Below are 144179 nucleotides of genomic sequence, written 5' to 3'. Positions count from 1 at the left end.
CGCGATATCGATACCGAAGAATCTGCGAGTCTTTAGTAGAACGGCAATCTTTCTAGAAAGTTTCCGGAATGGTCCCGCTATGGCGAACCATATCTGGACGATCATTAATTCCGCGGAAAAATTTTTTATTACTTTTCGAGAGGCGCCGCGCGCTCGGTTACAGGCCCGGGGGGCAACGAGATACAAAAGAATAAATCGGGTTTCCATCGCTTTCTGCTAAACTGAATACGTTTCGCGAGTATCAATTAAAAAGAACATGCTTTTCCAATTAATTTGAAAAAGGCTTTAATATCTGAACGATACTAAATCTTTCATGGGGCTTTAAGTATCGCGATGCAAACTGTCGATACATTTATTTCCCGTTATCAACATCACAAATATTTCAAATATAACAAATATTTTTCTTGTAAGGAAAAAACAAAGTAAAATGTACTTTTTAACGTGCAAGATAGACCGCTTCTTAATTAACGGTATAATCTTCTTTTTTTAATGCAATTTTAATTGCAGTCACACATTTAGATCTACTAACACTTAAGAGATTAAATTTTTTAAACGTTTGCATTAATCTTTTAATTTTTATGTGAAATGAGACTTGTAAATATAAAATATCTCAAACAAAAGGAATAAAACATGCAAATAAGATTAACTAAATTTACAAATGAAGGTTCTCTCTCTCTCTCTCTCTCTCTCTTACACAAAGAATAGTACGCGTTTCTCTCTAGAAGTCGGTACATACATCTAATGATCGATATCTTATATGGTTTAAAACATTACGCAGATGTTTATTTAGTATATCAACAATACCATTGAAAATCATATCGCTCCATGTTTAACAACACTGTGATTTCTTATTTTAAAATTGCTTTTTTTTTACAGCGCAAAGTTAATAGTTGACATTTAAACCAACCATCTTTTATACTTCATCGCCTATATAAAAAATTATTTTATAATATAAAAGTATAATTCGTGAATTTTTTTGTTGACTTCGTTTCTTTCATCTGAACTCCTTGATATCGAAAAAACCAATTTAATTATATTTTCTATTTTTAGTGTCGACTGAAGGAGTACTTCACAAAGGGACAGTCCGTTTAATTTGTTCGAAATTACTTCCCAAGTCTTTTATTCCTTCTTATGTGGTTACGTCGGTCGCACGGGACCGTGTAAATTGTATTGCAATGTACACACGCGGAGGGGCTGGATTTAATTTAAGTAGTTCTCCGTTTTCAAGTATTTTTATTACAGAACAACGCATGGACGACAGGCAGGGGCGAAAAGCGTTGAACGATAAACGATGGAATACGTTTTTATGACGAGCACTATTTGCTGAAACAGGAAATTGTTACGATGCAACAAAAATTTATTTGTAATCTCGACAACTGTCCGTGCGAGAAAGTTTCCTTTTCGGCGTGTTGCAATTTTATTGAAAAACACGTTAGGAATCTATATAGAATAATTATTTCTCGTGAAAATGACGAAATAATGCAGTAGCTCAGAAACTCGGTTAACGGAAAGTACCGACTATGTTTAAGAACTTTTGAAACAGTTATCCGATCTTACTGCGACTCAATAATATATCCACGGTGTCTCCTAATGTTACTGCACCAACTTTTAATGGAATATTGTGATTTGATAAATACCAAATCAATCTTTCTTAACTTCAAAAAGTGGTGATAAAAACTGCCATTTATCTCTTCGATCCTAATATTTAATACTATATGCTCTCCAAATGCATTGTATATATTATACATAGAGTAGGTATATATATTAAATATTAGGAATGAAGAAAGAAATGGCGGTTTACCTTCACATTTTCTAAATTAAGAGAAATCAATCTCGTAGTTATCAAATACAAACTTTTAAAATTAAAAATGCAAACATCTTTTAAATACAGAAAACATAGAATATCCATTTCGATAGATATATTTCGTGAAAAGAAAATCTCTAGATTCACAAAGGATTAACGTTGAATTTTCGTAGTCAATGATTGACCTGGATGGTTCGGGAGTCGACCTTTCCCTCGATACTGTTTTACACGGGTGAAAGCGGTCGAAGCTGTTCGCAATCGTCGTAAAAGTGGAGAAGCAAGTCGTGCTCGCCTACCAGAATGTAGCAATAATTTATGTCGCCTTCGCGAATATAGCAGCCAATAACCGCGAGCAGACGGTAACAGCCAGGGGGAGATGGTCGGGCTGGTGGTGGTCGGGCAATTGCTGGGAAGGCAAAAGTGCGGAAAGAAGGGTGATAGAAAGAGGGCGAAAGGCATATGAACCGCAGACTTTTCAAAAGGGGCAAAGACCCGAACGTGATAGTTACCCTCCGATTTAACCTCATTGTCACTATATTTTTATGTCTCGGTGACAGTCGCTCCGACGGGCAAAGGTGCTGAAAACTTTTTTAATAAGACGGATAAAGGCGCGTGTATAAAGTTAATTTTCTTCAACCTCTCTTATCTTTAGTCTTATCTCGCAAGTAACGCGAAGTAATTTTATATAAAATACAAGTCTTTTTAATTAAATAAAGGACAAAATATAAATGTTTTATTATTCAACTTTATGTTCTTCAAGAAGTTATATAAGTTTAAAAATTGTCGAGTTACTCTTACAACAGAAAACATGTTCATTGTAAGATTTTAGTCCCTAGCGGAAAGTTAACTCCCCAAGCGTTGTTAAAGAAACAAGAAGTTTGTCGAAGTTGCACAATAACGTTGAATAATGCACGTTAAAAGGTATAGAATTATTAATAACAAATTGCATAATTATAATGATGTAACAAATTTAGTTTGACTGAAAAACAAGTCGAGAATTGCGTACTCATCATATTTCACAAAATTATTTAAAGAATTTTATTAAAATTATATATATATATATCACAACACACACACGCACCGTGTTTACAGTTTAAAAGCGAAAGAATCCAAAATTTTTCATTGTATAGATTAACGTTAACACTCTCTTATTATCATCATCACGATTGACTCGAGTTTATAACGAAATAAGTAGATATATAAACGACCGATCGGCCCCTTAAACATATTTTTTCCAGAATATCATCGACGGAATATTCCAGCGACTCACCCCAATAAATCAGAAACGTAAAAGTTAAGCAAGTCAAGCGCTCTCTTTCTTCGCTTCACATCTCGCCTGTGTGAAATCGATTCTTCGTCGATTTTATACTCGTACATTTGCTTTGGACAACGTGAAGCTTCTTCGCAGAAAGTGCTCAGAAATTTTCTGATGGAGCCCATTCGAGACATCGTGTGCCTGCGCATAAGCACAATATTGAGTTTCGAGTCTCCCTTTATGCTCCCACATTGTTCCCGCAAACGAGACGTTTGGCTACGAGCCTTTGTCCTTCGCGGCAAACTTCGGCATTTCCGAAAATCAAAGTGGATACCAATTTGCGAGTTTTTGAATACTTGCATATTGAATACCACTTCGATATCTCGCAATATCGAGGACAAAACTGCGTGTTTAAGCTAAAAATGCTTTTTCAATCAGATTTACCGTGAAACCAAAACTCATTGTAGCGGTAAGATAAATAGTAACAATGTTTATGTATAATTTCGATCGTTTCGTGTTTGTCCGCGATAGGAAAACAAATTTGCAAGATCCGCTATTATGGTTCTTTAATTATTATTTTGAGTCATTATTCGCGCGCGCGTATCTCGTATGTTTTCAATATCCATTTATTCGGTGGCACAATATGGAGATTATCAAACAAAAAAAAAAAAGTAAAAATAAATAGTGTGTGTAAAAATAAGTAAGTTTTATATTTGCTTATATCTGTACTCATAGAATATAAAAATATCCATAAAAATGAGTAATTACTCTTTAAATACTGCATATCGATAACTGAAAGAAATAAAAATAAGCTAAAATCTCTTGAAAATTATCGAATGGTTGAAGATTGTTTTTAAACTACTTTTTTATTAAGATGTAATCTGTATGTGAACTGAATTTCAGGACGATCAAAGAGAAACTTTTCAGAAGTTTGTGTCCGAAGTTTCAACCGAGAAGTCTATTTGTCGAAATTGTAATTTAATTCTCGTACTAAAGTTGGGATTTGTTTTACAAATAAATTATCCACATTTTAAATTATTTTAAAAATAAATTTTGTAAATGTTTATACTTTTAAAGCTCGTTTTTCATAAAATCTTTCAAACGTAATAATATGTAATATTCTCATATATTATATAAAAATACATTACCATAAATCAAATGTTTCTAGCTTTTGAGCCGTAAATGTAAATGGTAACGTATATTGTTGACAAATATTTTTTAGTTTTTTTTTTACCCGTAGCTTAACATCAAAGGTTTATTTTCTATAATATTAATTGTGTTGTAACAACTATTGTTACAAATTACAAAACATTCTATAAAGTAATATGCGAGCAATGTTTTATAATATAAATTGTACTCAATTACGGATTTTAGAGTACACACATAGTTGTTCTATTTGCGAAGTAGTATCCCAATTATGCATTAAAACAGGCACTACATTTTCTCGGCCCATTTCGTTATAAACGTGCGCGTTAATTTAATTTACGCGTTAGATCTCGGACGTTCTGCGAACAAGTTGCGCGCGAGCAAGTTTCATCAAATACATAATTGAAAGAGTTTGATTGTCCTTGAATACATTCCATGTAGGCAAGTCATTGATTATAAGCGAAATGTCGGATGGTCTTGTCCAGAGAATATATACATATACCTTCGGAACAATCGATATACATTGTCAATAAATATATCGACGCTCTCTACCGCACCAATTATCGAGCTTGCGGAACCCGCATTTGTCTCTCGCGTCTAATATTTGAAAGGGCGAATAGCTATTACATTCCTGTGGTAGATGAGAAATACGATCGTGCTTAGAATAAACTAAATGACAAGGGCAAGAAAACTGAAACCATTGTGTCTAAAAAGTCATTACATAAGTAGCTTGATATTGTGATGTAGTAAACAAAAAGGTGAAGAAGTACTACATATTTATACAATTTTTTTCAGAGATATAATATCGAATGTCTCCTTGGGACATTTCATAAGTTATCTAGACAGACGAATGTTTTGTAATACCGGACTACGTAATATCACTAAAATCTCTTAACAGGTATTACATACATCCTATATTTCATGATTTAAACATTTCAATTTCCACGAAAGCTCGCTCAGTCTAACGGACCAAGAGCTAGCAGAAATCATGCTCTTTAATTATTACGTATCACTAAATGTGTCCACGTAAAATCGTTACAGTACTTTGAGTTGTCATAACGCTGTATGTTCGAAATATATCATTATCAAAAATTAACCAGAAACATGTTTTATATATATATGTACGTGTAGTAGTTAAAAAGTTTAATTTTAAGACTTAATATGAGATTAAATGAGAAAAATGTATAATATTATATTTCAACAAGCAAGTTTAAAAACGACGAAAAACGTTATTCTTATATATATATATATATATATATTCTTTTCAGTAATTAACATAAAGAGAATACAAAATTAAAGGTGTTAAATTCAAGAGAGAAAAGAGACAAGTAGGCATTATATATTCTAGTAAAGTTAGGAACTTTATAAATATAACGCGACCGTTGTTATTTTGTGTAAAATTATCATTTGGACGAGCACCGATACTTTCAATGTAGTATGGACATTGGAACTTTTTAACTTTTTATTAATTTTTAACAGCAACTATTACCGTCACTTAAAAAATAAATTATTCATTAATTTCTTAATTATCTTTTTTGTAATGTTAATATAAGATACACTGTTAGAAATGTCTGTAAATTTACAATATCCTTACAATAAAAGTAAATTACAGTGTAGATTAAAAAATTGCATTACTTAATAATCAATTTTAATTATAACAATCAACATTAAAACTTAAAACTCTAAGTTAGTTTTGAATACAGCAAGCTTTTGTATATGAAAAGGAAATTTCCGACAGAAAAACCGAAGAAGTAAATTATAATTTGAACTTCAAAAATTTTTACATTATTGAGATTTTTATTATAAATTAGTATAACTTGTTTAAAATAAATTGAAAAACAATTTTAAAATACGAGAGCAACTTGAAAAGTTTCTTAAGTCACACAGAGATTACACGCGTATCGTAAAAAGTACACCATCTTTTATGATTGCTATCAAATTTTCAGACAATTGCGTCTATTTAGTTACGAATAGTCAAATAAAGTCAAACATTTTTTTAACAATAGATAAAACGGAGTTTCGTGCAGTGATAAAACACTATTTTTTGAAAGGGAAAACAGCTGCGCAGATTTAAGCAGAGTTGCAGCGAGGTTTATGACACATCTACTCCTTCATTACGAACCATCAGTTTTTGAGTAAACGAATTTAAACGTGGTCATTTAAACCAACACCGCGATGATGAACCACGCAGTGGACGCCCGAAAACTGCTATCAACGAAGAAATGGTCAATAAAGTGCTTGATATTGTTATATGAGTGATCATCGGTTGAAATTGCGTGAGATAGTAGGGATGATAGGCATCTCAGAAAACATCTCAGTTATTTCATATCCTGCATGAACTATTGGGCATGAAAAAGCTGACGTCGCGATGAGTGCCACGTTTGCTTAATGCACTATCCCATTCATCCGCAATTGCCACCGTAAAATTGATCGAATTAAGATACGAATTGCTGCCCCATCTACCGTACTCTCCAGATTTGGCCTCATGTGACTACTTTTTGGTTCCTAAACTTGAAGATTTGGCTCGGAGGAAAGAAATTCGTGTCGCATGAAGAGATCATCACCGTCACGAACGTCTATTTTGCAGAGTTTCAGCCATCGTATTTTTGGAAGACTTAAAAAAATTGGAGCACCGCTGGATTATGTGTATTGAATAAAAGGGACATTATATTGAAAAATAAAATGTAACCGAAAAAATGTTATTTCCTTTCTAACTTAAGAAACTTTTCAAGTTGCCCTCGTATATACAAATATATTTATGTGTATTATATATTTGTATATGTATATGATTTTTAATTAAAGTAATATTTAATTTGCATAAAAATCAAAGTATAATTTAACCTTTTTTATACGAAATTAAGAAATAAAAAAAAGGCTAGAAAAAGAATACCCCTTGAATTTGAAAATGAGCTCAAAACTGGTAGCATAAAAGTGAAATCTTTTAGGAATACTCTTAAGAATACTTTTAGAACAGAAATGAGACGAAATAAGAATTTTCATTTCATAAATCGGAAATAAAAAAAAGTTTTTTTTTATTTTCTCTGTGCTATCTGAAATTATTGTAAAAATGTGACAATATTGTCGATAAGAAGATCGGAAAAAAGTGTAACAATAACAGGACGGCGTTACAAGTAAAACATTACTTTCCAACTCTGAATTGTAGCTATATAAAACAAAATTGCGAGGCGCGGAAATCACGAGTAACATTCACGCCGACAGCAATTCGCCCGGAAATTACCGTTTTAATGGCAGTGCGATGCACCGGGATCGTTTCACGTCCCCGTGATCGTTTTATATCGCCGCGAATTACTAGCAAACTCACTGCCTTTCCTTTACGCGCGGATTTACGGACGGAAGGAAACCTGAGAGATCGATGACCGACGGCTGTTATTATACGACAGTATAACTCGCGCGAGAATCGTCGATTCCACTCTCAACAATTTTTTTGATTCCTCATTCCCACTTTCCTCACGCACCAAAAGTGTATGACACGCAGATGGTGAAACAAATAAATATTGAAAAGTTTTAATTTTAATTAATCGGTGTGAACGTAAACAACATCAAGCGCCAGAGTAAATAATAGTAATAATTCTCTTTACGAGGTGCATTGAATAGTTAATAAAACGCCGCGCCGCATAAGACACACAATATTTATAACTAAATATTGGTAAAGTCGTGAAAAAAAGAATAACATCGAGTGCAAATTTAAGTTAATCGCTGATAAATTCAAATCTGGTTTAATTAACTAATGAATTTTTCCCAGTTATTCCTGTTCATCTCACTATATTGAATCTCAATGGTTTAATTTAGTATGCAATTTAATTAGTTTTTAAAACTATCTAGTGACCCTTGTATTTATTGCACAGATTGTGCCAGATCATCCTTTAACCGCAGACGCTCTAGGTCGAATAAAACAGAACAGCGATTATTCACGACGTCACTAACCAAGCACAGAAAGTTTCGAGGATTTAGAACTCACCGATGAGAATTCATTCAGAAAACCAGCGATCTTAAAGATCTAGATTCATCAAATCTACATAATCTAAAAATCTAGGGCCCTAACAATCCATAAGCTTCTTTGCGACTATATGTAGAGGAGACCGCGGGTCTCGTTGGCATAAGAGGTAAGTTGGCAATACGTTCAGTTTATGTACTTGCGGCAAAAGAAACAATGGAAAAATTACTGCAAAATATGTCTTTTATAACATAGGTACTTATCCTTAAGTTTCATTTAAATCAAACAAGTATTGTAATAAAAAAAAGAGAAAAATGTAATTCAAGGGGCACGAAGTAGATTTTCGAGCTTTTCAATATTTCGTATTAATACTTCTCAGCTTGAGAAAATAAATCTAAGTGACGTATTATTAGTTAAAAGAAAAGTTTTTGTTAGTATACGACATGCTATTTTGAGTGATGATAGTAATTTGTTGTAATAAAACCATTAAAAATCAAATGTATGTAGAGATGGGGTACGTTGACTCATATATTTAATGCAACTTATGCAAGGTCATAGCATAGATTAGCATGATGTGTTTATCGTTCGCACGTGAAAGTCGTGAGACATCGGTGTTCTCAAGTGCGTACTTATGTTAATAATTGAACAATTCCGATCGGAATCCATTCCGATTTTGTTCCATAACCTATAACCTCTCTTAAGAGGTTATGTCTTGATATGTATACTCTGGGCAACTTGTCCCATGATATCTATCAACTTACCCCATTATCGGGACAAGTTGGCTGTAATGCAGCGTGTTCGTATTACACTTACTACAAAGAAACTGTACATTATACAGAATCGTTTCTAGTATCAAAATGTAGAGAAAGGTTCTTCCTATCATAATAGCATAGTTTAATCATAATAATCAGTTATTTAAAGGACTTAATGCTGAAATTGTGAAAGCTGTACCAACGAGACCCGGTCTCTCCTAACATATTATTATTATATATGTAGGTGTGAAGAACACCGTAACAATAATTGTAAATATTTTATCTTACAGCGTGAGTGTACAAATATCTTTACAATCTTTGAAATCTTGAAATCAAGAGATTTTCCCTCATATTTTAACTAGTTCGAAGATGTTTGTCCATTACGTCCTCCACGATGTCGAATAAATAAACCATTCGATTCGGTCGTATCTCAAAATAAAATCTAGCAGCAGATGTCTATACTTTAAATGTGCAACAAGGATAAAGGTCTAAGAATATAAGAACTCGAAGGAGAGCAAAACAGATTCACATTAACCTACTAAGAACGCTGAATATAGAAATGGATATTGTATTAAAAGAGGCTTTAGCTATCACCTCCGTTACTGGAGGAAAAAAAACCATAAATTACGTGTTTTACGTTAATACGTGACCGTAAATATATTTTTTAAACATTTTGTAACAACTAAATGCTAATTTGTCACTCCAGCGTAAAATTACGTTTTTTGTTTCATCGTAATTGTTTATCTTGTAATTTTCTCGTCACTTGTACCTCAAAGAAACGTAGCCCCTTTTCTATATATTGTGTTTTTAACAAACCAGAGAATGCCATCTGTTCCAACATCGACGACCGTCGTCTTGTTTCCGCGTCCCGGGACAGTTTATCTCTTTGAACAGATCGCGTACTATCAGACGAAATAATTCGATTTCGTTTTGCTTTCTTTCGCGATCATTCAATTTCGGGGGACAATCAGGGTCCTGCGCAGAAACGAGAAGTAATCCCGAGCTGGCTCTCTATTAAAATCCCAGTCGGATTCTTTGTGTTCTCTGAACAAAACCAACTTTTTCAATCGCTTCGTGCTGCAGGACGTGGTCGAGAGATCATAGATCATTTTAAGTTAAGGATTCTGTACGATAGTTATCAGTTCTCAACTTTGGATAAAGGGACGACAGCTGTAAAATTGCTCTCTCTTCGTTTTAAGTTTAATACAAAAAGATATTTAGAAAGTACGCGTATTGCATCATTCAGAATTTTATACGTGTCTGAGGAGAAAAGAAAACTTGATCATTTTTATAGTGTTATTAAAATGTTCGAGGATTTTCCTTTAGAACGAAGTATTTTACCTGAAGTTTGAAATTTTAATTGTATGTGTACATATAATGCATGTAGCGGTATATACGGAGTTGTATAAAATTATATTGTATGTATGTGTATGCCTTTTGCAGCGTCCAAATAACTAAACCGATTAAAGCAATCTATTGGAGACTGTATCGAATTTAAGTTATAAACTCACGTTGTGGAAAAACTATAATGATTGGATAGAAGGGTAACAGCTCCACACGCCGCGATGCGAGAGTTAGTAAAGTAGGTTGAAGCGAGCGGAAGCAGACGATTTTTTAATTTAAAATTCGAGTTATCTTTCGGTTCCATTCTCTAATCGATTTTACTCACTAACTATTATTATACCACATACCTTCGCAATTTACCAATTCTTCTTAATTAAAATTAAAGGTACGAAAGTTATTCGTGGTACATTAGAAAAAGAATTCGGTACCTCTCTTTCTTTAGCAACATTGTTTAATTGAGGCGTTTTTTAATAGCAATCAAATGTTTTGTTGTAAAAAAATTTAGTTGCTTCTGCAAAATATATTTTTATATAAATGCCAAAAATATTTGTTTATACTAACTACACAGTTTAGTTGATATAAACGAATAGTTTTGTTTGATATACATTTTAATCAAACATTTTTTCGGTATATTATAGTAACAAATATTTTATTATTATAGCAAAATTTTGTTTTATAAAATAAAAAACTTTTCCTTGTATAAAAGTAATCAAGCCACACGAAAAATCTGTTATTTTCTGACAATTACAATTACTACAGTAATCGCTTATAATAATAATAATAATTTTTAATATAGCAACTATCTTTTCTATTTCTTGTACATACAAATTTCAACAGCAAACTGTGTTTTTATATTTCGATGTATTATTGATATTTAAACAGGCTAAACGATAAGCATGAAATAGATGAACAATGACAGTTGCATAAATATCGAATATTCCAATAGCGGCATATTGTGCGATTGACTTATACATTAATTAATGTATGTTTGATTTTCGTGCTAATTAACGCAATGAGCAGAGCGTTAATGTTTCTGCGGCTTATACTTCGGGTTAAAAGGCCATTTTCGATAGTTTGATACACAGAAATCGATCGATCGTGTCCCTTTTCTTATTCTGATGCACATTCACACGTAAAAATACATCCGCGGATTTAATGTGCTAACACAAACACAACGCTAATCGAAGTTTTTTCGGTAGCAAAAACCTCTGCTTATTTACGAATCAGTATCAACAAAGAATTTATTAAAGACGAATCAATCAACGAAATTAGATGAACGGATAGATAATCACTTAAATAGATAAACAAAAGTATTTGAGATATCGGAGGTTCTCTGTTAATAAGAAAAATAAGATCGATTTCCAATCCTATCTCACTAATTAAAAATTCTTTCCTTTGAACGCATTGCAGCATTTGATAATTACTACATAAATTTTTAATAAAAATAAAAGAAATCACGCATCGGCAATTATTACAATTAATAATAAATGCTGCATAATTAATGAGACTATTGTACTCGAAAACAGGAATCTATTTAAATTTCTCTAGTAAAGCTGATTATCCATATACCATTCCCCCATCGATCTTCCTCTAATATCCATTCCATTTGAACGGGATAAGCACTGAATAATTAGCGACGTGAATCGCGATCCACAAAGGAATAAAACAAATCGTATGAATTCACGACCGATATATCATTATAATTTTAACCATTATCGTCTTATTATGCCGATCGTTTGAAAATCCGCCAACGAAATGATCGATGCCAAGTATTCGATAGCACTCGCGGAATGCGAAATGATCGGGTTATTTGAATTTCTAATTTAACAGCCGTGCACAAAAGGGTTCGGTATTAAATTCATATTGCGAATACGAACGCATAACAAAGGTTCAGTAATTCCACGGGAACGTAAATGACGGATGATTTCGCAACACGCAAGGTATCCCGGATAAAAATGAAAATATATGGTACGATGTTACGATACTTTTTAAACTCATATTATTATATCCATGGATGGTTCATTTCAGCTATTTTTATTATCCCTTGGACATTTCCCAGATCTGCTCTTGTGCTAGATTCTTCGTCCTCAAAAATACAACATATAAATGTTCCATTAGAATTAATTATTTATCTCTTCACCTTTCTGCTCTCGTTAACTTCGAGAGACTACTTTATGTTACTTTTTAACTTTGCGTTATCATTAATTACATTATTTCACATTAACATTAAATATTAATTTTAACTCCCGGTCGAGGTAATATTTTTCGCAATAAGAATTATTTTCAGATATAAGATGCCAAAAGAGCATCAAATAATTATTAAAATTGTTAATCAATTTAATTTGTGATAATAGTACTGCGGTAGCTTATTAGAGTTGCGTTTCAAGACAATCGTTCAGTTTAGAAAGATTACATATATCAATATATAAATTCACACGAAATTATATATAAGCAACTAAGATCCAACTAGACTGTTATAAGTTTCGATTTGTATTAGTTGTGTTGTTACATTGACGGGGTCCTTTAAAATTTAATATTATTAATTTTAAGTTGTGAAACATGGAGTAACATGTTAATGTAGGGGAGACAGTATCTAATTGTTATGTGGGATTATTATGCGGGTCAAAAAGCTATTCAGTATATGGCAGAAAATTCTCTTTTTAGTGTAGATTTCTGATATGTAATAATATGACAATAAGAATTTTATTGAACAATTCATGTGAAGACACAACCAATAGAAAATACAGCCCACAATGATTAAAACTGAATCTTTGATGCTTAAGTAATTCGATGTAAATTTATACACGTGTACTACGTATCAAATTCTGCGCACCAAATTGATTTTTCGGTCTTGAAATACTATGCTGACCGTAGTACTGTCACAGATTAAATTACTTTTAAATTTATTTTTGTGAGCGAGTGAAGTAAAGTTTTTATTCTCTTAGTTTTATTCACATAGTTTATTTCAACATCTTTATATTATAAATAGAACTTTTTAAAAATAAAATTAATTAAGTGTGCCTTATATTTAGCTTAGATACCTTATAAAACTGACATTTAAAAAAAGCTTCTTGTGTATTTATTTATAAAAATTATGTTATAATCAACTCTGAAACCATCAAGTACAAGGCTAATTATTACATTTTTGCAGCTTGTTCAAAATTAAATAATTTATATATTTATATGATCATATATTCAAGAGTAATATGTTTTAATATTTATAAGGAACGCAAGGACAGGGATATATTATAACGTATACAGTGTTTCAGAACATTAGGTACATCCACTTTCTTCTAAAAATCATTATTTAAAAACTACGACAACCAATCTCCTCTACAAATCCGTCATAAAATTTTCTTATCAGATTTCTTTTTTATTGATCCATAAATAATGCATTTAATAAGTATATGCGTTAGACGTATCGCGAAACTTTTTGCGCACTCTCCTTGACTCAACATCCACGACATACATCATAGAATACTGCTTAAGAGTCCTATAAATAAGAGAAGCGCAGCGCCACAGCAGTTTCTGATGTTTCTGCTATCATAACGCATTACTCATCGATACCTTTTATATCACTTCCTCACCATCTGATTTCTTCGACAGCTGTGTTTTATTTTTCACCTAATATTTCTTAAATTTTCCTCAGAATTATCTGTCTACTTGAAATTTAACAGATTTTAAACGTTACGTATCGCCCTATATATATATATATCACCGTCGTCTCGTTTCTTTATGTAAAATTCCTCTTAAACGACTCGTTTATTTAACAATCCTTAATTAGTGATATTTTTTATTTAAATAGGATTGTTAACTTTACGTATAGATCAAAATTTAAAAGGTCAAAGATTAATAATTTGAAAATTTTTAATTATAGAAAAAGATTCGTTTTACTTTGTTTGAAAAACATTTTCCGTATCTTATTAAGAGAAACTCAATTCAAGTCCTTTGCCTAAGTTATTTCTAGTATGGAGAACCCTATTGGGTAACCAGACTATTATCGTCAAATATTTCGATTTCATCAGTATGTGCAATCCGCCTTTTCTATCAAGGAGAATAATATTTCATTATAGAAAAACTTTTTCTTTTGTGTTTTTTCATTTTTTACTCTTCTTCTACTTGTATTTTCTGTTTTATATATATCACACTTTCTAAAATATACGTTTTTCTAGAAACTTTTATTTGTTTTTTAAATCAAGAAAATTCCTATACTTGTCCATCATGAGAAATTCTTTTACGTTGACCAAGTAAATTTTGTGCACGACATGCAATAATAAACAATAATGTACAATTGTTAATAGAAAACATGATTCAAAATTGTAGGTTGAAACGTTTATCTTTTAAAAAATTTAAAAAAACGTATAATAATAAAATATGGATGTATGAAAAAATCATGTAATAATAAAATCTATAAAATACGAAGATTCTATGTAGGTTCTTATAATCAAAACGTTTTTTTGTACTTTTTAGAGCCTTATATATTAATTTTGTTTTATTCTTTTGTATTAAATCTAAATATTATTTTGTAATCAAATCTAAAATATATAAGATTATAAAATATATTTAAAAATACTGAGAAATACAACTAAGGAGCCTATTCTATAACTCTTATTGTCTGTAACTGTAGCGTTATACTGTTATTGCGCAGGTTTTGTACATACTATAAAAAAAGCGACAGCGCAACAACACTGTAATGCTACAGTTACAGTCGTAAAGAATTACAAAATAGGTCTTTAAAATGATGTGATTACTTACTTTATAGCTTTTTATTTAATAACATATATATCTTAATTTACAATGACTCGTATAAATTAAAAATTATTGATATTTAATCATTGATCAATTTCATTTTTCTTAGTGAATCACTTGAGAAATAAAAATCCCTACAACATTAAATAAATACGACGATAAATATTTTATAACATTAATCTATATGTATATGCAAATATGGTTTATATATGTAAATGTCTAAACTTTGAAGCAAAAATATGTCACACATCTTTTTTCCTTTATTCTTTATTTATCTCTCATAATTTATATATTACAAAATAATTCTCTAACAAAAAACTTATAAAAAATTCTATACAGGCCAGATAAAAAGTTATTAAGACTTTTTTTTATTTTAATTCAAATAAGCTTTCTGGCTTGTTTGACACAATAATTAAATAGTTTATAAAGGAAAAAATTGTTTTATCAACAAAGTTTTATTTAATTCATTAATAAAAGTTTTCTTGCCTTAAGGAAAATAAAAGTTATAATTTTAAAGGAATACAGGAAAAGAATTTTATTAACATATTTAAAAGATAATTAAATAGTCGGAGATGGTCTGTTTCTTTGTTTCTACTCGTATTCTCGTTATATGACTTCTTTTCTCACACGTATCCTAAAAAAGAACGTCTACCGACCATCGACGAGATTAAAAAAGTTACGCGACAAAGGGTTAACAAGCTTAAATCGTTTACCGAGGAAAGCAATATTTCGTGAGTTTAAACTTAAGCAACTAAGACAAAAAGCGGTATTGAAGAAAAAAGTCTTTCCTTTCAAAATATTTACTATGATGTGATGAGCTTGTTTTTCATAGAGTCAATGCAACACTATCTTTTTTGTCAACAATATATCTCAAAATATAGAATGAGCTTTATACATAAAAAGGTGATTATACGCCTCATCATAAATTGTTCTTTGTGAACTGGGGAAAAAATTGCGGATTTTTCTTCGTATATATCGTTATTGTATGTCAAAATTGTCACGCAAGAAATTTCCACGAGTTTGCGATGGATAATTTGCACGACACTAATTAAATCACTTTAATTAAAAATGTGATAGATATTTCAAAACAACAAAAAAGTTATGAAAAAGTTTTACAGATTATTCTATATCACATTTATGAAAGTAATACAAAATATTTAGAGAGAGCGATAGTTTCAGGAGATATTTCAATAAAAAGCAGCATTTTTTATCTGTAACTCTAATAGAAATATATGGAAATGTATTATAAAATAATGACAAAATTCTTTTATTTAAATATAATACTTTAAATATTCAAGATGATATATTATATGTAAAGTTACATTACGATGTAGAAGTTAGTTGTCCTGTGTATATAAACAAAATATTTATTTATTTTAATAAATCTTTATAACTATTTAGTGAATTGCAATAAAACTTTGCAAAAGTCGTTTTTTAAATATTTGAAATACTTGTACCAACATATTTAAAGTTTTGTTTTCCTTCTTGGAAAAACAAGCTGAAGCAAATAAATTCTGTTATAAAATATAAATTCATTTATATTTTATTCATTATTGTACAAATTTAGTTTATAGAGATACAAATAAAAACAATAAATAAAATATAAATAAATAAATATACATAAATGTAAATAAATACGTAAAGCATATGAGTAAAACATAAAAAAATATATAAACTATAAAATTATATTATTTAATAAATATAGAATGTTAAAAATACAAGTTTCTCAACATTTTTATAAAATAATTGCAATTTACATTTTTCTAATTCTAAAAACAATTATTAAACATTTAATAAGCAGATATAATAGTTTAAATTAGATATACAATACCAATGGTTCAAACAGAAAAAATTATTAAATAAAAAGGTTCTTTACGACATACACTTTCATACAGTTTGTGAAGCGAAAAAGATTAAGTTAAACAGAAGATGTAATCATTGTAGCTGTCTACTAAAAATAGAACAGTTTATTCAAGAAGTTGACAGACGAGCGATGCCCTGCGGGCATCTGCAAGCACCATCGTCTTACAGACGAATGTATAGAAGCAGAAAGCAGAAGAGATGGCAAAAAGAGACGGTTAAGATAAGAAATGCCTAAAATAGACAGTAATATTCGTAGTACAAAATATGATATATTCTGATTTGAGAATTTTAATACAAAACAAATAATGCAAACGTAATATAATAAAAAATAGAAATAAAGCGGTTACCACAGTTTACGCGTATCTGTTTTATACATTAGTAATAAAACAATCTTGTTATTAATATATATATATATATTATAAATTTGAGAGAGTGTGTATTGTATTATAATTATCTCTGCAGTTACACAACTACCTATTACTATTGCATGCTAAACTAATTGACCGCTACGGCTATGGTTGGTGTAATTTTGCCTATGAGCGTTCGCGAATACTGTGTTTTGTTATCAACTTGTTTAATTTGCACGCAATTACGAATTATAAAAATAGTATATGTGAATTGTTAGACGTAAACAATGCATATATAAATTTTGTTGGGTCTCTAAGATAAATTTTTCGGCAAAATCAGTTAGGGTAAACTCGGTATATAAGCCGCGTCAGGAAATACGCCGCAAAAGTCAGAAAAAATAGAAGGAGTGGGGATTATTTTCCGTCAATTATTTTGTTACATGCCTTTATGGTATATTAGTATTATGTTATGATTTCAGTTCTTTACTGTTAATATTAATGAAATTATTGCGAGTTAAATCGATTTTTTACTGTAATAAGTAGTGCCATCATAATTTATAATCTACATAAAATGATTATTATAGAGCGTGTAAAAGACTTAGTGGTTATTTGCAATACATATGTGTAGAGGAATAGTAAAGCATGTTGTATAGCAAAATACAAGTGCTTTGCTCCTGTATTATTTGTTTAATTAGTTGTCATATATATCCCATCTATTTGGGATATACGGCATTTTCAGTGAGCGGGATGCTGTGCCGCAGCACAGACGCTCTATTTAACAAGTTTTTGTTAATTCTAACAATTATACATTGCATTAATGCATAAATGTTGATAAATCTTAAACGTTTAAAGATTATTTTCAAAGATTTGAAGCTATTTAAAAAAATTGTATTAAGTCCTATTTGTATTCCAATTTTCATTCTGAACAATAAAAATTGTCATATATTAATAAACAATGCAAGTTATGTCGTCATTTTACATCTTATTTATAGATTATTTGTGATTTTCTTATGAATTATATATGAGTGGCCATATTATCCCCCCCCTATGGGATAAATGGCAAAAATGCAGGGGTTTGAAAAAGTTACTTTTTAATATGGAAAATAAATTATTTTAGATTTCTAATATTTTTTTTATAGTAGTAGATGATACAAAGATTCTATTTATATAATTAATTTACTTTAAACATAGTAAATAGTAATTGATAAATTAAGTTTTCGATAGGTGCGGCGTATATACCGGGTTTACCCTAATTCAAATCTAAAATCATTCTATATATATTTTATATGGACATATATTATAATTTAAAGAAACATATTTTTATAATAAATAAGTAGAGAGCAATCTATTCACATTAGATAATTGTTCTGTATACATAGAATATTTCTTTGTTTAACTTTTCCTTTATTCTTCATTTTAAGAAATTTCTTAAGAAAAATGTACCTCAAGAAATTTTCACTTAGATATTCTATACTGAATAGCTTTTCAAAAAATTCAATCAACCTCTTTTATCCTGGTTTTCCGATCTAGCAATACCAATAAATGCAATAAAGAAAATAGTAATAAAACTACGATAACTTACCTCGACTGAACTGCTCGTAACTGGCAATTACCCTTTCAGCATTCTTTCTCGCGATGTAGAACCACTCGCTGCTATTGCTCAAGTACTTGTACTGGATTGCAAGATCCTTCACGAGGACGCCGTCCTGATTGGGCAGTCGGTGAGCGAACGGACAGTATAACCACCGATCCCGATACTGCAACTTGTCGTAACAATTGCCGGCGGCGAAGATGTCTTCGTCAAACTCGACCATAGAGAGAACGCTCGCGTGCAGTAGATACTCGGAGGACAACATCACTTCCGGCGCGTATTTCCAGAGCCTGGTGAGCATGTTGGCACGATTTACGGCGAATTCAGCCTCTAACCTGAACCTCTCCTGGGCATATTGGTCGACCACGCCCTCGCCGAGGTTTAAATCAGTGCCCGCGGTGCAGTTCTCACCAAGAGTGTGCTGGTTCTCGATTATTCGCAAGAAACGCGTCACGATGTCGACTTGGGCGGCCTGGGGTCTCTTGCGAACAGACTCGGGCGACGAAGTGTTCGTCGGTTCCTCGTAACTTGTGTAATCCAACACCTGCACGTCTTGCGAAATCTCCTCCTCGAGGTCACGGCTGGATTCGCTGATATCCTCGAGCGCATCGATACCGAATGTCTCCGTTGTATTATGGTCGATCGCAGCTGCCGGCACAACGGTCCTATTTAAGGACATCGCTTTCCTCAATTTACTCAGGGCGTCGTCCTTGTAAGAGCTCTTCAGGGAATCGGGATTCGATCGCAGAATACCGTGGTTCTCCGAATAATGCACTTTGAGTGTATCTTGAAGATCTTTCCCAGTCTCGTCGTTGATCTGATCCGAGGACCGGGTATTCGTATTATCTTTCGAGATATTCTGTTCAATCAGCCAGGAAAGATTACGCGTGAGAGGAATGGCCAAGTTTTCTTCGGCGACGTTTCCTTTCTTGCCCTGATACAACTTGAGGAAACCTTCCAGTCCTTCTGAAACATTATTCTCAATTCGATCAAGGGATTGACTGTTGACCGAGTTATCCTTTGAGAAATTCCGTTCAAGAAGCCAAGAATGATTACGTTTTGGTGAAACGGATCCTTCGAGAAAATCACTCACTTTTTCCACTTGGCGCGTCTTGAAGTGATTCTCATGATCCTCGCGAATGTCGGCTCTGATACTATTTGCCGCATCCTTCGAACTACCTCTCGTAGAATCCTCTATCTTCTGCCGCGCGAAATGGCTTCTGGATCTTCCGTGACGGATCTGCGATCTTTCGATGCTCGACATATCCGCTTGCTCGATCTCCGTCCAGAGAATCTCCATCGGTCGGATCTCTGTCGACGAAACTTCCTCCACGGAATGACGATCCTTCAACGCGGTTTGCGACCGTGTTTCCACGGAGCGGATTCTTGCGGCTCGCTTTCCCGCAACTTCCGCGGCAAATTCGGTCGAAGAGGCGCGAACTTTCCCGGGGTCGAGGGCGATTTCCGCGGAGTGACGCGCTGACGTCGACGGAAGAATCTCTGCCGAGCGTATCGCCACGGCGGCGGTGCGACGACTCTCCGTCGGGAGCGTTTCCACAATTCCGTCGAGATTCTCCAAAGTTGAGTGTATTACCGCGGGATACTCTTCCGCCCGTAGACGATTTTCGTACGCGGAATGGATCTCCGTCGGCCGGAAGTGGTTCCTGGCGCGATCTCGCGCGATCACGGGACGGATTTCCTCGCGATGATATTCCGAAGGACGATTCAGCAACTTCGTCGCTTCCGCGGCCGGGCGAGCGATTTCCGCGTTCGAATGAATAATCATCGAGCGGGCCTCAACGGTATGGAATTCCGTCGGGTCGACAAAGGCCGTCGAGCGGTGGCTCTGCTGCTGATGCCGCAGGTACTCCTTCGGCTTCTCGATCTCGGTAGGGACCTTCTCGTGGTGGCTGGCGAGGGAATCTTGCGTGAACGTGAGCAGGATGAGCGCGCACCAGATGCCTGACGCACTCATCTTCAGCCGCTCATCTTCCCGTTCGCGACAAACCGTCCGCTTGTTACATCCACCCGCGATGGCACGTTTCCTCGAGCCTAATCGATCTCAATCCCGACATCTCCACGACGTGATTATCATTCGCATGTAGCAGCGGCTTGCAACAGCTGCTTGCGATAACGTGGCATGCTTGATACATTAGTGCGCATTATATGTTTCTTGAGATCAATTTAACACTCTCCTCTTCTCGCCGCAATTAATTTCAACGTCTCCATTAAATGACCGTCATCCATCTCTCCCCGACGACGTATATGATTATATTATGATATATCTCGAGATCAACGTAATTTCAAATGTTACAACTTGCGGATTACTAATTTCTCGCAACAGTCGTATCTACAATTTCTGCTTCTAATTACGATATTAATAATGCGATATTTTAGAAGATCATTGAAGATAAGTATTTTACTTTAATAACTCTTTTACAATTCCTCCAGTGTGAATTTCTGGTCCTCAATTTAAATCCTAATAGCTATCGCCAATGAGAATAGCTCTCTAACGTCTTCGCAATCTTACAGTTTCTTCCTTACAATAGATATATTTAACAGATCCTGGGTAGCGTCTTTGGAATCTCTGCGCAATCTCTCCAGACTTTATAGTCCTTAATGAATGATATTCTCTTAATAGACTCGATACTTAATAGCTCCTCTCGGTATCTCCACAATCAACTTATCTTCCGCCTGAGACTAGCGCTATTTCAATGTTTGCTTTTCTTACCAGCAAAACTCACGACCACGGCTTCGACGGTGGATATATACGAGACCCGCGGTAAATCGATCTGTCGGTGATCCGTTCTCGTTGCTCTTGAGATTAGACCGTGCGTAAAGTGTTTTTGCGCGAGTTACTAATCGAGAAGTCTCCCACTTCCCCGTTCTCTCTGAGCAGTAATCCGATTTCCATGCAGATATGCCTCAGTCGATTTTTGCGCAGCTCATGTAGATCAAAGTTTTGCGGGGGACCAATCCTGGAGCTAATGCATTATTGGATCGATCGGCAAATATGAAAACCGCAGATATCAAAGCCGAAGGCCTTTATTCGATCTTTCGAAAACGTTACGTTGATTTAATTTATCAAACCGATCCTCATGCAGACGCGACCATATCGCGGTTATGATTGATCGGCAATTTCATCGCGTAATAATTATCGCGGAATCGCTACCGTTCGCGATTCAGTGCGATAAAAAGCTCTTCGTTGATTCTAATATTTCTGATATGATTCCGTTTCTTCGTCAGTAATTTCACACGTGTGTGCGCAAATTGTAATTAATTTTCACTGACCTGGTACCGTCCCGATTTGTCCTTTTCAATCCCGATTTTGTGATTCACGCACATCATCGGAAATCATGACACACTCACATATCGTATGTTTCTGCACGGTAAATCTGTCGCGGCGAGAAGTGCAGACATTCGCGACGTATTGACGGTATTTTAACGGAAAATTCGCACGCGGCAAAATCGTCTACAGGCACCTGTCGCCGTTTTGACCCACTAGCGATTAATGACAGTGTTGACGTTCCAAACATTGTCGTGTGCCTAATTGTTACAGAGTATACACGTATTTATTCATATCCTATTAATCATTATTGCTTCCTTGCTTGTTCGCTTGTTTGACGAACAATCATAATCGTTTGTGTAACGCGTGCTTGCATATACTCTGTGTAATTAAGTGGACAGTTAAGTGGATAGAACCGTAAAACGCGCGTATCCTTTCTTTATCAATTTTAATCGCAAATTACTCCTGCTTCCGGTAGCAGCATTAAACATCAATAAAATTTAAATGCGAAGTACGAGCAAGAATATACAAATGCATATTGCCGTAACAATAAATCATACAAATTAAATGCGCCTTCAATTATACGGTAATCATCAATTTTCGCGAAAATATTGAGAGTTAGCACAATATTTCATGATTTCATCGGAAATAATGTCCATGCGAAACTGTCGTTAAAAGTTGCATACAATTCAATTCCTATTAGCGAAAATTAAATCCGCATCGGCATATTGTTCTATAATTACGTAAATTAATAACTTTCCTTTGAAGTGTACTCGAGGCTCGATTACAGATTAACTAATACGATCTTTTGATAAATACCCCGCGGTTTTATATAGAATTTCACTCATAATCAGCTAAATATTGAAGACCACAAAAATTCCATTTACATGCAGAATATCGCATTTATCAATCAAATTTATTATTATTTTTAAAGAGAATTGTCTCTCTCCCTCCCTCCTTCTCTCTCTCTCTCTCTCTCTCTCTCTCTCTCTCTCGCTTCCTCTTCTCTATAATATTAGGTAATTAATATAGCTTTTTCTTCGGCAATCTTCTCAAATTTTCTCCTATTTTTCGTGAACGAAAAGTGTAAAAATACAAAGGATAAACATAAAATTGCAAAAATTTAACCGATGTTCTCAAAATAAAGAAACAATACGCGAAAGGAATGTCTTTATACTTTTGATACTTTCAGAGTTTTTTTTACCAAAAACCTACTGTAATTTTCTTGATAATCAATTCTTTTCAAATTGTCTTTAAAATTTGATTTACAAAGCTGCATTGTCTCTCCGGATTAAAAATTCTTCTAAAATGCATTCATTTTTAATAATCTGATAACAATTAATCCCATTCTTTTTAAATTAAATCGTGTGTCACACAGTCCATATTTTAAATTAAAATTGAAAATTTCAAAAACAAAATCCTAATGCTATTTTTTAACTAATTCGATAAATCAATAATATATGCTATAAAAATCCATTTTAAACCGATGTTATTAATCATTTCTGAACAACTATACATGAATCGCTCATAATCGGTCATCTGTCATAAATGTTCAAGATTGATAATCGGATTAACTGACATGTATAGTTCTTGCAATGCAATCGCACGAATTGAACTACGTTCTTTGTAATCTTGCGTTTCCTAAAAAAAAAAAAATCGCGTGCGATCCACCTTACATACAGACAAAGGTTCTCTGACGGCGTGATTTTCTTTCTTTCGCGCTTCTCGATCGGCTCTCTTATCTAGTTTTAGGTTGGATCGATGGATCGAATGTGCAGACTCGGCCTGTGGACGATCATTATACAATGATTCCCTGGAAGAACAACGAACTTTCTCTCTCAATCTCCCCAATTCTGCTGCTTCTCGCGCGCGCGAGACGGCGATCGCGACGGATCTGTATGCGCTCGCACGCGGCGTCAAACTGGCGACGAGGGTTGGGAAACCCGCCACCCTTCGTGCCAACCAATGTGTGAATGCAGGGCGCATGATCTCTATCCCTCTCTCTCGCCGATGCAACGAGCCTCGCGCCGGCATCCCGACGCTCTCCCGTCGCTTAATCTAGATCTTAATCTTCATCTTCGGTACGCCATCTCCGCGCCGTTTTATGCTTCCTGGTGGAACGTACGAATGGAGCTCTTGCCTCGATCCATTCCACCGCGTGGCTGAGGAACGTGATTACAAAATGAATGCACATATACGCCAGATCGCGTTTTTGAAAATTTAATGTAACGTTCCAATTTTCAGTAACTTTTAACATTCTCCACACACGTACGTTTTATTACATCTACGCTCGCGCGAAATGAAATTATTTTAAGAATGAACTTTGTTTATCCAATGGCAGCGCTACGGAATGTCATTTTTTTAAATTGGAACTATTTTATTTTTAATCACGCTCCATTTACGTCTCAATATTACAAGAGAAAAATCGACTGAAATTAGCTAAATAAAAGTTGTGCTGAAATACGAAATATCCTATATTGTATAGATATCTATTTAAAGGAACTTGATGCTGCCGCTTTTAAACGCAAAAGATGTAACGGCCACCACGAAAATGCGAATAAATAGTTACGTTTATCGGGTATAAACAACTTCTTTTTAAACAAATGAAAATTTATTATCTGTGAAAACAATCGCTTTGGTAAAACTAAAGTTCCCATAGCCTCAATTCGGAAATGTTTGCGCTAAGCATATAATGTATATCTCTTTTATGAATTTCTATTTCATTTTGTAATATATTTTAATGACGCAATTATTTATTTACTTTTGTATGTTTTAAAAAGACAACTAACGATGTTATTTATTTTCTCTTGACTAGTCAATGATTCCATTAGACAAACTTTAAAACTACAACGCTATTATTATCTTCAATTATTTTCTAATATATGTATTAATTTACGTTTAATCGTTGACTTTATCTCAACGTATTTTTAATATAAAATTATCTGATTGTATTTTTTTCCATACATATATCATATAAAATACACATACACTTGTCGTAATGTGTAAATGTTTAAACTAAAACTACTACAATAAAAAATTAAACGTATATTAATATTATACATTAAAACATAATTGAAAATAAGTGTCGCGTTTGCATATTTTTACTTTGAGAAAGTAAACTCTTTTGTCTCTACCTATCGAGTATTAATGTCATCTTTATTCAGTTGACCCGATTTTTTTGCCTGTTATAATTCATCTCGTTTCATTCCGTATCGTCAATATTTGAGGTTCGAAAGGTAATATGGTAAATATGGTATACGTATATATATGTATATATATATATATCTATTCATATATACATATACATATATAAAAGCCTCTAATATTAAGCTTTCAGAGATGACTAATATTAAGCTTGTTAAGCTTATTAAGCTTGAAAAGCACGAGTCAATAAATTTCAATTCCAAATATAACCTATCGCATAATTATATTGTAATAAAGGAAACTAACAATCGTGGTAGTGGAGATAAACAGATTAAGGAAAGCAATTCAAATAAACAATTTAAAAAATGTTGCGTTAATCACAGCTGGAAAAGAGAAAAAAGAAAGAAGAAACTCGGACATTTCATTCTATAATTTCTCGGAAAGCTTAATTCAGCGAGACTTATCACGCGATGTTAGAAATGCTCTTATAGTCAAAATGTACGTTTAACCTGAAACGTAAAATATATTTTATATGAAATTTGAATATATATTTAAAACACAAGTCTTCTAGTTTTTACAAAAATTTCACGAATTAATCCGTTTTCCTAAAAATATTGACCGTATCGTATGACATACAAAATTATTGATAGTATTGTATTCCAACGTGATGGGCAAGTTAACGTCACCGGAGAGAGTACGACTTCCCCGTTTTATATTTTTTTATAATTGTCCAGTTCTAACCAAACACCCTTTCGCCCTCAAGTGCGAAAAAATGTGCGTGTCGGACGAGATGAAAAAAATGAAGCCCAAAAATCACAGAAAGTCGAACGAATTGCGATCGGCCACTCGGGATAGTATGAGTCATAAAAAAAAGATAAATGTGTGCGACACGACTAAGAAAAAAAGGGTACAAAAATGCGACAAGTGTGAAAAAGAATAGAATTACATATGAAAAACACGCTCTAAAATTTATATTTAGAGACGAAGTAGCTTAAATGTAAAAGCTTACTGGAAAAGCATATTAAATCAATAAATTTTAATAACTTTCAAATAATACGATCTGTCGACTTATCGAGTTGTCTTGCACATTACTATTGAGAACCCTTTCAAAAAGGAGGAAAGGGACCGAGGTTGAAATTCATTCAGCTTCCATCGTTGAAATTGAGCAGATCAATTGTGCGTCTTAAAAATAAGATGAAAATTATGAAAACGTGCAAATTTTTATTCGAATATTTATAATTTTATTAATCGATAGTCATGTTCATCTCATTCCAAGGTACACAATTAAATCTTTTCAATTTCCGCCAGGAATGTCGAAGTTGAAATCTCTCCGATTTCTATCAATAAGAACGTCGATTTTTTTTGAGCTTGCGCTTAATCTGGAGCAAATGTCTAATTACACGCACGCATGCACGCACATAAACCGATAGATATGACAATAATACACCTCGAGTCTCGTAAAATAATCGCCAAATTCTGATATCTCTCATTTCCATCTTCTAGCTTTACGTTTGAAGACCTATATCTTTTGAATGTCGAGATATCGATATACTGTGCACACGAGAGAATGTACGTATTGCAGTACGTATATTGATATCTTGATCATTGATCGATATATCATAAAAGACGAAGGGCCCTATTCAGAACGTGCTTATAATGATGTTAGCGCGCTAACAAGTCTATGAGACGTTCTATATATATGGCTCGTATTCATACTTCACTTTTATCGATAAATGCACACATTATATTTAGCGTGTAATTTATTTCGTTACACAAAGGTCCATATATATTATGATTGAGTTTTTGGAATTTTTATGTATTGTTTACGTTAAATTAACACGAATCTTTGTTACGTAAATAGTATAAATAGTGTAAAATATATCAATTACTATTATAACTAATTATAAATTGAATAATAATGAATTTGATGGGATTTTTAACGTAATTTATCGACTCATTGCCCTCTTTCTCTATATTATTTATTTTAAACATATTTTTAACCTTATCACAATATACATGAATAATAATATACAGAAAGAATTAAGTTTTTTTAATGTATGTAATTTTAGTATTGAAAAATAAAAATATATACAGATAAAAGCTGTAGTGCAACGACAAAGAACATAGGCTTATCTTGATTCATAGATTGTTTATATAGATAATGTAAAATATAATATAATTTACATAATTTACTTATACACATAGATGTATATTATTATATTTTACACATAAATGCACATCTCAGCGTTACATACAGCATAGAATTTTAAAAATAAATGCGTGTATATATCTTATTTTAATAAAAAATAAAAGTGATGTGTAAATTATCTTATACATAGAATTTGTTAACACGCGCATTAATATCGTTATAAGCACGTTCTACGGATCGATACAAAAAGGTCATACTTCGAGGAACGAGATTGAATTTTTTGCTCTCCCGGATCAAGAATAAATTTTGCATTTTTTCCCCCTCTTTTTCTCATTCGCTTCGTGGAATATAATAGTAAAGTATAGAAAAATGTATTACACCTCCTCTCTTTGTTGAAATAAATAAAAAAAAATAAGAGCTAAAGACGTTAAACCTGTTAACGTTCCCGATTAACTGAAAAAAATTGCGTCGAAAAAAAAAATGTATTTAAAAATTTTTTTAATCAATAATTTTTCAAAGGATTAAAATTCAGTCTCATTTAAAAAAGTATAAAAAATTCGCGCTTATTTTCCTTTAGTTTACCTGTTTTATTTCTCTCCTGTTTTGTTTTTTTTTACTGCTGTTGTCGCGCGCGATGCTGCGCGCGTGATCAGCGCGGATAATTGCGAATATTGAGCAACACAGTCAGTCGCAAAACGGTAGCGTGCGCTAATCAACTCCATTATGCGCCCCGTTTCAACGCAGGGGAGGGAACTTAGTATTTCATCAGGCAATTTACTCGTGACGGACTAAAAAACGCGAGCGACGTGGGACGATTTTTCTAACTAATATGGCGCGACGCGAAGTAAAAATATGGCGGGTTCTTCCTCGCAAAACTCAACCAAAAGCGTTTACCTGTCGTGAGGTAATTGCGTGAACAAAATTAATAATATGCACACGATTAATGGTATAAAAACGATCAACTATTCTATAAAATTTAATGTAACATCCGCGACTAATTCGAGATATTTTTATATTATTTCATTTTTAAAAATGTTATATTATTTTTTAAATATTAAAAATATAATGGATAGATATAATTGACAATTAACGATTTTTCAATTTTTAACATTTTCTGAGTTTAGCATTTTAGCGTAAAGCACGTGTGCACTTTTTGTTTTAATGGAATCCTGTAATTATCGCGGAAAGATTTTATGCTCGCCAGTGATCTTATCTGTGAAATTACTTATTTATATGGAATCGCGATTAAAATAGCTGATACGTGTAAGAGATTCTCTTACATAATTTAATGTAATCGTAATTAATCCAATACCTATTCGTAATATTTTGCTATATATAACTAACGGTGATATTTAAATTTTAGAGTAAAGCGCGCGTTTCTCTTTGGCATAAATTACGCGTGATTGTTATTCAGAAATTTATGCTTTCGTCTCAATATTTTTTATCTATTTTAATAAATTGCTCGTTCATGTAGATTCGTAATTAAGTTATTCGTTTATCTAGAAAAGATAATCAGAAATGTGGAAAAATAATTGATGCTGATTTCGTCACACACATATGTATATATGTATATTATATGTACGTATGGTATATATATTTCTGACAAATAAAAATGTATAATCCTTGTATATATTTACATGAGAGCCGAAGATGTAGACGTATATGTGCACATTGTATTAAAGTCACAGAGGCGAGGAATTGAGGCTTAAAGAATGGAAGACTTGGACTAACTTGTGCCCATACCGAGCGTGTCCCTTTGGGTTTAAATTAATTTGAGACACACTTCATTCGCAAGCCCTGTACAGAATCTTCATATTGCACAAGATAGAGAAAACTCATCAGAGTCGCAGAAACTTGTCTTGTCGTCATGGGATGGCTTATACACGGAATCATTCCCGCAGGATAATCTCGAGGGTCTCTCGGGAATAATCGTTGCTCGGTCGCTTCGAACTGGTTATTCGAGAACCAACATCGCGACGAACCCTCAGGCATGTGTGCTCCCGTTTTCTCTGCAACTGCATCGCAAAGATTGAGCGAAACCTCCGGGAGAAGGAAGAGAGACAGAACACCCCCGGCACTTCGAATAAGTAGGTACTCGTATTTTCGCCACTTACGATCTCTCTCTCTCTCCCTCTCTCTCCGTGTACAAGTTTCTAAATCAGAGCCGACTGTAGGCAACAACAGTACACACACTCGTCTCTTGGGCGGCATATATTTCCAAGAATCTTTGGCATGTCGGCAGCTCTTTCGTTAAAATTGCATCCCCGCTAACAAAGGCGAATAAATTCGTTGGTTATTTTTATTCCACTGTTTTTTATTCCTTGCTTTCAAATAAATTTCTCGCAGGTAAGAATAAAATATCGTTCGCCTTAAAAAAAATTATTGCTTCCTACGAATAAATCTTACTAGAAATTAATAAAATACCTCTCTTTCGCATTCTTTCTAATCTCGATCTACAAAATAAAGCCGTAATATCAGATAACATAGATCTACAGAATATAAAACTATATCAAGTAACACAATTTTTTTCGTTATCTCATGTAACAAACTTGAGAGCGTTCTTTTCGACGAGTATAAAGAAATGAGCTCTTGAAGTTTGTTACAAATCCTATAGAACACCCTGTATTTTTGGAATCATAATGTTACAGTATAGCATACATCTAAATATTTATAATAAATCTTCTTATGTTGGTAAATCTTTGAATACTCGTATATTCTTAGATACTTATGATCTCCGTTTTACATAATATAGTGTGTATTTAACAGCTACGTTAAAAATCTCGTAGCTTCCTCCCAATTAATACAAACATCTGCATTTTTTAAAATTTCATAAACGAAGGTATAAAAAGACCGATGTTTCTTTTCTTAACATGAACTTGCACTCCGATCAGATCAACACACATGTGTAGTCTATTTAGTTTATTACAATCCTTCGATTAACTTCACGAGTCATTTCACTAGTAAACGGGTCTCGGCTGTCGTCACTTATTCTTCATGATCATTGTCCGCCTGGTCACGCGACCGCAGAACATACCGACAATGAAGATCAATCCTATCACAGTAAGACCCATGATCAAGAAGAAACGCTTCTCTGGGGAACGATTCACCGTCGAATATAATTCCTCGAACGTGTTTGGCGCGATTAACTGTAATGTGATAAATAAAGTAGTAATTATTCCAAAATAAGACGTGAAAGAAATTAATAGATATGTATAATGATATTTTTTACAGACCTTGGCAGCATTTTTAAACATTTCCATTCTCGTAGTCAGCATTTTGTAGCAATCAGGTTGCAAGGATTTATTACTGTCTTTTAGTGCATTTTGCAAGCACAATATATCTAATACAAAGAAATTATTATTTAAATTATTAATCCTATTATATTTAACATACATATGCTTATACAAAAATCAATCAAATTTAGTAGACTCCAATTTGGAAAGATTCCGTATTCGTTCTTGGCGAAATTACTTCATATTTTAAATCTGTAGTTACTAATAAACAATATTACGTACGTCTTCCCGCGCCTTGAGGTATAGCACTGCAATATTTGCTGATGTCCACGGCACAGGCTTTCTGCAATAAGGGGTCCACGTTGATGTCAGCTTTGCTTTGTTCTATTAGATCTGCGACTTCCAAACGACATTCTTCCCTCATATCTCGATTTCCGGCATTGAATTTCCTTTTAAGACACTCTTCAACAGTACCAGGCTCGTTTTCATCTGACTGGCATATAGTTTCAATCTAATAGAAACAGAAGAAAAATTTCGTAAACTTATATGAAATTGAATTCTACAATAACTCCCCCCCCCTCCCTCTCTCTAAAATTTTATGCAATAGTATTCAACATAAATTATTCAATACAAGTTCTTAAATTTTCATGAAGTAGTAAATTATAATTTTATACGTTTTTTATACCTCATGCGCACACATTGTTGCTAATAACGGATTCAAATGATAATTTAACGCAGCTTCTCTGAGAATGTTAGCCATTTGGTGCTCGCATTTAGTTGTCAGCTTCGATTCCCGAAATCTGATCTTCAAACATCTAATTACTTTTCCCTCGAGTTCTTTGTCAGTGCGCTCGTGTATTAAAACCTACAATATATTCAATTATTCGTAAATAAATTAATTATTAAACTGTATGTTAACTCACACCATTTAGAAATTTGAAGATTCAAACGATTTTTCGATTTTAAATTATCCGATTGATAGTAAATAAAAGTAAGTACTAATCTTAAATTGTTTAAGGCTAAAAAGATTTTTTATAGTATAAAAAAAAAGTTATAAATCTTTATTGCAACTAATGTATTTTGCCGATTCTATCTCAAATTTAGATTAAAAAAAAGTAAAAAATGTTTTCAAACATAAAATTGTACAATTGTATTCTTAAATACTGAAAGAATATATAAAAATTTTTTCCGATTTTTTTAGAGTCCAAAAATGTTTTAAAAAACACTACGGTCTCTCAGCGAGCTCAGCGAGTCAAATAATCAAGATCTGACTATTCTAAAGTAATAAAATTCAGAATGGTTTTGAGAAGGATTAAATTAGCTATATAGATTTTATTTCTACCTCTTTGCAATGTCTATCGATGTCATAGCCACATGCATTTTGCAATGCAGTATTAAACCTATAATCCGTATTCTGTTCAATCATTCTTCGAACTACAATGTTTTTGCATTTATCGTCGAAAGTAAGTTCATCTTTATATCTTTTAAGGCAATCCAAAGTTTGTGATTTGCTCACATCATGGCAGTATTGTTTTATCATAGCTCGGCAGATGCTTAATAAAGGTACATCACTGGAACTATCTTGAAACTCCTGTTTCCTTATCTTGAACAGCTGTTTATGACACATGTCCGATAGTTTGGACTTGTGTGATGCCAAGCATTCTAATACCTAAGTTTCAGTAAAGTTTATTATAACATTAGAACTTGCTTAAAGCAACTATTTAATCAAAGAACCAGCAGCAGAATTCAGAAAACAAAGATCAGATATTATTTGTTATTAACAAACATTAAACAATTGAAACATAATAATGATTAAGTATGTTTATATTCTAACTTTAAAAAATGTAAAATTCAATAAAAATATTCTCTCTAGTTATACATTTCTCTAGTCACGTATATGAGATGTACGTAAATAAACAAAAAAAGAGCATTGTCTTAAATATTAGTTGTTCCGATATTCACTGCCAATACTGGAAATCTATAATTTATGTTACATATACCATAAATTTCCAGTGTATATTGAAACATTGTCATTACCTGTGAATTGCCTGGTTCTACATTAAAACAAAATTGTTTGACGTCTGATGCGCAAGCAGCTTGCAAGAACGGATCGAAATTAATATTTTCTCGTTGCTGATAAAGTTGTGCTCGCAGCTGTTGCCTGCAATCCTTCATAACACGATGCTGAGAATCTTTCATTGTATCTTCCTGTACAATGGAGCTTAAGCATTCTATCACATTGGCTTTTGTCTTCGATCTATAGCATAATATATTACACAATTTATTTTTCGTTCAAAATATTTAAATTTTATATATTAAAAAATTTAATTACTTAGGACACCATCTTTTAACATAAGGTCTGCACGCCTCCTTAAATTTGTATGTAAAATGATAATTCTTTAAAGATATCAGTTGAAAATGTTCCACAGCTGCTTTACATTTGTAATCGGTGCGTGCATCCAGCTCGTTTTTGTGCTCGATAAGACACTCCATCATATCTCCTTCATCTTTTCCATATTTTAATACTTCCTATAAAATGTAATTATTGACAATAAAATAAAGTAAAATAAAATAAAATAATAAAATAAAACAACAATAATAAAATAATAAGATAAAATAATAAAATTGAAGACATACCTCGCAATGACGTTCCATAATATGTTGGCATGCAGAAGATATTATGGGATTCAATTCAACACGTTCAGCTTGTTCCTCAGTAAAATTGCCAACTGCAAACTTGCATTTTTCTTTCAAACTATAATTAACGTAAATTTAAACAAAAAATTTAATATTTTTGTATCTAACTTTAAAAAAAGAATGCATAATATCAAAGATAGCTTGAAATTACTTTTGAAGGTTTCAAAAAATATGCAAAAACATTATATATGTGAGAGATAACTATAAATTAAATGTAACTCCAAGCTTTCTCAAATTTTTGTTTGTATAATCTCTATTATTCAGGATAACTCAGTACTTCTCTAAATTATCCTGCAAGCATAGAATCTCTTCTCCCTTTGCAGTTTTATCGTAACAAAGTGTTGCTAGTTCATTGAAACACACTTCTTCTATCTCAGGTTGCAAGTCAACATTCATAGCACGCTGTCTCATGACTCGTCTAATTTCTTCTAAGCAATCCACTCTCAACTAAATTGGAATATAAAAAAAAAAAAAACGGTTAAGAATGAGATTTTTGTGAAAATATTATAATAAAGTGTTAATAACGTTAATTCTTACAATATGTAAACTAAATAATTAAGTTTTAACTTTTAATTAAAAACTCTAATTATGTATTTAATAATATCTTAATAATCTTACTGTCATATTTTTCTGGTACACATGCCGATATAAACATGGCAGTACCAGTGGTCCAGTTTCAGGATCCATTTGTTTACCATTGCCGGCCCATGCGTTTCTTGCGTGACATAAACGAACGGCATCGAACTTACACGCTCTGTACAATTGTGGATCAAGTTTGAAGTCTCTGGCAATAAAATACTGTATTTGTACCAAGGCAGTTTCACAGGCCTCGGTCATTCTTTCTGTTCCCAGTTGTTCCATTAAGCAAGATATCACTCTAGCATCTCCACCGTGTACCTAAATTAAATATTAAAATATTTAATAAGAATAAGAAGTAATAAAATGTATTTGACAAATACACGAGCTGAAAATATCTGAATAAAAACATGTTTAATGTATGTACTTCATATAGAGTCTAGGATTTTTTTATATGAGGTCACTAATATAATATAATTATGTAAAATAGATTAAAATATACAATATTCTACATAAAATAAGTCTCTTACGTCTCTACAAGCTAAATTGACTACAGGTTGACACTGTTCTCTTAAAACTGGATCAATTCTCCAATCTTCGCCAGCATCAGCTTCAATAATTAACTCTTCTAACTGTAAAATTACATAATTACATGATGTACAACATTTCATAAAGAGATTATGAAATTTCTTTTAGCAATATAATATTTTTATAAGTATTAGAATATCGTTCAACGAATTTTGTAAATAAATATGTTATTAATTCTGAAAAAAATAAATCCTAAAATACTCTTAATTCTTTTATCAGTTATTTACCGCTCTTTGACATTCCGGCGCAACTCTTGATTTTCTTTTCCTTGTTCTCGTGTGCTCCATTAAACAGTGTATGGTAGCACCACCGACCTCAAGGCTGTTACAAAAAGTCGTAATGTCGTTGGCACATTTGTGTACAATTTCTGGTGACAATCTGTAATCTTCCATTAATAATTTTCTGTGATCAAACATTTCCGCTTGACAATTTCCATCGATTTTGCTGCCGTTTTTCATTGCCGACTCCAGACAAAGCAAAATTTGGGCCAGCTTAATCTCTTTGTCCTCGGACACAGACCGCCTGCAGTGATTATTTCTAATATCCTCCTTACATGCTTTAACTAGACCTTTGCTAATTTTGTAGTCAGAGGCAATAAGCTTTTCTCTCCTCGTTAATTGCTCCTGACACTGTGCAGTCATTGATCTGTCAATATATAAAAATAATCTCTTATATATATACATATAAATATCTCTAGAAAATTCCTAGATTAAGAAATCTTTTACACTAATATTGTAATATTTAGCTTTTTTTATGCATGTAGATAAACATTAAAATATCTACCTGTCGGTTTTATATTTCATTAAACATTTGTAGACTTGACCACTGCCTGGTCGAATATTAGGACAAAATTTAGTGCGATCATGAGTACAAGCCATATACAGCTGACGATCTAACCTGATATTTTCAGCTTGAATTTCAGATACATGGAGAATATGTCTTCTACATTCATGCTGCAGTTGTTCGACGTGTTCTTGTAAGCAAGCTAATATCTGACCTTGTGATATATCTCTGTATGGTTGTAAACTGTCGCACTTAAATTTCCTAATATCGTTTGCACAGTCTGTTTTAAAAGGAGTCAGAATTCTGAAATCACTGAAAGCAATCCACTCTAATCTCTGAATATAAGTGATGCAGTCAGGATTTCTGACCATTTCTCGTTTATCGATCAGACAAGACAAATAAGCCCCATGGATTTTGTCAGAACTGGAGCATTGTAAGGTATCCAATTGTGAACCGCACACTCTTCTAGTTAACCTTTCTATGTTTTGATTATCTGTAATATTCTGTATGTAAAACCAAATTGCTTCCTGACATTTCTGATTAATTCCAGATATCTCAGTGGGCTGAAAAAAATTTGCAATGACAATTAGATCTCTAATATTTATCCTATTCTTTTACTGTAGTGCAGACACATACCTTGAAAGTCTGAATGCACTCAAGCAGTACAAGCTCGTCGTTATTTCTATCTATATCACCACAAAGTTGATTCAACTTATCACGGCATTGACCGTTGATGATTTTTGGTGAACCATCATCCTCGGATTCTCTCTTATAATCATATGGAGATCTTTGAATCCTCTTAATTTTAACGAAGTTGTCAGAAAAAAGCCAACCAATTTTAGAAGGCTCATCTGCTTGCTGCGCGAATACATCACCGAAATACGTTGACGTTGTGCAATGCAACACTGACCAAATGAATATCGTGAATAGTACTTGTCTCATGTGTTCCATTCTTAACACTCAAACCTTACTTTTTAGCGAATCATTATCATAATTCCTGTAAAGAATACATCATTGAACGCAGTTCATTCAAAATTTACTTACGTCACTTGATCATTGAGAATTGTTTAACATTAGAGAGAAATAGATCATCGCTTAATTAAAGAGGAAAATTTCACAAACGAGGAAAATACAAACTTACAGATCTCTACGCCGTAGCCGGTTTTTTTCTTATTTCTCCTTTTGTGCTTGTTGATCATCTACGTATGACGTAAACGTCACGAACGAGTGAACACTGATTGATATCAGTAACTGTCAGCGAACAAGTAGAAATACGATTGGTGCAGAATAATATAATGGACATACGGAATGGGAATATTGAGACTGGATTACCGGTCGTATGTTTTCACAGCGTCATCTTACAGAATATATCGTCATTATTCGTAGTGCATTATCGATAGTTAATAGTTGGAATCGGCATAAAATAGCTCAATTGTCGATAACGTAGAAATTGGAACAAAGCTGCTCTATTAATATATAGGCACAGACCGGTTCCACCTACTGGAATTTTGAAAAACATCATCGGCAGATGCAACGACAATCGATGTCTCGAGGATGCTCATTACTCCACACTCGATTTGATGATGTGCCGCTAGCAATTGACACACAGGCGGTTGTTCATTGATGGTGTTTCAAAAACTCATCGCACCGTCGAGTTAGTCGTCGCGAAATCGCAAAATGCTGGCCCGCTGTGATATACTTCACTTCAAAGTACTTACATTCGCGTGTCTGCTGGTAAGTAATCACGCAGTTGCCTTGCCACGTCATTTGACGTTTCGCGAGGTCAATTTAATAGTTCCCTGTTAGCGGAAGTCGCCCACAACGTATGTTTCTATTCGTTTTTTTAACTGTCAATTATTATTTATCTAATCATCTTTACATGAATCGACTATCTGCTTCTTATACCTTGTTGTGTTTATACAGCATAACCTCTATAGTCATATTACAATAACCTTGTATCTGAGAAAAGCCAATGCAATCTACATATAAATCAATTTTTCTTTAATCGTCTTGAATGATCTGTTACAAAATGTGTGAATTTTAAATATATCCTTACATACTTTTGTATTACTAAAACTTTGAAGATATGACTAGCATTTTTATTTATATGATTAATTCTGTAATATTTATCATATTGTAGTCTGTATTTATAATAGTCTAAAAATCAGGGTAGAATATTTATGATTATTTAATGAAAATAAAGGTCACATTTTGGTAAAAGTAGATTATATGTGTATCTAGCAATGTTTAAATATTCTCTTCTGTAATAGACATAATGCATAATTATTATACTAACGATTAACTTGCTTTGTATAAATTAGATTTTAATAAAATAGAATATATAATGCATTATTAATATTATATACTTCTAGATACGTTTGCCAAACAATATAGCAGAGGAAATAAAAGAAGGTGCCCTTTCACTCACAAGTAACAATATTGACGAAACATTAGGTAAATATGATAATTTATATACATGATTCCAGGGAATGGAAGAGTTACTTTTATAGTTATTTTTTATAACAATGTAGTAACAATGTTGCAATTTTTTATGACTGTAATGATAACTAACTAAACGCTTAAGAGGCTAAAATTATTTTAGCCTCTAAGTGTTTAGTTAATCATAAAAATTGCAACATTGTTATCACATTGTTATAAAAAGTAATTGTGAAGGTTATTTTAACAGTTAACTCTTCCATTCCCTGTGTATAGAAAATATCAATGCTAATAAATATATGCAGTATCTACTTTTTAATTATAAACTTTTTTGCAGCTAACAATGAACTAGTGTTTATCAACTTTTATGCACAATGGTGTCGTTTTAGCAACTTGTTAGCTCCAATATTTGATGAAGCTGCAGATAAGGTTAAAAAAGAATTTCCACAGCCTGGAAAAGTAGTAATGGCCACAGTGGATTGTGACCGTGAAAGTAAATATATTTAAAATATGACTATAAAGTGCATAAAAAAATGAATAATCATATTATATAAATGTATACAGGTGTCCTGTAACAAAGGAATCAAAATATAACAAGAAAGTTTCGAAAAATAATAAAAAATGTTATTTGTAAATTTTTATTTTAAACAGAATTTTTTAGATATAAGGGTTTAAATTTAATTACGAACAAATGACTATTTAAATTACATTGCTTGTAATTGGCTATGTTTGAATTCTTATTATCTTTAAAACTATATAAAAACTTACAAATAACTTCTTTTTTTAATTTTTTGAAAACTTTCTTGCTATAATTTTAAGTCGTGAATTTCACAAGACACATGCACATGTATATAAATTTTGTAATTACACGAATAACATCTATTACTAACAATATACTTCATTTGTTATCTTGGTTTAGCTAACTCTTCATCTTTTTCTAGTTTTAAGAATTAAAAAGGGATAAAGAGTAAGTTGAATTAAGATTAAAATTAATCTATATAGTGGTAAAAACAGATTTTGAATATTAATTTGTATATTAAATAGATTGGATTTTATATGTATACATTTAGATTATTACAAGAATTGCTTTTTCTTAGGCTCTATGGCATCTAGGTTTCATATAACTAAATATCCAACGTTAAAAATAATAAGAAACGGTCAGCCGTCTAAAAGAGAATACAGGGGACAACGATCGGTAGAAGCATTCCAAGAATTTGTCAAAAAACAGTTGGAAGATCCCATTAAAGAATTCTCCAATTTGAAGGAGCTTGAACAACTTGACGATAAAAACCGTATGATCATAGGATACTTTGAAAGAAAAGATGTACCAGAATATGAATTGTTCAGAAAAGTTGCCACTAATTTGAAGGATGATTGCCAATTTTATGTTGGTTTTGGGTAAGATTCTTTTTATTTTTGATATGCTAAAAGCTAAAATATTATTGTAACAAAAATTTTTCTTTATGATGCAAATATATATTTCTTTGAAAGATGCAAAAGAAATTTTTTTGCTAACATGACAATACCACATATAATCTGCATTTTAATGATTATAATTACAATGTTTTATTTAACAAGCACATGTTCCAATCAAAACTGCGAAATTGGACAGCATTTACATTTTTTGCTGTAAGTGGTATACATAAGCTCATGGTCATTTTGTACTGTAGTATGTACGAGATTATATTTTTTAGTATCTTTTTTTATATTATTTCTTTATATTTTACATACTATACAATCTTATTACATCTTTTATATTGTGTTAAGATTACATTAGACACTATTTTTTATTATAAACAATTTTTTTACAGTACATAAAAGTACACAGTTGAAAAAGTATTAAATTTGTTGTGTTAAATTTAATACATTTTACATGTCCCTAACGATTTATTTAAATTTTATATTAATATAACACAAGATGGATAAATAATGGTAATTTTAATATTTCTTTTTTATATTTTATTTCAATTTTAAGAATTTTTATTAGTTCACTGAAATGTGTCTGATTTATATTATGTTATATTATATTTATATTATATTATGGTACAGATTGAATAATATGATAATATTATATACTTTCTTTTTTTTTATAATGATATTTATACATATTTAATGTGAGATTGAAACAGTATACATATATGTATTTACTAAATAAGGATCTGTAGTTCGAATATATTGAAATATGTGTAGGAACGCAAGTAAAGCAATGCATCCTCCTGGAGAACCTATCATTGTTTTCCGATCAGATAAGGCTTTATCTGTTGAAATGGATGAAACTTACAAGGGAAGTTTATCAGTTTACGATGAATTAAATGTATGGGCGCAGGAAAAATGCGTACCATTTGTAAGAGAAATAACATTCGAAAATGCTGAAGAATTAACGGAGGAAGGCTTGCCGTTCCTTATATTGTTTCATGCTCCTGATGATTTACAAAGCGTCAAGCAGTACAAATATATCGTAACTAAGTCATTAATGAGTGAAAAACGTATGTTATTCTTTATTTTTGTTTATATTCTTTATATTATTTTCTCATACTAATTTGATTTATTTTTCAGAGAATATAAATTTCTTAACCGCCGACGGCCTGAAATTTGCGCATCCACTGCACCATTTAGGAAAAACCGCAACAGACTTACCATTGATTGCAATAGATAGTTTTAGACACATGTATCTATTCAATGATTTCAATGACATTTTTGTAGAAGGAAAACTTAAAGCTTTTCTGGAGGACTTGTATTCTGGAAAACTTCATCGCGAGTTTCATTACGGTCCTGAGATTACTAATAATAATGAAATGTCAGTAAGAAATCAAGTTAAAACGCCTACAACGCCGCCAGAGTCTGCATTTAAAAAACTGGCGCCAAGCAAAAATAGGTATACAATAGTTAAGGATGAACTGTAATGAGATTGAGCGCAGTGGAATTTTCGTAATTAATTTATATGTAGTATACTAAAGAAGAAGTGAAATGCAATCGGGAATTTTCCAACATTCAATATAGATATATATTGTTTTCGTAGTGCGATTGTAACGCCGAATCTTCTCAGATCTTGACGCGCGAATCCGTTTTCCTCCACAATTTATTCCCTCTTTATATTTTCTGTAGAATAAGATTGATATCTTGATTTACTGACTGGTTATTTAATTAAAAATCTCGATATAGGGATTATTTGTTAATTATACATGATTTTCACATCCATAGACAAGATACGATATAGCAATTTATTTTTTATAAAAAAATCTCATACGTTTGTACGATTTATTGTCGGCAAACAAATAACAAAGAACAGAGGGTTCTTTTCTTTTTGATAAAATATGTCTGTGGTTTTTAAAGTGAGTTACTGAGAACGTTTTTATATTGACTGTGAAACTTTGCATCTACCAGTGTCAATAATTACGTATCAGATTTTTTTTTACATATGTAAAACAATCGTGCGACTTAATATCATTATTGTTGATTTCTACAATTCCGATATAAATCCGAGGTGATCTTTCTATGTAAATAGATTTGATTTATATTATCTCTCCTCTCTCTCATCTGTTACGTTAGAACTTTTAGCACAATATTTAGTAACATTTATATGCGATCATATTCATCGAGAATCCGAAGTGTAAATGTGTTCGAGAATATACAATGCTATCTAATGCGTGCGTGCATACGTATATCTTCAATAAGCGTATTGCATATAGAGCAATTGTTTTTGAATGAAGTGTATAAGAGAGAAAGAGAGAGAGAGAGAGAGAGAGAGAGAAAGAGAGAGGGGAGGGAGAGAGAGAATACTTTGTCTATCGCATGATTGAGCAAGTGAAATCTCAGTGTGCCCTCGTAAGATAGTCATAGGATGCATTATTGATTATTTGTATGATCGATGATATTGTTTTGCCTGTTAATAAACAATTTCTAAGTCAATGTGTTGTATATATTTAGTACAGTATTACTTACTTTTGTTCTATATTTCTTACGATCGTTCTTGTAAAAGTAAATTTCGCAAATTGTTATCAGAATTAAGTGAAATGTTCAAGGTCGTTATAAACGATTTTATTATCACATTGCCTAATTTTGTTACACCAAAATTGATTGAGATTCTTCTTACATTTTTTAAATTGGTTTTTTATTAAAATGCGATAATGTTTATGACATACATATGAAATATGTATATATGTCGTGTGTGTGTTTTTCTTATAAACTTAATGCAAGGTTAAAGTTGAAAAATAAAATTACAAATAAATGTCCATTATAAAATGGCTGTATTTAGGGGCAACTCGATTATACATGTATTGCATTTCACCAGTACACAGTGTTCACCACTTTTTATATTGTGTTATAATATTATAGTACATAACGTCACAGTAACATGGTCGCGTACGTTTAACATCACATAACATACAAACATACATGCATAAACAGATATACAATACTCTTTTCTGAATTCCTGTCCTCTCTGACTGTTCTCCATTCTAGGACGAAATGCGAGTAGAATATTCACTTGAAAAGTCGCAGTTAATAACAGATTAAGAAAGGAATTGAATAATATTTTTAAAAAATGATAAAACAAATTTGTTTCCATTATTCTATTTTTTTCTATTCCACATGATTTTGTTTCTTTAAATTTCGACTTTAATTATATTAAAATATTGTTATTTGGTTTTTCATTTTCTATAATCCTTTGATTATTTGTATAATATTTTATGAATGACAGCTACAATAGCCAGTCTTTATAGCTTAACTATTTTAGCTTGCACTATATAATATTGAATTTTTATTAAAAATTTTGATTATAATTAAGTCACACACACAAAGTTATCTCGAAAATTATTGAGTGCATTTACTGTCAAGATGACATTTTATTACTCGTTATTAATTTACTATCGCAAATATATTTACAAATTTCCTCGTTAATCATTAAATTGTTACGAAGAAGCCAATTATGTGTGAAAACAATAATAGGTATATATTCCTTTTTTTATCTCGTTACATATATGTATATCATATATGTGTTGATGCACTCACTGCGTATGCAAAATCATAACTATCATTATATGCGGCACATGCGCGAATAGTTTTTTATTTATCATTAATACGTAATAAATTGATTCTCAAACACATGTGACGTTGGAAAGCGAAGCATATATGTATAATTGAAGAAGTTTCCGAACAAACTCGATTAGAGCGAAAAACCAATTAAGTGATTGATAATACCAAAAAGCTGCATATACTGCATAAAAGCTTATACTGAAAACGTAACTGCTCAAGTGTTAAACGCACAAACGTTTTGAATAATTACACCAAAACTCGCAACAACACGGATACAAACCGTTTGGGAAAGTCGCTCACAATCTATAGGAAACATGTCGTATAATTTGCGGAGTAACTTTAGCAACGCACAATATCAAGTATAGTTACATACAAACAAATAAACGACGAACGTATTCCTCCTCTTCACCAAATATGCTCGCATTAAGTCTATCATCGTAAAAAGTCGCGTTTAGGCCTGCTTGTCGCTTGAGAATATGTTTCGCCATAACGCAATAATATATAATAACTATTTAGATATTCACTCTAGAAAAATAACGTCATGGACATTCCTCGTTTCGGATATTCGATATTACAAACGTCTCATAGCCTTCTTTTTCTTTCTTTCAAGTAAAAATATAAATATTTCGTTCACAGCGCGATATAATTCCCCGTGTAGATCCATTTATTGTTTTACGTCTTTTTTATCCTATCTTCTTAATACGTCCCGATTATAATCTTTGATCACAACTTGCTTCGTCATTATTAGTTTATTTCGTGCGTCTCCTTGCACCGTGTTTTTCAGGATTATATCTTCAATAGAAAAAAAATGGCAACTGTAAGAATTATTATTTTTGCTACAAGTGTAATGAACGACTCATTTATAGAAAATAGAAGCTGAAAATGTTGCAACAAACAATTTCGCTTTAGTTTTTTTTTTTTAAATTGTATCGTTTAATACAATTTATAATTATGTGATTAATGTATTTATATAATTAGATTATAAAGTATTTATAATTAATTGATATATAAATATTTTTTCTTTTTTTTAGTTGCTATTTGATTTCTGTAGAAGAGCAGTTAGCAGTTGGAATTTTCTCCCACTGAAGATGCGATATATCGATTGTGCAGGATCCTCATTAGACGTTTTCTCACTCTCTGTTACCTAGACTCTGAAATATAGAAATACACGCACATACTTGTCCAGTAACATGACTTGTACTTCCCATAACGTTTAACAAAGTTAATGAAAGACATTTTCTTATTACAACTAGTTTGAACATCGTTATGTCTCGGCCGCGTTGTACACGATTATTGCCTGCTCCCGCGATTTTATCTAATTTTTATCTTTTGCGTGGCATTTAGGCGCAAAGAAGTTTCACCACGCGGCTAAAAAAGAAATAAGGATCGATGAAAAGACAATAATAAAGAACGTGCAGAGCTAAGTGTCTCCGTTGTTACTGGCTGAAATTAATGTATATATATAATCACGAACTGCCCTTGATCAATATTGCGAAAAAGCTTCTTGAAGGTAATTGGTACGAATGGAGAAAATGACGCAACTTCTCAAACGACGCCCAAAAGATGCCACGTTACAAAAATGTTGCATGCCAAGCATACGATTTCCCACGCGTTGCCTACAATCACACCCTATAAATCGTTTCGTAAGAAAGCGGTGTAATACGGACCGATATATAATACGACAAAATCGCAGATCCTTAATGAACGGAAGATCGTGTCACTTATAAGTAGCGACAGCCCTCGCAATTATGTATTATGTCCTAGTTACACTTACTTAACAATTATCGTTTAATTATCGTACGTCTAAGGTAATCAGGTTCTTTCACGCATATCTATTTAACATATATGTAATTTGATTATTATGTGTTTGCGGTATTTCAACGTGTGTTTGATATTAAGCTAGCTGATATTACACCTTTTGCTTGCTTATGCGTTGCTTAGGCGAACCTCGAACATCCTCGAAGTGATTTAGGTGCCTCGAAGTCGCTCGTTTTACAGGCTATAACGCTTGAAATATTGATTGAAAATTGGGACGAATTCCAAAAGGTCGCGAAACACTGTTTAAATGAGTGTGAATCAAACACTTGATCTTGATTAACGGGAACGGGAAATAACAGCACTGCTCGATCTTATAAGGACATTCTCGTAAAGAGATGAAAATACATTCGCTCAGTGCGCGATTCATAAATTTTCGAGGAAACATATAGCAGCTTCAAATAGGGTCATGCTTAAGGGAAAATGCAATTTTCTTAAATTATTTACAGCGCTCATTTTCTCTTATTTTTATATAAATTCTCTTTAGAGTAACAATACATAAATATAAATAATCTTTAATAGATCGATAGCTTTTAATAATTCCTCCATCTTTAAATAATTATATTAAATATTTATTATGAACTATATATTTCTTCGTGCCAACGATATTGATAACGAAGTCGATAATATATTTTGTGAAAAAATTTGTCCCTTAAACTAGCCCTATATCTCGTAACAGTAATAAAAATAACGCAAGAGTTATTAATGAAATGATTCGCTCTGCTAGTCGATGCCACTACGATCGCCAAGATGAGTCATGAAATTTCGTTTAAACATTACGCAAAGCATCCGTGCGAGAAATTGTTGGAAAATCTCATTAATTGATTTCCACAATTTTCTATTATTTTCATTTATAATTGCAACGGTTAGCCTTTCGAGCTCTCTATTCAAATGGCTTGCAACGATCAATGATAAAAGTCTCAATAACAGAGAAAAGTCTCAATTAATACGTCAGAAGGAAGACTCACCTTTACTTCTGGAGGGCAACGTTAAAACGTACAGGGTGTCCTAAGGATAAAAATATACACGTACTTTCCTCTGCGCTTAAGCGTATGTTTCCTGCATACAACTAAACTTCCATTTTCATGCGTATACGTGTATTTCCAAGACACCCTGTACGTAGGTGACAACGGCAGATCTGCGAGTGATCAAGAACGTTAATTCTTGAATTTCCAGCTCGCAAATTAATTTGATAGAGAATATATAACTTTCATATATATGCGTATATATGTATAATATAATACAATTAACCTGTGTTGGGTGCACCAAGTATCTTGCACTCTTTTTGCATGAAATTATACGATGAATGTCTAGTACGTTATTCATTGTAGAAATTTCGATTTAAATTCCAATCATTTAATTATTAAATTTCGAATAAATAACAGCCTCAGATAAAAAATCTGTCTAACAAAAATTAATTAAAACAATTATATTATTCTCTTTTACTTTTTTGCATCAAATTATATTTTAATTTATTATGATTTTTCAATCTGCGATAATTGTAGCAGAAAGAAACTGCGCGAAACTTTCGATACACCCTATAAAAAATGTAACACATTGCAACGCAATGTCGTACGATTCGTATTACGCTGCACAGCAGGTTTGGCGTAAAATGTAATCTATAAAAATATCTCTGCTCTGGAGCAAACGATAATATAATAATAAATATCTCGAGGTTTTTTTTTTTCGAGAAATCGATTCTCGCATGAAAAAGAAATGTAATCACGGAGGTGTGGGACGGGGAGAGAGAATCTTCACTTCGAGCAAAGAACGTTGAACTCCTGACTCTTTGAGGGATGGTAGGAACAATTTATGTACCACGTAGTAATAATTATATAAGATTATGTAAGTGGTGGTACAATATGGGCACATCACTATCAGTTTTCATATCGATAAAATGTGATTAAAATGACAGACTAATAACAACAATTGTCTATCTTTCTGCAAAAATGTACCAAATGCTCATTGACTTCTTTTGACCCTCAAATAGTTAGGATAATTATTATTTTAACGAATATAAAGTGCGTTCAATATAATTAAAATCTAAAAGCTTTACGCTGCCTTTTGAGCGTACAGACACGATTTTTGCATTTCTTTTTTTTCGAGATAACGTTCTTTTCTATCGTGTCGTCAGACGATCCATTCTTCTTATGCATATTGTATAGAAATTCATTGCATGCTTATATCAGCAATCCTTTTGTACTTACACTTACGCGTGTCGCACTGTCACTACACTGTTGCTAAAAAAATTAGGCAAAGTCACATCGTATACATGCGTTACAAAATTCAGTATAATAAGGAAATTCACATTTGTAAAATCCTGAAAATTGTTTCGGAAACCTTGAAAACAATGATGACATATATCGGAATCTTTTTGATTTGTAAGGATAACTTTGGTCGTATCAAAACAAGAGGTCATTTTAATTTCTGTTTAATCCGAGCATTACGTTTATTAGTGAGAAACAGAAAATTCTACGACACAAAATTTTCCAAATAATAAAAGAAAAGTATTTTGTGTTAAAAAATTTTGGTTACAAAGTTTTATAAAAAAAAGTTTGAATTACTAGAATTGTAAAGTTATCCTTAAAAATCAAAATAATAACTCCTGTCTATATGTAACAATTAATAATTGCCACTATTTTGACCGCATTATATAATAACTTAACCGTTTCTTCTGCCAGTCGTACGTAACAAACTCGCGGGGTATCGTCATTCACAAAAATTAGCAGTAACTTTCTTTAAAGAGGAGAGATGCGAAGGGAGACAGTAGGAAATCTAATATGCGTGACGTTGCGACAAACAAATAGCGACGTGCAGTGGCTTATCTCATTGTTGGTGTTGTATAGGTATATAATTTCAGGATACTTAATGCTTGGAACGGATCTGCGTATATATCTGTTTCTTCGGTAGCTCTTACCGAAGTTCTCAGTTAAACCATTAGAGATATTGTCGTTCGGACGTTATACATTGCTATTTGTGACGTATTATCGAGCTGACACTTCACTTTTTCTCTTATCTATCAGGGTGTCGCCGTTCGCCATATTGATTCGCTCAGGTTCCTGACTTTCCAGGTCGCGGTGTTTCGAGTCGCGGTGCTTTTGGTACTTTTCCCATCGAACACGAGAGAGCGAACGTTCGTTAAGAGCGTACGTCGTCGAATAAGCGTAATCGATCATCACGAGCATTGGTAGATCGCAAACCATAATGAACGTAGCGTTTATTGTGGAACGGTGCTATCCCAATGGAAAGAAAGACACTGCGCGGTGGGACATCTCGCTTCGAGATATATAAGCGTTAAGAAAATATATTATTGTCAAAAACGCGACTGTCACTTCGCTTTCATATTTCGCGTGTTCTCCTGTCTATGAACACTCGGTTTTACACAAGCATACCATCTCTTTCTCTTTTTCTTTCTCTCTCGCTTAGTACGCTTTGTAAACTGTGTGTACTGCGCCATCGAAAAAAAAAGAGACTGTTATAAATTTAATAGTTTAAACTTTTGAAAGTAGTATTTTAATTTATTAAATTAATTTCAGAGAAAAGCTAGATATTACAATAATTCTTCAGAATTATGAAAGTAATATCGAATTTTATTTGCCTTTGTAAATCGCTGTGAAACTATTTTACAAATTAATTTAAACCCAAAATGAGTATCTTCATCGTGTTATGGCAGTACTCTGTACTCGCGGAGGCGCGATGTGAACTGTTCACCTCGAAAATAATGTAAGTCAAATTCTGAAGATTTAAAGATATATTAGGTCATTAATAATCAAACGTACATCTCTTATTTGAATTGATCGTACTTCAAAATTTGATTTAGATTATCTCTGCAGTAGAACTGTCCACGTTTCGCGAAATCAACGGTTCTATCAAAAATCACAGTTTTTGCCTGGAAAAATAATACAAGTTTATGTTAATCATACGTCACGCGTCATATATACAAGTAATCGCATATCTATTAAATCATCAAGGTCCCTCGCATTCTCGACAACCTGAACTCCCATCGCTGTTGTGCCATCCTTTCGAAATAAACGCGCATTCACACCGTGGTAATACGGTAGGCAACGCCGTTAAATGTAACGTAGTCGTTGATCGATCGGATTAGAGAGCAACAGATTTTATTGTCTGTCTCTTCTGTGCCTACCCGCAATCACCGTTTCGTCCGACAGCGTTTCAGGCCGCAATCGCCTTCTGTGTTTTGCTCGTATTTGAAAAGAATAGTGATCGAGTTGCCCGGATCTCGAAACACGCGCGTTTCACCCGGATTTTCTTCTTTACAAAAAAAAAAAAAATGCTATCTATCCTTTCTCTCGCTCTTTTTCCTACTTTATCTTTTAGCGCATGTACGTACAGTCAATCGGTGTAAGGTTTTAAATTGGTTTTTTCGCAGTACGTTATTCACGGTATGATATTCAGGTTTTTAAATACTTTGACGGGGCTAACAAGTCCAAATAAAAATTGTAAAATCCAGATTGATTCATGAAAAAAAAAACGTGTATAAGAAAAAAGCATTTCAACTCGTATTTATAAACTTTTTCTTTTTATATGTTTATGATAACAATTTGTTTGCATATTTTATTAACGATTTAAAGATAATACTTGGATATAAATCGAAATTTGGAATAATTATTCTAATATCTCTTCTTAAAAAATTGTTACCATAAATTTTTATTTAGCTAGCATGATGTTTCATACTTTTATTCTTATAAAACCCATGAAAGAAATTGTAATCATTATTTGGAAAATCTTATTGTAGTTTATCTTACTTTAGCGATTTAAATGCCCTTTTAGTAAGTAAGTAATAAATATGATGATCATTAATTTGTCCGAACTATCATTATTTTATTAGAAAAATTCAAGAAACAAAAATGAATAATAGACTATTTCTGCATATCAGATAATCTTTTCAAGGATTGATTCGCAATGCAATTTTTCTGAATCAAATACTAAATATTTGCCAAGTATGCAATTCTTTTTAGTCAAATGTTTAGTACTTTATTAAGAAAAGTTTCTTGACATATAAAGAATGTGTGTACATATATACATACGTGTATGTACATTTTTAAAAAAAGAAATCTAATCTTTTATAAAGGCTCACAAATTATAATACGATTAATAAGACAAACACGTAAAAAAGTCATGCTATACAAATAGATGAACATAAACGAATAATCATTGATTTCCATGACTCCAAAATGCGTTTGACGTAAAACATGTTATAACAACGTTTGTCAAAAATAATAGAAAATTGAATAAAATAATGGGACATTACGTGCTCACAAAATGAAAGAAAATTAATCCGATTGATAGTACGCCACAGATGCGGTCGCGCGTTATTATCACTTCGATCTCTCGGTCCCCTCTTGCGACTACTAATCGCGCGCGCGCGCGTACTCTCAACTTCCGTTTCGTGCCAGATCGGATTACGCGCGCGTGCATGCGTGCGTGCGTGCGTGCAGGCGTGTGTGTGTATGGAACGCGGGCGGCAGAGAGGACATATATGTACATAATTATATCTACAACGTAGTATGTTTCCTCTTCTTTTTCGTGATAGCAACATCGTCACGTATAATATATAATAATCCACGTGTACAGTTTTATCGTTTATACTTGCGACCGCGTGTTTTTTTTTTATATGTCACTATAGGTCGCTAGGTACTATCTATGGGTGACATAGAGTCACGCGTTATGTTAACGCGCGCAGAGCTTCATTTTCTCTTATATAACAAGTCTAAAGGTACCATAACGTAATGCGCACATAGCTTACACACTTCTGAATCCGCGGACACCGACGACGCGGTGAGCGATACTGATTGTGCGACAGCGGAAACACGTCGTACCATTTTTTCATCTTTTAAGAGGATCGCATTGTACAACCCATCCGTGTTTGTGAACAAAGAGGTGCTCGCGCTTCGCGTTAATCACCCTGGTTGAATTGTTCCCGTAAGGGCTTGCAAAACAACAAGTCGTGATAATGTCATTTTAATGTTGAAATGAATCGTAACTGCAGAGATCGAACTAAGGTAACTTTTAATAATCATTTTGGAACCACTTTGACTCCAATTTAATGTCGCGATGATAAGTTCTGTTTAGATTCTTTTTCTCTTATCTTTACTAAAAGCCACTGCCACATACCTAATGACTATAGACACCTGTTAATAAATATTATCGTAATAGCGATGGCTGCAGTCATTGAGTGTGTAACGAGGGATTGTCAATTCAGTCACAGCATTAGATCCGTTTAAAACTTCACCAACGAGCCCGTGGACAAACAAGGTCGTTTAGATTATTTCTTCGATAATCAAGAAATGAACACCTTACATATACGTAACATCTTTCCAAATCTCGTACGCTTAGGTAACAAGCGCTTTGCTTAAATTGTTCCCACAGGAAATGTCGCAGTAATTTGAGCGTTTAGACTTTCAAGACTCGCTTTTTCAACCAGGGCACTCGTTCACTCGACGGTGATCGATTACAGATTACATAGAAACGCAACACCATGCAATTATCGATCAGTTCACGCTACGTGCGAAAGCGATAGTATCAATCACTCTTCAGCGTGTCATTGGTGTGCTCGCTTTAAAACTGCTAAACAATCAAGGAAGTGATGGCAATGAGAGGGCAACGACAAGGACGGGAGACGCGTGTGTGTCCCTACATTAGATTTGCGCGCGTTTCTGAATTGTAGAGTACAAGCGGTAAAAACATTCGAAGTACGGTACCTTTCGTGGGCGTCGCATTTCAAGGAAATAAGCGACGCAAAAGGAATATCGTATCGTTATAGTAATAATATAATAACATATGTATATAATATGTATGTATATATGACGTATATATGTATATATAGTATATCACGTAAACATATCGTGTACTGATATATACTTCAGGACTTTCTCGTGAGGATGCTTAAAAGGGGCGATGGAAAGCTAGGTAATTCCTAAATTCTCCGCTCCGTAAAGTTATCAGGGGAGGCGGGGAGATAAAGTTCAAGGGTACGTAAAAGTCTAAACAAAGCTCGGTTGATTGTTCCGGGTGGCGGCGCGGCGGGTCACGCTTCCCTCCCCCGTCGTGTGTTTTGGACATATTCTCTTTATTTTAACATTACGTTACGTTTCCGTTATATCTAAAAATCTCAAGTACTCGTCTAAGATTAGTCCGAAGGAGCGCGAGGTGTATCTGTGTATATAATATGCGTGTACGTATGTGCAAAATTCGCGGAAGAAAGTCTCTCCTCTCAATTTTCCGGCCGTAGCTTTACTATTCATGGCGAGACTCGCGCATCCCGCTCGAAGTCAAAGACTTCCGATGTCTCTTCAATCCTCTACCTGCGCTACTTACGCGCGAAATCTTCGACACATCGGTCGTTCTCACGAAGCTATAGAGTAAAATTGGTATGTTGGTGCAATTCGATCTCACAACGTCTCGTACATGCCGCGGTCGATCAATCGTCGAGCTTTTGATTTTTTCCGTCGACGGTTGCGATTATAGTTTCATGGGGCATGAAACGATTTCTCGCTACAATCCTACGAAGTCGAGGAACTTGAGTGGCGGATCCATTTCTTTTTGCTCCGTCGAGGATCCTTCGTTATCTTCGAATCTACATGTCTTCTTTCGATTCCCGCGAACTAATTTTTCGACATCAGGATCGACACGAATTCTGAAACAGGAGTAATTAGCACATAATTCAACATATAATTTAATAATCTGTGATAACAATTATGCAAATGTTTACTTTATTATTATTATTATATCTGATAAATATGTCGAATAGGGGAGACAACCGCGATAACCTTGACATATGTTGTCAAGATCATGATCCTGAATAACCTCCAATAGGTTTAAGCCGTCGCTTGTTATTCGTTCCCGTGAAAAAAAAATATATATATAGATTTAATATAATTAAATATAAATTTTATTAAAATTTAATATAATACTTATTAACAATTCCAATAAATGTGGTTTTATTAAAACCTTATATAGATTTAATTTGGACCATATAATGATCCATATTAAGTTATTAATTCAACTTATTAAGACCTTATTAAAACTTATTAAAACTTGTTAAGACAATATTAAAACATATTAATTCAACTTATTTAAAACTCATTAAGATTTAATTAAATATATATAAATTGGACATTAATAAGATTTAATAAGGACTTATTAAACTTAAATAAGTTTATAATATAAACTATATTAAAAATATATATTTATTTATAAGGTTATATACCCTGATAGCAAAGCCTGCGGAAACAGATTTGGAGCAGACCTGCTGACAATGTTTGATTGCAAATTGGCAACAAATTGTAGACAGAGTCTGTATTGTCAGCAAACTCTGTTCGGTTTTTGCTACCAATCTGCTGACATGATGTCAACGTCTGCTGTTTATTACTCTGCGGCAATTGTTTATTACTCTGATAGCAAAATGATGCCAATTTGCGCGCAAATTGGCGGCAAACTCGATCAGATCTTGACTACAAAACCGTAACCATCTGCGTCCGCATTTGGCTATGGATTTGGCGACAACATTTATTATGTTTTGCAGCAGATTGGTGACAAAAACCGAGCAGAGTCTGCCGACATGATCTGACAGCAGATTGATAGCAAAAACCGAACAGGGTCTGCTGACAATATTTGGTAATACGCAGACTCTGTCTACAATTTGTTGCCTTTCTGCAATCAAAAATTGTCAACAAACTCTGCTCGGTTTTTGCAACCAATCTGCTGCAAAACATGTCACTGTCAGCAAATGTTGTCGCCAAATCCATAGCCAAATGCGGACGCAGATGGCTACGGTTTTGTAGTTGGTTTTGCTATCAGGGTAAAGACTTTATAAATTCTTTATATGAATTTTGATGAATCTTTATAAAGAACTTATAAGACTTTTATTTAGAATATATAAATTTTTTTTTTCGCGAGTTAATAAGTCATTAATAAAAAAAGTTCTGTTATAAAAAACAAAAATTCATTGTTAAAACTGTTTTAAAAACAAAAATATTCGATAATTGTTCACTATTATAAGGGACCCAGCCTCGATGATCTTGACTTTGACATATATGTTGTTAAGATTATAATATCCTGAGTGATCTTCAACAGATTTTAACCAAAGAAAAGAATTAAAAAACGTAACATCTCATTTCTACTATGAGAGATTTATTCAAGAACATTATTAAAAATATATATGAATGCTTTGATTCTTTCTTCAAAAGGATACATTCTTTTGAATAAAAATTCGGCGAGATAATGTTTATATGTTTTTCAGAAAATCCGCAGTAAGGAATTGCACTGCGCAAACAATACCATATTCGTTCTATATTTTGAGTGTGGCATCCACTTATAGGATCAACAAAATTTTATGAATGATTTACACACGTATTGATTATCATTGTGTTGATTTATTAAAGCGTATCCACGCCAACCATTACTATATATATTTAATTGTTTCTAGTAATATGTGATGTATTTCTGTTATTAAAGTATTTTCCGTACGGTCTTCCACAAGAATCATGAAAATATGACCACTATTAGATACATTCATAGTTTCCGTTGTCCTCTCATTGTATAATACGACCACGATTATATTTTCGTTTCCCAATTTTTGCCTCATTAATTTACTATTTTTTCTGGACCACTTAAAGCTGTATCTTGGTCTAACCATTGAGCTAGTAATCAAAATCTGCAAAAGTAGTAAATAATATGAAAGAAATATATTACTTTATTTTAATTATCTTACGACAAAATTGGTCCAATCAACAACGCTATGAGAATTTATTTGTAATTCCTAATTCGTCGTATTGCAAAAATTATTGCCCGATAAATGCAACATTAAAAAATATGCAATGAAACGATATGATTTGTTTAAGCCAAGAAAACGGGAGAGAATGTGTTATTGAATTAACTGGGCTTAACTTGAAATTTCATATTTTCCTTTTACGTTCACAAACAATTTTATAGTAATATCCCCTGTAGTAAAATAATAATTTTTAATTCGTACGTACATCGAGATTGATTAATACATCGCGGACACTCAACATTTTGTCTAATTACATCTTTCTCGCACAGGTAAGAAAATAACTTTTCGTAATTATCAATCACACGCAGATAGTGAAACCGCGCATGTTTACGTATTAATAAGAATCCATCAACTACTAACTATATGGAATGTCTCTAGAGCTTAAATAAGTAAATCTATTCATAAATATGCATAAGTGTATATGTATACCTAAATGTGTTTATATGTATTCAAAGCAGTGCTAATAGGATAGAAGCGGTGTACTCCTCCTTCCTTGTCTAGTGGCGCGCCTCTCAAGCAGACAATTTATTTTAAAGTAGTGAATTTTTATTTTATTGTGTATATAAGAGAAGTTTCGAACACAACCATATTCGAATGAAAAAAACCAATCTAACCTAACCTAATCCATTTTTGGTGTGAGGTAACTCTCGCTATGCATAAAAAGTTGTAAATCCATATTGGCCTAATTTACACCCTACGTTTAGACCGCTACCTATATTTTAAATCTAACCTAAACACGACAGGTCACGACGGTGTAAATAGCTGTAACTTCACTTAGGTAAGGGATCTTTTTTAAAATAATCCCTGACCTCTCTTAGGCCATACGACCTAACTAGCTTTAACGCATGTAAACGCAGGCAAATACGGCCTAAAGGCGTAAAGTGTACTATAGATGGCACTCATGCGAGACTAAATGCGACGTACATTAGGCCCAAAAATATTATAGGTCCGTTTGAGACCTCCCTTAGGTGGAATAAAGGTCAGGGTATAGGTCAGGGCATAAACTAGGCCATTGATCATTACTTCGTGAATTAACAACTTCCCATGTAAAAGTAAAAAATAGGTTGGGTTATGTTGGGATAGGTTAGTTTTTTCGGTAGTGGAGCTTCTCCTGTAGGAAAGGGGGCGGAACCCACTACATTCAGGCATTACACTTTACAACACAAAGCAAGATTCATTGGTTTATAACACTTGTTATAGCAGAAATGATACATTATTTTCTTAAACTTTTTGTTAATAAGTTTTTAACAAATAATCAACGACAGCTAAAACCTGTTAGAGGTTACTCAGAGTCGTGACTTTGATAACATACAGGGTGAGGCATTTAAAATAGATCACCTAAATAATTTGCTTGTTTTTAACAATAGAAGGAAAAGTATCAAACAAAAGTTGCTGCTTGGTTTTGAAGTGCATATAATGTGATGTCAATAATTGTTTTAATGTTTTGTAGGTGGAGGCGTAAAGGATAAGCAAAGGTCAAATCTGTATTTTTAAATGGAATGATATGTTTTTTTATTTACATTCTGATAGAGCATTTTAAGATAAATACAGTTACCTATAATTGAAGATCATTCAAGGTTACGCAAGGTCAGTAATGAAAAAAAATTAAATAGAAAATAAATTGTTTCAAAGCACTCTTCGAATAATTTCGTGTCTTCTCTGCTTGTTGGTATACCGCTAATCGTTCAAGTGTATCACGGTATGTAAATAATAAATATTGAATCGCACATAGCATCATCCGTTTACTGATCAGTTTGAATTTATCTATCGGTCGAAGTGTCTTGCGAAATTAAAACGTTATATGAAAGCGGAAAAAGCGACTAGTTGATATGATTTTCATCTATGGTGATCTATAGTCACTTCAGGTGATCTATTTTAAATGCCTCACCCTGTATGTCAAGATCAAGGTCATCGGAGCTGTCTCCCCTATTCAGTATACAGCGCCGGATTAAGGAACTTTTGGCCTAAAGCGCTAAGAATTTTCGGACCCCTTGAAAAAAATTAAAAGTTACCAAAAAATAAACATTTACACATTTATTTGTGTTTGTTAAAATAAAATAAATTTGTTAACATAAATAAATTTGATCTATACATTTTGGGTCGATTTCGTTAGCGACACCTGTTTCTTTACTATACTAGACTGCCTATAATAAGAGAGTCACCAATTCATCACGTGATCTGAATCGTGCTCTAATTGGCTCGGGGCGCATGGGTTCGAAAAGGTTAGAACGACAATGACAAGAAGATAAAAGCCGCAGCTTGTGTCACTGTCATTCTAACCTTTTCTGAGCGCCATGCGCCCCAAGCCAATCAGCGCGATTCGAATCGCGTGATGAGTTGATTACTCTCTTACTATACTCTCTACCCTGCACTACCGTTCGAAGTTCGACGTCGAAGGTCGAGCATTTGTATGAATCCTACATTACGACCGACGAGTACGTGAACCGCAGGGCCGGGCCCCTCGCAGCGACCGGGTCCTGAAGCGCCTCATGCACCTCATATATAATCCGTCACTGTCGGTATATTTACGCTAATTATTATTTCAAGCTATAAACGTGATTTGTGACTGTCCAGTATTTAAACTCTCATTCTCTTAAAAATAACAGTTTCAAGCAAAAATTTACCAATGGCTACGTTCAGCAGAAAAAGCAACTATGAAACTGTCGTAAAATTCTTGGATATGATTGGTTTATACATTTAGATCCAGTGAGAAACTAAGGGCAAGACTAATCATATTAAAGAATTTTACAATAGTTGCAAAACTGCTTTTTCTGCTGAACGTAGCCATTGACTGTTTTACTTAACTTTCCGAGAGCTTTCTTACTACACTATTTTGAAAGACGTGAATTTTAGGATACTCTGTATGCATATCTATTCAGTCATATTGATATTTTTTAGCAGCTGCGTCATAGAAATGTGTATATGAAATACAGTTGCTTAGGATAAATTATAAACACACACACATACATATGTATACAAATTACGTTTTAAAAAATGGGCAGAAAAATGCGTTACCTTCGTAGTTGACCATTCCATCGCCATCTAAATCCGCCTCCTTGATCATATCATCGACTTCCTCTTCAGATAATTTTTCACCGAGATTCGTCATTACATGTCGCAGCTCCTTCGAGGATATTAAGCCATCGTTGTTCTTATCGAACACTCTAAAAGGAAACGATCAAAGTGCCAAATTGCCAGGCTTATCTACATCTTAACGATAGGAGTGACAAACCAATTCATTTACACTTCATGCAGTGCAACTACATATCTGCAATCTATCAGACTCTATCATATTGTCTTGTAGTAATATTTTGTCATAAAATTCGTGTTTGGCTTATATTTTACAAAACTACAAAGAGCCAAATTTTGCAATTTTGTTCTTGAAAACAATTAATAAATGATATGCTCCTTATTCGCGGTGCGAATATGTGCTTTATACTGACATTTTATCTCCTAGAATTATTTTTACATCATGAGATCTTTTTAGCTCCATTTTTTTTACGAAGGCGCGTATTGCAAATTGGTTTATAAAAAGTTATAATATATAAAATTATGTTCACTCCAATTGCACCGTATTACATGTCGCGTGAGATATCAGAATGAAATTTTATTGTCTTTTTAAAAAAAAATCACTTTGTACGAGCTTTCAGATGATTTTCTTGATTACGAATATCGCAATTAAAACACTTCATACAGCGTTTTAGCCATAATTTCAGTATAAAGAAATTCGTCTCCATAGTCTCTCCTGTCGACCCTTAAAAGCTCTATTCTGCCCGTGAACAAAAGTTGCCTCGGGACGTTCTTTCAATGCAATTGTCCCAGAAGCAATTAGGTACTTGGAGTTCTTATGTATAGTAGAGAACTTATTACCGGAACGCCTCGCGAAGTTCGTCTTCCCCGTCGGCGCTCTTCATCTTCTTCGACATCATCTGCAGGAATTCATTAAACTCGATGGTACCGTTTCCGTCTTGATCCACTTCATTCACCATATCGCGCAATTCTGTCTCTGAAAGAAATGTATTATCGTTTGCTTTATACATCGCCGTTCCGGACATTTACTCGGATTCATTCTGAATGCATTCGAGATCCGCGAAGAGTAAATTACTCACCCGATGGTCTTTGACCGAGAGACCGCATGACAACCCCTAATTCCGCCATCGTAATCGTGCCATCTTCGTCCTTGTCGAAGAGCATGAATGCCTCTTTGAATTCTGAAATAACGGAGTTTCTCGTCGTTACCATACTAAATTATCGTACTCAAGACAAATATTATCTGATATGTTTGAAACGATTTCTCGGGCATCTTATTATGCACTGATTAAATGTTACATAATTGCAAAACTCGATAAGAACATGTAATAAATACATTACACATGCACATAATTAGTTTTATTTTTATTATTATATTGATCATTTCTATTAATAATAAGATATTTGTCATAGAAATTAAAATGTTTTTTAAATAAATAGTTTATTATACTAAATCGGCCATTTTGAATTTTGAAAATTTGATTTTAAATTAGTTGTCAACAGCCAGCTCAGATACGAAGTTTTAAATTATCGAACTGACAAAAAAATTCATGCTTCAAGGTATAAATATGGATTGACGCTTTAAACTTTGATCCTAAATCTCTTCAATTATATGGTCTCAATTTGATTTATGATTGATGCTTTATCATAAGATCATCTGACACACAATTCCAAAATCGCACAGCCAGAAACAGGAGATTTTTTTCGATTACGCTTTTACAAATTGGTATAACTTGTTTTACATACAGATTTTTATACAAAAAATTTTCTTAACCCTCTACTGCTCTGTATGAGGCGAATGTTCATTTCAAATTTGATTTTTTAATTGCACGGATCCACATCCGCATAAATATTAACTCTGAGAAATTTTCTAACTTTTTTTTACAACCTTTAGATTATATTTATATAGTCGTTTTCTCAATTTCATTAAAAATTTTAAAGATGTTAATGCGCATTACATCTGAACGCGACGTTCATGGCGAGAATAATATGTAGATATGAATCAACTAATGCAGCTGTTGCAGCTCAAAATTTAATATAATAAATCAATGAACCAATCGATATCTCATCCTTTTCTTCTTACAAAATTGTCGACGCAAAAGTAAGTAAAGTTTTATATTAACTCGACTATAAATAAATGTTTATTACATGAAATTCAACGTAATACTATAGAATTATCTACATTTTGATATTATTTAAAATATATTACAGTTTTGAATATGTTACGCTTTAAATAAGCAGCAGCTATAAACAGAAAGTTATACAAAAAAAATACAGAAATTTTTTAATAATTTTATTTTGAGGTATCAATTTTAAAAGTAGAGTGATATGTAATCAATATACAATACCTATATGTGTTACCTAAAACACCAAAAAGTAAAACTACATTTTTTTATGTAAAGGACTTTCATTAAAGAAATGCTACTATAATTCTTATTTATTGTAGAAAGATGTAAAACGATACAGTTAAAATGGAGATGAAATAATAAAAGGATTTAGAATGTAAAAATGACTTCAATTTATTCTTACAATTACCTGAAAAAATTAAAATCACGTGATCTGATAAAATTATATGGCCACGGTGTACTAAACAGTAACACATGTACAGGCACAGTGCGGCATTTATACGAGAGTACCAACATTTATTAGCCGAGCAAAAGCAATGGAGGGTTAATTAATATCTGGATTTTAATAATTAAAAAAGGTGCGTTATATTCATATATATACATATATATATGTACAACATGCTTTACCTTTTTTAATTATAAATAATTTTATATATACATATATGTATATATGTATATTATACACATATACTAATATATAGGCCAGGAATAAATTAATTTATGAAAGTTTTCTCTCAATTTTTCTATCTCCCTTTTGTCTAGTATTCTAAAGAATAAGATTATAATGAGAAAAAGTAGAAGAATGCAAAGATCGCAATAAGTTAGATCGTGAATTAAATATTATATAATCAATATTATTGCGTGTCAACGATGATGTTATTAGAGATAATGACCCTGACGGCCCATCTGCGTGTCATAAACTATACATCAATTATTTATGTTGAGGGAGTTTATTCGTTTAGATTATCTAGTAAACTATTTCATTATCGGTATCGTTTGAATTTACTATGTGTTCTGTCCCTTTTAAATTATTTCTAACTCTCATTATAACTGATTCAGCATCAAGATATTAGGTAAACAGGAAAAACTGCTGCCAACTGGCACACACTTGCACATATAACAATCACTTTTATGTCTTTCATGTATCTGACGACGCGTTCAAAATGTCATTCTTACATACACAAAATGTATAAGACAACATGAATTTGCGCAAAGAATAAATATTAATTATTAAAAAAAAACTGTTTATATATTTTATAATACAAAATATTAAACTGATATCACGAATTTCAGAAATATTATAAAATTGTAATTCTACAATACTAATTCTACATAATTTATTATTGATTTACTAATTGTTTTACCTATTTTATAATTATAATATTGAATCATTAAATAACTCACCTGCTACCTGATCTTCTGTGAGTCCATATTCGGACTGAAACAGAGAAAAGGACGAACATCTATCATTTCGTACAACGCATAATGCAATCTTGTTTCATCTATGAATTAAATTTCTATAAATTAAATTTCTATTATACACATGCATACAGTGACATCTATAAGATGTTGCCCCTTAATTATAGGCGAATGATCTTACTTCAACTATTACTCTTCTATGATCTGTTCTCGTACGATACAGAGAAGATATTGAAGAAATTTTGGCGAGATGCCAAACGCTAGAAACTCCGACACGAAGGGAGGTCGTATAATGAATTATTAATAATAACGTGTCGCAACGTGATAGCGAGTCTCCCAGCGAATGGCTCTATTCGAATATACGTATCAATAATATTCACACGAGTTGTATTTTTAACAAAAATTTCTTTCTTAATTTCAACACTTCACGCACACGGTTTAAGTTTCCGCCGTTCAAAGAAATCTATACTCTTACTTACGCTCAACTGTCTAATTTGACCGTCTATCGTGCTCGTTAATCTGCGCAGCTGTCCATATGCGTGCGTGTATCTCTTTTCTGTTTCCGCCATGATTCAAATGTTACGCCGATCGTGCCGGGAATGTGTGTTGGAAGTGACCCGATGATGAGATTATGCAAGATTATACGTTAACTGCGAATTCCGTGGCTGTGTCTAGCGTCTGTGTCTCGTCCCAATTACCGTCGAGTCTCCATCGAGACCGACATTTCCCTCCCATTACAAAAGCGCGTCATATGCGACGTCCGGCCCGTCAATGCGTAAAAAGAAGAAAAAAGGAGAGACGTAAACCGCACCTTTATGACAAACTTCCGGAATCGAAGTCGATGTATGTTCGCGGATTCATCAAAAGCTGTACTCAAAGAGAGAAAGAGAGAGAACCGAATGAATCTAATATTTATCGATCAAAAGCTTCCTCAAGGCCATTGCTATTGCTGAGAAAGAGAGGTGCGACATATCCGAAAGATCATGCTCCCCCTTTTTTTTTTTTTTTTTTTTTTTCTATTTAGATGAATAAAATTGAGAAGACGATGTTTGAACTGGTCCTAAGGCCAACGGATCTCGTCGTTTTTCCCGATAAAATGAAACATCGACGATCGCATCTGATCGGGCACGGTATTCCGTGGTAATCACACGGGCGACACTATTCGAGGATATGATAGCTTGCGATTGAGTAAAAATAGCCGACGCGACGCACGTGTGGCGTATAGAGAAATATACGCGCGCTTGGAATACGAAGTTCGCGCGCCTCGCGATTCGACCGGATGAAATCGAGGAACGTGCCGCGATTCGTTTATCCTGTCCGTTTCACTTCGCTTTTCGGCAACTTCAACTTTCGCGGTCGTACGCACGCATACTTTTCGCGTACGCCTCGAGAAGGAAGGACACGCTTGCTGTCGCGGCGCGGCTTCCGAACGCTCGGATGTCGAGCGCGATTGAGCGATAGTGTCCGCACGATGACAAAGAGCGCGTTTGAGACTTCGGCAACCTTAGTCTGTTTTTAACTACCAGGTCCCCTCTACGATTAGACGCTTAGGTGACTTCCCCGCTTCTCGCGTTGCATGGACAGATATTTTACTCGTCATAACTTTGCGCATTAACGAGTACGAGAATAAATTATCGGCAATGTAATTTATATCATACTGTTTTTAATCACAATATCTTCGTTTTTAAATGTCAATACTTATTGCTTCTTGCTTTTCGAAAGATTCATGTATTTCTATTTCTGGCGTTTCTCTATATGTAGACATTCGAACATAATAGATCTAGCGTAATGGGCTTTCTATGTATAATAAATCCATTATTTAATTGCCTTGAGTCTTAAACCATATAAGAAAAATTAACCAATCATAGTTGATTATTCTTCTTCTATTTGACTGTGATTGGTCAATTTCTTACAGTTTAAAACTTCAGCTTAGATAAGTTTGTTGTAGAAAGTCAATAATATTTTAATAATATGTATTAATGTTAATATTAATATAAAGTTATCATGTTAATATTAAAATACAATATCAGCAAGAAAAAATATTCAATAGTACAACTCTGCTTGAAGAGAGATATTATAAATTTAATTATCTTGATAATTCGCTTGACATCACTTTGAATGTTTTTGTGGAAAAATATATCAATAAAATGGAAACAATTTTCCAAATATAATTTAAATCTCTTGTACAAAAATTAAATTTTACTTTTTGAAAGGTCATATTTAATATAATATAAAATAATAATTAAGTCATACGTGATAAACTGATAAAAGTATGAAAGATAATGTTAAAATTCTCAATGAATAAATACCTCTATACGTACATGACACAGAAATGATATGAAACGTATAAAGGCTGGCTTACAACAGATTGTCGTAATAACAATAGTTTACAATAAGTGCAAAATAGTAAAATGCTAGAACTGCGTACATCATACACACGCAATTTGCATGAAGATCAAATAACGGATCTATTTGAAATTATGAACAGTCACATCTGGAAGTGCAATCCCAAAATAGAATAACGCGATCGAGGAGCTATCGCTAATTATGCCAATAATGACAAAACGACTATTTTCCTTCGGCATATCTTGACAACACATACGCGTTACACATTAGCTGAACATGAGCAACTTATCGATCGCTCATCGCGTATACAACTGGGTCAGATCGTGCCGTATTTATTGCCAATGTACACGCATTACGCGAAGCGCACGCTAAGTTGACAAAGGCAGCTCACGATGCGATTCGATTCGTCACCGATAATTTCGCTCTCATTTCTATGAACAGAAATAATTTATAGATAATCTACTCACGTAAATCATCTGTGAATATCGCTAATGATTTTACGGCAGACTGAAAATAACTGATCAAAATCAACTACTCGCATACTTGTAAAGTTTTTTGAATAACTTTTACAAGATGTTTTAAAAAAATGTTAAACTTCATTTTAGCTCAATTTCTATTAATGAAAGGCAGTTTTTAAGAAAAGTGGTTGCGTGGTTAAGCATGAATAAATTGAGTGATACTAATAAATAATTAAGCTAAATACTAAAATTCTGTAGAAAGGTATAATAATATATTTTAGAACAAAAACGAGATTTTTGTTATTAAAGGAATTCTAAACTAAAGTGAAGCCCGAATCGTTGTTTTATCGATATAGGATTTATATAACGTTTGATTTACGTGTATCGACAATCGACACATCACTACGTACTAATATATTATATATACATCAACATTGCATCCACACATACGCCAAGTTTTCGTAAAGATTCATCATATCGAATTAGATGTCTAAATGTAATTCGATCGTATAAGTATAAAAAAATTTTAATTTCAAAACAGGCGTCTAAGGTAGGCTTCCACTACAATGCCTTACTGATGAGTCCAGTAGTGGAAGTTAGGACGAAACGCCATAATTACGTGATATTCTTCGCAATATATATTAGATTAATTTAAAAGGATTTAACGATATTATTGGCTCATTGCCCTTATCTCTTTATATTAATTGTTTAATTTCAAAATTATCTAGGCATAAATTCCACGTTATATACAGACTAGTATTAGGTATAATATGACATATGCGTGTACTTTAATTCTAGAAGTTTCAAACATAATATATGCAATAATCCTTTATGAAAATTATTGCGTTTAATCGGCAAAATAGACGACTTTAAGATCCCTTATTCAAGTTCAGTTTACAAAAAAATTCTTTATTTCTTATGACTTGTAGGATAAAACGAGGTATAGTAATTTGTGGACAGGTTAACAAAAATTTTCATATTGTATGAAAGATTAAAATTGAATAGTGTGTTGTGTGTATTCAATCAAATATACAAAACATATATTATTGTATCAGTAATATATGTTTTATGTGTTTAATTGAATACAATATATATGCGATCTCAATCTTATCCAATTAAAAAATTTCTATTAATCTAAAATTACTTCGTTTTACTCTAACTTCAAAAAATATTAATATTTTACATAAGGTAGAATTCAAATCTGTCATTAAAATAAGAATTTTGCGAAATAATCTCTTATATTTTCTCTTTCTTACTTTGAAGATGACATAAATTAAAAAATGTGTTTTTGAGTTATATGAATGAATTAAGTAAACATTATCTTCTTAATCATCAAGTGTGAACTATAGCTTAATTTCATAAAAAATTAACCTAAAAAAGAATGATTTAAAAAAAAAAACGTTACCCAGTTAATCAGTCAAAAATGTATAACTTAATTACATAAAAAAAATCGTCAAAGTCGTTACAACTGAAAATGTGATTGTGAAACAAAAATAACATTTAATTGTTATAGTATTTGATTAATCAACCTTTTGTCAATTTGAAAAATAGTTTTTTTCTTTTTTCTAAGAAACTTAATTTTTTAAGTTATGTCACTTTTGAAGCAAAGGAACAATTTATGAAAATATTTATGGCACATTGAGAATATTATAAACCTACTAATCTCTTTGCAATAAAATGAAGATTAAGGAATATAAAAAAATTTACTCACAAAGTGATTCTAGACGAAATATTTTGACCTTAAATGATGTGACAGTGATGATATTAGCACTCACCAGATTAATAGTAACAATGAGATCATATTGTTGTCGTTGTCCCTTCTTCTTGTTTTTGCCGGTCTTTACGGAGGCCGCCTTGGGTGTTACTTTCACTTGGCCTTTCTGGGCTGACGGCTTCTGGGACGATTTCGCCGCGCCCTTAGCACCCGGCGCAACCTTCTGACCAGCTACTGGCGCTTTCTGACCGGAAGCACCTTTTTGGTTTACATGACCCACGCCATCCGCTGGTTTGTTGCGTGCCTGTAGTTCAAGAGACAAAATCTCCTTTAGGTGTTAAGTACAACGAAATTTATTAGAGATAATCAAGTACGACAAATGTAGGACGAAGTATATATGTATGTATAACAAATATATGTCAGGTTTCTTTTTTTTTTAGAATAATTTTAATAATTTAATTGTATATTTGTGTAGTTATTTCGCGCACATAATTTTTACATTTTTTAATATTTCTCCCTAAAATATCATAATCAAATTACCAAGATAATATGATCCCAATATGAATTTAATATTATGTTTATTATGATTATACCATTTCAGTTTACCAATTCAGGTAACGATCTGTGTCGCTATGACTATGTGTCAAAAACGATTCAATATTTTTACGAGAATTATACATTAGCCCATTCATATGTTTTGTGCATGGATAAAAATTTACATACGTGTTGTCCAAAAAGTAAGAATAAATTCTGCGAATATATAAAATAACAAATCTATGAAACAAGAGGAGTACGTTGACTTTTTTGTCAATAACTCGAGACAAAAGAATTCGTTTAAATCGGGATCGAATCGTTACAACTCTTTAGATAACCTAGAAATAGTCTTTTTAATTAATAATTAATTGAACGAAAGACCGGATGCTTCGCGTGGGCTATAATGCCGACAAGATAATTATAGAACTCACTGTCTAATATGATCTTGACAGAGTCTACATCTTATGTACACGAGTTGCGAAAATACGTAATTCAAGATTTTTCAAGCGTATGACGATGCTGCGGAATTTCTACTTTCGTGTTCTATTAAGGCAGTCCTCGGTACTTACAGTCATTTGCCGATATTATCCACAGACAGCTTCTAATTTCAAATATTTTCAACACATTAGAGAACATAAATTCACATGCTCTTTTATTTTAAATATTAAATATTGCTGGAATATCACAGCGTAAGTATTGATTTAAATACTAAATTTATTATCAAAGTGGAAATGTCTACTAGAAAAAAGCATCTTCTGGATCGTAAATTAATTCTAGATTTACGTGACTATTCTAAATATTCTATAATAATATAACTATAAACTGTAGTGTAAATAACTACATAATATCACAATGAATCGAATATACGACTAATAATAGCATTCCTTATGAATGAAACAGTGATCTAATGTACTAATGTAGCGATTATGAAGCAATGTATATTCCTGAGAAAGCGGACTGAAGGTCTTTAAAAATAAAATAAAATAAATTACGTGCGAAATGTTACATCCCAATAATACGAGATAATTTGTGCAAAGTTCTTCATAATTTTATTAAGATCATCTTAATTGACCTTTCGAGCGAGATTCTGCATCTTGTTAATAAGTAAAGTCCCGAGCCAAGATAAGGTTTATATTTAACTTTCTTTATACTTGAGTTTATTTTAACTTTTCAATCTCCTCAAAGTCATATTTTCTTCGAAATACCGCCGAAATATTCTCTCCAAACGCATTCGTATAAACAAATTTTACCTCACACTTTTAATTACTTCTCGTTAAAAAAAAAAGTCAATTTATCTATATATATATATATATATATTCTATCAATGTATTATAATATATTACAAAATATTACAGCAATTACCGTATGTTACATTCTTCAGTAAACTTCCCAACACGTGCTAACATAGAGCACAGAATATTGCGCTACAGCGAGCTTTCCTTCGTTCTCTCACTCCGCGCGGTAACAACCCGTAATAACCAGGGTCGCGGTTGTCGCGAGAGATTCGTACGAAAACATGGAAAATAGTCGGCGCATCGATCGGACCGGGGCATACGTCGAGTGTGATCGTTCGTTGCGCATGCGACGAAATGGATCGATCGCGCGGTTGTGTATCAAAAGTCTATTAAAACAAGTACGGAAGTGCATTATTTGATATGACATCTACATGTTTATCCCCGCACGCAGTCGTCAAGGGATCCGCATATGTATCGAGGGAATTGTTAATGTAATTGCGCTAGGTGATATTGTGAAACTCGCGTGTACAGAGCTGGCTTTGTACGTTGTAATTTTCATTGTAACGCCTTTCTTGTCTTTCCGCCCATCTTTACCAAGGCGCAAGCGCACATTTCGGAAAATTTAACTGCAACTCGGTCAGATTTCGAAGTATCAATGCACGACCCTGCACGACTCCGGTATGTCTTATGAGTTCCCGTTCTGGCGAAACGAAATTACTGGGTCGTTTCTAGAATTTGTTAAAAGTCAAGATATATGTTGGGAATGTTTTACTTTAATCGTTATGTTCATTAGTCATGGCTTCTAAAATTGCCAAGTATGCATGGACATTTTTATAACTGTCAATATAAGCAGACAAATTAGTAACAACTGTAATACCTCGAGAAATTTTATAATAAAGCTTCTTTCTAACATCTTCCAGTAAAAGTATAGGCTATTATAGAAGTTACATCATTGTATGTTTTAATACAAAGATATGACTAATAGTCGTTAGCAATGGCATTAGCAATGGATAAAAACATGATAACCTGCAAACCTTCTTCCTGGTATCTTTAAAGATAAATAATACCCGTGAAAAAGCTTCAAAAATATGTTTTAAATTGTATACGCGGAAAAAAGATTTATTGAAACAACTAAGACTTCGCTAATCAACAAATCTAAAGCTGTAATCAATTTTCTATGTAAAGTAGCAAAGTTGGACAACTGCAACTAAAATTAGCAATTATATATAATAATATTTATTATAATATAGCAAAAATAATTTGCTACGATAAACCAATCCAATACATCAAATTTTTAACAAAACATGCTAGCTAAGATGGCCCATACTTTTGTTGTACCGCAATGAAGGAAACTTGTTATATTAGCAATTTTCATCAGCAAATAAGAATTCAGCTAAACTGAATTAGCTGATAATTGCTTAGACATAATTTTTGTGGTAAACTCTATCAAATCTTTTTAGTTATAATTTATAAACCGAGCAAGCTATAGCTCCGCTGAATCGCCGTATATATAATTCTCATATTCTTTAGAAGTTTCTTAAAATATAGTACAACCGTATTGTTAAAAATAGTATCAAAATTTCTGCACACACACACATCATCACCATTATACATAATTAACCTGGAAATCGTCACCTGCACTCTAAAAAATAGCAGTGTTTCTACAATTTTCACTGTATCGGTGTTAATACTAACATTATTATTCCAGATTATTTATAATGGTCGCTTTAACTGACTCATTATCGTTTGCATTATATAAATCATGCGCAGTTGACCAACGCTGACAATTTTCAAAGCAGAGTTAAGACAAGCGTTTTGAATGTTCATTATTAATTTGAATCTTCTTTTGTTACAAGTTGCGCATTTCGTAATTCCCGTGCAACCACACGATGTCCTCCCTGTACAAAATACATTAATTTTGTTAATCGAAAACGCCAAGAAGGCCAATACACTTGTTACGATTTGTCTGTCAAGTGACAGTCGACTCGCTGGGGTTCAAGACCACTCGATGTCTCTCTCGTATCCGTTGCCGTGTTATTTGTAAAGCTCGTTTTTCGCTATTGCAGAGGCGAGCTGGCCGTAGGTAGCCTCGCTCCCGGGGGAAGGGAAATTAATAACGATCGCTAATGGGTGCTTACGAAAGTTTGCCGGTGGCGCGCGGGGTGTAGAGGCGGATGACTTACTTTCATCCGGTCGATTAGATCGGATGGCGCGTGCATCGTGTCCATTTATCGTTCGTACGCCAGCACGTATAGTGTGTGTCATAGTAACACAGTTACGTATGTACGTTGAGTAGCGACCGCGGAAATGTGGATTTAGGTCGCTAACTGCGGGTGTTTTACATTACGGCATAGTGCGACTAAAGGGTTGATTCAGAGACTATCGATTTTATGAGTCCCAAATGGATCTTTGATAGTCATTACTTATCGTCAATCTACGTAGGTATACATATAGTGCCTATACGTACGCCGTCCAGACCAAAAACAGAAAACGATATGAAATTCCAGAGTCGTAGTGTTGAATATAAACCGAGAGAGTAACTCCGCACACACTAATAACTCCAAATGGAACTTTGATAGTCATTACTTAATCGTCAATTTACATATATGTATACGTCATCCCGTGACGTATATAAATTGAAAACAGAAAACGATATTAAATACCAGCGTTCAATATGCCGAGAGAATGAACTACGTACAATAATATTGTATATAAAAATATTGTGTATATAAAAACGCTAAACTCATCGTAAAAAATTAAAAAGAATTAATTGCACTAGAAGCTTAAAAGCGATAAAAATTTATTTGCATATTACAGAGAAAATATGAAAGAGAATGAAGCATAAAAGCTAATAAGTATATTTCTATTCTCTTGGTCACGTTCTGCATGTTCAGTTTGCATATATATGTACTGATAAACTTCTGTTGACGTCAAGTTATCAATTTTGTAATTAATTTGCGTTTAAACTTTTACACTTTGAAGCGTTTTAGGTCAAAGCGATCACTTTGTTCGAGTAGATATAATTATTAATAATGCATCGATAGGCGCACCGCCTGTGATATGTTGATAAAAAAATTAGTTTTGATTTTCATCAAATTGTATCGCTAATGTTCTTTGCATATTAATGATCTCTTTATACATAATTGAATACGACAAACAGATTTACGATAAATGTCAATTTAAACGTCTTCAGAATATTAGTAGAATTTGTCGAAACAGATTGACAAGAGAAACATTTTTAATGACTACTTATAAAACCGTTTATCATCAGACTTGTTTCCGTCATTTTGATATCACTGTCTAATTAGATCAAATCTCGAATACACTTGTGTGCAAATCAACGAGCTCTGTAACATTGTTATAAATTTGAAAAATGAGTCTCTCAAACTTTTTTCAAGCCACGAGACGCAGCTGACATTTTTTTCTAAAGGAAAACAAGGGTCACATAAAGTGAATTCGCGTGCCGCACAGTTTTATCTAGATCGTTGCCTTCTTAAGGTAATGTTATGCACGTCATATTTTTCTTTCGACAATACATATGGCTAGCTTTGTCTCACTTCGTTACTATTACTTTTTTCTTTAAAAAGATGACAATATATATACAGAAACGGACGCAAAAAATGTTCTTAGTAGAAATCGGAAAAATAATATCACGAGATATAGACAGTTCTTGTACTGCGGCTGAATGCATCTTCTTACATTATTAATATTATATGCCATTGTCTCTCTCTCACGAAAATATACGAAGAATAATTTCTGAGAGATAAGGGGGTTTAAAGTTTAAATTTTATATATGGCTAATTATAGACTACGTTTAGATAGTCACCTATGACCTAATAAACACGCTGAAGTGCGTGCTCATCATCGCTCACTAATACCTATTACACACGACTCATATGGTCACATTTAAACATATAGTCTATAATATAAATCCTTATTTTCTCAAAAATTATTTAGAATAAAAATTTAAAAATAACTTTCTTACTTAATTTTTCGAGCACTATTTTGCTATAGAATTTTGAGTTGCGAATTTAGTATATCCTGTATAATCGACTGAGGAATTAAGACTTACAAAGGAACTATATATCTCTCATCGAATTTTGATAAACATATAGAATATCAAAAATATTTGGAGATGGAGGTAAATTAAAAAAATTTGACATTTTCTAAAATAAAATTTGTTTATATTTTTATATACCGTATTATACTTTCAAAGAAATTCACTGAAAATGAAAAATCCGATATTTTTTCAAAAAATTATTTGTGCTCCTAAACTTTAAGATAAGCAAATAAAAAAATATAAGTCTAACATTTCTTAATGAATTATAATTACAACATATTCAAAGCTCATGAAAATCAATGAGAAGTAATTTTTCCTTATTAATCAAGTTGAGATTTGCTCATTGTATTTATATGATTAATATTAACTATATGATTGATATAAACTTGTATGGCTTTTAATTAAAGCAACTATAATTTTTTGATTTTTGGTCCATTTAACATTTTATTATATTACGATAACGAACAGGTTATTATTTTAATTATGTATAAACATTAATATAACTTTTTGATCTCTGATTTAATTAAACAGAAACGAAAAAATTCACGAGTAATAAATATTTCTATATTTGCAACACATTATCCAACCAAGATTCTGTCGTTTAGTTTTGTCCTTTTTGGCTGCGTAACCGCATACACATGCATTGTACGACATTATATCTCGTCTCGAATATTTCACCGACTCAAGTTTTGCTCGGAGTGTTTGCGAGCGAGACCCGGAAACCTCTTTCAAAGGATCAATAATTGGAGATGATTGCAGTACCCTTGAAACGCTATACTTTGCGAAACACTGGAGCATCATAAGCCAAACAGAAACAATGGTGATTGCCGTTGCAAAAGTGCAGTCAAGTGTGGCTTTCATCGATTCCATTTATATATTCCCCAATCGTGGAGTTTCCGAATATTCTGTAGCATACGTCTCGTTTTTCGCGTGCGACTGTCTCGTTTTAATTGCAAATTTTTGAGCAAAGATTTTGACGATACCAATCAGCTTTCAATGATAAAAATAAGCTAAAATAAATACATTACTATATGTATATAAAGTACATGCGCGTGATTGTTACATAACGAGATAAAAGAATGGATTTTATAAAATCCTTCTGACTGCACTCTAAGATATTCGGGAACAAATTTACACCGAAACTTTGTTGAAATTGTGAAGCCATTGATGGCCTAGATTTTCTAGATTGAATAATGTCTCCTGTGGCAAGATTTACGAGCACACGAACCGCGATTTCAGGCCACGGGATGACTAATCGGTCGGAGAAGTATCGCAAGAACAAATAATACGTTATTTGCTGCTCAATTTGTCATATGCAGAAGCAATCCTGCAGTAAAACTGGAGAAAAGCGTTTGTCCTTGAAGTGTGTCACTGCACTTCCCGTGCAAGGTCTAGAGCCGACTGATTAATAATTAAATCAAATAACGCAGCCGCGCTTCAGCAACGGACGGGGGCACCGTGGTCAAAGGCATCGATCCTCATTCTCGATTCTAGACCATGCCTGACGTGAGCACGAGATGGTAACGCTCTTCTTTCCTTCTGTCCCGAGACTGTTCCGTGACGATCTCTCGTTTGTCCTTATAACAAACGCGAACGATTAATCTTTGCTGAGTATTAAGGGTGTGCCAGATTTAGGAATCATTTCGAGCGTTACGAAAACGCGCGTATGCCTTTTCAATTAAATCCCTGCTGTAATTGCAATCGAGATACGTATCTCTGAAATCAAAATTTCAAAGGAGGCTCAATACGCTGAACGCGATTATTTCAAACAATTTTAATCCATTTTCGTTTTTACTTTTATTTCCTTTTGATATGGAGCGGTGAATAAAGGTTGAATCATTACAATAAGTAATGTCAGATTAGTAAATTAGATTCTGTGATTACAACAGAGAATTCATATTAAATATCGCAGCTTAACTTTCGAGAATTACTTTTCACTTTTTCTCTTTAAAGCACTCTTTACAATCTGAAAAGCGACTAAAACATACGAGAAATAGTGATTTAAAAAATTATTCATCCCCGTACTTTCTTTCGACAAACAGTTTTGTTGCATTTATTCGAACTCCTTTATTCATTTTTCTATAATTTAACGGCCTAATAAACACCGTTAAATCTTTAGTGCAGTAGAGCGTTTCGCTTAAATCTCATAATATTAATCCCGAAATCTTTTATTCTCTTTCTCTCATTTTATTTTTATAATTTTAAAAACTACAGGAGAGTGAAAGAGAGAGAGAGGAAGGTAATTTATGTTCGGATTCACAAGAAGCATGGTAACGATTTTTCCCGCGTGTTCATTCTTTCGAAAAACAGTCCTTGACCTACGGTATTTATATGTTGAAAATAGAAGTATGTACGCAAAACTTCACACTGTGTAGAATTTCAGTTAATCAACATAATCAAATAGATTATTGTCATTTATTCATAGTTATAATAGTAGAAGATTAATTTTTCATTGCTCTCGTATTAAGCTTCCTACGCTCATTACAACCTTTTTTATTTTTGCGTAATGTCGCTTATAGTGGACAGAATTTTAAAAAATAATTTGATTATCATAAAATTTTCGGTTTTAGGGGATTCTTAATTCCGAAGTAATATTATACAAGTCTCTAGGGTTGCGGTGTATTTAAATAATAATAAATGTAAAATTAATTAATAAGATATTGAGAGCTAAGAATAGACGCGTACAATTAACAGATGTATTTTATCACAAAAGAGATTTTACATTGAATTCGCAAGAAATTTCGCAAAATTCGCTTATTATATAAGATTTATACGAAGTACTAATTTTTAAACTGACTCAAATTCTGATTATAAATCCTGTGACACTGGATCCTTTCATGAGAATCTCTTTCGATATTTTCATACTACACATCAAACTCAAAGAGATACCAAGAATCTTCTAATACCGAGTTTCATTGAAAAACGTTATATATTTGTATTGCGGTCCACTCACGTTCTTGTTAAAAGTTTATGTTGAATTTTTTAATATATTTGAGTGTTAACATAATGTAATTATGTTATTTAAAGGTTTTATGTTAAATTGATATTCAACATTACAAAATGACACGATTTATGAGTAAGTGAATAAATAACGTAAAAATAAAGGGGTTAAAAGCATAAATTTTAAGATGAATGAATAAAATATGGGTTACTTTAACATATCATAAATGTTAATTTTACTGAAAAAAATATGCTTCCACGGTTGGTTTACAAACTGTGTCAATATTACCTTTTTGTATTTATTCTCATAATATTTGTGTAACGTTCTAGCATATATTCGTCTTGTGGTAAATTAAATCAAAAATTTGAGCGAAACATTTGGGATGTGCAATTTATGTTAAATTCAATACATTTTTTTCCAACAGTGTACGATATAATCAGATTTTTTTTATTAAATTTTACAATTCTGAAACCAGAATCAAATACTGCAGCAGCCCTAAAAATTTTTAAAAAGTAAGATTTTTCATAAGTTATTTTGTGAAAAAAACTTCAGTTCTCACAGAGAAAGTTAAAGAGATACATTAAAATACATTAAGTTTTACGATAATATCGATTATGTACATAAAAAAAATATTTTTAATCGATATACCTATAGATAAAATAGTAGCAATATTATAAAAAGAGCGAATAAAAAATGTAGGGTATAAATGTTAAATGAATACTTTATTCAATGTTATTCTCTCAATGGTTTTCTATTTGTTGAAAACAACATCTGTAAGCGCTGTATTCGAGATTGTTTGCATTGTAAAAATGAACTTACATACCAACAGCACTCAATGAAATTATGAGTGCAGTAAAGATATTTGTGATAAACGCATAAAACAATATTTACTCTTTGAAAGTATACAAATATTAGTTTTACAGTTTATCCTCGACATTTTAATTCTTAGCGTTTATGACTTAATGTAGAGGCATTAATTGCAAATTTTTACATTGCCAGTAATTAATCGATTCGCTCCAGTCAAATGCCAATTAGTTTTTGCTTTCTTTATATATGCGCACTTTTGTTTTATCCAAAAAGCAGGGTGTCCGTTCACGAACATTGTAACGCGCTACGAAATCGTGCAGAAAAAATGCTGCATTATTGGAGTTACAGCATGCCAAGCGCGCACGATTAATGTTAGCACAAGGGAAAGCGTAGATCGAGATAAAAGGAGCGAGTAATTCAGAGCAACGAAAGCACGTACGGAAGTGTTGCGGTCTTAACGAGGCCGAGTTGCATAAACGCGCTTATTAGCGGTTGCTTCTCGACATATTCGTGTAGTCGCGCGCCGCGACGAGGATACAGTTTCCCGACGCAAGCTCTTTTTTTTTTTCTCGCGAGGCATTCCTACTGTAATTGCGGTAGTCCACTATCCTCTCTCATGATACACTTACTGTTCCGTTTTCCACGAAAACTTTGTGGAAAAAGGAAACAGGACGGAGCAAAAGTACGGGGCATGTATTTCTATACGCGCGGTCGCATTTGTCGTCGACAAAAATCTCAGAAGGAAATGCGTGCCATATGCGATATTTGATTACTTCATGTCCTCGTCTACTTTTATTCTCAACCGTTCAATTAACCCTACGGAGCTGACACAAAATGCTATAACACAGTTGTTGACACTAAGTTAAGCCGTAATCACACTAGCGATTGCGCGATTGTGGTTGATGATTAAGGATTACTTCTCAACCAATCGGAGCAAAGTCATCGATTGCTTTGCTCCGATTGGTTGAGAAGTAATCCTTAATCATCAATCACAATCGCGCAATGACTAGTGTGATTACGGCTTTAGTGAGATCCAACTAATATATGTTGATTAAAAGATATTAATTTATTTTTCAAGGAACAAAAATGACATAACTCGTGTAAAAAGAATGCACTGTTTTTTTTTTTTCAACCGTCAGCTTCGAAGGGATCTGTTTTCTATAGCTGGATTAGTGAACACTCTTGCAACTGAAATAGGTATATATTTGATATTCGATGAATGAAGTTTTAGAAAAAAAGTTCTAGTACAGAGTTTAATATAGGAATAAAAAATGTACCTATAATTGTGAGTTGGGCCAATAGACCCACGTCAGCTCCGGAGAGTTAAGAATTGTATCGCTGTTAAACGACATAGCATATACGATATCAAAATTATATTCCGAGTCGATAATGTTATCGGAAACGTTATCGGAAATACCCCGAGATATACATATCAGGCGTTTATATGAAGAGGTAAAATTGCAGGAATCGAAATTCGTGGAATACGCGCAAGAGTGACGATAAAATCCGTCAACGATCTGTTGTGTTTCGAATACGTTGTTTATCGGCGAGCGAGTATTGCAGCAGAGGTCGACACTGCAAAGGAGATTACCGAAAGCTCACAGTATTTCTCGTAACCACGTCGGATTGTGACGTCGTGAACGGCAAATCGTTTCATTTATACATCCAAATAAGTAGGATGCGATAAAATAATTCGTACGATGTCGCCACAATCCGATTTTTATCTGTAATAATGTACCGAGAATCTTCAATCAATGAAACAGTCTGTAGACCAAAATGCCGAACGTTTTAGCGAAATGCGCGTGCTCTACGCCTCTACGCATGAGTAATGGTATCTATGTGTCTAAAAATGAGTAGGTAATAAATGAATGACTATATCTAGCTAAATAGCTAGTGACTAATCTCTCAACTAGATCTGGATTATTATCTTGGTATATACCTGGCTCAGGCTTCTAAAGCTACTTGTGCTGGCGCTGCGAGCCTGCAAACACAAGTACAGTATAGGTCACCAATTACCACGCCACTATATATAGTTGGAAAAGTATAGATAAAGATATGATATAACACTGACGACACTACGGTGTGTTGGTCGACGGTGCGCATAAGTGTGATTTGTACAGAAGGAATAGAAGTAATGTTTTATAAATGTCAGAACGGAACTCGCACTTGGTATGCAAATAACGTGTGCTGCAAGGAAAGTCTTTGTATACGTATTGCATGATAAAAATCTATTAAAAGCTAGAAGAATGACAAAGTTCAAGTTGCAATTGAGATTGACATTGACGATTCTTTCGAATAACATTGAAATACAACGAAAAAGTTGTAGCCGAAAAAGATTATAAAAAATTAAAAATTTCTTGAGATGATTTATTAACCCTTCTCTAAATGAATTTTTAAAATATCCCCAATAAAGTACCCAAACAACATAAAGTGTCCAAAATCGAGAGATAAGACGTTTTAGGCGTCTAAAAGACGTCTTATTGTCTCAATTTTGAACTTTATGTTGTCTGGGTAGGGTTAACAGCATCAGTCCCGATGCTGCTTTGTTCAAATCAAATATAAAATGTTCTAATCAATATAATAAAATAGATAAAAAGTAAATAATGGATGCATCCAGAACGACAACCGTTCACTGAGCGCTCAGTGAGCGGTTGTCACTCTGAGTGCACCCAGTATATATCACAAAATTTCTTTCTCTATTAAACAGCAGAATGTCAGAATCTGTTTTTTTTTTTTTATAGTTGAACTAAAGTAATATACACTTTTTGTATTTAGAATAAAATAGGTACCTGTTTGGTATAATTGGCAACAGCGAAAAAAAAGTTCTAGTGTGCAAGTCCAGTGCAACAATAACAAACAAACCTATTATACATATTGAAAAACTTTCCGGCTAAAAAAAGAGCATCATACAGTGATATAGTGATTTATATTCATTATCATTCACATATTGAAAATATTATACATGTAGCAGTGCTATTGTATAAGTTATGACAGCGTAGCGTGAGTTAAATAGCTGTGATCGCCCACGCTAGTGAATTGGTAATCTTTCACGAGAGATTACTTGTGTATATAATATTTATCAAAAATTCAATATGATATTTAAGTTAAAGCAAACCAAATTGTCAGCACACAAATTACTTTTATCAATCGATTACCCAGATGATCTTCGTTTGAAAATATTCACTTTCTTTAAGTTCTTTAGCGTAATCCGTTTGAAATGAACTCAAAAAGAATTTTTTTTAATATATAAATATATTATATATTCGTACAGATGCACGTTATCTTTAATAAAAGTAATATTTGATTTGCGTAAAAATCAAAGTATAATTTCTTACACAATGTTAAAAACTAGAAAAGAATTTCGGATTTGAAGAAGAGCTCACAATTGGTAACTTGAAAGTATAATATCTCTTGGGACTTTCAGAAATACTTTTAGAACAGAAACGGGAATTTATTTTGAGAATCAAAAAAGTAAGTCGAGAATCAATCAATCCAGAAAAAAATTCTTTTTGGAATCTCTGTGCTATCTATTTTTATGAATAATAAATCTAATGTCATTGGTCAAGCATATGTATAACGATAATAATAATAATTTCCTACAATTTCAAAATGGAAGAATATTGAGATTTGCATCTTTTATAATTAATGCTGTCCGCATGAGAATACAAATATAATTACATTTGCGAGCAACATTATATGATTTACTACCATTTTATACATTTACTATTGGACAAAATTTTCTCTAAAGCTTGACTTAATTGATGATCGGCTTCGCTCCCATCTATTGCAAGAAAAAAGAGACTATCAAATCGAAAAGCTGTCACGTCAGCGAGTCGTGACGGGTTTACCGAGCAAAGTGCGACGCATTGATCGAACCCCGCTTTTGTATTTCGACGGAACTGTTTCCTTTCTGACACACCCGGCCTGACCGTTTACGTCGCGTGTTACATTGAGACTGACTACTTGTTAACGTTGGGCCTACTTTACGTTCTCTTCACAATAGTGTCATTTCACTACAAACTTAAACGAGGGAGAATTCGACTCAATACCGCAAGACTTATCGCACTCGTTTAATAATTCTTCGTCGTAAAAGAGAGCTCTTTAGTTATTCTTGTATCTCTTATATTTCTGAATACTAAACCATGAAATGAATACACAAATATCGAGGTCATAATAATTTTCGAATTATAAATAATCAACTTTGATATCGTTGTTGCCGTTGTTGATATAATCCATTTACTTAAATCTAAAATTTTATTTCCTAATCTATCGAATAATTTATTATTCGTTATCGTAGTCCTGGTGATATCAATTTTTAACTTTTAATATCACTGTTGTACTTGTTATAATTTTACTTCTTTTTAATTCTTTCCCTTTTGCTTGTTTCTCATTATTTATTTAAGCAATAAATTAAAATATTCAATCAATTAATGCATTTTATAATGATATTCATTTGCTTAAATAATATTAATATATATATATATTTTTTCATAACATTCTAAAGTAAGTAATCATTTCATCTATGTAAAGTGTTTAAAAGGAAAAGTGGTGAGAAAAAATATTTCCTGAACTTTTAGAGATATTTATGAAAATCACTTTATGATCATTGGACATTTATCACTTTCTACCGGATTTATTCTGCCTGTGAAATACTTCTTTATATGTTCGCGTAAATTGAACAATCACAAATATAGAACGTATTTTCAAAATAAAATATTAATAGTAAGCTGTCTCAGTCCAGTTATTTTCAGGCACACACACACACACACGCGCGCGCGCATACATATATACAAAATAGATCTCTAAAATATTTTATTTATGTGTAATATCTTGAGTATTTAATTTGATATATATATATCTTACATACATATAGGTAATTGATACAATTTTCACAGATCTATTAAAAGGAAGTTTGTCACTGATATAATGTATAACTGCAGAGATACAATAAAAATTAAAGTTGAAATATTAACTGCGAAGATATATTTAAATTATAGCAACTTCAAAAATAATTAATATGTCAAGAAATGATTATTACACGCATGAAATAATTATTTATGACTAATTTAACCATTAATTTGCGTACTATTATAAGATATAATATATTACATATAAGGTAGATTCAAATATTATGTGTACACAATAATATATGATAATATTATACAATGAGAAATTGCAAATAATTGCTGTGCCATTATTGTAAAAAATACTTGAACATATAATAATTTTAACTATTTTATTGACATAATTTGTGAGTCCAAAAAGATTTAATTTAAAATTTTTAAATATTAAAATATCTTCATGTCATTACGATTTAAGAAGCTATCTATATTTATACATAATTTCTACATAATTTTCGTAGTACCTGTAAGAAAATTTTACTTATAAGGAAAACATTGCAATTGATCTTCACCGATTTTAATAAGTTTTAGATATATTGTAGGGCTTGAAAAAAATATTAGATCCATATCCTTTTTCGTGCTTCTCAAGGAAGTTTAGGAAGTGAAGCACTCTTCGAAAGAATCGGTTTTTTTCTTTCAAAGCAAATATCATCGAAACTATAAAAGATAGAAAAAATTTTTCATAATGAAGATTGAATGACTTCAAGAGTACTTTAGAACTATAATTAAAAAACTTTTTTTAATTATTTATTTGTAACAAAAATTATTTATTATAAAAAAATTTATTATAGTTGTGAAGTACTCTTAAAGCACTTCAATTTTTATTCTAGAAATTTGTTCCGTTTCTTATAGTTTCCACGATATTTGCTTCGAAAAAATAACCGATTTTTTTTTTAAGGAATGTTTCACCCCCTAAATTTCGAAATAAACAAAAAATATATAGGTCTGATACTTTTTCATGCTCCACAACATATCTGAAACTCATTAAAATCAATTAGGACCAGTTCCAACTGATCGGAATTAACTGTTTTCCATGTTAGTTATGTCAGTTTAACGTATAAAATAATAAATAATGAATTACACACACATAAAAAAAAATCAAAATATATCGAACTTTTCTGCGCTGATGTGTGCGTGTGCGTGCGCGCGCGCGCGCGTGTGTGTGAGTATGTGTGTGTACATATACAATAATTTTTACTTTCTAATTAAAATTAATTTTATTAAAATTGCGTGTGCAAAATTTTTAATTTATTAAAAATTTCTAAATATAAAAATTCACAAGGAAAGCAACAAGGAAAGCAATAGCTTGTATGTTCGTACTAGACTTAATTCGCAGTGCTAACTTAATTAATTTGTTTAATAAAAGATACACTTGATATCCATTTCTTTCATAATGTATTAGCGTTTCGTAATGAGAATTATTTACCAGTCATGGGTAATCGGTATTTGCTTACAATAATCAATGTGAATGTTTAACGAGGTCGTTAAACATTACTACCATTTACACAGCGACGCACGAGCTAGTAAATACCCCAACGTGAATTATTTCATAGTTATATCGTAGTGTTATCTAATAATTGTGTGATAGATAAAAGAAAATCTTATCACTCTCTATAATAGGAATAATTAGTAATTACAATATTTCACGCGACTGATTAATTCTTAAAATTAAGGAATTATGAGCGTTAAGGCGATTATTTTTGAAGATAGATATAACATAGTGAAGGGATATATCGAAACCCCATAGGTAATAGTAGTAATACACATTACAAGTTATAATTTCGTAATATTTATAAGCAGTGATTGTGTTTGAATAAAATGTAGATTTAAATATACCATGAATTTGCATTGCATTGCATTTCTCAATTAATTTAAATTTAATTTATAATAAATATAAGTACACACTTCACCGATTTTATTTACTACTTTTTAGATATATTGTAAAAAAAGGAGGGAGAAGAGAGAGAGAGAGAGAGAGAGAGAGAGAGAGAGAGAAGTTGTTCAGAACAATTCTTTGCAGAAATTAAATAGTGGGCTGCATTGATTAACAGATATAACAAATTAAAGTTTCACAATAAAGCTTATAAAGATATTAAAAAATTATGTCTTTTTATCATGCTGATGAATTTATGTATATATGAATTTACAATTTTCCACGCAAAGCGAAGTTCAACTTAAAACTAAACCCATATGTCTAATTTTTTGATAGTAGAGTTCCTTCGTAAGAGAAAGGGAGAGTGGAACATCGCCTTCACGCATATATAATACAATACTTTATAATACGAAGCGAGTTTCCACATATGTTTAGAACTTTCCATTGTACACATAGATTTAGACTGAACCTCGCTTTACGTGGAAAGTTGTAAACCCATGTGGAAAATCTGTCTTTGCGTTATAAAGTGTATGACGCGAAGGCTATGTTTTGCACTCCTTTTCGAAGAACTCTATAAAATAGGTTTGATTTGAACTTTGCTTTGTATGGAAAATATGTAAACCCCTATTAGGCCCTGCGCATAATGGAGGAAATATTACGAATAAGAATAAGTATTAAAATTTCAATCTGTTGAAATCTTAATATCATATTTATTCCTGTTCCTACTATTTGTTCTATAATGCGCAAGTCCTTACTCTCTCTCTATAATAAAAAGATAAATTAATATCTTTATACAAATCTTATTGTGATTATTTAATTTGTTATGTCTCCTAAATCAATGTTATCTTTTCTACTTCATTTTTCTTTTTGCGAATCATTCAAAACATCATATCTCTCTTATCATATTTAAAAAACAATAAAATCAGTGAGTTGTAACCTAAATTGTATATTATTTGCTTACCTTTGAGTTAATTTGCTTACCTCTGACGTAATACATAAATCGTAGTATTAAATAATAAAAAACCACGATATATCGATTGTTTATAAACAACAAATGCAATTTCGTAATTTATGTACTTAAAATATATTGTGTGTGCAATATTGAATTCTGATTACGTATTTTTGAATAGTTAATTATATCTTAATGAAGCATTAATTAAAGTTTATTGAATATCGTGCGGTTAGAATGAAATTGCATTATTTTCGAATTTTTCGATCATCAATGGAACATTGCATATATACTGAACGAACTGATTTGAATTCGAGCGGCATCGTAATGCATTTAAATAATAATTATAATCGCAAAATTAGTCCTGCATTTTAATATGTATCGATTGTGTAAAATAAACTTGTATTTATGTATCTCGATAATGTTTTAAAACTTTTTTTTATTCGCTAGATTCGTTAATTGTATTTATTCGTAAATATCAATACTATACTTTTTCGTGTTATAAACTTATTCTCTCATTATTTTGCAATGCTTTATTTTTCTGTTACTTGTAATTAATGTCGATAATGTCGTATAAAATGCCACGCAAATTTTCTAATGATTAATGTATGATCGTAATTAACTGTATTTGAACATGGAGGTATTGTGTACAACAATAAAAGGAAACGGATTTAGAGACATCAAATCGATGAACAATCGTGATAATTTTTTATTAATTAATTATTTACAGATTTTTAAAATGGCATTCAACATTATTAAGATCCAAGATGCTACGAGCATCAAAATTGTTAGATTGTTACTCTATTTAACTCGTGATAGTATTGGGATAGTTTATTAGAGTTTGCGTTGTAAGTCTGGAAAAAAAAATTTCGTTGCGCATTTAAGAATCTACATACGTAGTACCTATATAAATTCGCAAGCATTATATAGAAACACCCGAAATCTATTGTAGCTTGACCGTTATGGTATGTTCTCATCGATATTTCTTAGTTTAAATTTTCACGGTCCAATAAGATTGGATATTGTTAATTTTTTATTATTTTGTTTGTTATTTCTGTAACTATATTTATATTTGTCTTTGTGTATAAGAAAAGATAAAGTTAGTTTTACAGTAAAAATCACAATATCACCAGAACTACGAAAATCAATAACAAATATGAGATTAAAGTTTAGTAAGCTAATTGTTCTCGTGCTAAATTTTATTGATTATAAAAAAAATTATTGCAACCTCAATATTTTTATGTCAAAATATATTTTTATTAAAATTAATTAATCTCCAGAATATATATACGTTAAAGTAAAATATTATACGGCTGTTAGAAGTTACGGAGACATATGAACATAATAAGAATAAGAACATATACTCGCAGGACAACATTTTTTGCTTGGTTTGAAGATAATTTTTAACACACTAAAACATGAAATATTTCAACAAAACTTGGTATCCTAAGGTTTTGAGAGTCGCTCTTCACGGGCGTCGTCAGAATTGCATTTCAACCATGTGGAAATTAAATATAGCGGTCAGAACAAAAAAATGATGAAAATGATAGACATTTTGTTTAAAGGTGTTTTCGTATTATTAACAATTTTTCTAATTTTCGACAAGTAATGATATTTTTTCGTACCATGTAACATTTCGTTGCAAGTAGTTCGTCATCAGTCGCTTTTACGACTACTATTTGCAATAAAATGTGTTCGAGTATACCAAAAAGTTGAATTTTTCGTGAAAACGACAAAATTTCAATTTTCGGGAGTTGTTGGGTTGCCATGTTGGATCTGCGATCTTTGGAATGATTTCAAATTTTCACGCATTTCTAACACTCTATCAATTTGACGATTGAGATTTCAAATGGTGTATAAAATAAAAAAAGATATGAATATTAGCGATTTTTCGAGTTTTTTTATATTCCGCTATATTAGAGATTCGCCATTTTGAAAGCAGTGAATGTAAAAAATATAGACCTCAAAATCTCATAGATTTGTAGTTATATATTTAACAAGTTGCACTCAAATTTGATGCGATTGTACGAAAAAAAAAATTATTCAAGATTTTATCTCGGCTGCCATTTTGAATCCATGATGGATTTCAAAAATTTCACCGTAGTCTTAAAGTACAACTATTTTGACCACCGATGGCGTACTTGCCGAAAATTAGAAAAATTGTTATCAATTCGAAAACAACCTTTAAAAAAAATGTCTAACATATTTTCGTCATTTTTTTGTTCCGACCGCCATATTTAATTTCCACATAATCGACATGCAATTCTGACGACGCCATCGTGAAGAGCGACTGTCAAAACTTTAAAATATCAAGTTTTGTTGAAATATTTAATATTTTAATGTGTTAAAAATTATCTTGAAATTAAGCAAAAAATGTCCTGAGCGTTAATGGGTTAAGAAACAAGTTGTTTATTTAAGCACATTTGCGATAATATTACACCGTCCGCGTTACGGATTAACGAATAAAATATCAGACCAGAAAGTTTCGGTGATAATGTGCAGATGCTGTATGAAATAACGGAAACGTGAGTATCGGAAAAATGTCTCAAATGTTGACAGAACAAGTTATGCAATTTTGATAGAACTTTAGAACAATATGCAAATGTGTGTATGTGTGAAATCTTGGTCGATATCGTTGTACTATTATCATCAAAAACTCTTTCCTTCTCTTTCACTTCCATGATATGTACGTATTATATTAATCGCGCGCGCGCGCGCGCGCGTGTGTGTGTGTGTAAATTGTGAATTACACGTTTTATACTTTTTCTTCAGATTAACTTGCAATAAATTCATGCGACAGCGTCTTCGACTACTATTTGTCTTATATATACTGTCTATTTAGAAACGACGAATCGAGAAGCGTTAAAACTGTGATTTTATTCTTCGGGTTTCTTTATCAAGATTTTATCTCTAAAGATATAAATTCTTTGCATATCTACTATAGAAAGATTTCCATAGCTCTGTGTCATTTTTCGAATCTTTACGATGCTCAAATTCTATTCTTATATTATTTGTTGCATTTCCAATAAATTTTCATCGTAAATAAGGAAATTCTTAAACGTATACCTTTCAAAACTCTTATACGTATATCTATAAAGAAAAAATACTAATTATGTAACTGTACATTACTTTCTTAAAATTATTTCATACTTAATTCACCAAGAATTAAATCGTAACAAAGCCTGTAATAATTTAAGGATAGATTTAATATTTAATTTTTCTAGAAAATTATATCTAGTTTTTATTACAGTTTTTATAACTCAGAACGGCTTTGAATAATATATATACACAAATCTATCCTTTTAAGTTAATTTAATACACTGTGCAGAATTCTGAATGATCTTTTTATGTACAGTCGGTTAATGTGTTGTTAAAAAAGCATATACAATTGTTTTTTCCTGGTAATTAAAATCTGTATTTATCAGCTTTGTAATATCGGTTTTCAATTGGAATGCGGCGCGATATTTCAATCAATCCTGTGTCTCTAAAAAAAATCCGATACTCACTCTTAAAAAGCTCGGTATTCGCTACAAAGTTCGACAAAATAGAAATACGTAAGTTTCACTGTCTGTATCTCGCAACGATCGTTCCGCAAAATTAATTACCTTGATAAAAACGACTTGTTTATTTCACGTCTCGCGTGATCAGCTACCGCGTCGATAACATCATTGTGCCTAGTGTTTCTCTCACATGCTATCTGAAGAAACCATCGTCGTCGTGAGAAAGTCAGGCATATAACTCCACTAACAGCATAAGGACTTTGCGATAAAGGCTTAACGCAGCCGTAATCACACTAGTATAATTGCGCAATTGTGAATAGCGCGATTAGCGATTACTCTTCGACCAATCGGAGCAAAGCGCAGTCACTGATTGCTTTACTTTAACTGGTTGAAAAGTAATCACAATCGCTAATGTAATTACGGCTTTAATGGCCGTAATTACAGCTCAGCGTATCAATGCCCACTTGATTACCATTATACTCGCGCTCCCTTCCTTCTTTTTTGCAGGAGTCGTCTAGACCGTCTTTGTGCTCTTTTCGAAATGAGAAATGATCGCCGATTGCTCAGAAATCGATGATACGAATTAAATCGTGTTTCTTTCAGTGTGTACACGATATATATGTATATATACACAGAATAAGAACTGCTGCGACTTCCCATAAGAAGCTTCCTTTACGCGATGCGTTTCCGGATGGAATTTTGTCAGCCTCATAAATTTCTCGCCGCTCGATTATGGAGCGCGATACATGAATGCATATGAAACAGAATCAGTCTGACACACATGATCGTACTGTGATTTTACCTTGCTTCTGTTTCGCGGTGCGAAGTCCTCTTTGCTAGGTTTCCTGCGCTTGTCCTTGAGGATCATCCTTGCCGCGGCGAACGCCATCTTGTCTCGTCGGTGCACTCTTTTCCCAGTTAAATAAAGCGTAAATCCGTCGATTGGTTTAGCGACTAACGAGCTTCTTTCGAACACAATGTGACAGGAATCACCGATCCGACAGAGTATAACATGATAATATATCTTTTTATTGCTCTTATTGCTTGTCGATCGACGCGCCTGCGTGCGCGTGCTTATAGTTACGTATGCGTATCACAATATTTAAACGTATTTGCTCATTTCGCTTGTATACTTGTGCGCTCGTATGCATTTACCTGCATATATATATATATATATACGTATGGTAATTTATACGAAAGCTACCGACGCTATAGCGTCGTGATCACACTATATATTCGTTTTATCTGCAGACCCTTGTCGTTATCGTTTAACTACCGCCCCGTATCGTCATCGTCGTCGTTGTTCCCGTTCTCGTTCTCGCCACCGTCGTCGCAACCTTGTCTCTCGACCCCGATCTATTCCCTTTAACGTATCTCTATTCTCAGCAGCAGCTTCCGGTGTCTTTCGTTTAAACGGAGCGTTCAAATCGGATGTTCCTGGGACGACACGCGACGGACGCTGAACACTATCGATTACGTTTTAAGAGCTTGGACGAGGATACAACCAATGGTTGTGAACTGCATCGTCGTGTGAGCCAACGGTACTGCTTACTTCATCGCGACGGGCCGATCGACAGTACCGGAAGTGCACTGGCGATGACGCCGGTTTCGTAATACTGCTGCCGGCCACGGCAGCGATTTTTTTTGGACGTACTACTCGGTGGCGGAATCTCGCGAAAGCTCGTCGGGAACATTTGCCTCGCTGTGACGTGATTGTTACGCGTCCCTGAATTGACACTGCCGTTTCCGTTTCCGTTCAATTCGGTCCTGTTCTGTTCCGTTCGCGAGGATGCAATGGTGAGATTCCGCACGGTTTTCGTTACTTGTGACTTCTCTCTCGATTACGATCGCGTGCTGTTGCGTTAATCAGACGACGGTTATCCTAATTACAACCATCGATCTAGAAAGAAAGAGATAAAGGAGAGGGTAGTTCATGACCTGCTTTTACGCGTAGTCTACATTCTACACGCGAGACTCGCATAATCAATCGCGTTAGTAGCAACTCGTTTCCCGCGGAGGAGTCGACCGGAAGTCAATAAATCGATGGAGAGCATTGAGAGGAACTTACTTTCGACATGAAATAAGGATTATGTAGATTATAACACTTAGCAATTAAACTGTCTAATTGACGCTGTTTATAACACCAAAAATATGTTAGAACAAATTCAGGAATGTATGCATTTAAAAATAAAATAAAAAATTAGGTTAAACATATGATAAAACGAAAATGTATAAAAGTGTTGTGTGGGTATTAAAAGAAATAAGTTTAATCGAAAACTTTGGCACATCATGATGAATACAGAATATTTAGCAGAAATACATTCTTACTTCATTATTTTTTAAAATTGTTAGAAATAAATTATCTTAATAGCTTAATTTTAAACGCAATTAACAAAGTTACAATGATGTAAACCGAAATAGTTGGAGAATGGACTATCTGCTTTTCATTTTATGTTAAATATAATTTACTTTAACAAAAATTTTGGTAGTGACAATCGAAAATGAAACTAAATCAATGTTATTTTTTGATATAATCAAACCAAATGAAATAAATTAGACTTATTGTAAAAAAGCTTATTATTTTTCTTTTTTTGTGCCATGTTCTATAAAAACAAAATAACATTTTTTTACAGAATATTTAATTTATTTCTTTGTCCGTCTCATTATATAAAATTATTTATGTAACAGCTGTTTAGTTACAGCAACTTTTACTTCTTCTTGTAATATAAGATGATAACCTATCGACTATTCACTGATAATAAGGCCAAATATAAAAAACGGAAAGATAATGGAATACAATACAAATGACGTGTTAGTTATGAATGCAAATTCGAAGCTGGCCATACTTTTCAAAAATATCAAGATGTGACACTCGGACCGAAGCGAAAGCATATCAGCTTCGGTCGAACGGTCTCTCATAAAACTTACAGCATCTCCCGATTTCATTCTCCGTATACCTTTATCTCTCTGCGAAGAAACTCGCGTTTGTAACCCAAATGCATGTAGATCCTCGTTGAATCGAATGTCCCGCGAATACATCATTCTCAGCATATTCTAGCAAAACTCGCGTGACGATGCATGCCACGAAATTCCACGCTCGTGTGATGTGACAATGCAACATATCGTGAAATCGGTTACTCGCTTGGGTGCTCGCACTTCGCTATTCCGTTCGCACTCATGTATTTCTCTAACCGCCTAGAAGAGAGAGAAAAGAGAGAGAGAGAGAGAAACAGAGGACCTCTTGAGAGTCCACGTGCACCCCGTATCGTTAATATTTCAGGATTATTGGACGTCATGATGTCACGCCGCTGCCTGGCACACGAATTTCGCGCGAGCGAGCAACGCACATCACCACTGCGATGCTCTGATCGGAGAATCTCCGTCGCGCATCGCTGGCTCATGACAAATCGGTTGCAGCGGTAAATTAGCATCAATTGAATATTTCGCTGCGCCTGACACGGGCGGCTTTTCAAGGAAGAAAACTGAGAAGCAAACTTTTAAATATTCCTTTCTAGAGGAAAGAACGGAATTTTTTGAACTGTAAGAATAATTCACGGAACAGTAATCTAATCTCAGGTTCATGCGAAAATGTATTTGCATATTCGGGAAATGGATTTTAACTACAAAGCGTCCTAAATTCACAATCTCTCCGTTTAATGGTACATTCTTTGAATTTAAAGTCAATCTTTTCTACGAAACTTTAAAACTGTCAGTATAAATTATCTTAAAAGCATGATTAAATTTAAAATTATAAGTTTTTGTTAAAGCAATTTTCATTTCAGATAAACTAAAAGGAAGATACTTTTTTTTCAACTTCTTTGATCTAATATGTCCTTGAAACTTTGTTCGTTAATTTTACGTTTGAAGTTATTTTAAAGTTATATCAAGATATTTTTATTTTTAAAAATGTTAACGTACAATTGCATTAAAGTTATACTAATAAAAATATAAAGATTTTAAATTTATTAATAAATTACGCCATTTAAAATAAAAATTTGCATCATGTACGATATTGATAAAACGAAATTTCTATATGTATACTGAAATTCGATTGAAATAAACCTAACACAAAAAACTACGGAGCTAATTCAATTTATAAAATGAAATTTATTGGTTCGCTTTTGTATAAAATTAGTGGAAAGAGTGGTCGTTATATTGAAATAATCTCCAGAGAGAGCTGAGCGCATAACAAAATGCTAAAATTGCGTAGTTTCACGTTCGGATGCACCGCACAAAAATTCGTGGAAATATAAATTTCAACATAACCTTGTCCATTGTATCGCCGTGATATGCCAAGGTGATCTTTTTTGAACGGCATTCTTATTGTTTGTCTTGGAAAGGACAAAGATAGGGAGAGACCCCACCGAGAGAATCAGAGAGGTTGAGACGTGTGTATCACGATACGAATCAAGCATCAATAGACAGGAAATCATTCTACATGTCTCCCTCCCTACTCCCCCCTATAAACGAGCTTCTCATCACTTTTGCAAATCGAAAACGTTCAATTTCTCGTGCTCCTCGACCCATCTTCGCTACTCTCGTGGAAACTTGGCGTACGAGTAGTATTGATCATTCCCAGGCTGCAACCCCCTTCTTCCCTTCCCGCCCCTCCGGCCCCCGGCGTCCTCCGACCATCATTTCGCGTCCTCCGACCTCCGATCTCTGACCTCCGACCTCTGTACCTAAATCTGACTCCCTTTCTTCCCCACGGATTGCAACGCGACATCGTACCCTTCTGTTCTTACCCGCAGGCGCGGCGTAGCGACTTCACACGTTTGATGTGCTTTTTCTTTGGAAATCTGCATCTTTCTTATGTCACTAACACACTGCAGTTGGAAAAGAAAATCGTATATATACAAAAATTTTTTAATATATCAAATAGAATTATATGTATATTTGTTATAATAAAACTAAATTTGATTTACAATCTGATTTTGACTAAAATAAATCAATACAAAATAAATACTTATATAATTTTTTAACAAAAATGTAATAATTACTTAATATAATGTTGTAAAAATAATACGTATAATCAGGTTACTCTATCACACAAACATTAGATACATTTATTCATAAATATAAGAAACTAACGTACGTTATAGGAACAAAATTTAAGAGATGAAAAGTTTCCAACGGGGCTGTCACGCAATATTAATAGTATGACTTTTCTCGAGTAAATCGACTTTTTTCGAGCAATCAGTTGGTACATAATGGACATAGACAAAGTCCACTATGTGTCCAAATTTACACCTGTTGCCGATAATATTCCACAAAGAAACTATGCATGCCCACCATAATAACTCTTGAACGCGATCGGTGGCAGGTGACATCATAGATCTGATCAAAGTTTAATATCGCGATCGACAATGTATCATCTTTCTAGGCGGTGTTCCACGACACGGAACACTTTATAAAATATTTTACATGTAGGAAAACAGAAATATGCATGCGTATGCGCGCACGTAAGTGCGCGCGCACAATTATCCAGGTTCACGTCCTACTTACGATATTGAACTGCACGAGAGTTGGCCGTCCCGCAAAACGTTTCTGCCATTGACCGTTTGCTTACAATTACAAATTGCAGTGCCCTACTATATTACTCTACACCACCATTGTCCTAAGTAATATTGATCATATTTCTCAATAATGTAAATTTCTTAATATAACAAGTTTTTATTTTGAAACCTAGTTTTTCAGTTTAGAGAGACACGCAGTCTATTTAAATTAAAATAAGACTATGTCATAGAATTATATGTATATGAATAGGATTAGAGATATGAAAACTGGAAAGACAACTAACGTAAGCGAATCGACCAATCATAACAGAGAATTACTTTACGTTCTCTATTATAAATGATAATTGCTTAAGTCTTATTACTTCACATATTTTTATGCATTTCTAATTTAACGTAGGATAACAACAACATATAATGGACAAATTTATTTTTATTTAAAATAGAATCATTATGCTCTCTATATATTATTATTATTCTCTCTCTTTACAGATGATTGTTTTTTTTTAATTGTTATTGATTTATATTAAATTTGGAAGATCTCGGTATAGATATTGTTCGAAAAAAATTTCAGATATTTTTAAATGAACTCTCGCGATCTCTTTTTTTTTTGTAGCACATGGAAAACGCTGATAAGTTTTTCACGAAATTTTAAACGATGTTTGTGTGATCGATTAAATATTAAATGAAAGTGCGAGTTTGAATTCTCGGATATAGAAAAAGCAGAATTTTTCTACAATATTTGTTACTTCAGTTAACCGTTGAAAAGCATAATGTAGATATTTCATGCATTTATTTGTATACTCTTTGTAACGCTTGTCTTTTTCCCAGTTATTTCACTATTTATTATATGGAAAAAGATCAATGTATCATTTCATTGCAACGACATCGAGTATCACACGTTGATTAATTGAACTGAAATTCGTATTATCGCATGCATATCAAAAACTCGAATTATTCTCGCGACAATGTATGAGACCGATATCATTTGTTATTGAGATAATGCAAAAAAACGATCACACACATCAGTTTAAAAAAGACTATGAAATCTCAACGGCATCAATGAACTGAAAGAAATACAAAAGGGCGTTCAATCGCTATATAAGCTGTTAATCAATACCGATTAAAAAAATTCTCGTTCAACAAAATTCAATTATATACTATAACTGTTTTCAAGTAAACCAATTAACGAATAAAATTTAAAGTATAAAAGATATAATATATTGAGAAAAAATTCTGATTAAAAATGAACAAACCAGCAGGTTTTGATCATGTCAATCAGAATTCCGGTCATCATAATTAGATGAATGATTATCTGGACTAGAATTTAATAAATTTAATTTTTTAATAAATTTCTGATATGTGCATTTTTTTCACTAGAGAGAGAGAGAGAATTCCAATTAATGTAAACTAGCCTTCTTCCAGTGTGCAATATGCTTGATTATGATGTACAAATGCAATATAAATTATTTTTGTATAAATATAAAATATATACGTTACATGATTGCTGTATTTTTAATTATATTTTTAATAATAAAAGAATATAAACTAACAATATTTCAGTATGTATATCTAGTTCTGTAAACTACGAACGAATTTACTTTTTAATCTCAAAATCCAACGTTACATTGAAAATGAAATAGAGTAATATGACAAATTAAACTGTTAAACAATTTAATAATATTAATGCTAATAAATATCTTAAAATACTGTAAAAAGAATTTATTGTTAAAAATATTATCTCAGTCAGAAATCAAATCTAAACCTTCCTACATTTTGATGAATGTCTTGGAATGAAGTTAAGAATGCTTTCAAAAATATTTTCTAAGTATTGCATATCTTGATAACACAAATTATATTATTATAAAGATATGTATGTTCAAAATGAAATGTTTTCACAAAAGAGAATTCTCTCCTTCATATTTCAGTTAACACTATAGCAATGTATATTTTAGTTTATCTCCCTTGTTACTAATTCAAATATTTATTTTATAGTTATGTAGGCAGAAAATATAATTTAATTTTCATCCATATTATCGATTTTGCTATTACAATTTGCAACGGTTAGGAATAATATTTTGTATATAAAATTTAATTCGTATGACAAAATTGCAGGAATTTAATAACCAACAACAAACAATAATTGATAGATTTCCCATTAGCTGTTCACATTCCTCGAATTTTCGGGCGCGATACAATCGTACGTAATTTAGTTAATTACTGTTTCGCTGTGTGCAACGTGCGTGCAATGTAATTTCGTTTAACGCTCTTTAACAACATGAAAGTTTAAATGCCGGTTTCATATATCGCGGTAGCCTTGAATTCTCATAGTTTTTACTTAAACAACGATGTTTGTAAGTTCTCGCAATATAGCAAAGTCCTCATTACGGTAATGTAACTCCTAATTTTCGCGGTTTTATATAGTATACTGGGAAACATTCCAATTTATCGTTATTACTCTTAAAGGAGGAAAAAGTTAGAAATTTCATGAAATCTCAGAACTTCCGCTCGTTAAAATCTTCGAAGCTCATTCCAAAAAATATTTCGTTACATTGGTAACACTTTTGAGCCAAAATCAAGCGTGCAACTGTGAATTTGAATGATAACACGCGTTTGTTTCTCGAAAAACAAATCAAACAATATTATTTAAAATACATATATGCTGAAATATCATACATGAAAGTGCTATCAATTGTCCTACGTCAATTATAATAATGAACTTGACTTTATAATATTAAGTAATTACAAACATAATCATTTAATATATACGATTATATTACGATGACAATTTCATAATTTAAACACGCAAAGCGTTTTCAAAATCACGGCTAATCAATTGATAAATAATACAATACAAAGAAAATTTGATTAGAAAATGCTATTTATTTATATATTCAACTTAATATTTACTATTTCTACTTTTTCTTTTAAATTTATATGTAACATAATTTCTGTGAAATGTAACAAGAAGTAATTTATTGAAAAATTCTATTTTGTGAAAATGAGACTCACAGATTTCAAACGTATAATAGTTTCATATTATATGTATAAGGATCGCGAATAGTAACTCTGTCTCCTAAGAGTCCCCCGTGAAAACATGAAACTAAGCTCGTCTATGTTTTATAAACCGATAATTATTCCACTGTGCATCGTACAAATGTAAATTTTGCGGGCATGTCTCGTTTGTTTATGTCTTAAGCATCGTATTAATAATAATATTGTCTAATAGAGATCTTAAACTTTTTTCCAATTTATACGAAATGTTTTCCTTATAAAAGTTTAAAGTTTTTGAATAGCACTATAATCTACTCAGCCAAATAAATACAGAATAGACCCCTTGAACACATTTGCATTATGAATCGCACTTAACTGTTAATATTTAATACATAAATTTTGAAATAAATAATAGAATGTATTCTTTCAAAGGAGGTACATCAAAAGAGTAAGATATAAATTGTCAAACTAATATGATTAAAAAATTAAAAAATTAATCTTACATCGAGAAAATAGTACATCGAGAAAAGACACAAAGAAGAGTCGTGAGCAATATTTAGAATTCAAACTGACAGGAAATGGTACCGTCTAATGTGAATCCCGTATAAAAGGTCTTGTAGAAGAATGAGATCTATCCCTTATCTAAGACATGATTTCTAGCGACAACAACTATAGAATGAAGAGATACACATATATATATATGTATAATAGGGCAAGCGTGATAAAGAGGAAAGACAGGAACGCGGACACCGTGCTCCTCACGAAACAACTCACTGACCACTCGGCGAATATACGCGATCGGCTCGTCCGGCGGAAACGAGTTGTCGGTCGCTGACGACCCCGCAAGAACACTCGCAATCCGCGATCCCCCGCGATTATCCTCGAGGCGGAACCAACGGGACTGGCGCCGTCGATGATATTCATGCCTGATACCCGCCATTTTTGAGGAAATCACAGAAACCACCGGCGGACTCCGCGGCCGCGGCTCGCCGCGGAAGCGGTAACCCCGTCGTCGTCGCGCCGTCGACGTTTCCGGAAGTAAGATCGGATCGCCGCGGGGTGCGTCGCATCGCGTCGCCGCGACGCACGAGCAGGCGTGCGATTGCAGCGAGTCATTTCATTCATAGACGATAGCGATTACCGTGCGTTCGACAAACTTACGTGCTCGTCGCTGAGCAGATGGTCTATGACTGACACCCTCGAGCCACCACGCGCCCTCGCGCAGCCAATGCTGCGAATTCCAGGCGGGTCGCTCGCGCGCAGGTCCACGTATACCCGCACCCGCACCCTCGCCTTCGCCCTCATCCTCGCCCGCACCTCGCAATCCTCGCATACTGTAGTCTTTTCTTTCTTATTTTATTTTCTTTTTCGTGTCGATTCTCTTTCCCCTTTTCGACTTTACCCTTTCATTCCACAAGATTGGTACCGAGAGCCTTACATTTTTATCTCGTGCTAAACTTTCGCTCATGGCCTATTTCGGTTATACTCTCGGTCTTGAGACTTTTTTCTTTCTACGAAATCGTAAAAATTTATAACAAAATAGGATATAATCAAATCACATTCTTATATTTATATATGAAATTTCTTTTTATCTCAGGAGAATCATTTATTACTGTTCCGCTTATAGTTGTTTGTACATATATGCAAGAGTTAAATAATTTTTTAAATGTTTTTAAAATATATTGTCATTTTTAATTGTTATTTCTATGATTTATTTATTATTCAATGGATTGATACTAGAAAAAAAATTTTAATATTACTTTATTCATCTATTTATATTATACAAACTAGCTGCGTCTTTTTTTTTTACTCGCCTTCTTCTCTCAGTGTAATTTCTCAGCTATTTCATCGTATACTTTTTTCTTATTTTTATGCAACAAACTCGCGTTGATATAATGGAATGCCTCTTGCCATCCTCGATCTTTCTAACTCACATTTCGTAACATTCTTTCATTAAGCTATTTCCCCATCATCTCTGTCTTTCAGAATTACGTTTTCTCTTGTCCACAGTTTCGCAAACGATCCTTCGTTTGAATTATATTAGGTAATTGGAACAAAAGTTCGTAGCGCTAAACTTTAAAATTTAAGTTCTCAGTAGTACGTTACGTAACTTCATTAAAATAAACAAAATTTAAATATAAAAAGTTTTAAAGTTTAAAACTGTTTTCGTGATAAAGTCTTTGTGAGTTTGGTAATTTTTAATATACATAGCAAACTATGAGCTTGATACATGAAATGGAAAATTATGTTTTCACTTTGTAGGCCTATTACGTACCTAAAAAAACTTGCAAAAATTTTCAATTTTCTATCGTGAAAGTTTAAAATTCTTTTTACAAAATTATTTTTTAAATGTTATTCCTAAGATCTTTTGTTACTGAGTTATCTAGATTAAATAAAAAAAACATTTTAATGTTGTGATTGTATACCTAACACCGTTTTAAAATTATCGTAAAGATTCAGAAAACAGATTTTTAATGCTGCAACTTTACTCTATCAAATAATATAATTGTAAAAATTAATTAGATTTATTCTTATCGGCCTTATTTTTCATATATTGTTTAATTGTTAAAATACTAATAAGAGAAAAATGTTATTTTCGATACAAAGTCTAAAACTCTGATATGCAGCATATGTTGTCACGAGTTGCAACTGCGGAAACCAAAAACTATAATTTTTCAATTTTATTTTTCGTGAAACTATTGCCTGAGCACTGTGTTTTTGTCTATACTTTAATTGTGTGCGGAAGGATTTTTAAATCTGGTGAAAATTGTAATTAAAAGATTAAAAGATTTGAAAATTAATCATATTTTATCGATGAAACAGGATAACTTCAGCATCCCCTTATAAAGTAGATATAAAATTTTACTCAAAACAAGGATATATTTTCCCGCAGCACCACAATACATCGTATAAATAATGACCGCGTACGAATGACGGCTACCATGAATAGAAGAACGCGGGAAGAGAACAATTGTGCAAGAAAAATTGAGAACACCATCAACGATCGAAAGCATCGAGCACAATACGCTTTGTATCGTGGCGGAGTAAAGTTCCGAGCAGTTACCATGTGCCTTTGTGAATCTTTCATTGTTAAGTATCGGCAGGTGTCAAACGAGCTATCGCTGTACACATTGCGTAAATTACTTGCGAGAGTCTCTTCGCTTCCTCATTGTTCCCGTAACCGCATCTAATAAACGGCGATAAACGGATCTCATCCCTACCAAATATTCTTGAAAGACAACGAGAATGGCGTCGCCGATCGCTTTCGCAGTCGCGACAACTCGACAGTTTGAGAAAATCCTTGCCACGAGACGAGACATATCGCGCTCTTGACATTTTACTTTGCATAGTCGCTTTGTCTTGCAATGTGGACCACTCGAGTTATCGAGTTTTTTCCCTATTCACTTTTCGCTTTGTAAAAGCTACGTTGACAAGCCGTAAAAGAGTATTCCGTCTGCTAAAGCGGCTGAATACAGCGTGTCACTTTCAGCTTATTATAACGCATTAATCCACTATCAATGTAACGTACAAATCATAAAAGTGTAGCTTAGTATAAAAATATATTTATTCAAAATTAAGAATATATATATTTTTTCATGTACTTTATTACTTGAAAAAAGAACTATTTTCGAATTGCTACATCTCGAAAATAAAAAATCATAAAATTAATAATCGAAATAAAATGAAATGCACTTTAAAATTAAAAATTGATACTTTCATGTGGCATTAACAAAATTTGAAAAAAAAAAAGTTTGCTGTCAAAGCTACAATGTCACGAAAATGCTCAAATTATCGGTTTTTTTAAAAATCTTTTTGTCGATATTTTACTCACAATAGTAACGTGATACTTAAATTTAATAATAGATTCACAGACAAATCAAAATAGATTTAACAGACAAAAATAAAATCATATACACAGAGATAATTGTTCACACTCATGTTGCAAAAAAAAGATCAACAGTATAATGTTTTGAGTTCTTTAAGCAAACTCGTGGTATTTATAAATATTGTACAGTAAATAATATTTTGTACTTTAAAATTATTTAATTTATAGAAATCTATAAAGTGTATTACAATAACTATAAATTTACAGATATGTATGAACGTTTTAATTAATCATTAAAAATTAATAGAAAAGAAAAGATAAATCTTATTTAATTTATTAAAGATAATGTAACTATGTATTTTTTGCATGTTGCAACTAACTGTGGTAACTATTAATTTCTATCTTCTATTATTGTTGCAAACTGAAATTGTGATTAACATAAAGGCTTCTATTTTCGGCAAAATATATGAACTGATTAAGCTACTTAAATGATATAGTAGTATAGTGTAACGTTAGACGGACGATGTTTGACTTTGCAGGCTATTCGCTACTCAATCACTTGGCTCTATATACACGGTTCACATAATACTAAAAAAATCGATATTATTTATCAATAGATGGTCCTTATTATAAACATCAGCAATAACAATACGATAATAACAACAACAACGACAGCAATAATAATAAAAATAATAATGATAATAATAATACAAAATCAATAGTAACGTAATATAACGAAATATATTTAATAAGTGCTGCAGTAAATTCATCGGGAAAGCCTCAGTCACTATCATGTAATGAATACTTATTATATCTATAAACATTATTATAATTAGCGCGCTAAACTCTCGTACAATCTCGTCAAATTACTCAAAGCTGTTCAAAGGTCGAGGTCGCAATGTGTAACTTATGAAATGCAATTACTGGTCCATAGTCTAGCTAACTCGTCGATATGTAATCAGTCTAACAGAATGTATAATGCATAATCGTGTGTCGCGCGGGATCCAATCCAATATGAGTGTGAGCTTCAGTGAATGAAGTTATCATACCCACCTGGCGGTGCTTAATAAAAGGAAAAAGTTGCGCGCGACATTGAGCATTTTTAAAAGTGTGCCGGAAGTGGCATCAGATATACAAATATAGACAGGTATAGACGGACAGGCGAGGGTACAATTCTGAGTTGCGCGCTAGTAGTACGACAGTAGCACAACACCGACATATATAACGGGTGGCGCGTACGCGTCGGTAACCCGTTCACGACTCGAGCGGTCTCTTGCGTTCTCAACTATACCGACTGATGCGTTGATACCACCGGGGAGCTTTTCAGCGCATATGTGGAACGACAGAACACAACGTCACGTCACATCCGCGACGGAATTGCAGCTTTTAAGGGAAAGAAGCCATGACTTACCGACGGTGTACGATAGCTTCGCGCTGTGCAACACACTTACCTACAAAAGAAAGAAGAGACATACATTAGAGAGAAGTGATTCCTTTTTTTTCGATAATCTATCTACTGCAACGTATAATTCAACAAAATTGTCAGTGCTTTTCAAATGTATTCAATTAGGAATAGTTTATTACAAGATTGCCTTTTATTATTTTTTTTTCATATTACGTATATAATAAATAAATAAGAACTTTTTTAATATAAAAAGATATATGTAAAGAATAAACACACATATGTATATGTATAATTGAGTATCATAGACATTACTGTTATTTAAGTTTCAATGTACGCACAATAAACTTCTAAAACAGATGCACAGTTTGGAAATCACTGACCGCAAAAGAGAAAATGCAAAACAATTAAGAAGCAATACATAAATAAAGCTGTGTTATACGATTAGAACTTCGAAAAATGCAAGAAAGTATGTTTTACATGGAAAAACCAATTTTGCTAAAATATTTAAAAATTTCATTAAATACGGATCTAAAAATAATTTTGTTGGACTATCAAAATAATTATAAAACACGCTTAAACGTTGATAATAAGGCTGTAACAGATTAATATTCTAGCAACCAGTTTAAGTGTCCTACGTAATTATTTTGAAAGTTCAAACAAAATTTTTAGATTTGTATATCTATAGAGTCAAATTTTTAGATATTTTAGTAAAAGCATTTTTTCCATACAGAAATAAAATTATTGAAAATAATTATTATTAATAATGAAACTAGGAAGAAATGTTTCTTTTAATTAAATTAGTTACTTATAATACAATATACAGAATATGGGGCATCTAAAACAGATCACCTAAATAACTCGTTTGTTTTTGATGATACGAAAAAATGTTTCAGATGAATTGGACCGGTTTCAAGGAGGACGTGTTTTGATCACGTTGTTTTTTGTGTAAATGGAGGCACCAAAGAGATATGAAGGTCACCTCCACTTTTTTAAATAGGATTACATAACTTTTTTTTACATAATATTATTCCTTTAACAATTCTGCATATTAAAGTATGAAGGTACAGATATCGAAAAACCATTAGTTTACGAGATATTTTATACTTCATTCTGACATATATTGACATAAAATATTAAATTGTAAATTATTTGTTTTTTTCTTTACCTATATCTATACCTTTATACTTTTATATGCAGAATTGTTGAAGAATTCATATTATATAATAAAATTCATGTAATTCCATTTACAATAAAAAAATAGAGGTAATCTTTATATACCTTAGATGTTTTCGCCTGGACAAAAAACAATGTGACCAAAATACATCCTCCTCGAAATCGTTTCACTTCCATCTGAAAGACTTTTTCGTATCATCAAACACAAACGAGTTATTTAAGTGACCTGTTTTAGATACCTCAACCTGTATAAACAACTTATACATACATAAACAATATAATGTATTTTATAATAAACATTCCTTAGTGAAAAAAATTTATTATGTCATAATATTTTTATAAACTTGTTATATATTTTAAATTTATAAATATTTATTAAAGAATACTTTCAATTTTTATATTTTCTTCAGAAATTGTAACAATCTTAGAAGTTTGAAAATATTTCAAAATTCATGTATATGAATTCTTGAAAAGATGTAGACTTTCTCTGCATATCTCTCTCTCTCTCTCTCTCTCTCTCTCTCTCTCTCTCTCTCTCTCTCTCTCTCTCTCTCTCTCTCTCCCCCTCTGTCTGAAAAGTGTTCCAATTTAAATAAAAAGATCTAAGAAATTTTCTATAGAAACTAACAGAATTATATGAAAATTCTAAGAAATTCTAAAATTTACATAAGAATTTTGAATAGTTACATGAAAAATTTCAAGAAAAATTTTTGCTAGAGGTAAAATTAAAAGAAATGTTAAAAACATAAGTAGGAATACATTAGACTACAATGGTATACTTATGATCTGCATAAAAAGAACATTAAATATCTCGTATGCTGCAGCACGGCTTTGTATAGATATATACGTAAAAATCATGCTAAAGTATAGCTGGAATCTCAGATTTAAATACTATCTCTTAGTTTCATGCATCTTAAAATATCATTCATGCTATACGAACTACAGGCTAGATATAAAATATCGCATTCGAACTTTTTTACCAAAAGTCACAAGATATGAAAACGTTTCTAACTTTATAAAGTCTTCTCTAACTTCAAATTATTCAGTTCAGTGTTCCTCAATTTTTCCTTATAATTAAAAATAAAATCAATATAGTATCTTCGTAATTTCCTTCTGGCGTTTCATAACGTCTAAAAAGGCGTGGAAAAAATATGCCTTTACGATAGTTGAGTAACACTGATCTATAACTTCAAAGGTCGACCCTGGCACTACCCACTTTTTTCTATAGAACTTACTTAACGCGAATAAGGCGATTATACTACATAGGCTGTACAACAAGGGCTTTTAATTATACCTCTGCACATCTGCATGTAATATATAGGCAAATATACATGTGAGAGAGAGAGGGAGAAAGAGAAAGAGGAAGGAAGAGAGGATAAGAGAGGAAAAGGAGAGAAAGAGATAGAGGCTGATAAGATGGATTATGGATCGAGTCGTCGTCGTCAAGGATGCGTTTCATGCGATTTTTCAGAGAATCCCGCTTCAAATATGTATATACCATAAATATAGAGCATAAAAATCCTAGAAACACAAATTGCTCGTTACAGACTATAAACGCAAGCAGCTTAAACGAATCGTATAAGATCCGGAGAATAATTACACGCTAGAATAACTATAATCAGATGAAATAGATTAATTGCTTGGCAACGAGATCTGCGCTAACGTCTCGAAGGCTATGATCTATGCGCTAATAGGGCGGCGAGTTACGGCTCTATAACTTCAAAACTAATCTAGGCGCCTAAGCTGTACCGTAATAAACGACCCAAACTTTTTCTTAACTTTAAGTACCTGCACAACCGTCGGTCCGCGATGGGCCTGTATAATGGAAACACAAGAAATATACATTACATATATAGCCAAATAAGGAAATACAGCCTAGGAAGAGCTAAGCGATACCTCTGAATTGTCTTAAACTAATCAAACGCAACGCAATTATAATAGTATACAGGTAGTCCATTTTAACCCACTATGGTATTTCAAAACAAAAGTTTTAAACAAAAGTTATTCAGTTACTAGGAGAAAAGAAGATGATACTTTAAGATGTTGTCATCTAAATTCTTTTTAATTGATACCTATGTTTTCTATTTTATATTTGTACAGAGAATTTCAAGACCTTTTCAAAACGATATAATATATTTTTTTTATTAAATACCTTATATGTCATGAATCTTGAAAGTTAACAAAAGTCAATGTTTAGTCAACTCACATATTGTTAGAATAAATAAATTCAAAATGAAAAAAGGTGATGATCTTGATTGACTTTGACATGCTGTCCTTATGATCGAAATCAGGGGTCATCTTGGATTTTTTAATTACGTTTCTTATTATTCTATTTTTAACATTTAGTATTCAGCACAACGGCATAGACATAGTTTTCTGTTCTCTTTACGCCAACACCGGCGTACTTTATTAATGTGAGTTTCGTGTGCCTTTCACGATGAGGTGCGATAAAAAATGTATTCACAATAAGATAGGATAAAAAATGAATTTAAAACATTCAAGGTGACCTCAATCTAAGTTTGAAAACAGCGCGTCGAAGTTAACCAAGATCATCATTTTCTTTCCGTTTCAGGTTTAATTTTATTAAGATAGTGAATTAACTAAATATTGTGATTTGTTGATATTCAAACCTTGCAACTTTTAGAGTACTTAATGAAAAATATTATATTATAAACAATATTAATTCTTATTTGGACCGTTAAATTTAAAACCGAATGAGACAATGCCACAGCGGTCTAAGCTGAATCACGAGTGCTTCTAAATAATTGTGCGTGAATTTATATACTACGTATGTAAGTTTTCGATTGCGCGCCGAAATTTTTTCAGACTTGAAACGCAACACTAATAAACTACCGTAGTAATGTTTATTTACGTTGCCTAAATAGACGTTGTACTTACTTATACTAATTATTGCGAAGAATATTACTGAGGCCTCGGTAGTCTAAAGGCTACTTAGGACGCTCGCACGAAATGCCAGAAATCTGGGTTCAACTCCCGGCTAAGGTAATATTTTTCGCAATAAAAAATTAATTATTTACAGTTTTTAATAGGTTGTTCAACATTAGTAAAATCGATATAAGATGCGTAAACAACATTAATAATTGTTAAATTGTTAGTCAATATCGTGATATTATTGCGGTACCTATAGTATATTAGTGTTGCGTTTCAAATCTGAAAAAATTTCGGCGCGCAATCGAAAAATTACATACGTAGTATATAAATTCACGTGCATTTATTTAGAAGCATTCGTGATTCAGCTTAGACCGCTGTGGCATTGTCTCATTCGGTTTTATATTATAAAGTTTCGAAAATATTACAGTATTTTGAAGTCAGCTATATGTATCAATTTAAAAAATGGGAATTTCAGTTTATAAAAGAATTTTAGGCGTTTTTCACCTAATTTCATGGATTCTTAAAGTTAACCAAGGTAAAATCACTTTCTTTCTTTCTAGTAATTAACTTTTGTTTGTCTATAATATTTTTGCATAAGGATTTTTTAATATTCTAGTAGATTGGTAATACAAAAATGGATCTTATTATGTATATTTACGATGTGATCAACTATATTTGCTCGGATTATTATTATTATTATTATCATCATCATTATTTCATTATAAAGATTATTATTAATTTTCATAAATTTAATCAAAGATGATGATCATATATGTATACATACCTATTCACTAGATTGTTCGTACCTGATATATATTCTGACAGTTTCATTTATATGGAACACTACAAGATTAAATAAAAACCGAAAAATAAACGGCAACAACTTAAAATGTGGTAAAGATTAGCTAAAGGTCAACTAAGTATTTCATAACTAGTCACAAAACGCCGAGGTGCTTATTATATTGCGTCTGTAGGCCTAGCAACAGGTGGGCTGTTATCCTTTAGGCCAGTTCGATACTTTATAGGTCTCCGTATATAATTCATGAACAGGAAGATATTTTAAACTATCGTGATTGTTAGTACAAGCGATTACAGAGTAATTTACCTTCTTCTCAAAGGGAATAGGAGAAATCTGGTTCGGTTGTCATAGCTTTATATAATGATTTTTAGAAAAAAAAAATGAATGTTGAAAATTTTAAAATACTACATATAAATATGTGTAGAAAAAGTTCGTGCACTTAGTTCACCAAATATCCAAATTAAATTATTCTCTAACGGGGATGTAGTCACCCTCGAAGTATTCTTCCCCTGATAGAATGTACTTCATGGTCAAACGCTTCTTCCATTCCTGAAAGCAGAGCTGCCTGTTGTCTTTCTTTGTCAGTTCCTTTAGGAGCTTCGTCGTTTCTCGTTTTATGATATCAACATCAACAATATGTACACTCCGCATGATATTTTTTACTTTAAGGAACAAGTAGAAGTCACAGGGTGCTATATCAGGTGATAATAGGGAGGGTGATCCATGGTAGCGATATTGCTTTTGGCCAAAAACTCCCGCGTAACTTGAGCGAAACTTTCGGAACAATTTTTGTACACAGCTTCGGCGTGTTCAAATCTTCTTTAAAAATTGTCTGAACACTACCGTTACTTATTCCAAGTTTTTCTGCAATCATTCTAGTAGTAATTCGACAGTTTGTCTTGACTAAATCGTGAACACGTTGAATGTTCTCATCGATACGTGATGTTGAAGGGCGCCCCGCTCGTGCGTCGTAATCGACGTACTCTCTCCTTGAACCGGTCCACCCATTTTATATACAATTCTACGCTTCATGGCAGACTCACCATACACCATTTCCAACATTTGAAAAATTTCCTGGTCGTTCTTGCCAAGTTTTAAGAAAAATTTGATGTTGATTCTTTGCACCACTAAATAGAATAAAATTCTATAATTGCCGATGAATTTTTTGTACACCTCGTATACGCTATAATATATTTACATCCCATAGGTATACAAAAATAACATATTGCTTTTGACATACATCATCGTACAAATAAGTTATTTAATTTCAAATAAAACTGTAAAAACATGTGACAATTAGCCTCGTAGTTAGGGTTGATTGTCATACGTTCCAAGATTGGCAGTAACATATTTTTTATAAAAACATATAAGAAATGCAGTTTTTTATTTTAGTGTCAGTTCTATATTTTAGAAAATAATAGTAATTACATGTCAAAATACAACTATTAATAAGAGCAAAGTAGTCATTTTAATCATAAAATATGTAATTAGCAACATCAAATTTCATACTGTAATTTCTATATAATGAAAAAAAACTTATATTTATATCTAATAAAATATATTCGTAAACATATTTTCTAAAAATATATTGACTAAAGAGATTAAAATAGACATAATCCTGACTTATTTTCATTAATCATTACTGCGGTTTAGTAAAAGAGATTACATTTACAAACTTTACTATAATAATAGTTAATTAATTATAGTAAAGATTATCTATGCCATACCATTTTCTATTATAGAAAAATTGCAATTTATAACGCTAAAAAATTTATTTAAAAAAGTAAAAAAAGAGATAAGAAAAATTTATTTCTAACTTTATTTTCTTAAAAGTAATTGTAAATAATATACATGATACTTTTGGGCACAAACCATTTTACATGATAATTTATAATGTTATATCAGCAATTTACAGTAACAATAAGAGAATGCTCTATCATGTATTGATTGGGTTATTAGCTTTTTAACAATCCTCTATGACAACCAGCTTTGGTTTTCTCTACTCTGCGATAGGATGTCTTTATATAATATCGCCATAAATTCTAAATTGATTATTCGATCATCGCGAAAAGCGAAAAAAATTAATTTAATTATAAAAAATATCAATTATTTTAGAATCATGTAGAATAATCCTATTTGTCAGTGACGCAATTAAATTAATTCAAAAGTCACTAGTTATCCAATAAAAATGGGTTATAGTACTAGTTGAACATGCACAAAAAGCTACTGAATATTTTGTACCACTTACGTTTATAGAAGTGTACTGAAATGTTGAATTCGAGACAATTAAAATTTTAATACGTTTCGAAATGAACGAACAGATTGTAATGAATAAAAAAAGGATTGTGTAGCAAGAGTATCCGACTATCATCTTTCGCTAAAGGTATCCTTTATTATTTTTTATGTTAATCGATCTTTTATGTTAATCGAGGACGTACGCAATTGTCCTCATTTATTATCGCGATCGAAGCAGAGTCGTATTCACGGCTTTAACTTGGTTCAATATAATGTTATCGACATACATATTTCTTGCATCGTAACGTTCAAACAATTACTGTCCATTATTGATATTAACACCATGTGGCAATAATATCATGTTATACTGGCACACTCTACAGAGCAGAAATTTCTGGTATATGCCATAAATTAACATCGAAACTTGGCTGAACAAGTGCTAGCCTCGCTGCTTAACAAATGTGTCAGTCGCCCTTTTATAACCTTTTCCATTTAAAGGTTGCCAAGATTTTATATCATAGCTTGTTATAAATAATCACGTTGTCACGTAAAAATCACTTTTCAAATACTTTACCGATTAAAAATGACGGAAAAAAAAGCAAGAAGATAGTTCTAAACTATATTGTAATATTCGATGAAATAAGAATTAGCGTATGCGTGTGTTTAAACTCCTTTTTGAATTTGTTTTACAATTATCAAAGTGTAATGTGAAAAGTTAAAACACACACACACACACACATACAAAAAATAACAGTTATTGAAACAATTACACCGTTACCAACTTTAAGAAAAAATTTCTATTTGTAGTTACTGTACATTATAAAAATTAATTAAACATGGATCTCTGAGTCTGACAGCAGACGATGTACAAGTCTATTTCTCTCGTCGCAAAGATACGGAGATGATTAGAAACGACGCCGAAGGTCACGTCCTGGACTGCCGTATCCGAGAATCCCATCCTACAGCCCTACGGCTGCCTGGGAAACTAGAGAATATATGTATGTGTGTGTATGCGTGCGCGCGCGTGTGTGTAAATATATACTTATGTATATATATATATATATATATGTTATACAGTTAGGATTCTCGCCCCGTCCTTTGCGCACATCCTACCTGCTTTCTCCCGATGTTACGACTGTGATGGCACATAAGCGCCCACTATTGAACGGTCGAAAGAAAAAGTCGAGTATTGCATGTCAACTATGTTGTCATTCGACATCAAAGTGATGCGAATAAAGGTTTTCCATTTAAAATTTTGTTCAAAGGTCATGCGAGAGACGTGGGGAGCCGAAAAAAGTGGTTACACTTTTATTAAAAATATGCGATATATATATGTATATTTATTTAGGCAATCTCGCGTGAATATTGTGACGCGAGAATATTCATGATATTAACTTTATGACAGTAAACACGGTATACGTATTCGACATATACATATATTCGAGTTTGTAAAGTCTTATGAAAATTAATTGGATTCATTATATATTTGTAGGTCTCACAAAGTTGTGTAGTATAATTAGAAAACTCTTATCGATAAAAATATATATAGAATATAAGATATTAGTTACATAAAATATTATATACCTTATAAATGTTCTAATTTTAAATTTCATTATCAAAAGATAATTTGTGTTTCTCAGATTATCTTTTTTATGTTTTATATCTTTCATTTTATGCTACAAACAACTTTGTGGCACATACTTCTATTAAGAAGATATTCGTAATTTCAATCGTAATTTTAATGATTAATTTTTAAATAGATTTTCAATAAAAATTACGATTACTAATAATTTCCGAATTACAATTAAAAATCGTTAAATTAGAAAGGAAAAAATCAAGTACGCACATACAAGTTGGTCATTGTGCATATACATATCTCATTAAAATTAAAAACATAAACTAAAATATCAGGATATATTGAATTTATTGTATACACTGTGTATTATTTTTAATTTTAAAACTTAAGAGGATGCTAGAGTGACCAAATTGTCACGACATACTGCAGATTGATAGAAATCTCCGAATTGACTGAACAGAAAAAATTCTTTTACAGGATTAAAGCAAGCAGACGCAAAATTGGGAGATGCTTCAACGAATTTTACTAAAATCGTAAAAAATTAGAAACTTACTTATTTTTCAACTCATAGAACTGTCATCTAACGTAGATGTTTTCTTAATACAAAAATTTTATAACTCGTATGAACAAAACGATATTGCACCATCCTTTGGATTACGTGAACAAATATAATACATATTAGTTTGGGTCCACACAACTTCGCTTTGGGAGGCCCTAAGCTGTCAAACCGTAAGAAATTGACCAATCATAGTTTAATGCAAGAAAAATAATAGACTGTGATTGGTCAATTTCTTACGGTTTAGGGACTCTTAAAGCGAGGTTGTGTGGACCCCGTCTTATGAATTTATGAAACTAAGATTAAACGCTTAAAAATAAAAATATTTTGATCTTGATAAAGTATATATATGTACACGTATGCGAAGATTCAGAATAGCAAATAAAGTAATAATTGTGTCTAACAGTGCTCAATCTAGCAGAAGATGGCGTTGCAATATAATAGATAAAGACAGACGTATATGTTTGAGTGAGACAGAATGATAAAAATGAATTAAAGATGTCATTATTATCGACTTTTTTATTCGGGAAATTCGGGACTTTTAAAAAAGTCTGTACTATCGACATTGATTAAATTTAACCGTCACTTCAGCATTGCCTCTTATAATAAAAAAAAGAAAAAGTTTCCATTATATATATATTTTTTTTAAACGACACTTACTCATGTGTTCTTTTTTCATGTAACCCTACAATTTGAAAAACCGATGGGAGTGGCAAATTGAGCGAACTATCGACCGCGTCGTCTACGATTTTATCACACTCGACTGAATCCAAGGGGGATGTGATAAATCCGCAAATCGACACCACGATAGGAAACTCGAGCTGGTCGGTTTTCTTACCTCTTACGAAACGAACACATCTCTACGTCTCACAAGGCACAGACGAACAACGTCGAACTCCGAAGCTCTGAATAAACGGTACTTTCGAAGCTTGCTCGCTCGACACTCGAAATCCGAGAACGTTTAAACATAATGATCAAATTACGCAATCGTTCCAGGATGATCGAGTTGTTCGAGTGTATCATCACGCGAGGTCAATATCTCGATTTTATTCGTTACTATCAATTGTCCGCGCTTCTTACATGTATAAATTTCTTGCGAAAATTTTATGCGGAAGGTTTCCTTTTTGTAAATTAAATTTTTCGTAAAATTGCCAACTTCATCGTTAACCTCGATCGTTATTCGAGCGCGCCCGCACTAACTTGAGCCTTGTGATAAACTCTGCACTCTCTCCTAGCCGGAAGGAAACTCATAAATATTAATGTACTGAGCGATACGTCGCATCGATCTCCGTCCGCGCTTCACACAATCATGCTGTTGATTAAAATGAAATTCCATAGGAATAGGTATCTTCCACAAAGCGTACTAGGTTTATAAAATAGGTCAAAAAGTAGCACCAATCACCCGATCGTATTATTAATTTTATATCGATTATTTCTCAACGATGTTGTGTAACACATACAAAAAAAACCACATCAAAATTGATACACCTACAGCTTTGGAATTTCTAATTTATTTCAGAGATTTACCTAGATTTTTATCAGAGATAACCGATATGTATAATTTAATTTTTCTTCAGCTTTACCTTATACTAATTATCTCTTTATGAAAAATTATATACTATCAAAATCTGAAATTTACAATCGTGTCGGTTAATATTCCAGTAATTTTCAATTCCTAATTTATTTTGTGACATTTACACTCGATGCGAAAAGAATCCATCCGCAACTTCAACCGAGTCTTAGTAACGAGGCAATTTCCCGTCGAAAGTACTCCACCAACGCCTCTCGAAATTCGTTTCTTGGCGAGGCGGAGGTGGAGGCAGCAGCGGTGGCGGCGGCAACGGCGGCGGTCAGCCATTGGCGGCTGAAAATACGGATGTACGATGGGAATCTGTACTCACCCGGCGCATCACGCGAAGAGAAAACGAAGAGGTCTTCATTTTGGTGGTAATCCTGGCAGCTAGCTACGGGATGTAAATCGGGACGGTGTCCGGGGTCACCTGCCTCCGCCAGCGTCGTCGCCGTCGTCGCGCAGCTCCCGCGTTCCGTTTCCGCCGTTTGTCGCGGCGCGAGACCGTCGTCGGTGACCCCCCACGGTCCGTTCTACGTGACCCGGATGTCAGCTAGAGTTAGCAGCCCGGAACTGAGACTCTCGTGGCTATCACGATGGGACGGACAAAGTTGCGGAGTGCGCGACGCGGAGTGAGAAAGAGAGATAGAGAGAGAGAGAGAGAGAGAGAGAGAGAGAGAAAGAGAGAAAGAGAGAGAAAGAGAGAAGGGTAGCTCTCAGGGATGGCTGGAAGCTACAACTACAGGTGGTCGCGCGTTGTTGACTAAATCTTCGCGCCGATCGTATCTGTCTGCTTCTCTCTCCTTTCCGCGCGCTCTTCCTCTACCCTTCCTTCCTTCCGCCCCTGCGACTGCATCTTCCCTGCCGCCGCACCCCCAGTCGATTCTAATCCCGCGCACACCCTCTCACACGTGCGAGCGAGCGCACGCGCGCTCCCACGCGATTTCCCCGATTTTCTTCTTCCCTTCCATTATCTCCGTTCTACGTTCGCCTGTGTAAAAAGTAAATGGAAAATAACGGATTTCAATACCACCCTGAAGGTGGTTTCTGAGTACTTCTCGATAATTATTCGAGAAATTGCGTGTATCTACGATAACATGCAGCGACATCCGAAACAAAATATATACATTGATTAACGCTAAATTACTTTCGTTTATCGATAACTTAATCTCTCCTCAATCATATTATTATCGTATAATCCCGCTACGTTTAAGAGTTAGGCTCTAGCCTTAAGGGTTAATTGGGAAAAGGGCCAACTAGAACGAGATGTACTGCTATAACTATAATAGGGGAACCACCCGATGCCGCGCTCGCGCAAACTCACCCCGGCGCCATACTGCCATGTCGAAGATTGCGCCCCTCGTTCAAGGCCACGAGACTTCATGGTAAAGCCAATGCGTCGATATTTCGTCTATCACTCGATGGGTGGAGACGTGGTCTATATTCCTGGAAATAGTTGCAGTCCATGTCATTTTACTACTCATCTTCCTCGTTCAACATTTACCTCGAGTTTCAATCGTGAATATTACAACTGCTGCATGATCGATTTTAGTTCAAATACAGAGAGAGAGAGAGAGAGAGAGAGAGAACAGGTTTTATACACTAAAATATCTAAAAAAGATTCAGTCAAATACAGATTTAAAAATAATTTTGTTCGATCATCCAAATAATTTCGTAGTACGTTTAAACTGATTACTAAAATGTCGAAACTTTTTGCAGCATTGTTCATTATAACTTGAGATTCCTACATAAATATTTTGATGATCTAATAAAATTAATTTCACATTTGTATCTATATAAAAAAAATAAATTTTTTAATATTTTACAAAATCGTTCTTTTCATACACGATACACCATTATTTTAGATTAATATCTATATATAATAGAGGATTATTTTTAAATTATATCTTTTTAGCGATTACTCTTATTTATTTGTAACTTCATAATTTATATTTACAATATATTACGTCAGATATTATTTTTGACAGAATATTATAGTAATGAAAGAAAATAAATTACTCTCAAAACATAAAATTTATCGTAATTCTAATCATAAACATATGTGAAATATTGCTAATGATAATAATTAAAACCATGGTATAATTAATATTGTCTGTTAGATGTGTTATGTACGACATACGTAATTAATATTATCAGATTGACAAAATCCTCAAATTAGCAAATTATATGACAGAGATTAAATCGATACTACTTTGTGTGTGTGAATCTCCGCATTCCTACATATTTTAATTTCTTTATTTGATATTTTCAGTGCTGGTAAAAGATTGAAATAAAAACAGGAATATTTATTTGTGAAGAATGGCTCTTGTAAAAGATAAAAATATAATATCATTGGTATCTATTATTTATTTTGACATTTACTTGAAATAAGACATTTATTTGACATTTTGATATTTCATTTTCAGTGTAGGAAAAAAATTCAAGATTCAAAAGAAATATTTATTTAAAATTTAGAGGATGCGTCTGTAAAAATGCTTATTTCAAATAGTATTTGTATAAATGCAGCCTCTAAATTATAAAGAAACATTTGTTTTGAATCTATTTAAATTTTTCCCTGCATTGAAAATATCTGTCTACTATGTTTTATTTCAACCAACCATTTCCCTCAGCATAGGCTATTTTACATTTAATTCATGTTAAAGTAATTTTGTCTTTATATTTTATAGTAAAAACTGAAAATTTAAATGAGCAAAATTATCTGTTTTTATGTAATTTAAATTATTCCGTTTATACATTAAAAGAAATTATCATACTTACTAATGTGTATACAAAATACAGCAATTTTACATTTAAATAAATCCTTTTTTTCTCGCCCTCGTGGCTTTTTTTTTTTAGATACGAGATGTATCTATTAAAATTGGAATTGCCGAAATACGAGAACACTTAATTACTTCCGGTAATCTTACATACATATAGAGCAGGATTATTCGGAAAGAGTCACAGGTTTGATCGGTTAATAAACTGCAAGTTTATTTGCAATGTTATGTTACACGGATGGTATAACGGCGATAACGGAACAATATGTGTACATGTGTGCGCGTGTCAGCGCGTGCTTGCGCGCTCGCATTGTGTGTACGTCTCTGTCTGTGTACGGTCTATCTATACATATCTTTATATCTAATATCCGCATTCTGTAAAATATAATATAATAATAATAATAATAGTAATAATAATAGTAATAGTAATAATACGGCGAGTTTCGCGCTCACATGCGTCGTTCTATCACTCGTTTCCCGTGCATTCTTATGGGAGTCCGTCGCATACGAACGATGCACGTGTTGCTCGTAGCCGCATTAACATCCAGAGACTGATGATAAAGAATAGAAGAGAAATAAGTACAACAACTATTGTAGTTTATGATGAGAAGTATATCTTATTGCCGAGCCTCAGACGCGGAAGATTATACATCCATTATTCAGACAAATTCAGGATAATCCTCATGAGTTGGAGGATAGGCGATGGAATTTAATGATTCTAACGAGCTGTATGTAATAGATGTTTGGCAGTGTCGTCTCGCTTCGGGCCCGGCGGCGGTGGCCGGGGAAGCTTCGCGTTTGTGCGTAGATCTTTTTCCTGGAGTTAATCCGGAATATGATTTTTGTGGAGGCATAATTAGGCTCTTTATCGGATAGGCTTCGTCGGAGTAAATGTTGCTTCATCTTTATCGTACTCGATTATATCGCGAATGTAGACGGAGGTACAAGCCCGCTTGGGGAATCGACCGCTCTCGACGGGAGAGCCTCATATATGTATATACTAATTACGGAAGTCGTTACACGGAGGTCGGTTGTATGATGATCACGACGGATCTCTTCGGCTCGGAGACGCGTGACGGAAGAATGCTCAGCGAGGGAACAAGAGATGCATGTAATTCACGAGATAAAAATATATGTTACGTGTAATATCCATTGTGTGTCCCGTGACTGATTAAATGATATATTGCAGGAACAGACGTAGGAGAGATACAAAAATTCAATCTGCTTAATTTGGTGTTGAATTATATAGGGTAATTACATATTCTTATATCTCTTCCGAACTGATCAAATTGATCGTCTGCTCGAATTTCATCTGCATGTATCGTTTAAAAAAAAAAAAAAGAAAAAGAAACACATTTATTAATGATAGTCGAAGCGATCGTTCGTTCTGTAATACGATCTGGACGCAGACTCGAAGCAAGGCTTGATATCGGTATAATAATTCTCGCTAGACACACAAAATGACGCAAGTCAGCCAGGTAGACGCGCGTTAACACAATTATCGCGACGACTGTACACACACAATATTATCTATGTACACGATCCATCAGTTTACACAAATGCACGATACTTCACGCTACACCCCTCTCTCTCTCTCTCTCTCTCTCTCTCTCTCTCTCTCTCTCGCTCTCTCTCTAAATCATAAATGCGACAGACAGACGGATAAGACACGTATTGTAGCGAAAAGTGATTTGTAAAACTCGAAAGGGTCTGAGGCCACGGCAACTGAGGTATATGTGAACAAACGCATTTTCACCGTCGTTGATTTAGTCTTCGTGCATGCATGGTATGATCGACGGATCCGAGCCGTTGTCACATGCACAACGGAGCCTCTTTCGTTTTTATTTATTTATTTATCTCTTTTTTTTTTCGTTCTCTTCCATCACTTAACGGCTTAACAATTTGTCATCGTTTTTATCTTCGTTTTGATATCCCTTAACTACCGGTAATCGTTCCCGTCCATTAAATCGAAGACGCGATTTTTTTCTTTTTTTTCTTCTTTTTTTTATGTATTTGTATTTCGTTTTGTACTTGTACTGTTCAGCAAGGCAGCGTGTTGCACTTTGTTTACATTATAATTATAGTCGGGCCGTGATTGTCCACCGAAGATTCCACAACGTCGCGAAATTGTGCGGAAATTCTTGTCGAGTTACTTTGATCCGTTGCAAAAACTTAATGAAGGACTCACGTTGACGGCGTCACTTTCTATTACAATTAAATCGCTCGACTTCAATGAATACGACGGGATGTAAAAGGCGTAGGCGCACTCGAATCGCGATATAATGTATTTTGAGATAATTCTGAAAAACAAATGTCATTGCCTTTTAGCGATCTCTCTCTCTCTCTCTCTCTCTCTCTCATAAAATGAAACATTCAAGGGGGAAATAAATTAATACATATTAAATATTGAATAAAAATGATAAAAATTTAAATATTAAAATCGTCATACCATACGATACTTGACACGATGTTGAAATTTTTATTTCACAGCTAGAAATTGGCTAGAAATTATGTATATGTATATATCTGTATAGTTTTGTAAAATGTTTTTAATCATCTTTATAATCGTGGGGGGAAAAAACTACATGTTCGGACTTGGCGTTAAACGCGCTTTACAATTTACTTACTTTTCAATTTTGTAGATTCGAAATAACATGGATTATTCATTAAATTGATTTTGAACATTACATCAAGATTCGAGTGTGGTGAAGAAACGTAAATGCAAAACGAAATGTAAGAAGCCAGAGTCCACGCTAGAACTGCTTCCGCGTTTCGCGATAAAATCTTGTATTTTCATTAATGCTCTTCAACCTCCTCCAGACACGAGAATTTCATTGTGAATAAGAAAACTTTATAAATTAAGAATCACTATATGATCTTCTCTGCTCTTGCAACACGTGGATCCTTTTGCGTTCTACGACCCGCTCTACATTTCGACAGCTTATGATCTCTGTGACGATGATGCAACTAAAATTAAGCTTACAATGTAGCGATAAAAAGGGATCGATACATTGTCGCGTCGGCAAATATTTTGTGACTTATGCGAATGTCTCTTGCGATTTGTGAGTCTTTATACACACGTCGTGACTATGTATCTCCCTCCTTCTCGCCTCTGATTTACGGACGAAATACATACGTCACAACGAATTTTCGAATAAATATACTCTTTTTTTTTATAATAGCTATATCAATTACGTAGCAGTAGCGGTATTAGCTGTAAAAGATAATTGTAGTGGTGAATGGCGATAATAGCAATATAGTACTCATAATAACAGCAATAGTCATATAATAATTGTAATTACTATAATAGCAGTAAAATATAATAATAATAATAATATAATAATTAATAACTGATATAATAATAATAGGTCAATAAGATCCCCTAACACATTTAAACAATTGGTTTTGTAAAACATCGTAATAGAATACGAAATAAAAATAAGGATTTGAAAAATTAGATATTCTAACAAAGAGGTGTCTATACAATGTTTATGTGTACATAGTGCAACATAACGTACCGTCGACCAGTCCTCGATATCGTACACATTTTATGAACAAATTTAATTAAGTTATAATCTTATAATAAACGTATTGATATAACAAAAATTATTGACAATATTAAAAATAATAGTAATGTAGAGCGATACTAATAACAATAATAACATCAGCATAATAATAATAATAATAATAATAGCCATAGAAACTAATATATTGCGTTCACTCACTCTCTCTCTCTCTCTCTTTCTCTCTTTCCCTTCTCTCTTCTTTTTCCTCTTTTCTCTCATTCTCTCGCTCTCTTTTTTCTCTGCCAATGTCTTTCATTCTCTCTTAACGACATTTATAATTATAATTAATAATAATAATTAAAAATAATAAAATAATTATAGCGATGAGAAAAATGCTATTGCCAATGAAGATGACGTTGATGAAGATTAGGTGGCGGCGACGATGACGGTGACAATGAGATAATCATAATACATAAAGCATAATATATAAACTCTCCGGCATTGAATTAGAATACACAAGTACCTCCTCCTTTCTTTCTATATATGGATAGACTCGCGGAAGATATGTTTAATATACGTATAATGATATTCATAATAGTATCAGAAATAACGGACGTACAATGCGTGAAGCGAAGAGAAACGTAACTGCTGTGGATGCAAAGTCTCTTTCCAAGTGTCGCAAGAACTCTCTCTCTCTCTCTCTCTGTTCCCCATCTCTCAATTTTGCCTTAATAACTCTATTTTTTTTCCCTTTCTTTTCTCAGAAGAAGATTATCTTAAAAATTTTCCTCTATTGTTTCCTGTACGAATGGACAGATACAAATCCACATCCGTTACGAGCCCTTCTTCGTGCCTATTACGTTGTATGATACATTAAGAAAATAGCGCATACCTCATTCGTTTACGCTCGTGCGATTTATGATTCGATTACTCGCAACAGCTCGTACACGCTCGGCGTGCCTCTTTAATCTAATATATGTACAGATATATCGTATACGTACACACATACGTATGTATACACATATACACTTCAATTATACATTGGAGACGTGTTCACGTGAGTTCATCTCCCTTTTCTCTTTCTTTCTCTCTCTCTCTCTCTCTCTCTCTCTCTCTCTCTCTCTCTCTCTCTCTCTCCCTCTCTCTCCCTCTCTCTCTCTCACACTCTCTTTCGCTCGCTCATTCACTCTCTAGAGAAGTACACGTATGTACATTTAAGGGTGCATCGAATTCTCCGACGTCGTTTCGCTCGCTGAACGACAGACGACGTTTGAAATCTCGCTAAGTTCCCATTGGCCCGAATAATTGGATTGGCTGAATTGACTGTAGAGACGGTGTGCCGCACTCGCCAGATATTCGTCAAATTTAATGTCGCATTACGCCCGACATTATGTTGATGCAGTGACATAATGATTTTGTCATATATGACAAAATGTATGATGTATGTGTGTGTGTGTGTACGGTATGTATCGTATCTGACAAACTTTATCGCCATTAGCGCGACCTATATACGTTCCTCTCGGTGTAATATCTGACTGGTGAAGCACCCCCGTCTCCGTAGTCAAACGTCCCTTAATTATAATCTCGCATTACATATTCGATAAGAACGATATGAGGTAATGCCCTATGTACATAAAAAAGAAAACAAAGTCGACAGCTAGCAATAAAATTTTTGGTACAAGTAGAAAAGATCCATATTATGTAAGTTCTTAGTTATATTGAGCGTAAATAACCAACCGTTATTAATTCTAGGTTCTCTTGTTGATACGACAATCGTCATTAAACTGACACGACGTTTCTTCTCTAAGAACTATTAGTTACCCATAGACAGTAATGATATTTTCTTAGCGTTTTACCATTTCTTTTCATCTTTTTTTTTTTGTAATTTTCATTTCTTCCGATAAATTTAAAAACTTTCGTAACAATAAATTTATACTTAAGATTTTGTTAATATTAATTATGGCACAATTTAAATATTTTATTTAAAGTCTTTTAGAAGACATAATAAAAATAAATCTAAGTAGTCTTTCTCCTATGTACGACGTTCTTTTTTTTTTTCTTTAATTTCATATAATTACATTGTTATTTCGTTTTATTGATTAGCATTGATGTACTTCTCATTTCTCTTTGTTTTCCTTTTATAGTTTCGTTTGATCCCCCTTTTTGGAAATAAAAATTTATTTTCTCTTTTCGTTAAAACCGAAGACTGTTCCTAAACAATCGATTTACAACATTCTCGGACCTCGTGATATTTCCAGCTAGAATTTTCCGAATCGCTATTGTCAATTTAGTATCGGTTTTTCAGTTAATACAAACCAAAAAGTTGCGTTTCATTTATGATAAAATAAACAAAAATAATCGGCAAAATTTTGATGGAACTTATCGATGTGTTATAAATGCGACATTTGCGATTCTGTACTTTCCAAGGTAAATACCACTCGCGTCAGAGAAAATCTTGTAAAGTTTTCTCGATGCTCTTTGGTAATATAATATCACATAATAAAAGAAAACTTTAAACCAATCAAAAAAAAAAAAAAAAACAGAAAATCTAATCAGTCAGTTCCTCTAAAAATAGGAATTAAGAAGAACGAGGAAACTAATAGAAATAAATTTGAGTCTTTAAATAAATTGACGATTAAACGTTACAAAATCAGCCTTCTCAAAAGTAAATTCGCGTATCAAAGTATTCGTCACAGCGCCAGAAAGTAAACTTGACCTCTTCAGTTATATCGATTCGAATTACGCCGAAGAACCCGTTCGTCGAAGAATGGGTGACTAACTTAGAAGTAGGTTTTTTAACAGGTCAGAAGGAAGCGGTTAATAAATGTGTGCGGATATGGCGAACACCAGGATGTGAACGCACCGGAAGAACGGTCCTGCTTTGAAATACGGCTATACGATATGGGGCGTTTAGCCTGCTGACGATGAGATTGCACCATTTTGTCGCCGGTCGAGAGGCGAGTCGCGCGAAAACGCGTAACTAAGTGAACAGCGACCGCGTGGACCGCAGAGAGATGCTGCGGTCTCTCCGTGCGGTCCGCGAAGCAACACACGCATCGCAACCCAACCGCCGCGATAATAAATCCTGCTGGGTTTGCACGGTTAGGGTGTAAAATTATAGTCGATCCTCGGCCCTCGCTCGCATTCGGAAATGCGCGCGGTTCTTTATACACCTCTCAAGCACGAGTATGCCGGCGTACACGCACGAGTTACACACAGGATGCGAGCGGAAAGTAACGTAACGGATAAAATCGAAAATATAATATTACATTCTCGCCGCGTCTCACACCTTCCCTTAAGATTTCAATTTCTTTCCCCTCTTACAAGATAAACGGTACAAGACGAAAAGTTCCATACACATTAAAAATCCCAAAAGGTTTCCACGATAATTTTCCACTTTTTTTTTTTTTAAATCGTACCTCAGATATATTCTAAAACGATTAGTATTGATAATATTCCACCTCGACGGGAGAGACGGGGCGCGTATACCTACCTAAAATTTCGTCCGTGTAAACGGTTCGAGAGACCTTGGCACATTCCGATAAATAATCTACGGTCATTCTGTTTTCCTCTTTTTTTTTTTTTCTCGCGCTCGCGTCGGCGTGTAATGGGTCGTTTACCCTGCAGCAGTTACGTGCCTCGTGTGCATGCGGACGTGCATGTGAACGAGCACACAGACAGCCACACACACACTCGTGCGCGCGTACTTATCCACCCATCACGCGTGTGCGAACTTTACTAGACGTTTACACTAGACTAAAGTCTATCAGGCGATGAGTGGCAACAGTTGATCGTTCGTGCGTCATACCAAATGTACTTATCGTACGAAGTGACGAGAAAAATATATTGCTCGAATTTCATACACGTGTCTATGAAATTTCAGACAAATATGAAAGAAGAACGATCGAGGTTGCCGATCAAATCGCTCTTTTCACCGATCAATTAATAAATATTGGGTGTATAAATTAGTTCGGTCCGTTTTTTGTGTTCAAAAATGCATTTATTTCAAAACAAAATGAATTAATCAAAGTATTGTCCATCGCTGGCTACTTACTTTTTCCCATCTCTCAGGCAATTTTCGAATTCCATCTCGAAAAAAATTTTGGAAAACGGACCGAACTAATTTGTACTCCCAATATTATATAATCGGATTTTAAACGTAAAGTTACTCGTGTCGTAATATAGTACAACGCATTTTTCTTTCAGATTGATAAATTGATCAGCGGTTGCCCGACACCCCGTTCTTATCCCCACCCCATCTCGAAAATTTCAAAGCAATATGATGAAATTTTTCCCGATACAGTCTCGCCTCTTACAATACAGCGTACAACACCGAACATCGACATAAATTCCGTATACTTTTTTTTTTTCCATTCATATAGCTCAGTCGCGCTAGTATACCAACCGAAGAACATCACAGAAATTTCCCGACATTAGTTAATCAATTATCAATTTCCTTTCCTCCGTCGCGTGCGCGCGCGCGCTGGAAGAGTTTTTAAAAAGTACGCCCGGCGATCATAATGTGGACAGACATACACTTTTTTAGTCTCTCTCTTTTCGTCGAATCGTTTGATGCCACGATCCCCCGATATCACAGAATTACAAAAATTTCCGGAATGACTAGGATAAATTTTCTTTTCTTTTTTTTTTTCCGCTAACCAATCGCGCATCTTTAGCTAAAAAAAGTGACTTTTTTCTTCTTTTAAGGAAGAGAGAAGAAAGACAAGAATGTAAAATCTCGCGGATCTCGAGCCGCATTTATAGTGCCCTCCACATTATGCCTTGGCCAAACGTCACCGATCGAGAATCGGTCCACCGATTTAAGAATGTATACGTAATAATTATAAAATCTCTCTCTCGGGGTATAGAGATAGCTAAATATCTAAAATCGTATATTTTTCACAGTATACTTCACACTTCGAAGATATGTTTGGAAACTCGTGCTTACCCTTACCCTTTTCTCTCCCGCGCATTTTCTTCTTTCTCTTTTCCCGTTCAATCTTTTTCATCACTACTCGGCCACGAATGAAATTCGAGGCAAGCTGTGTCCTTTCCAGCCGTTCTTTCTCTGTTTTCCCCTTATTACGCGCCTCCGCGCGTTAAATATTCCCTTTCCGATACTACGCATCCTAAAAGTTAAGACGTAGACATAATTTATATTTTTTTTCACGATAATTTGTACTTGCTCGTTAATTATTATGGCATTTCCTTTTTCGCCTTACAGATAAAACATCAACATTTTTCTCGTTCTCTACGCTGAGTTTTAAACCTGAATATGTTACGATGAACAACTTTTTTAGGGTTTCCTCTTGCTTGTACATTTGTTAATGTGGATATATTAAAATTTGAGGAGCGGAGCAGTGCTTCATAATCTCTCGCGAATCGAGGCTACTTGGACCGTTTTAGAGATCGATTTGTTCGGAAATCACTTTGCAACATAACGGAGAACGTAACGGAATGTAAACGAAACAATTTCCTTGGCTTAATTAACCTGGCTGAGTTTTTTGGTTTTATTAAAAAAAAAAAAAAAAAAAAAGTAACTTACGTTATATAAAGATATAGTTTTAAATGCTTGCTAAAAATGCAAAAGGTAATTAGGAAACGAGTTTTAAGCTCCCTAGCACTGCTCCGCTCATCCGTGAGACATGCCTACGTAGGACTATGCCGATTTTTATAAAATTTGAACAGGAGAATATCATCGTTTATCGATGTATCGTACGAATATAATATATTTACAGCTCAAAATATTACTTTTAAAGAGTTAAAAATATAGTTTGTATTTAGCGCATACGACGAATCTACATATACACGTTAAGAACCCATGATATATCTCTACCACCTCCGCGTCTACCACCTACACGCTCCTCTGCCTTTCTCTTCTCTCTCGTCTCGCGCCGATCCCGCCCCCTTCTATGCTAATCGAAGAGCTCCACAACACCTCTCGACCTCGATTGCCGCCGCGATCACTTTTCACCAATCGGCATCACTTTCGCACGCGTTTCGGACGCGTCGGTGCATCCTCGCGATTCGTTTCGCCTTTAGGCCTAACGTTCACTTTGTCCCTCAACCCCCCTCCCCTCATTGAGAATCGAGATATATATATATATATAATATTATATGCTTGTGTGTATAAACGACCTCGGCGCATTCGCGATACGGTCGCGTGAAAGTGCATTTGGCATGCACGCGCGTGTATGTAACACGCATGCAAATCGGGACATATTTCGACGCCAGATTGCCGATCTCATTCACGATTCTCATGATTGTCCCCTCGGTTTCTCGCCCGATCGTCCGCAATTCGACGTTTCAAATCTCTCCGCGTCTCTCAGCACGTGAAACTCTGTTTCAAATCGTCCGTTCACCTAACGGGGCGATGTGTCCAGCTCAACCGTTTGCGAATTATTTCGTTCACGAGGGCGCGACACGAGGCCGGTTCGAACAGCTATAGACGTATACGTTTGTCTACATGAAGACCGTTAAGCGTGCGTCTCGAGAGCGCCGATACAGAAGAATTCCATCCGTAAACATAAATTCGATTTCGGAAATGATTTTCGGAAGACTGTTTCCATCCATCCCAAACCTCTCGTTTTAACTACACCTCTCCCTAATCGTTCCGCTTAAGTGTTCGTTTTTTTTTTTTTTTTTTGGAAAACGTTAACTTAAAAAAAAAGCTCGCGGCGGGATAATGTCGTCCTCGAAAACGCATCCCACACATAGATTCTTCACTTGAAATTTCGCCGGACAGTCGACTGTTTGACTGATTCGGCGTCATCAGCATCCTGATCGCTGACAATGGAATGTGTGTTTGCTTCGCGCACTAAACTAACCTTGGAGTCTCCTCCCCTTCCATTATGTTTCAGTCGAATTACAAAACTTCTCAGTCAAATTTGTCCTTCTTTGGATTTATTGCAGTCTTGACGAAAAAAAAAAATTACCACGCTACGTTGGCGAGTCTAAACTAAGAAGAAGAATCGCGCCTGTTTTCGTCGGATGGAAAAGTGAGAGGGAAAACTGGGAGAAAATGCCGAAATTTCTATCTGACTTATCCGCGATTCGGGCTTTCATGTAACACTCTCCGCTTTCCACCCTTCTCTTTAATCCTTTTCTCGTTTAACGTCTTACGATAACTGATCACGAACAGACATTACGTGAATGTGAGTAAATAAGAGTAAATTAATCGTTGAAATTACGAGGGCTTCGTTGCAATTTAACAAGAGCTAAATTGCTCCTGGGTTTACTAATCTCGATTTAGCGATTTGCAGTCTCTTCTTCCGCGGATTACAAACCTAAATACAGCGCGTAGATGGGAGAAACAAGATCTCGTTAATCCAGGTTGCTGCTAATTCACTCCGATCCAACTATAGCTCGTAATACAAATTGCATCGATAATCTCTCACCGTTAAATAACTACGATAATCCACTCTGTTATTTAGAAAAATTGTTTAGAAATGATCTGTGCTAACCGATTTTTGTATGTAAGTCGCGACCTAAGAATGAGGTGCGATTGATAAAACGTGGTTCGAGCTAACCGACTTGAGAGTGCAGCTTAAATTGAGTACGGGAGTGTCCTGGGGTACGCAAAGTAGTAACTTTCGTATCCTCTCGATAATCTGGCCTTGGTTCTAGAATTACGTGATGCCTGATAACGTCAATCAATCAATCGAGCGATTCGCGCGAAGAACGACGACGTTAGCAGCAGGATGATAGCGGCGGCGACGGCGGCAACAACGACGACGACGACGACGACGACGACGCGGACGATCCAGCATAGGGAGACTTTGGTTTTTCCGACGTTTTCATTGCGGTTGTTGCTGCATCTGCATCTGGTGTTGCATGCTACCGAAAACATTCTTCATGGCTGTGGCCTTTAGGAGCCGCCTCAGCACGCCGCTGGTACCGCGGTGCTGCAGACTCTTGTGCGTCGTCAGCGAGTTCTTCGTACGGTACGTACGGTTGCAGAACTCGCAGACGTATAGCGTATCCGATTGCTCGTGTTTGTCCTGGAAGTGGCGTTTGAGGGAGTAGTAGCACGAAAACGTGCGACGGCAGTACGGGCATTCCTGAGGCTCGTTTATGCCACCCGCCGTGGGTGGTGGCATTCGGTACATGACAGTGGGAGGCGTCGTCGGTGCCGGATGCATCCCGTTGCCCGTACCTGAAACGCATTCAGATCTGTATAAAACTGTTCTTTGGCAGGAGTTATCCACCGTCCGGGAGGATTCGACACATACGTCGAAACCGGTATAATTTTAACGAGAGTTGATTTCTCATCTGATGCTGTGGACACGAGAAATAGAGAGCTTTACATTTCGCTAAGAACGTCGACGTATATAAGATGCACTTTTTCTCTCGCGTATACAGCACGTGAGAGATCGACGTCGTCGAAATTCTAATGGCTTATAGATGTTATAGGATCGACCATCATAGTGATGACACATCGATCAAATGCATCGATTGTTAGATCGCTCAGAGCTAGTATTTCCATGTCTCACGAAGGCTAAGCTAGATTTATCTTGAAAGCAATAATAATAATAATAATAATAACAATAAATTGTTTTTGAACGAATTGGAAACAGCTCTAAAAGTTTGGAAAAGTTGATCAATCTCGTTTAAATCACCATCACCACAACTAATTTACATTGATAATTAGTAGAAAATCAATCTATATGTAAATAACAAATGAGCGAAGAAGCGAAGGCCTTACATTCGAATCATGCTGCTCAATAATATTATATTTTTCCGTGAATTTTACAATTTCCAATTTATGCGAACTGTACGCCGATTATTTGATAATTTTGAAATGTTTAGAACTGTGTTTCGAAACTGAAATAATCGGTGCGCGCAGTTCGTATAATTGTAAATTCATGCAAAAATATTATTAGACACCAAGATTCGCTTTGATTAAATAACCTTCACTTCTTCGATTCTTCTAATTTATATATCGCGCTTAATTTTATAAATATACACATTTTTTTATAGTACATGTAAATAATGAAAAATGTCCATTGGACAATAATATAGCGCAGAAATCATACATGTATGTACATTATGTAAATTAGTATTAAAAAAATGTACTTGGAATCACCAACTCTGACTCATTACAGTTTTATTGCATTTGAAAAGAGAAGAATTCAGAATAATGCGGAGTTGTGTGCAAATTGCAAAGCTCCGTATAAATAAATTAGAAGGATAAATTTGTTAGATAGTAACCATTCCTTTTCTACTCTTATGAGTTTTATCGAGTGTCTAATGGGACACGAGACGCCAAAAGATTCCGATCGAGGAAGAAGAAATGAGAGAAGGAACAAAGAAAAAGGCTCTGTGTCTGTGCATTATATACCGCGTGCATCGAGCTAGCGATTAGTATGCTTTAGCGTATTAGAACCAATTCGCTGATAAAAATTATGAGTATACGACATATTATGCACGTGCTAAAAATTGAGCACACGCTGCTTTAATCGTTAGTTCTCTTATTAATCGGATCTATTATAAATCTCCAGAGACATGTGGTCAAAGATTAAAACGCGAGCAGTCTCGAGATTTCGCGATCGCACAAGTAAAATATTTACGTGGCGTTTAATTTAATAAATTTATTCTGCGTTAAGAAACCTTACAATAATGCTTACAATATACTCGATGTTCGTCTAAAAAGGGGTGATTTCGTATCGGTTTCCGAATCCATAAAAGATGACGACGGAAAAGCAAAAATAAAATGCTAATAATCAGAAAAAAAAATCATCCAATGAACGTAAAATGAAATACCAAAAAACATACAAATATTAAATAAACTTCAAGGTTACATTCATATTTTTTGCCTTATGCCGTTGAAAGATGTACAATTACAATTAAATTTTAAACGTTCTCGCGAAACGTGCAATTTTTGCCAATCGTGGCAGTTGCGTCAAATTGCCGATTGCTTTTCACATCTTTCCCACCGTATCGCTGTATCGGTAATATTCTTCCGATAAGACGCAAAGATTCAACAGTAAAAACATCGAAAAATAATCAAGAAATACGAATCAAGACAAACACGTAGCCAAAGCTACAAGCAAGCAGACAGCAAGCGGACAATCAGGTGGACATGCAAACAAGCAAGCAACGAACCGAATAGATGAATGAGTAAGTCGATAGTTTGAAAGAGAAGAGATCGTGAGGAGATACGAAACAGAAAAGTATGGCGAATATCACATATAAACAGAAAAGAATTAAAAAAGTCATAGATCAATTTAAGTCTTCTTATCGAAATTGATAAATCGTTTTTAATATGTTAGTACCCAAAAAAAGTTTCTAAATTTACCGTGTCCATCTGTCTGTTCATATATGACTCTCCTAGCATCAGAAAGCTAACTATCATGTTATTCCAAGAAAATAACAAGATTTAACGGAATTATTAATAATATGCAAAATACTAAAAGACAATTTTCAACGTTTTCAGTATCGTGTAATGACTTTGATGATATCAATTCCCTTTATAATGTTACAGATAAATATCAAAGTTATCTACAGAGAGATAAGAGAATTTTTATGTCTTTAACACTCCAACTGTAACGTTATGTGATAGATTGTTTTACCCTATGATAATTATAACAGCAATGATAGTAGCAATATTTACGAGAGGGCAATATAAAAACAATATCACTCGGTTTATTACGTACAATATATAAGGTCACGGTTAAAATGCGAAATCTTTTTGTTATATAAATAACTTTAATGACCCCAAAGATAGTGAAAAGTTCAAAAAGAAATGATGAAGCATCGAAAGAGTTCGAAACGTCTCTCGCTCAACTTTCTAGATTTCTTCTGCCTCTTTGGTAGAGTTTTTGAAAAAAAAAAAAAGAAAAAAAAACCCTTGTATTTGCTGTGCGTGGATGTAGCTAGGCGGCATGCTGCTTTACTGATGCATCGTGGGATTCGAGTCACTGACAGCAGGTATAACGGACCGGTGAATACCGGAAGAACTCGATCAACGGCGCGTACGGTACTGAAGGGGCGCGAAGGACGACGGGATAAAAGGAAAGAAAGCAGTTACGCGAGCCGGGATGCGGACACGATGTGGTGCGCGAGACTCGGACCGTAAGACGAATAAGAAGAGAAAGAAGGCCCCCGTGTGCAAGTCGAGACCGGTTTCTCGCCGTGGCATGCACCATTCGCGGGAGTGCCGGCTGCGGAACGCAGAAGGAGGAAAAGGAAACGCAAGCTTTCCGTGGCGGGTCACCCGACCGAGTTGGACGGAAGCCGATCTTGCATCGTTCGGCAATGCGCGAATTTCGGCAGCGCGCGAAAAAAAAAAATTGAAAATGCAAAATGAATCTCTCAAGGAGGCGCGATCCGGGAAACAAGCGTGCGAGCTTCGGTATGTATTTGCGAATATGTATACAAGAAGAGAATAAAAAAAAGAGAGAGAGAAAGGATAAAAGAGCAAGAGGAGGGAGAGAGAGAGAGAGAGAGTGAGAGAGAGAGAGAGAGAGAGAGAGAGAGAGAGAGAGAGAGAGAGAGAGAGAGAGAAGGAAACGTGTCTTGTGTTTGTTAAGTCGTATAGGGGTGAGTTTTGAAAAACCATGTTAAAGATCCTCGAAATATGCTGTGCGCCATAAGTGTGTTTTAGCGTGGTCCCTACCTTATCTAAACCTTCAAAAGAACTTAATGTCAATGTCGCCGGGCCTGCTCTTATGATAGGTATATATATGGGTCATCAGGGAATTACGCGAGCAGTATACCCGCTCGCAGATGACGCATCTGTACTCCTCCTGTCGTTCGGCGTGTTTGTCGGCAACGTGGCGTTTCAGGGATGCTTTGCTGCATAGTACCTTGCCGCACAGTTGGCAGGTGAACAACTTCTTCGCTGACTGGGTGTTCAGAGAGTTCAAGGTCAGCCCCGTCATAGAGGTGAGCACTGAAACACAACAACGCACCTCTCATGCAGCTGCACACCCCCACAACACACTTAAACCCTATACCACGATCGTCAAGAGAGAGAGAAAAAAAAAAGAAAAAAAAAAGAACGGCCGCGAACACGCGAATCTCGCTCGAATGCTCCTTTTACTTTAGTGCTTGTATTCTCTCGATTGTGCTTACGTGATCTCGATCGCGTCGATCGTACGGTGCTCTTCCGTGTCGGCTCGAAAACGGTAGGCGCTAATAATCTATTTAAAGCTCGTATCTTGAGAAATCGTAGAACGGTGTTGTTGCGATCGATATTTTGTAACAAGTAGATTCTTATTAAATTGATGTGAAATTATCGTGAGTATCTCACGCTTAAATAATTGTATGTCGTTAATATTTTTCTAGCAAAAAAAAATTTTACTCAATCTTTTTTCTCGTGCGATAAATCATTGCAAACATCCTCGCGGTGAATCTTAATCCTCTTACATCGCGCTCGTAAAGAATTCGAATGAACGATGCGTACGCGCGCGGATTCATTTTCAACTTACAGCCGTAAAGATTATTGGAGAGAAATGTCTAATAGATTAATTTCGCAAATCCGACGATCAACACACGTAACTATGAGGGAAATCAACACTTTTCTTGCTGCTACGATCTGCCTCGCCTCTTCGTCGTCTTCTTCCTCTTCCATTTTTTTTTCCCCTACTGTAGATCTCACGCTTCGCGCATTAATCAATCCATTAAAAACCCGAGACTCGCGTCCTTTAGAGAAGCAATTACGCGCGTTACGGCACGTTCTTGAAAACAAAAAAAAAGGGGGGAGGGAGAAACCCGAAGAGATGTGGAGGAATCGACGTACTGTTTCTCTTCGTGGGGAGCGAAGTAAGAACTTTGTTTAATAGGCGACTTTCCTCTCTCCCCGGCCTTCTTCGGAACTCCGGTCGCTGCTAATGCGAAAAGAGAGAACGGGACAAGAGGCGCACGCACATGCATAAAACAGCTGACATACGCACACGCAAGTACACGCTGGATCACACTCGGGGGATGGATGCACGCCGAAATGTCTCGGACACGTGTATACCACGTATGAATGTGTGCGTTCACGAGAGGAAATTGCGGGGAAAAGAAGGCTTTAATGGCGTTATTTTATTTTATTTAATTTTTTTTTTTTTTTTATAGAACTTGTGCGTTTAATTTCTCTTTCATACGAGGAATTCGACTCTATTGTCGTTAACGCGCGATATTGTACAAATCGTTGCGCTCTGGTGGCTCGAGAGAGTTGCGTTATTGCGGTCATGGATGTTCATATTTCATGTGCGCTACACATATTCTCGATATATGTGCTCAAAATGACTCCAGACGATCATTCATCAAATATTCGACGAACGAGAATTTATCGCATTTTAATGCCATAATAGATTTTATTGCATTGTTATATGAAACTATAATATGTAGTTAATCTACGTTGTCTTACATGCGTTACCTGGTATTATTTTTAATATTTCATGTTTTTTTGTTTTTATTATAATTTAATCCATAATTACCTTAGAATAATTTTCGTTATTAATCATTCAAGATCCTAGCAATGTATCGTTTTGCTGAAAATGTAATTTCACTTTAAAATATCTTAAATAACATCACTTGGCAAAATAAATGACTACAATAAAAATTTGTAAGGGGAAGATATAAGGATGAGAGACAAGAGATGAAAGAGGAATCATTTATTGGACGGAACGGGAATGCCTATATATGAAACCGCAAATTTGTATTTGTCTTCCAATGGAGAAGTGGAATGCGTAATACACAAGTCGTATTTGCCGACTCGCGTTATGAATATGCATGTTACATTGTTCGACGGATCTCAGATGTGTGTGTACACGAAGTCTAACAGACATGAGAAACGAGACGACGAGAGAGTACAGGTACACTGAGCATTCTGGATGACATTTAAAGCATGCAACTCGAAATCAACTATAAACAAATAAACGTGGAACATAAACGTAAACGTAATTGAAATATGCGTGACTTTAGCGAGCTTCGTGGCGACTTTTTACGAAATCGATCCCCCTCGTATTCGTTATACGATCGCGTGAACGAGGTAATCTCGGTAGGGTAGTCTCCGGTTTTGGCTCCTCGTTTTTCCGATTTTCCGCGATATGCACTTCCTCCTTCCAACTACTCACCGTCCTTGCACTCGACACGCGACAAAAACTTTCCGCTTATACAAAGGTTTCCTCTCTCTCTCTTTCTCTCTCTCTCTCTCTCTCTCTCCCCTCACACTCTCTTTCCCCCTTTCTCTCTCTCTCTCTCTCTCTTTCTCTCTCTCTCTCTCCCCTCACACTCTCTTTCCCCCTCACACACACACACACACACACACATTCTCTCTCTCTCTCTCTTTCTCCGAAGATACTCATGGTGGGGAAAAGATATTTCATTCGAGAGACAGCTTCAAACCGGAAATCAGTGTCGGGTGCTTTCTGATCGATGATACGAATCGTTCTTACTTCGTACTCCTCACGGCAGCGCGTCCTTTATATGCGATATAGATGTAGGTTCAAGAATATGTCCTGATTATCAACGTGCGTCTTATGAAGCCAAAACACACAAAAAATAAAGAGTAAGATATGAGGAATAGAAAAATTAAGGTGCTAGTAATACCAAATCGAAGATCTAATTCAATTTGTGAGGATTATCATTATTTCAGTTTAATTGTATTGCAAGTTCACAAAAGTAATCGGCGCGTGGTCACATAACGAGATGTTTAAATACGTATAGATGATGTATTAATCTCTCCAACATCTAAATTTAACTGTATTTGGCGTTTCTTATTTAGTTAATAAAACCTACTAAAACATTAGGGGAGCACTTTAAAATCTGCAAATTTTGTCGATTTGAGAGACTAATATCTCGGCTTTCAGGAATCGCAGAACATTGTTCTTTAGCGCGTTTTAAAGAGTAAAGCCTCTACTTTAAAATAGCTTAACTGAAATTTTTCGTTCCATTAAATTGTTTTTTTTTTCCGTGAAAACCAAGCAGAGAGTGTTAGAGCCTTGAAGATGATATTGCAACGTTTCACGGGCAAAGCAACGACGAGGCGAAAAACGTCACCACATCAGTTTTGTGAAGCCGAAAACATTTCCTTTAAAATGAGATAATGAAAATTGTTCTAACTTGCCTAGGAGCTGAGTTATCAGGTTCCAAAGTAGATCCTATTTTTTGCAAGATTTAGTTAAATACTACCGGCATTCGCGTTATCCGATGTGCATCACGAGGAGGTTGCTCGCTCGGAGTTTGCATATCATCGTCACTCCCGTGGTATTTAATGACTCCAAACCCTCTCTGCGGTATTTAAACAAAATCTTGCAAAAAATAGGGTCTACTTTGGAACCTGATAACTCAGTTCCTATATAGGCGGGCTGGAACAATTTACATTATCTCACTTTAAAAGGAATGTTCTCGGCTTCAAAACTGATGTGGTGACATTTTTCGTCTCGTCGTTGCTTTGCCCGTGAAAGGCTGCAATATCATGACACTTTCAAGACTAACACTCTCTGCTTTCGGTTTTCACGGAAAAAAAAAAAAAACAGTTTAATGGGACGAAACATTTCACTCGGGCCATTTTAAAGTAGAAGCTTTACCCTTTAAAACGCGCTAAGAAAGAATGGTCTGCGATTCCTGGAAACCAAGATATTAGTTTCTCAAAATTGACGAAATTTGCAAGATTCAAAAGTGGTCCCTTAATTTTTTTGCGTAGTGTATTCATATAAGCGGTCCTGTTCTACTTTTAGTGTTGAATAAAAAATATATAGGTATGTACAATTTATATTATATTAAAAACATTAAAAGTAATCATTTATGCTCGACACACGTCATTTCTGATCATTAATTCAATCGCAATACCGCGCGAATGAGTTCTCAATGCTTTTTAATGGCAATTATAATATTGTTAATTGCTTTATATAGCATTATAGTACATTTGTGTACTTTATTTCTCATATCTTGTCACATATTTATTTTGTGTTCCAGTTTTTTATCGTGTCACCGCGAATGCAAGGTTTACCGAATACGACAGGATTACAGGGTAAAACATCGATTCTCCATTGACACACGGAAATCGACTGTGTTCGATTGCGGTTTTGAAGAATCATGTTTCAGATGTTGAAGAATCGTGTTTAACGTCGATATCAGCTGGATTCCAGTCACTTGCGAGAAGTACCACAGCGTTCGAAATGAAAAATTCAAAAATTCGAACGCTGCAATACCTGCGGGACATCGTAGTTGCTTAATAATGCTTGTAAAAACATACGTTAACCAAACGCTCGGAGAATAGAAACGCCAAATCGCATTTGTGTCACTTACCTTCCCGCTGAAAGAAAAAAAGGAATCATTTTCTCGGTATTAACGTTCGACGACATAACTCTCCTATATTCACAATTTCGGTGAAAGTGGCGTCTCGTTTAACATAAACAATAAGCATAATATAAACTCTTCTCTAATCTACTTTTCTTTTCGTTGAGGATGTGATAGGTGGACTAGAAAAACAAGTGACAACACAAACGAGTTATTAAACCAAATATATAGTACATTTCTTATTGCATATAAAAATGAAAATATATTAAAATGCATTTGATATTGCTTAAAAATAATAATAATAATGCGTGGCAATAATAATAATTGTAGTAATAATCAATCGTAATCGTAATAATGAGTGTTTGTAGTAACTGTACTGTGATCCAAAATAGTAATAACAGTATAGCAGTGGCAGCAGAGCGGCAGCAATAATAGTGATCATAGTGATAACGGTATAGCGGTAATGACAGCACGCGAAACTCAATAATGAAACTATAGTTACGATAACTCGTTGGTGACAACGAGAATACGGGAATTGATAATAATAACAATAATAGTGATCGCGTAGCAATAGGGGTAGCGATAGCGATAATAAGAACGATTATGAAGTCAAATGATAATGCTGATGAAAATAATATTAATAATAGCTATGACGACGGTTGATGTGTGTGTGTGTGTGTGTGTGTGTGTGCAGGTGATATAATAAAAAATAATGATAAAATAATATACTCGCGTTATATAATAGCAATAATGATAATAACGGTAATAATAGTGACAGCGGCAATGACGACGGTCACGATGACATGTGGATTGTATATAGTTAATAAATATATATTATAAAAACCAAGACATTGTGAAAAATAACGTAACAGAATTATCACGATATATAACGCACAGGTTTTCGTTCAACACCCAATTCGCATCTGCGAGTAATATAAACGTTGTGTTACATCGCTCTTGATATTATATTTGATTTATTATATTATATCGATCTTTTTCTTGTATGTATGTGTGTGTGTGTGTGTGAGTGAAAACGTTGCCTTACACGCAAATGCGACGTGAGTTCGCGAAACGTTTTGTACCAAAACGGAATCATCTTTCCAAGATAGTGGAGACTTTTCCAAAGTTCTTCGGGGTAAACCGATATGTTGATTACACAAGTGCTTTGCGCTTTGACATTGTCATAAGGCTTTATACTCGGAGAGTTTATATTCTCTCATGTAACATTCTCTATCTGCATCGCTTTTCTGCGTTAGCCAGAGCGGTTGCGTACGAATATTAATCAGGAAAGCTATTTGTCCGGTATCCATGTAAGATATCGTAATGTATAATATCCTATCGTAAACGCAATTAACGGAAAATTAAAGACTTACTATATCATTAGAAAGCTGTCATGCGAAAAAATCCTCGTTTTTCTATTTTTTTTTCCTTTTTTTTTTGTGTTTTTTTTTCTTTTCCATCTGAACAGCTGCTTTCGATATGGTGTCCTATCGCGCTTATCATTTAGCTCTATGGAAATAACGGAGTTCTATGGAGAAACCTATAAAGGTTTCATAAGGAAGTAAATCATATGTGCTTCGACGAACAACCACGTGATCTCTGCGCATACTCATCAAGATGAAAAGAAATCATGGAAAAAGAGAGAAAAAAGCGAAGAAAAAAAACTGGGTATGTGCGTCGAAAAATGAGAGCTAGCGAGCCCATTTTCACGAGCGTCAATTGTTGTACTACACAGTCGATCTTAACATTATACCGATTGTTATATCTACCGGCGCGTGGGCGCGTCCCTCCTTCGGCGAAAAGAAAAATAAAAATATGAAAAGGAAGGAGAAAACGTAAAAAAAAAGCGTCTCTTTCGTTTAAACTTAATTCGAATCTGCAGCATATGATGATCTCTGCCGATCCTCCTTTCCTAACGTATAATGTTTGCACGCGCGTTCTCTCTCATAAATTTATAAATTCTTTAACTTAACATTTAGGTACTTTTAAGCAACGATTTGGTAACATCAGTCAAACAATTTTCACGCATCAGTCCAATGTATACATATATATAGATACATATTAGCACACGTCGCCTAATTAATTAAAAAAAAAAAAAAAATCGCGATATGAGAAACGGATCAGTCCAAATCAGTCGTCGATCCAATCGTGTCGCAGATAGCAGCGAAATAAACTACATATATATATATATATATATATAGGTATATATATATATGCAGTAAATATATATATATATAATGGAACACGTCGTGATTCTTTCTTTCTCTCTCTCTCTCTCTTTCTCTCGGGCGAATCAGGTCAGTCGGTTATATGCGACTTGCGCGTCTCCCTACATTTCCAATGCGATAAAAGGAATCTCGTGAAGCTGCGCGGCCCGCCGCGACACGTGCGAATCAACAAACATTTTCAGTCTTTCTCGCGCTCGGAAGCCTGGCAGTTCCTCAGATCGGACGTTTTCAGCAGCGCGCCTAATCACATCAGAATAGAAAGAGTGTGCTTCTTGCCCGTCTCAACGCGCCACGAGAGGCCTCGACATCTCACGCTTCGTCGCGCGTCGCTTTCAAGCGGACCGAACAAAAGCCATCTTACCGTAAAAAAGCTAACAAAGTGTTAGCTGTAAAAACTAGAAACTTTCAAGTATCACGAGCATTTTCGTAAAATAATTCTACTACGCAAAGAAAGACTCGCCGAATGATTATTTTCTTTTTTTTTTTTTTACCAGTAAATATAACGGGAGGAACGGTTTTGCTGAAGTATCTAAAAATTTAGTTAGATCTGAAAATAATTTTGCACCATCGAAATAATTATATAGAACGCTCGAACTAGTTACTAGAATATCAAAACTTTTTGCTCGCACATTTCGCTTGAGATTTCTACGTAATTATTTCAATGGCCCGCAAAATTATTTTCAGATTTTGTATCTGGCTGAACTTTTTTAGCTATACTTCGACAAAAGCATTCTTTCCGCGTATAGATATATGTACGTAAAAAAAAAAACGTCCGTTACGAGTTTATAATATATTGAGTGTCTAGTATGGAAGATCAATTAAGCTTACGTTATCTCTAATGCTTAGTATTTTTTTTTCATAAATCATTGATATTTTCGATTGTAATATTTTTATCAATTGCACAACATTCTTTTGCAAACCGTGAGACCTTTGACGATGCCCAATACTGTCGAAGGTCTTTACGGTGCATCCTCACGAGTTTTAATATATATATATATACATATGTATATTTTACATCCCCGTCTACACACTTTATTTGAAAGCGACGCGCAACCGAACGCGATAATGAAGAATGACGTCCCAACCCGGCTGTTGCCATACCAAACTAACGAGTCTTCGATATAACGTATAAACCGGTGATAATCTGTTGGCTGCACGATATCGCGTGTTACAGGAATATAATACAAAAGCGAAGAATTAAACGAACAATAAACAAAGAAGACGCTCAAATAAATCTCTATTAATATATGTATAAATTGTAGTTAAATATTCAGTCAAATTTACATTAATTTCATTAATAATTTATTATTCGCATAATATCGCACCGACCGCTGATCGGAGACAGATATATGTACATGTGTGTGCGCGCACATACATGTGTACGTATGTATCGTACATTTGTACGCGCGAAGTAATGCACGGACATACACACACATACACACACACACACGCACGCACGCACCGCACACACATATAAATATTATATATATTTATATATAGATATATATTCGTAATTATATTTGGCCATTTTTTTACAGTATAGTCTCACAAATTCGTTTCTTCAAATAACTCTACTAATTTAAATATTATCAATATATCAGTCCTTCCTTGTCCTGACCACTATAAAATTGTGTTCGTTATTCTCGTAATTTAAAGCTTCGTTCTTCTTCCTCATCCCACTCTCTCCGTTTCCCTCGATTTAACATTCTTTTTGCTTCTGTTCTTACCTCTCAGCGCAATCTCCTCTCTCCTTATTTAAATTATCTGCGCTAATGCATTCCGCGTCGCACGTAATTTCGCACATGCCCGTCGAAATGTACCGGCTGTAAGACATAGACGCCTTTAAAAGTTCGCGCGATATATGTACACGTCCCCCCCCCCCCCCCCCCCAGTATAAAAAAATCTAATCTTCTTTCGAACCGCGCGCGATCCATCCGCCGTTAATACGAACGATCAACATACAATTAATCCAAGAAACGTATAATTGATCATTTTCGTTTCCTCCCCCTTTTTTATCCGACTCGCGGAAAAGTTTAATCGACAAGTCAATACCACCTGTGTGCATATACATTATACATATTTACTATGTAACAATTGACTAATCGATTCCAAAATACGTTCGCTCTGAATGCGTTTTGAAAGATACATATTTATTAATCCGGATTATAATGCGAGAGGCGGAAAATACGTGCGACGCAACGAGATGTATTCCATAAAACATAGTTTAACATAAATTATCATAGCCTATCTATGTATATAAATGCATTCAACGTGCATGTACACCTGCGTCAGAGATTGCCTATACACGAGCCGAAGTGTGAACACACCGATATGCGAGTTCATGCACGCGCGAACATCAGTTCGTCACCCGAGTCGAATTCACGCGTATATTGAAATTTGTGTACTTCCAGAAAAAAAAATATATATATATGTATACGGACGCGTATATCCGTTTTCACGCGCCGCGCATTGCTTTCCGGTCGATCCATTGTCGAGTTACAATTCGTTATACGATCAGCCAGAGAAATCGAAAGGTCTGCGGGTAACGCAAATCGCGTGGCGATAGAGAAAACTGTGACTGCATTTATAATAAAGAGAGAGAGAAAACAGTTTTACACAATTGCTGTATACGTTCTTCGATTGGTTTATACATTTAGATCTAGTGAGGAACTAGAAGGACAAGACTCCAATCGTATTAAAGAATTTTACAATAGCTGCAAAACTGCTTTCTTCCTTGCTGAACGCAACTCTCGCGACCAAATTACTGGTGTTATGAAGGCCTACCTTCGACTTGATCACGCGAATTGAACTTTGCCGCTCGAGGTTGTCGCTTACGAGTCGCATCTCGATTCGCGCTGTCACACAGACCCTTCGATCCTATCGTGATCGCGATGATTCAACCTTAATGCAGTCTCGCTCCAGTCGCGATCTGAATTTATTACAGCTTCGCTGATATCTCCCGCGCGGGTCTCATGCGTCCGATACACTTCGCAGTTACACTGCCGCCAAACTGCGATTCGACGTACCTTATCGATTTTCAGCCCTATCTCGACTTGTACTCCGAATGTATATATCAGGTAAACTATTTCATTAACGGAAATATAACACTGGCGTGTGATTAACACGCCTGGCTGTTGTAAGTTCGTTTTACACCGGTTCAAGTAAGTCTTGCCTTAAATGCAACTCGACCCATTTCAACGACCGTCGCGAAACACTCCGTATTCCAATGCAGTAGAGGACCTTGTCGCACACAATTTCGCCAAAGTGACTCTCAACGTAATCGATGTATAATCGCGTGATCGTATCATCCTAGTCTCGTACGCAGGCATTATATGGTGGACTCACATTCGCTCGCAATTGTGCTCTCGACATCTCTCATCGTGTCTCAACTTGCGTTCGCACTCCACAGCGCGACTCCGTCCTCAAGAAAAATAGAAAATTATCTCTCGTTATCTAACCGAGCCACACACACGACAGCATCGTGCTTTATATAGGCCGTGCATTCGTCAGCTCTGGCCTACTTAGCGATGTCTACCGCGATAGACGTTCGCGTGAAAACGGTCATGTCCCAGTCATCGTACGGGCTTTTTCTTTCATCAAGCGTGAATCGTTGAGGTTCTACTAAAATATAGCGTTCACGGTTTTATGTGGTGACGAGTAATGTATACGGCTGCCTATTTGTGAGTCACTTAGAATGCGAGTGATGGATCTATCGGGTCCGGACATGACACACACAAACGTCCAAAAGACGTCCGAATTTCGCAAATCTCCGCGATATCTTTTGGGACCTTTGTATTATTTTAGCACGCGTCCATTCTTCTCGTCCATTTACTCTCGAACTGACGGAGTTACATTACCATTAAAAAGCCGCGAAAGAAAAACACTACTTAATCGAGAGAGACTGTTCGAGAGACTTGGTCAATGAAGGACACTCCGAAGCGCCGTAAAACGCGAAATAGACGAGAAGGGACGTGTAAAATGAGATATTCTGATACGCCGGAATACACAAAAATGGAGTAATCTGTGTCCATGGAATATATTATAAAGCGAAGCTTCCACCGAGTATGCCGTGAAACGGAAACAGCTGTAACACAACGGTACAATAAGAGCAAAAATAATAGTAATAATACCAATAATAATATAAATAACAATGTTAACAGCAATACTAATAACCGATAAAGTAATAATAATAATTGCGGTATACGATATGAGTAATAATAATAATAATAATAATAATAATTAATAGAAATAACAAAGTAAGGTACTTTATGTAAAATTCGTTAGGTATCGTAAAAACGAATGTAAGTCTATATAGAATAGCCCGCTAAAGCATTTAATATGGAATGAATATATTAGGATAAAATATATGTGTATATATGTGTGTGTATGTATATATAATATATATATTAACCATTGCATCTCACTTTTCCCGATTCAAGCGACGACGAAAAATGACAATATAAGAATATTTCTCGCAGACCTAGGCTAACTCGAGTACCCTCTTCACGTTTTCGAAAATCATTTCTCTTCAAAGCATCGGAACCATGTAAATCGGGCAATATTTAATATCGAAACGATTAAACTCTCGAATATGCTGTGCCTATCCTGGGGCTCGCTTCCAGTCTTATTGAAATTTATTTTTGGACGCTTCTACCTATACTTAATTGGACGATCGTGTCTTGGACACAAAAAGCCTTTCTCGAATAATATATATCCCATTCTCGCGTTTTATATATCGATCTAACTAATAAAGCTTAAATTAATTCGTGTTTCATAGCCAATAAGCGCTCTTGACACGGTTTCGAACAACGGTTCACCTCGTTCCCGTAGTATCGCGAAACAATGTCGAAGCTTTAGCCAAAGTGCGTTTACAATTAAATTCCACACTAACGATTCCGAGACTGAAGTAGCTATATATAATCACGGTAAGTTCAAATCTCTGTGTCACAGAACGAGTTTCGTATTTTATTCGCGAAAGAAATCATGGTGATCACGCTGTATCTGTGTAGCGTCGGAAATTATACCCTCAACGAGATTATATACACCAATGTCAATCTCCTGAACAATAATAAAATCGACATTCGCATGTATTCGATCTCTGTCGTGTGATCATTTATATTCTTACAGTATTAATATTAACAGAAAAATTTAACGAAAGAAACAAAAGGAAAAACTTACGAAAAGCGCGTACACTAGAAAAATAAGTACAAGTAATTATATAAAATTAAGATTACTTTTCTCTACTTTAATCCATTGGCACTGGGTCCCGTAAACCATAACGCCAGTGTGTGCGTGTGTGTGTGTGCGTGTGTGTGTGTGTGTGCGTGTGCAGCTACGTGTATGCATGTGTGCGAATCTTACGTGCAAAATCTAAGTAATCGCTTCCGTGAATTACGTGCGATAGGTGCGAATAAATGATTTGCTAACAACACACGTCTCGAGGATAAACGCATCGATTAGAATCAACTCGGGAAATCAACCCTAATTTCAATTATCTCGATTGCACTCCCGTTCAGTCTCATTCTTTTTCATCACAACTTTGTCAACTAATTAGATCCTAAAAACTTCCTTGAAAGTTCGGGAGCGCGACATCAACGTCATAATATCACCGTCTCCTCGTCATAATATCCAATTACGAAATAAAATGGGAATATATACATGTATATATATAAAATAATGGCGCGATCAGAGTACTCTGTCGATTCCAAGATCGCGCATGATAACGATATTTTTACCACGGCATTCGCATCTGGAAGCACTGATTTCTCGCGCGCGCGAACCGATGTTCCCTACTTTTTACAAAAATTGTCGCCGAGCGGCTGAGACACACGTGGAAGATTTTTAAGGACACACGCACAAACATCGTGAACACAATGGCGACATTCGACGCAATTTCTATTGTCTCTCGAAGAATGACCGAGTTGTTTCCGATAATCGCATCTTCCTCGAATGATCGAGTGGCTAAAAGAATTCATAGATCCCACACCATGGTCCCAAATGTCAAACCCATTATGACCGATGTACAATCGACAGGTGATAATAACGTAACAATTGCGTTTCAAATCTCATAAAAAAAAAAAAAAACGTCGGCAATCCGTTACCGGTCAAAGGTCCGTATCAATTTTCACCGTGTATTTATCGCTGAAAGTGTCCGTCTGATTTTCATCTCGCATCGACTTTATTCTCGCGTGGCCTTAGAACCTGGATTGGCAAATTCCTATATGAATTATTTTTGATGATTGTGTACCGCAACTTTCCTCTGGTTCCAACATTCTAATAATTGTAAGCAGAAAAAATATAGCGAAATTTGAAACCATGGGCGATAACAACATAAAATCTCTCAAAAAAAATCACATATATTTTGATCAACTATAAATGAAATCAGACGGCTGTATACAGCGTTAAATACGCGCGGCTATTATTGTGGATCGATGAATCGAGCAACAGGCTAAAATCACTAGTCCTCAACATTCGACGTCGTTCTTTTCGTTTCCTTTCTTTTTGCTAAAATAGCAAGAATTGAACGACGCGATTCTCTCAGGATAGCCACGCTGTCAACAACCTGGTCGTTCACACGACCGTCGCATGAACGACGTGGAACTATTTTTATTTTAGCGTCTATTAAGCTCGTTTCGTGATGTCTCTTGGCACGTAAGATACGCGCGTGCACAATCACTTCTATTTCTGCCTACGATGGTAGATGCTCTTGTGGTTGTTCAGGCTGTTGAGCGTCCTGAACACCTTGTGGCACAATGCGCAGACCGCGCTGTTCAGGGGTTGAAAGTGCTGCTGCTCTTTATGCCGCTTTAGAGTGAGCTTCGTGGAAAGAGTCTTGCCGCATACGTCGCACGTGTAGCAAATTCCTGGTGGTAGCAGGCTACCGTGTAACGGATGCGACAGTCGCATCGCGAGAATCGCCGAGGGCGGACCTGAGATCCGTGCGATCGTACATAGATAGACACATATCGATTTTTTTTTTTTTTTTAAGATTTAGATCGTAAGAGATATTTTTTCCGTTTGGATGAAAATGCCGTCGAAGACACAAGAATGCAAACATGAAAGAGACAGAAAGGAAGAGAGAGAGAGAGAGAGAGAGCGCGCGGCGATACGGTTGAGCGTTTTTATAAAGAAATAAGCAAGCAAAGCGAGACAAGGAAAAGAGTTACATGTGTGAGTTGATAAATATAGCAGATAGAAAAAAAGTGTAGGCGATACACACAAGTCGATAAATTATATGATAAACAATAGATATATAAAATGTGCGTGAAGAAACGATAAAATAAAGATAGATGCATACAAGTATAGATGTAGTAACATAGATATAAAATAGAGATAGTGACATATAAATGCAGATATGAAAACGAGCATGAGAGAGAGAGAGAAAGAAAGTGAAGTATGCAAAAAGAGTTTAAAAAGAAAAATAAAATGAGAAAGAAAAAGAAAGAGAGAGAAAATGAAATCAAGTACCATAGTCCGTTACATATGCATCGACACCCAATTAAAAAGAAATATTTCCATTACGAACCAATATTTGTGGTGTAGGAGGCACACGGAGAGCCACGTGTGTGGATGGACCCCCAGCGCAAGTCCGTGTTCGTGAAGGTAGCGGGTAGGTACACACAGAACAATGACGAACCAGAGCCAAACGTATAGCCGAGCGAGCGGGACCGGGAACAAACAAGAACAAAGATACGACTGCTATTAATATCACTGGACAAGATTAGTTACGATACGCTGCTAAGTATTTTTGCATGATTAGGGCTAGAGATAGGGTGATATGCCAAGGTGTTAAGGGTGTCAAACGTGAGGTGTCTCGCTGACAGTCAAATTATAGGTAAGTCGGTTGATTGAGGGAAAAGAAGGTTTAAGATGAGTTTAAGAAAAAAAAAAAAAAAAAACGGTTGAGGGGGATTAAATCGAGGATCGATCGAGAGAGAGAGCAGATTGGCAGTGGTATCAAAGGAAATTGCTACTGAATATCCGTCGATATCTCTTACTGACAGCCTGTTGAAATGTCCCTGCGAGCCACGTACGTCGCTCGAGTACTTCGTTTCTGCTGCATCTTAATCGCAGAGAGATATAAATGTGGCTCGGAGCTCTGGTTTGTCATTGGTCATGCATAATAAGCGCGATGATCGTAGACCGCCGGAGGAACGACAGTGCGATTTTTTCGCGGATTCTCGGTACCGTAAAGAAAATGACAGAAGGAGAGAAAGAAAGAGAAAGAAAGATCTTCGTTGCGTTCTTTAATTATTACGTGAGTTACTTTGCAATCGCCTGTTTTCTATTTCTTTACTTATGGCTGCGTTAGGTGGTTTTTCTAAGTTATACGAAAAGCAATATCAAGTGCTACGAAGATTCCGATCGTTCTTCGTGATAATTCGACAAAAATCCGAAATTTGGAAACCCAACGCGGTCGTTAATGTAACCATTTTCCTGTCATCGCGAAATGAAATAAAGGTATAATTGTGAACGGCTCACAGTCCATATCATTCTATTGTATCCGATAAATTGTGATCGAGTACTGCGCTTAGAACTAATCAAGAGGACATCCAGACGTGATTGATGAGGAGATAAATTATACTTTAATGCGTACTTATCGTAATTTATAAACATTTATGATAAAATACCGAGTGAAACGGAAATGATGTGAGAAAAAGATA

General features: G+C 34.0%; 5 protein-coding genes across 7 annotated transcripts in view; 1 reads left to right on the top strand and 4 right to left on the bottom strand.

Annotated features, from left to right (window-relative positions):
- Nucleotides 1-29815: 29815 nt before the first annotated feature.
- On the bottom strand, nucleotides 29816-36472 carry Glg1 (Golgi apparatus protein 1). Its single transcript, XM_018537155.1, has 15 exons — nucleotides 36404-36472; nucleotides 35899-36259; nucleotides 35263-35825; nucleotides 34707-35124; nucleotides 34422-34523; nucleotides 33934-34212; nucleotides 33593-33762; nucleotides 33256-33373; nucleotides 32951-33147; nucleotides 32656-32875; nucleotides 31961-32287; nucleotides 31304-31483; nucleotides 30901-31129; nucleotides 30619-30725; nucleotides 29816-30531 (listed from the first exon to the last, which is right to left on the bottom strand). Exons 2-15 carry the CDS (start codon nucleotides 36211-36213, stop codon nucleotides 30367-30369), a joined length of 3390 nt encoding a protein of 1129 aa, XP_018392657.1. The 5' UTR covers nucleotides 36214-36259; nucleotides 36404-36472; the 3' UTR covers nucleotides 29816-30366.
- A 348-nt stretch (nucleotides 36473-36820) lies between these two features.
- ERp44 (Endoplasmic reticulum protein 44) lies at nucleotides 36821-40899 on the top strand. Its single transcript, XM_018537156.1, has 6 exons — nucleotides 36821-36996; nucleotides 37635-37716; nucleotides 38036-38191; nucleotides 38796-39096; nucleotides 39889-40184; nucleotides 40255-40899. Exons 1-6 carry the CDS (start codon nucleotides 36940-36942, stop codon nucleotides 40599-40601), a joined length of 1239 nt encoding a protein of 412 aa, XP_018392658.1. The 5' UTR covers nucleotides 36821-36939; the 3' UTR covers nucleotides 40602-40899.
- A 10547-nt stretch (nucleotides 40900-51446) lies between these two features.
- LOC108771790 (neo-calmodulin) lies at nucleotides 51447-87122 on the bottom strand. Of its 3 annotated transcripts, XM_018537152.1 has the most exons (8): nucleotides 87036-87122; nucleotides 76950-76991; nucleotides 65495-65737; nucleotides 60901-60934; nucleotides 58450-58551; nucleotides 58211-58346; nucleotides 57356-57504; nucleotides 51447-52204 (listed from the first exon to the last, which is right to left on the bottom strand). In XM_018537152.1, the coding sequence occupies exons 1-8, from the start codon at nucleotides 87120-87122 to the stop codon at nucleotides 52173-52175; spliced, it is 825 nt and encodes a 274-aa protein (XP_018392654.1). In that variant the 3' UTR covers nucleotides 51447-52172. The 3 variants fall into 3 exon arrangements, with proteins under 3 accessions (XP_018392654.1, XP_018392655.1, XP_018392656.1); XM_018537153.1 differs by lacking the exon at nucleotides 76950-76991; XM_018537154.1 differs by lacking the exons at nucleotides 65495-65737; nucleotides 76950-76991; nucleotides 87036-87122 and adding an exon at nucleotides 61395-62614.
- Nucleotides 87123-123683: 36561 nt separating this feature from the next.
- Nucleotides 123684-128738, bottom strand: LOC108771798 (broad-complex core protein isoforms 1/2/3/4/5). Its single transcript, XM_018537161.1, has 2 exons — nucleotides 128673-128738; nucleotides 123684-125210 (listed from the first exon to the last, which is right to left on the bottom strand). Exon 2 carries the CDS (start codon nucleotides 125194-125196, stop codon nucleotides 124852-124854), a length of 345 nt encoding a protein of 114 aa, XP_018392663.1. The 5' UTR covers nucleotides 125197-125210; nucleotides 128673-128738; the 3' UTR covers nucleotides 123684-124851.
- A 13311-nt stretch (nucleotides 128739-142049) lies between these two features.
- Nucleotides 142050-144179, bottom strand: part of LOC108771797 (broad-complex core protein) — a 47525-nt gene continuing 45395 nt past the window's right edge. Inside the window, exon 7 of the mRNA XM_018537160.1 lies at nucleotides 142050-142445. Within this exon, the coding sequence (XP_018392662.1) occupies nucleotides 142195-142445 (251 nt within the window). The 3' untranslated portion in view covers nucleotides 142050-142194. The remainder of the gene's footprint in view (nucleotides 142446-144179) is intronic.

The sequence above is a fragment of the Cyphomyrmex costatus genome, unplaced genomic scaffold (genome assembly GCF_001594065.2).
Source record: "Cyphomyrmex costatus isolate MS0001 unplaced genomic scaffold, Ccosl1.0 scaffold165, whole genome shotgun sequence".
In the NCBI taxonomy this organism is placed as follows: domain Eukaryota; kingdom Metazoa; phylum Arthropoda; class Insecta; order Hymenoptera; family Formicidae; genus Cyphomyrmex; species Cyphomyrmex costatus.
This window is presented reverse-complemented; position numbering and strand designations above follow the sequence as displayed.

Bases quoted from the DNA above. Each gene is read 5' to 3' on its own strand.
- ERp44 (XM_018537156.1), top strand. From the start codon at position 36,940: ATGCTGGCCCGCTGTGATATACTTCACTTCAAAGTACTTACATTCGCG. The intron at 36,997-37,634 runs GTAAGTAATCAC...ATATACTTCTAG, and splicing joins TTACATTCGCGTGTCTGCTG to ATACGTTTGCCAAACAATAT. The intron at 39,097-39,888 runs GTAAGATTCTTT...AAATATGTGTAG, and splicing joins CAATTTTATGTTGGTTTTGG to GAACGCAAGTAAAGCAATGC.
- Glg1 (XM_018537155.1), bottom strand. From the start codon at position 36,213: ATGGAACACATGAGACAAGTACTATTCACGATATTCATTTGGTCAGTG. The intron at 32,288-32,655 runs GTAATGACAATG...ACTGAAACTTAG, and splicing joins TAGAACCAGGCAATTCACAG to GTATTAGAATGCTTGGCATC. The intron at 31,484-31,960 runs GTAGAAATAAAA...AATATATTGTAG, and splicing joins TCGATAGACATTGCAAAGAG to GTTTTAATACACGAGCGCAC.
- LOC108771798 (XM_018537161.1), bottom strand. From the start codon at position 125,196: ATGCATCCGGCACCGACGACGCCTCCCACTGTCATGTACCGAATGCCA.
- LOC108771790 (XM_018537152.1), bottom strand. From the start codon at position 87,122: ATGGCGTTCGCCGCGGCAAGGATGATCCTCAAGGACAAGCGCAGGAAA. The intron at 57,505-58,210 runs GTAATAAGTTCT...GTTTCCTTTTAG, and splicing joins GAACTTCGCGAGGCGTTCCG to AGTGTTCGATAAGAACAACG. The intron at 52,205-57,355 runs GTAACGCATTTT...CTCCTGTTTCAG, and splicing joins TGGAATGGTCAACTACGAAG to AATTCGTGTCGATCCTGATG.